At 37.6% G+C, this 144179-nt stretch overlaps 1 protein-coding gene across 4 annotated transcripts; it reads right to left on the reverse strand.

Moving 5' to 3' along the window:
* Positions 1 to 8128: 8128 nt before the first annotated feature.
* On the reverse strand, positions 8129 to 77222 carry GABRA2 (gamma-aminobutyric acid type A receptor subunit alpha2). Of its 4 annotated transcripts, none has more exons than XM_074866088.1 (10): positions 77160 to 77222; positions 75077 to 75165; positions 72397 to 72512; positions 45621 to 45688; positions 33696 to 33916; positions 31753 to 31835; positions 28637 to 28780; positions 27688 to 27840; positions 19315 to 19517; positions 8129 to 15273 (listed from the first exon to the last, which is right to left on the reverse strand). In XM_074866088.1, exons 2-10 carry the CDS (start codon positions 75145 to 75147, stop codon positions 14965 to 14967), a joined length of 1368 nt encoding a protein of 455 aa, XP_074722189.1. In that variant the 5' UTR covers positions 75148 to 75165; positions 77160 to 77222; the 3' UTR covers positions 8129 to 14964. The 4 variants fall into 4 exon arrangements, with proteins under 4 accessions (XP_074722189.1, XP_074722190.1, XP_074722188.1 ...); XM_074866089.1 differs by lacking the exon at positions 77160 to 77222 and adding an exon at positions 75843 to 75861; XM_074866087.1 differs by lacking the exon at positions 77160 to 77222 and adding an exon at positions 75462 to 75650.
* Between the last annotated feature and the right edge of the window lie 66957 nt (positions 77223 to 144179).

Below are 144179 nucleotides of genomic sequence, written 5' to 3' on the forward strand. Positions count from 1 at the left end.
GTTTCAAAATGTGATCCAAGCAACAGTTTTTAGCCATTCATAAATTCTAATACAAATATAATTGCCATAAAGCTGTTGCTTAGGCCCATAGCTTATGCTGAGCATTTCTCTAATAATGCATGGTTCATTAATATCAAGTATAATTCATATCCCCTGTTCAGCATGCATGAGGGTTTTTTTAAAATACTTTTTGCTATGATGATATACTCATGACTTGCGTAAAATCACAAACTTGCATAACAAAACCCAGGCTGTATCATATTTATAAAGTATGACTGTTGCTTCTAGTGAAACAGACATGGATGTACACTGCATTACAGATGTATCAGAGTATATTAAGTTCTGTTTCTGCGCCAGTTGACATTGTGTATGCTTTGCTTGCAGTGTAATGTGTGATCAGAAACCCAGTATGAACCAAAGGCTATGGAAGGCTAGCAATTTGGTCAGGTTTGGCAAAGTAGCAAGGTGCATGTATTAACTCAAGCTGTGCTGAATTCCTTGCCTTCAGTCACACTCAATGCTCCCTTCATGTCAGGCTCCTCATTTTCTAAAGAAGAAAGAAAATCACTGACTGGACTATAATGGTCTGTGTTTGTTCCCATACAGAAATGGACTATAATGCCTCTGTTGTGCACAACCATTTTTTTCAGTGTTTTAGAATTCGAAGATTGAAATATATGCATACATACTTGCATTTATGTATACCCACATAAGTCTTCCTACCTTTGTTTTTTGGTTTTTTTGTTTGGGTTGGTTTAGGTTTTTCCTTAAATCAGGACTATTCTTAACTTGTCGTGTAATTCACCAAGAACCAAATTCTGAACTTTTCAGATTAGCTAGGTGACTTGGAGAGTAAGAGAAAGCAAGTTCAGTCATATACAGCCTCAGGCTCAATTGTAAGGCTAGGTATATCTTTTCAAGTTTGATAAATTAATTTCTCAATGTACCTATAGGCTCCTTTCTAAAAAGCTAGGTATTCATTTCTTTTTGTAATGGACTTCTATTCAAGTCAATCTATATCTAGAGTTAAAGGGCTATCATTGTGACTTCTAACTTAATCACACTTTCTTTATACAGCCTGTGTTGGTACTGGAATCTGAAGAAAACCTGGTTTCTAGTCTTACAGATTTTGGGTTTGAAAATGAAGAGGGGAAGAGCACATTAATTTGCAACCATAAGTTAGAGGAAATGTCATTGTTGGTATCAGATTGCCCCACAGTCCACCCCAGCAATGAGTCTTTGGTGGAGCTGCGTAATCCAAGAGGCCAAAATTATCTCACAAGCAGACCTCTTCAGAGCTGGAAATGACTCATTTTCAGGATCTGTACAGTTCATATTTAACACAGATCTTGGAGTTTCCAAGGTGGAAAGCCAAGAACACATTTGCAGAAGAGGAAATAAGGTTGAACCTAGAGCTCATTTAATTTTGTGCCATGAGAGACAGTGATCTGCTTGGATCCTTGGAAAGCAATTTAATACCTGCAAGTTCATTTTTCCTCCCAACACCAGCTTTGTCAGATTTTGCACAGAGTCACAGGGTCACTGAAGTTAGGAGGAATCTCTGGAGATCATCTAGTCTAAAATCCCTACTTCAAGCAGGTCACCTACAGCAGATTGCTCAGCAACATGTCCAGAATATCTCCAAAGATGGAGACTCCACAACATCTCTGGTCAACCTGTCCAGTGCTCAGTCATTCTCACAATAAGGCAGAGTTTTTTGTGTGTTTAAATGAGACATTCTGTATATCAGTTTGTGTCATTTGCCTCTTGTCCTTTTACTAGATATCACTGAGAAAAGTCCAGTCTGGTCTTCTTTACTCCCTCAGATATTGATGCACATGGATAAGATGTCCCTCCCCTGAGCTTTCTCTTTTCCAGGTTGAACAGTCCTCTCTCTCAGCCTTTGCTCATATTTCAAAATCTCCAGGCCCTTAGTCATCTTTCTGGCACTTTATAGGACTTGCTCCAGCATGTTTCTGTCTCTCTTGTACTACAGGGAAGCCCAGCACTGAACACAGTACTCCAAACATGGTCTCATTAATGCTGAGTAGCAGTTCAACAGCACCTTTCTGGCTCAGTTTCTTGTCTACCAGGACCCTGAGGTACTTCTCTGCAGACCTGCTTTCGAGCTCAGACTGGTGCATGGACTTATTCTCCATCTGAAGCAGGAATTTGCATTTCCCTTTGTTGAACTCCATGAGGTTCCTCTCTACCCAATTCTCCAACCTGTCAGTATTCTTTTGAATGTCAACACAATCCTGTGGGATATCAGTCACTCCTGCCAGTTTTGTATTGTCTGTGAGCTTGCTGAGGGTGCACTCCATCACATCACCCAGGTTGTTATTCAAGACTTTAAACAGTATTGCCCTCAAGATTGATCCCTGGATAAATAGCTAGTGATTGGCTTCCAAGTGAGCTTCAAGCTTCTGATCACAATCCTCTGAGGCTCGAAGTTCAGCCACTTTTCAGTCCACCTCACCTCTACTTTATCAGTTTGTCTAATAGGATGTTATAGGAGATAGTGTCAAAAACCTTACTGAAGTCAGATTGAAAATATCTAGTGATCTCCCCTTGTCCACAAAGCTGAGTATCAGGTTGGTCAAACATGATTTCCCCTTCATAAATCAATGCTCATGACTCCCAATCACCATCTTGTCCTTAAGATGTTTGAAAATGCTTTCCAGGATTATTTGCTCCATTACATTCCCAATAATCAAGGAAAAGATGACCAGCCTGTAGTTCACCAGACTCTACTTCTTGCCCTCCTGAAGGTAGGTGTAATATTTGCTTTCTTCCAGTCATCAGGAACTACTTCAAATCACTGTGATTTTTTCAAAGGTAATTGAGGATGGCCTCACAGGGACATCAGGCAGCTCCCTCAACACTTGCAGGTGCACCTCATCAGAACCCATGGACTTGAGTATGTTCTGTTTTTTCAAATGTTCCCTATCCTGATCTTCTTCCATCAAAGCTGTCTTCCTTGCTCAACTTTCCCACTGGACTTGGGTGTCTGGGATTCCTGAAGGTAGTTCTTACCAACAAAGACTGAGGAAAAGAAGGCACTGGCTTCCCTGGCCTTCTCCATGTCCTTGGTGACCAGGGTCCCTGTGCCATTCAACAGTGGGCCCATGTTTTCCCTAGACTTCTCTTTGCTGCTGAGATACCTGTAGAAGTCCTTTATTTTGCCTTTCATGTCCATCATTAGATTCAACTCCAGGTGGACTTCTGTTTTTCTTGAGTGTCTCTGTATACTTAGACAGTGTCTCTATATTCCTTCCAGGTCACCTGGCTCTGCTTCCACCTCCTGTCTGCTTTTTCATATCTGAGTTTAGTCAGGACCAACTTGTTCATCCATGCAGGCCTCCTGCTGCCTTGGCTTGACTTGTTGCATGCTGAGTTGGACTTTTCTTGTGCTTGAAGGAGAAGATCCTTGAAAATCAACTAGATGCCCTGGACCCCTTTTCTCTCCAGGACCATCTACCAAGGGACTCTTTCAAGCCTATCCCTCAGCAGCCTGGGGCTGAGTGTGGAGTTAGCACTGTGCGGATATCTGAGTCAGGGCCAGTCTGCTCTCTTGAAGCCCAGGGCTGAAATTCTGCTTTTCGCCTTGTTCTTTCCTCTCAGGATCCTGAACGCCACCATCTCATGGTCAGTGCACCCAAGGCTTGCACATCCCCAACCAGTCCATCCTTGTTTGTAAGTATGAGCTACAGCAGTGCATCTCACCTTGTTGGCTTCTCCATCACCTGTGCCATGTCATCAGTGTACTTCAGAAGCCTCCTGTACTGCTTTAGGTTTTTTCCGCTTTTTTTTTTTTTTTTTTTTAAATACTGTCTCTTAGTGTGAGGTGTGAAGATATGGATCTAGTGTTTGATATTCCCAGTACTACCTGGTCACTGGCTCATTACTGGACATTTGTTCTAGTGTATTAATACTGTCAGACTTCTTTTTTTTTTTTTTAAATAGAAACACTGACCACCATACACAGCCCACAGTAAAAGCAGTTGAACTCTACCTATAATACAGTGTGAAGCATAGTTTGACTCTAAACTCCTATCACTGTCATTTCTGTAAACACTAACCTGTTTAGTGTCAAGTGACTGTGATAGAAAGAACAGAAAAGGATTTTGAAGGAAAATGTGTTCCATCAGAAAGATTTAACAGCAATATGTCAAGCCACAACTTAGGGGAATTTTCATTGCCAGTTCTGACTACCTCAAAATATTAACAATGACCTGGGGGAGGGAGAGGAGTGCAGCAGTTAAATAAGTTGCTCTGCACAAAACAGTAATCTTCATAAAAGTCAGTCACATTCTTTGCACTTACTACTCATGTCCAGTATTAGCAAAAAATGATGCTAGTCTGGAAAGTGGAAGAGACATCAAATTCCTTCCACTTTAACAATTTATGAAGGTCTCAAAAGATCTGCAAAGAAATTGAAAACAGTGTTGTTTTTCAATGTTTAAAATCTTATGAATATTCATCTTTCACTTTTACTGTGGCTCCTATCCACCACAAATGCAAAGTTCAAAATGTTTTCCATGCTGGGTCTAACTAAATGCTTTTCTTCTCCCACAGGATTTGTCAACTCTGCAAATATTACTCAGGCCCCCTGTTTACTTCATATCCATACATAAAGCATACTATTGAAAAGAAATCCTCATTAATTACAATCTGATTTTTGGATTAAATATTTTCTGAAAAAATACAATATATTACAGTCCATTTTCTGCATTGTTATTAATCCCTCAACATTCCATAAGAGCTTAAAATTAATCTTTGATGCTGGTGAAATAATCAGAAAAAAAAAATATTCTAACTGAAGTAAAACACTTTCCAATGGAACAATAGCTATCTTTGGACAATTGCTAATAAGAGAGTACTACAAGTATATTTTGCCCTCCAAACATATTTGGTCTGCCTACATTTCTGCATCCATGAAGAAGGAAATTTTTAAAGAGACAAGCAGAACAGGCTGTTTCTTCAGCAATAACTTCATCCTTATTTTTATCTTAGCATTGGGATGTTGGTTGCTTTATATTACAATATTATCTCTGAAGGGGAAGAAATGCAAAAGAAGTCAGATTCATCCAGTGACTCCAGGAGATCTTATTTGCAGTGTCCTAATAAAATAGTAAATCTGTTAATAAGCAAATACCTTGAATAGATACATAATAAAAGTACTGGTCATACTACTGAGGTTGGACCCTATTGGTACACACTCAAAAGCTACTGATTTACAGCTCTAGAGAAAAGCAGGGAACAATGCCCAGATAACATGAGTACATACCTATGAGTGTGTTTGAACAACCACATCCAGACTCTTGCCAGAAGCATCCCAGTATGAGTCCCATGTTTCATGGGTTGACCAAACTCTCAGCACCACTTGAAGGAAGGGTTGATGGTTTTGGAGCAGTGGCAAAGAAATGGCAAGCTATGAAGTGGTAACAAGAATCAGGCTCACGCATTCCCCAATGTATTGCTCAATATTCAGTGTGTGTGCTGTTCATAGGCTTTTCCCTGGGAACAGTGTTGTGACAGTGTTTTAGTAGGACTGGAGTTCACTGAGAATGTTGTACTTCAGTGTCAGTCTCTAACACAATAAAACAGTCTCTCTGGGACTTCAGGATCAAGACTAGACTAATAGTATAAGGTGTGCTACAAAAAAAAAAAAAAAAAAAAAAAAGACACTTTTGAGCTGTCACAGAGCAATCCAGAAAAAAGCCAGTCCATTAACAGAAAGGCAATGCCCTCACTCAGTCTGTGCCAATCTGCAGATGGAGTGTACATCCTAGTGCAGGATACAGTTAGAGATATGCTGTAAATAGCAGTTTGACCTGAAGAATGTAAGTGAACTTTGACTTTTTTTTACTCCTCACATTTTGATTTTCCCTTCAAATCCAGGAGACTGCGATGACAGTTAGGAGACTGTGTTCTTTGACAAATATTCCAATGCCAAGAAATATGTTTGTTGGTATTTGTTGGTACCTTTAACACTCAGAGTTTACAAGCCTGAAATCCAAGCTGAATCATCTAATAGAATTTGAACTACAAGTAACACAATATCTTGAACTCTACAAGGTATGCCACAGAGATCATAAAGAGGTCCCAACCAAGGACCACAAGGAGCAATAGGTTTTACAGTTTCGTTTATGAGCTGAAGGCTGCTGCTGGTGCATACAGAAGGCACCTAACTGATGTAGCCTGTCCTGCCAGCAGTTGCCAGAATACAAAGCACAAGAAGGAGCTGTGATATATTACCTTGGGACCACAACTGCAATCACCCAGCCCTTCATTTACAGGTTCCCAGCTTCCTGTAGGGAGGCGCTGGCACTGAAGCACAGGTCTTTCCAGACCAAAAGGCTGTGTAACCAACACAGGACCCTTTCCCCAGGGGAAGAGCACACTGTCTGTGCACTGCCTGCCTGCAAATCCTCCATACATTTTCAGCAACTATTAAGGGAGGGCTTCTCATGCAAGAGGCTCCAAGGCTGAAAGGGCAGACATTTGGCTATGAAGCATCATGTATTTGCTCCATCACAGAGGTATGTTGCTGTTCGAGCTGACATCGATCAGGTAATTGCAGCTACCTGATCTATAGCATTCTATAGTCAAGTACCTACATGCAGTTGAAATTAAAAAATTAAGTCCATCAGCCACATTGTAACCCTTACCACATGGCCAATGGTAGTCAATGTATAACAGGGAGGGTTCTCCTCACCTAATATAATATGTATTTTGTATCACCTTAATACCTGAAAATTTACTGTGGGAAAGCAAGTGAAAAATCACCCAATTTGATTACATGAGGATATGTGATAGCAAGGCTCTTCTACTGCATCTTGTTAATTGACAGAAGTCATCGTACACATGCAAAGGATATTGTCCTGATTCACAGAGGCAGGGAGAGTTTGTTATCGACCAGTCCAAATATCTCTTTTGGGGTACAAGCAAGTAGGATCTAAGCAGTGATCTTCCAAGAAAAACCCTAGAAAAAGCAGCCTTGTGGTGAAGCCTGGGCCCAAATGTTGGCATTTTCAATTGTCTAAATTAACAATAAAACCAAACCACTTAGAGCTATAGCTTGGATTATATATATGGGGACACCTGTCTCAGAAGTCTGAAGCAATAGAACAAGTAGCAATAGGCACAATTTGCAACATGGGAAATTCCAGTCAAATACAAATAAATGCTTTTATGCCATGAAGGTGATGACAGGGATCCAGGGAGGTTGTGTGATTTCCATCCTTGGAGATGCTCAACACTTGACTGTACAAGGCCTCACACAACTTCATGTAATGTGACTGTGCTTTGAGCAGGGGATTGGTCAGGGTGACCTCCAGAGATCCTTTCCAATGTAAATTATTACAACTGTAATATATTTATCTATTCACAATCTGGAGTGCTCACACTCTGTCCTGGCATCCCCAGATATTCTAGGAGAGCATTACATAGCCCCAGCCCAGATACAAGGAGCCCCAAATCCCTTCTGGTAAACAAAATTACTTCCATCTTCCATGAAGAAAGTTTACGTGTTTGTCATCAGAAGCTGCAGCTATACAGGAAAAGAAAGGGCCATCCCTGAAATATTTATAGCCTTTCCACTGAAAGTCTTGGAACTCAGAACACTCATTTTAAAACAAACAAAAAAACAAAACAAAACCCACTCCCTACTAACAATATAAATATTTGGGGTTGTTTCCAAGCAAACTTTGTTACCCCATCTACTCACTCTGATGAACCAAGCTGTCTAGTAGGAGGTTTCTTATGTTCCACATCAACTGGTGGTTAGTGTATACCCTGCAGCAGTATGTTTTATAACCTTCTGAAAACATGAAACATTGCCATGCATAATATGAATCCATGAGGGCATTCTCAATATGTAAATAGAAAACCCTGTTAAACTCTCAACAAGCTAAGAAATATTTTCTTTCCAATATATTATTTGCTTCCTTTGGGAAATTCTATCCTTAATAAAAAAGCACCTTCACAGAGGCTGTAATGGGTTGTTTAAAAATAAGCCAACAAAAGCAAACAAACAAAAAACCCACACACAAATCCTAAGAGCCATGAGGGGAATTAAACATTTGTGCTGTCAAAGCATTAAAAACAAAAATACAAAATGTGCTATATTTAAATTAACTTTAATAAGAAGTACAAAAAGATAATGTTAAGCAATATTTTGCATGTGGTTAATAAATATTCTTCAACAGCAAGCAGTGACACATTCAAACATAAATCCAGTTATTTCTTTTACAGTTTAGAAAAGTAACAACTTTTTCCAGTTAAAACAAGGTCACAAATTACAGAATATTATCATCCTCTTTAATTATTTATAACTATGAAACCTACTAAATAAGTGAACTGTCACCCAGAAGATTTTATATGACGTTGATGTTCAAGGTTAAGTATACTTACATTTATCATGCAGTTTCTTACTATGCATATTTGATTGGTGTTTAATTTTCTTTAAAATTATTGGTTCCATTCTTCCTGTTTCCTTATTTCTTGTTAATATACTGGAAGCATCTATTTTCAAACTCCTATATATTCTTACACCTAAGTGACTCACTAAAGTAGATTTTTCATATAATGCATAAATGCTCTCTGACTCCAGTCCAGCTGAGAAATTGCTAACAATGTCTGAATCAGACTCCATGTTATTTTTTTTTTTAAATCAAGTATAACAAGATTCAGTGTAATCACTTCCATTAAAATTAAAGTGCCTTCAAATGTTTCCTAATAAAGTGACTATTTGGGGGGAGAGGAATGAAGGGGTGCTGTTTAGGAACTGATTTTTTAACAGTTTATAGATACGGTACATATTGTACATATGTATTCTAATAGATGTAAAGTACTACATTGCATTCCACGCTAATGCTAAGCTACAGTAGCCTATAAACTGATAAATTCAGCCAAAATGAACATCTAATAAAGAATATCAAAAGCAGTTGATCAAAGCAATATCTTCTTCCATTTTCTATTTCCATCCATCCTTAACAGTGTAGATAGATGGATGAAGTACTGGAAAACAAATATAACACTTCAACCTGCTGAAGCTCACCTCTTTGAATATCAGATGAATGAAAGCACTCAGTGCAATCATTAAAAACCTTGAATGCATGAAGATGCGCTCCAGGCCACCTGATTGAGTGAGGTATTCACAACATTATGTAAGGAATTAAAATTTGAAAGCAAAATATAACTTTTAAATCATCCAACCATAAAAATATATTCACATATATTTATGTAGATACCAACACTAGAGGAATAGTATACATCATCTTGCATATTTTAAAACATCCTCCAAATTCCTTTTTGTGTTATCACCTACTCCTAACTCATAGCACTTCCACAATATCTTAAAAGGCATTAATATATACCAGGAATAAAACAGACATCAAGTCCTGTATTTCAATATGGCTGGCTCTTCTTTTAAGGGCTTATTTTCATGGGTTAAAGAACTAAACACCTCTATCCAAAGAAGAGCCCAGGTGTACTCTTAGGTGTACTTCCCTTCTTTAAAAAATCCTTACTGACTTCAGTGATGTAGACAAATATCCTGAGGATACTAATCAGTTTTATTTTAAATTCAGTGCAAATTTTGCCCTGATCTCAGCCAGACATGTCAAACCCTCAAAGTTTAGCCTCTTCCAGTAAGATGTAATCACAGACTCCAAAATATGAGTTCAAAGATTCAGCTAGAGAGATCTGAATCTAGAAAATTAAATAGTTTAAAGTAAAGGAAAACAAACTTTTTTATGTGTTTAACATCTGCCACTCATTGAAACAAACTTTTGACCCTTTAGTTTCCACTACTAAAGGTCTAAAATGATGAAGTCCCTTACTGAAACTTCTGGTTGTTAGGGAGTTCGGGTTATCTACAGAAATGAGGTGGAGGAGGCCTCCTTGATGGAAAAAAAAAAAAAAAAAATCAAGAGAAGGTAATGTTAAAGGGATATTACTTAAAAGTTATGTTGCAAAATGACAGCATTCTAGCAGAAGGTACACTGTCACTGGGAAGAGGTGGAAGGAATCCTAAAACTCTGCTCTATAAAGAATGACTCCCTTCACTGGAGGCCAAAGCGTGACCTGACTTTCATATAAACTCACTTAATTACTTTAACATTTCAAAGTCTTTAAGAAAAAAACTTTATATATGATATCAAATTATACCACACAGAAATTCTATTTAGATTAGTTTAGGTGTTTGTACATTTATTATGTTCTGTGTTTTTTAGATGAAGCTATTTAACTTTGTGGACTGATTTTAAAATGTTTTCTTCCTCCGCTTTAAAACCCATTGCATTGCTTTCTAAATTTTAGCATTATGTGTCTACACATAATTGGGCATAGACTGATGATAGGTTCATATCCATACTGAAATCATCTTTCATGCAAATTTGTTAGGAATGGAAATGTTCAGAAGCATAGACTTAATCTATTTTGTTAAAGGACAAGGCAAAAACTTGTGCACCACTTTCAGAATAAGAATGAGAGAGATGGAGGATGGATGCTGACTATCTGTGCTTAAGTGAAAGTCGCATCTCTTAAGAAAACAAAACCTAGAATTAACAAAGTTCTACTTAATTCCTGAAGTTTCTTCTCCCCCTCTGCCCTAGATGTCCCATACAGCAGGAAGCACACTACATTGCATGGTTTTCACAAAGCAGTGAGCAGAAGCCTCTCAGTTTCAAAGGCACAACTCATGTCCCTCAAGTTCAGCAGAATTATACAAGAAGTATTTCAATTTCATATTCTCTAAAAGTTACTTTCCCACAACTCACATATGGTAATGAAGGCTCAGAACTGAAGCTGAAGCAAAAACAGGCATTACCTTCCTCGGTGGATTCTTCCTCAATCATCTCACAATTCACTGACACAGTAACAAAGCCATTTGCTTCTTCTCTTTCCCCCTTTCCTCCTTCATACATCCCTACCTCCTCCCATCTGCTTCTGGTTGCTTTCACACAGGCAGTTTATGGTGACCCCACTTTTGAAAACTCTCACCACCCCATATGTTATCTATAATCACTGGGAAGGGAAGGTGATTCAGTAAGGCTCCCGTTTGGTGTCTAGTGAAGCTATTTCGTGTTCTCTCCTAAGACTATAGAGGCAGACTAGCTCCTCAATTTAGCATAATGTTCAGTGTATGAGCAGTCTCCCAAGCTAAAGCTCGTATCTCAGAACATCTACCATAATATTTTTTTAAAGATGTTCGACAGCGCAGCAGTTACAAGTTGAATTAACCCAGATATGGAAGGTGAAGGTATTTTCACTGGCTACAACATAATTGAGAAGTTTGGAAGCCACTCTTTTAAAGGAATCTGTTATGAAGTCTCCCACAGACAACCCTGGCTGATAAACCCTGCTGATCTCTATATTCTTCATGCTGATTTATAAATTACTGTTAAATTACCAACTACATACATCCAGAAGTATATGCCCCAGTATTACACTGGAAACCTCTTTCATAAACCTTGTTCAGAATTATGGTAATTCCATCCAAGTTTACCACAGTGTTATATCATTGTATTTATTGTATTAATTTCTTAAATCACATAAAATATGACAACCTGACCCAAGCATACTGGGAAAAATAGATTAACATGTCAACCAAAAATTTCACTAGTAGATTCCATGTGCAAGTCTTTGATAGCGAAGTGACTGGCGTGTGCTCACTCATACTCTCTCTCCCCGCTTTAAGTATTTAAGACCAGCAAGTTTTATTCAAATTAAATGAAACTTCTAAGTATTTGGCACATATATTTGTGAGACCAGCTTTAAAATCCCAGACACAGATTATACTGCAAAATGAAAGAAGGCCTAACTCTTGTATTCCGGTGTTCCTTGCATGATGCTTGCATTCACTTAAATCTTTACATTCAAATTCACTTATCCAGCTCTTAGGTTCAAAAATTTGCAACTTGTGTGTAGTCAGTTTACTCACTATAAGTGTTTCAGCAGTGAAACTATAAAGCAGACTCCTTCCTCCCACCGAAGGAGTTTGCTTTAACACAGACCAACTGAACTAAAAGTAAAAGTCAAACTTTTCTGGAGTGTATGCCCTCAACAGCCTTGCTGATGCCCACAATAACTGCATGTGGATATTTAAAATGTATTATTTTCCACTGAGTGAATTTATATAGTATGCCTATTTTTCTATAGTAATGTGCAATAAATGTATCTTCAGCACTTGATAAACACCTGTTTTTTCTTCTGACTGACTCTAAACATACACAAGTGTAGAGAAAATGATCAGTGAATGAAAAAATAACTATACCAAATGAAAGTGGTAATAGCAGAACTGACTAATATGAGACAGCATCAGGATTCTTGTGGAAACTGAAGATACGCTTTGTGCATGCAGCTCTGAATTACACAGACGTTATCTTCCAGAGAAAAAGTCTTGTTGGAGAAGACTTGTTCTGTTAAAAATCTTTGAGGGGTTCCGTTCTTGGATAAAGATGCAAAATCCTTTGTTATCAGGTAATCAAACATGGCTCTGAGCACACTCATGTTTGTAGTGGGGAGAGTTCTGCCTATACAGTGTCATGCATGGAGCAATACACAACATCGTTTAAACGTTGTGAAGGGTATGGAGTACCTGGGATGTGGCCAAGGATGAAACACAATCCTCTGTTTCTCATACCCCAGTCCAGTGAGGTTCAGAGAGTCCCTAGATCTGCCGATGTGAACAGAAGGTAAGAACTCCCACTAGGTCACAGAAAGGAGACCTCAGCTACAGAAAACATAATGGAGCTACTCAAGTTCAAGAGCAGTTTAGCATGGGCCTCCATTAAACTATACAGTCAGAGCCCTTTGCCAAAAACAGAGTTAAAAGTGAAGGGATTTTTCTACAGTTCTTATATTTACAATTATTTGTACATATGTACATATTTATATATTTATTCATACCTGGACAATGTGACATTAAAGGGATAATTTATAATTTACAAATGAAACATTTTAAAAATGTATAATTATACTATGAAAAGACCTTTTTTTTATTGCTTGCCTTCCAGCCTTATGCTCATAATCACACTATTGCACACATCTCCATGTTAGATGGAAGATCTACATTTATATATAAATATATATGAAAATAAGGATATTTTTATTTTAATGTTCTGAGTAAAGTGCTCATTTTTTAACTACTGTTGATGAGAAAGGTTGAATCTGACGGTTTAATTAGAGGGACTTCAAGGGATACACACCTTGTCCATGCTTCTCCCTTTCATTTAGAACTTACGAAATGTCTTTATTTTACTGATGTCAACTCTGTCTTACTATTAATTCTATTCATAATATACATTTGTGACCTTGGCATCTATACTGTCACACAAAGTACAAAACAGAATCACATTAAAAGCAAAGAAAAAGCAAGAAAATAAAACAGCAAATGAAAGCAGTGTTTCTTTTTGTTGTTTTTAGCGCATTTCCATGTCTTAAGATACTCTTTTATTTGATTTTTAGAAATATTTGTACAACTTTTTTAAATTCTGAACATATCTATTTTATGCACTATACTCAAGTACTGTACAAAACTGCAATAAATGACACTATACGACTACATATGTCTCTACTAGAAGACATCATCATAAAGGTGTATCATTTTTTAAAGGTCAACTAATAACTGCTAATGTATGTGTGAATCAAAATATTTTTTATTGGCCAAGTACACTAAAATCTAAATACGGTACACAATTATTACTTATGTCATGATTTACCAGGCCTTTTGGGGCTTAAAGAGTCTTTGCAAAGGCTCAGATGAAAAACAATTTTACTGATCAGTATTAAATGTTCATATAAAATTGTAAATGGCAGCTCCAATTTTGTTATATTTGTGTATATGAAATACAGTTGATACCTACTGATAATGCATGACCTTTTATTAAAAAAATAACATTCAAATCTTAGCAAAACCATTTCTAGTATACAAAGTTGTTGTAAAGTTATGTCAGCGAAATGTAAAGTTGCAATTTACAAAAGCAGCAGTAAATTTTATTATATGGACAACTTCCTGAACTTAAATCACGGTTCTTCTTTCCCTTGAATACAATGCTTTCTGGGAAAATACAGGGAAATGTTTTAATGGCAGGTTTTAGGATAACATTAAGCAAGGAAAAAGAGTGATATATTACTGATATACTTAACCCTGAAAAATTTCTGAGTGCTTTTATGAACCTGACAATAATCCTATTAAGAACAAAAGAAAAAAGAAAAATAATCCAACTTTGCTGAACCAGACAACCTGGCTTAGCAACATCAGATAAATAAAACAGTGAAAAGAATAAGACTTTCACTAGCAGAAGTTGGTTGATATTGGAAATTTGATTAACACTTGTTTTTCCCTGAAATCATTTAGAAGAGTTTGTTAACAACTTCAAACAGGACAGAAGTAAGAAACTTGTGGCTTTTGCCATATAGTAGTTTTTACTACCTCTTCAGCCTAACTAGTATCCAGAATGTTTGTGAACAGTAGAACTGTACGATTTCCGTACTCTGTTATGTACATGGGTACTGGTATTGTATGAAACAATTATGCCTTTTTAAAAAAATCATTTTTTTAAATGACAGTTTCTTTCATTAAAGTAGAATTAGTTACTTTATAGAAAAATATTTTAACTTTAAATTAAAAAAATACTGTTCCTAAATAATTATGTAGGATCATAACTTCATTCCATTGTACGGAGAGAATATAATTCTGTATATATGTATCCTAGTTTAACAGAACTCCCCTGGGTATAACTTTTAAAGAGCTGGCTATATTTGCCATGGGTGCTATCTGTTTACAGACCCATGAATTAACACTGTGTTCCTCCTTTGGAGATACACAGATAAAACATCTATATACACTCTGTACATAATGGTTCACAGATTAGCAGTTATTAGTCGTACTGTACATAGCAAACAAGCTATCTGATTAGAATGATGCTTTAAGTCCTCAGTGCAATTCAGCTTTTAGGTTGATGGCGCAAAACCAAGTAAGACAGGCTCCCTGTTTAAATATGTAGCCCAATACACTAAATTGAAAGTACCAAATAAGACTGGAAACACTATTCTAGACATTCTGTCAATTTTGCTAACACTGTTGAACGTCTTCTTTGCTTCCTGTGGCTTCGCTTCTGGTTTTGCCTTGTTGGGTTCTGCAGTTGTAGCACTCTTGGAGATGGTTGGTAGCACTGAGTCCTTGGTAATATTTGGAGCATAGTTGGCAACTGCCACTGCATAGGCATTGTTTTTCTTAATGACAGACGCTTTTTCTTTTTTCTATTGGAAGACAGCATGAAGTTAAATATTTAATGTGCATTTGCCAGAATAGACTTCATAAAACATCATTTCAAATGTAAAAGAAAGAAATAAGTTTGTGTGAGTATGTAAAAACAATACCAGGAATACCATACTGATAAATTCAAATATAAAGACACTTCCAGTCTATCCAAAAAGAAGGTACAGGTAACATAAGAATGCTCTAAAATTATGTACTCTTGCATCATCCAATGCCCTACTGAAGTTATATGAGGATCTGTTACTGTGATTGCAAGGATAACTGGATAGAGTCGGTCTTTCTCTAGCTGCTTTGTATCTGGCTTTTTACAACAGAATTGTGAGATCTTTAAAATGTTCTTAAAATGTTCTTAAAATGTTACGAGAACTAGAAGGAGTGAATGAGTGGACTGGAAAAAAAAGATTACCCGGCATTGTAATAAAATGAAAACTAGGCCATCTTTCACACATAAATCAAGCATTACTATTATTTGAACATCTCATAACATACCACCAGCATATAAAGGAACTCCAGTAATGGTCTACATTTTTAAGAGATTCTGGAGAAATATGTGTGCATTTACATGTATATATACCATCCTGGTCCAACACACACACACACATACACATAGAGGTCAGAAAGAGATTGCAATTAATTACTCCAGCCTTGTAGTTGCAGAAGTGAGCTGAGAACTAGTGCAAGAACTATTTCCTGTTTTCAGAAATTGTTTAAAAAATGCATAATAGTGATAAAAATGGGGATTAGAACCTAAAAAATAACAGATGATAAGAAAAGTGGGATGGAATGACAAGAATTTAATGAAGTTCAGCAAAGGGAAACTTAAGTCCTGCACCTGGGGAGGAATAACCCCATGCACCAGTACAGGCTGGGGCTAATGGGCTGGAAAGCAGCTTTGCAGAAGAAGCCCAGGGGGTCCTGGTGGACACCAAGTTGAACACAAGCCATCAGTGTGCCCTCATAGTAACAAAATCCAACAATCTCCTGGGCTGCATTACAAAGAACATTGCCAGCAGTCTGAGGGATGTGATCTTTTCCCTTGACTCAGCCCTGGTAGGACACATCCAGAGTGTTGGATCCACTTCTGGGCTTCCTAGTTCAAGAGAGACATGGACATAATGGAGTGAGTCCAGTGAAGGACCACAAAGATGATTTAAGGCCTGAAGCATCTGAAATATGAAAGGCTGAGAGAGCTGAGACTGTTCAGCCTGGAGAAGAGAAGGCTCAGGGGGAATCTTATCAATGTGTATAAATTTCTGGTGGGAGAGAGTAAAGAAGACCAGACCAGACTCTTCTCAGTGATGTCCAATGGAAGGACAAGAGACAATGGGGACAAATTGAAATACAGAATATTCCACTTAAACATCTGAAAAAAACTGTTTTACTGTGAGTGTGACTGAGCATTGAAACACATTGCCCAGAGAGCTTGTGGAGTCTCCATTCTTGGACATATTAAAAAAAATATCTGCACATGACCCTAGGCAAGTGTCCCTAGCTGACCCTGCTTGGAGTATATGAGAGTTAAATTCAACAATCTGCAGAGGTCCCTTCCAAGATCAGCAATTCTGTGTTTTTATGGGATGGTGTTTGCTTTCAAATGGCTAAAGTTCAGCCAATGGCAGCCCAATGGACACAGTATGTCTATAGATAGAGACAAGGATGTATAGGGAATGAGTACAGGCTTTAATTTTTAGATATATATATAGGTACACAGACTAGCTCTGCAATAAGACTGTAATGCTATAAATTGATTCACTGTTTTGCAGCAATTCCAAAGAATGGAAGGATTTCAGTTTCTCAGGAAGCAAGGGTCTCCATATATAATTTAGAAGCAGGCAAATAAATATTAGATTCAGTCCATCTCTTCCACAAATACAGAATTAAAGAGATGAAGAAATGGTTAACTTCTGGCTCATATAAGAAATCATCAGCTATTATGTTAGTTTGGTTTGATTTTTAATCTAATGGAAGTGGCACACCTGAGGGAATCCTTGTGACATTTCTCATACAGGTGCATTCCAATTTTTTACTTCCACTGGGAGGCATCTACCCAGTTTCCAATTTTGGTATTAAATTAGCTCCAGTTTGATATTTATCAGGGCCATCTAAAAATCTTGATAAGATCTTAATGGTTAGATGTTATACCCCAAATATCTTGTCTCAGGAGATGTTGGCACATAAAAAGAAAATCTGGGATGAGGTGGGAATTCAGTATTGTTCCTTATTGACAGGAGTATGAAAACGGGCTGACCAATATGTAGCTTGTTCCTGCATCTGCTTTCTTGTGAGACAAATTCCATGTTGGCAGCACTTAGATGGGAATTTCCACATAACGTAAACACAGATGACTGTCACTGAGGGAACACATTTCACTTTACTTGGTGAAGAGTAAGCCTGGCTTTAGGTGCACAGATTCATTCAGCAAAAATAAGAGCAGATTACCAAGTCAAATTACAAGAGGAACGCTCTAATTGATCTATAATTTCTTCCTTTCAGACACATTTAGTGTGTTTTTAAAAGTTATCTGTAATATCATTAATGAGACCTGCATAGTAAAATGAACCATATTTTTGTATGAGAAACTATGAATATGTTAGAAGTTTAGCTTTTTGTTAAGTCATTTTGAAGAAAATAAAGAACTGGGTATGTGAATGGTATATAAATCTTAAAATGGAATGGCTGATTTTGTCATTCCTAGGGAAAGAATACTAGCTGTTAAACAGTTGCCACTCCTAAGATCATGAGACAACAGTGCTATATTAATTTAAAGGAGCAGCCAAAGGATGATTGGAGAGGTTATAAGGGCTCCCTACATTATTACAATGCCAGGGCAATGTGCCAGTCTGAAAAGCTTCACTCGTGACATACTGATAAACTTGTAGTGATTTGGTATCTACTTCTAGCACACGGGAACAGATTCTGAAGCTATGAATAGTTCATGTCTTTCCGGAAGCCATAGGGAATTATAAGCAATATACTCATTTTCTCTATTTCTCCTTTACCATTAACTGAACATTTTGCTTCTTTATGCATTGTGCTTTATGCATTCAAAGTGCTTTGAAACCATCAGTTAATTAAACTTAGCCTCACGTCTACTATTATCATCTAGAAAGCAAATAATAGTCTATCCTTTTTTAAGGAGAACCACAGAAATCAGAGTATTCTTTGTCAGAAGAAATTCTTTTCCGTTGGTAGAATCAGGGATTAGGATAAAACAAAATTATATAATATAGCAAGACAGTCAAAACAAGAAGTCAGCTTTAACATTTGTCCTGTGTTATTAAAATTATAAACTGTAAAGCTTGACACAAATTGAGGCGTATCACCAAGTTCATTTTGTTCACAAAATAAGAAATTCTGTCAGGTTAAAATTTCTTCATGCTATCACACCTACACTGCTATCAATACCAGAAAATAAAGGCGTGACTATGTTTCTTCACACTCAGAGCATCAATACATCGTAAGTGAGGTAATCAGAATTTTGTACACCTTCTATTTAAATTAGTTAAAAATTAATGCCTACATATCATTAGGGATCAGTTTCAGAATGTTGAAAATGTTCAAAACTTCTAGAATTTGTAATTAATAGTTTTTACATATATGGGCATTCAGTTGTTTTTCTGATGCTTAGTTACCAGGAAAATTAATATATATTGTATTTTTTTATCTTTTTTTTTATTTCCAATTCAATTGGATTAAATAATAAAAAAGTGATCAGTATAATCTGGATTAAATTTTTTGAATAACCAGATAAACAGTTGTATCTGAGGAGTCAAGAAACAGGTCAGACCATTCCCAACACAAAAAAAAAAAATGTGCTTGATAACTAAATCTGGATTATTGACACCAAGTGAGATTAGCTACATGAGGACAGATATATTTTTGTTCAGGACAGAAAATACATCTACATTCTTTTGATTTAAACAGTTTGGGTTTTTTTTTATATAGCCAAACCTATCAAAATAATATATTACAGCTGTTTTAGTGCAATTGACTGGAAATAGGGCTATTTCCTTAGGACTTACCTTATCATTCACTACACTTTTTCCATCCCAGGCCCATCCTCGCTTTGTGAAATAATTTACAGTTGCAAATTCAATTAATGCAGAGAATACAAATGCATAACAAACAGCAATAAACCAATCCATAGCTGTTGCATATGCTACCTTGGGGAGTGAATTTCGAGCACTGATGCTCAGTGTTGTCATTGTCAACACAGTTGTTACTCCTGCAAGGGGACAAAAAAACCAGAACATCAACAATTTTACTTGGATTTTGAATATTAACAAAAATACAAACCAAAAATTCTTACGTCATGTTTGTGAAACACAATGGAAAATTTGCTTATCTAAGTTGGTGACCAGAACCATATTAAAGGCTGTATCTGGAGTTTCCTTTGAAGTATTTTAGTTGAAGTCTAAACTTCCCTGTTTTAAGCAGTTGAAGATTTTACTTACAGGAGATAGAAAATTTTCTTTTTTTTTTTAGCTATCAGGATGGAGAAGGGACAACATTAACAGTTCCTTAATGGAATCATAATATTTTGCAGCATTAGAGTAATAATGATCAATATGTTGATGACTTCACTGCAGTGGCTGCAGGTCTGGCACCTATCCTACGGACACTACCCTAACTGAACTTTGTTATTAGAAATGATGATTTTTTTTATTTTTTTACCTATAGCTGTCTCACTAACCATCTAGTGACATAGTTGAAGACATAAACATGTTAAGTTTTCATTCAGGTAACATGGATTTTTTCTAGAACAGCATATTGATTTGAAATGACAGATTGTTATAACTGTGTATTATGTGTCAGAAAACAAAAGACTTGATGATCCAGGAAGATTGTTCTTTCACTGTGGCAGTTATTAAAAGCACGGCACTTTACAGTACTTTGTACATAATGAAGAGCCAGGAAGACAGGAATTACACTCAAAAAAATCCGAAAAAAAGGTACGTGGGAGGAAAGGAAGAGAAGAACACTTTTCTGAATCACTTTTAGCAAGCAGAAACCCACAGCCACAAACACAGTCTCCATTCCTTAGGTAAATCAGTTTTCCCACCTCAGGCTGAATCACACTTAGACAAACTAAACTATTTCCTTTGTGGCACACCATTAAATACATCTCCAGAATGAAAAGCAACACAGTGATGTACTTAGCATAGATCAGCAAACCTACACTCCATTATGACAGGCAAAGGAGATGCCATGGCAAAAATATTGGTAACAACACATCACAGCTTCAGCAACTACACACTCATAAAATTGCTGTAAGAGGATGCCCAAGAGAAAGTAAAGTGTCTCCCTAAGCCAGATCTTCCACTGTCAGCAACCTGTCACCTGGGTTCTGCAGGATCAACATAGCTCAAATTTTTCCCTCTGCTACAAGAGAAGCATTTTTAACCACTGTGTGAGAGGGAAGAGAGGCAGCAAATACACCTACTCAGACCTCTTCAGGCTTTGCAATTTCCATCCCTCCCATAAAGAATCTCCATCTCTGAGAGTGCTACAAAGGATGACAGAGCAAAGCTAAGTGGACTCAGCCTCAGTGCGACTCTCTTTTGATGTGTTCCCTGTGCAGCAGGGAAAACAAGGCATAGAAACATCCTGCTGAGTCATCCAGACACCTTAGTAAACATAATTCTCTAATTGCTATTTTTCAGCCTCCATAAATTAAAGTGGATTTGGTCTGAAATCAGCTGTGACACCGTTGGGATCTACTAACCTATACAATGAAAAGCAGCTATCATACCATATTGTTTGAAAATGGGTAGACAATATATTTTGTAAAGAACTTATTCTCTTCTAACACTTACACAACATATGGCTTAATTATTTTCAGCACCTCAGAGAAAAGGCAGTCTATCTTACATTTAAAATTATCACATGCAAATTTTAACACTGGTCCTGAGATGCAGATAAATCATTTTAATTGTACAGAAGTATCAGTAAAGTGATTGTTTCTCAGAGGTAAGGTGACCTTATCCACATGTAAATATATACAGTTGCTAAGGTAGTGTTCTGTTTAACTCCTGCCTTTCAGAATGAACTTATCTTCTGGAAGTCGCATTGGCTTCTTAAGAAATCTAATTTAAGATTAACTTCTGACATTTTCTAGTCTCAATTAAAACATCATGAATTTACATCTTGCCTATCTTGTTACCAGTTGACAATTTCTCCAAAAAGTTCAGCAATCCACACCACTTTGTGACCCAAATGCTAATCAAACAGCACATGGTCAGACAATTGCCAACACACTTTCATTTATTCCTTCACTCTATAAGTTCAGTGACGTTCAAGCTACTGCAGTCATTTAACCTGAATTGAGTGGGAAAAAATTGGACAGAAAATTTAATCCGTGATACCTGTCAGTTTAAGAATCTCTAGTATTTTTATAGTTGCTATTCTCCTTCAGTCGAAAGACAGATGATTTTGCACATTATAGTTAATTTGAAAAATCAGTTTTATCAAGCTTTCTTTAAGAAAAAGGAGTGGATGGAAATAACCTACCTCCTTGTCACTGCTAAACCTGAGAGGACTGAAAAATTATTAATGTGGAGAAACATGGTCAACTTGTAAAACCAAACACATTTATTTCACAAAGATTGAACTTAAAACTCCACAAAACCCATACACTGACCAGATCAAAAACATTCCTCATTGCATTATCTAATTCATAACACTAGTGAACTAAAACTGGTATAAAAATCAGTGAGTAGATTGTCCCTCTACAATGAGATAGCCAAAATATTAGAGGAAAACAGTCTTCTCCCCTAAATCATATACTACTCTGAACAGCCTAAATAGTTTAACAGGCTATGTAAAGACTGCACAATATCTCACTATGATGTAGAAAGACCACAGTTTATATACAGGCCAAGAACTATCTTCTATAGCCCAGCACGCTGTAGATGTGGCACTGAATGCATGCCAGAAGGACATGGACAGCTATCCTCTTGTAAGAATCCACAAGCAGTCATCAGTTTGTCTTTAAAAAGAATCCAAAAAATAAACCATTGACATTTTCCTTCTCTGAAGAGGACCAAGCATTTTATACTTGACAGTCAATATACCTCAACATCACTACAACTTTTGTTCTCAGCAGTGCATGCCTATAAAAGTTAAATATCTTCTATCACTACAGGTTTATCTATTCAAGTGAAGGCTGGAGCTATCTGATTGCCTAGGACTTCATTTTATGGTCCCACTTTTGAAATGGCATCCACTCACTGGAGAGAGAATACCCATGTCCAGGTCTGCAAAGTCAATGCTTTTCACTGGCACCAAACTTATTATGTGGAAAATACCATCTCTGACGTATTTTGGATTCCAGGACAGATGGATACCATTCAAGATGTGTTTAAAGTTAGACAGCAACCTTTGGTCAACCAATTTCTGTCACTCAACAGCATAGGGCACTGCCACACAACAGCAAAAGAGGTGAACTGAAAAACTAGAAATGCCTAAGTAAAAACATACAGTGGAAATTGGAGGAGCTAGCACGTAAATATTAAAGTTAAAATCTGTCATGATGACTAGTTTATGCCTAAATTTGTATGCAAAATTCAGGCTACTCCTAGAGAGGGACAAGGTGTTTTGGACCCTAATTTTACCTCTTGTGTATCAACTGATTTTTCTATTTTGAACAGATTTTAGCCAGCTAAATCATGTCCTAGCCTTCTCATGTTAGAATGTGGACATCTCCTTTAAAAATGAAAGTAAAAGGCCTAAATAATGAGTTACCAAAGGAATTTCTGTTGCAAAAGAGGTATTTCAGCTTTGCAATTAATTTCTACAAAATGCTTAAAATGTGTTCTATTTCTTATAATGTCATGCTTCTCCTCCCACAATTTTATCTTTCCACCACAGCACTTTGCAAAGATACACATAATGGTTGAAGAACATATCGTAAAAGGATTGATAAATTACTTCCTTTTTTTTTTTTTTATTAGGAAGCTAATTCTATTACTCTAGTATTTCCCTCTTTCTTTTTTTCTTAACAGTAATTGCAAATGTTGTTAGGTAATTAGATCACTCAACCCGGTCCAAAACATCAATAGATTTATAAATACAAATAACATAGCAGAAAGAAAAACTGTTGGCCCATTTACAGATTAATACTTCATTTTATCAATCCAAGAATAAATGGTTGGAGGTCTAAACAAAAGCTGAAAAATTCTGGAGATAGTGTAATTTTAAGTATTATGCCATAATATTTGGCTACACACCATACAGTTTCTTTTTTTTTACTTATGCAATGTATATATATTACTTGAGAATACAGTACAAAAGGAGTGTACATTAATCCTTCTTATACACTGGGAGATAAGTCTGAACAACCATTGACAGAAAGATTGTAGAAAAATAGATCAAGTGCTCTGTCTACCCTTTTTACTAAAAGAACAACAGAAAAGGCCAGAAGCCTTTTTAAATGGAGGTCAAGGACCATAACATAATCTATTTTCCAAAAAGTTGCATTCAGTTGGTTAAGTTACAATAGGTATCATGCAGTTAGTGTTCATGTTGCTTCACCATACCAATACTGAGCAATGCAACAGACTTCCCCATCGATGGACAGCCAAGCTAATTCCCAAAGCTCAATGGCCGTTTACGTCAGCTCCAGTAAAAGTAGCATGTCATTATGACACTATTGGAACATGAGCTAGAACGAACACTAAGCTGTGTTCGTTCACAGCCAGCTCAGTCTCCAAGGGCTACAGTTTTCCAGGTATGCTTGCCCACTGCTTACCACTAGAGTGTTATGTTTACAGTTAGCAGAAATTCCCAATTAAGAAATTATTGACTGAAAGTTGTGAGTGGTGGGATATCTCTAAAGGCACAAAAGATAATCTGCAACATGCGAAAGGAGAAGTAAAAACAGTTGAGATTTTTTTCAACAAAATGGGAAAAGGTACCTTGTATATACAGAACTGTTCAAAATGAAGGGTCTACATTATTCAATTCCCATGTAAAAATAACCAGAGAACAAATTTGAACTTTTCTTAGGTTCCCCTTTCTGTAGTTGCACAATTAAAAAGTCTGTCTATTTCAGGTCTAAATGTCTTTTTGCTTCAAAATGTACATAAATTAATATAGGTTCAGAAAAAAATAAAACAAGAACAAACAAAACACAGGAATAAGAATGCAGCATAAGAATAAAATGATCACAGAGAACAGAGTTCTGACAAAAGAACATAGCCCTGACAAAAGAACATAGATATGTGAATTTAAAATTCTACATCTTGGACAAGGTACTAAAAAATAATACAACTATTCATTATTGTTCTTGCTTGCTTTGTTATCAAAGAATATATATCAAACTACATTCATTTTAACATTCTCTTACCTACTCCATGTGAGCTAAAACACATACATAACTGTAGCACTAAGAAAACTAATTTCTGATTTTTCTGTCACCTGTATCTAATGCTGCTATTCAAATATATGTGATGCTTCTAAATGTTATGACCCATTAAAAATGAAGTGAGAATTCAATAAGCTGCGCAAGATTAGTTTTGCTAATATTGTTGACACTAAGTGCGTAACAATAAACACATTACTAAATGAAACAGATTGTAATCTTGCACTAAATGAAGGCATTATGAATCAGGCTTATTCCCTTTCGTTAAAAATGCAATCAAATTTTTTTCAAATTTATCTACTAGAGAAAACACATTCAAGACTTATTTAATTAACAAAGATAAAACTTTCTCCTTCCAATAATTTAAAGCAAAACTGAAACAATATGACATTATGCCATAATTAATTTGGGATAGCTTGGGTCAGCAATATTAAATACATGCCATAAAGTAAAGGGATTAAAGAGCTCAATATAAAAGAAGCCTCATTATACCAAGCCCTTAATGTTAACCTAGAACTTGAAACTACATTACAAGAGAATAGAAAGGGGAAAGAAAAGTAAATTCTTTCTAATATGAAAAAATAAATGCTAAGTGGTGCTTTGAATAACTGGAAGCTATGTTTCTTTGAAAGGAACAGTACTCCAGTAGTTAGTCTTTTTAGGGACTTGGTAGCTCTCAAGAAGGTATTTGAAATAAATTTCTCATTGATTATAAAAAACACCTTATCGAAACGAATACCTTCTACTTAACTATATTTTAATACTGATATATTTATTACATAATGCAAAGATGGGTATCTAGCAAGTGACAACTCCATATAAAAACTAAAAATTAAGTATGATCAATAAAAACGTAAAGTAAAATCTCCTGCAGTGTTTATATTCCCTGCTGGAAGTAACTTGTTTTATTAACTTTAACATGGGCTTCATGTGTCACTGGGTTGAGTCTACCTGAAAGTACCATCCAAATGAGACCTTGACTGTATCTGTCCAGTTCTATCTGTCAAGATTAATTAAGTACAAGCCAGAAAACAGTAAGAAGCAATAGATGAACTTTGTTGTGTAACTGTGGCTAACTTCACATTTTTGTAACACATTTAGGCAGGAGACCAGAGGGTATCAGAAATCCAAGTGACAACTGCTGCCAGTAAGTATGGAGAAAGACTGGGAGATTCTCCTGGGGCTACATGATTAGAGAGGCCATTGGCAGTTTATGCTGACAATCTCATCTAGATTGTAAAAGAATGTTAAGAAATAGCTCCTCAGGGGACATCCAACCCAACGCAGAAGGTTAAGCCTGAGGTGCAAATGCTGTATGCAGGGACTAGGCTGTTCCATCAGGCAGAGCCTCTACATGTCTTGTTCCCCTGGCAGCAAGGGTGCCAGTCTAAGCTGTCCTGGAATGAACGGAGCCGTGACTGGTGTGTGAGGTGCATGTCTGTGTGGCAGAAATAAAATACTAGCATAGAAATTACTACCTCCTTGATATACCCATTGTGCTTAGTAAACAGATCTTAGATTTTATGTCACTGGGTGGTGTGCTTCTGCTCTTGCAACCACTCGACCCAGTTCCCTCAAGACATCCCGAAACAAGACACTGTTCATTAGCCATGTTATGATAAACCCCCAGGAGAGTAAAGCAGCAGGCTGCCATGCAGACGTTATTTATTAAAAACAAACAAACAAACAAACAAAAAACCCACAACAAACAAACAAACAAACACCACCCCAAACATAAATTAAACAAAAAATAAATCAAGAACAAGAAAGAGGTATGCAGGAAGGGACACAACATTCCAGGAAAATTATCCTAGTGCCTTGTTACTGATGTAGCGCCTTTTTACCAACAACACAGTAACAGCGCATTTTAGGAAGAGAAGATGTGAGATTTTTCTTTGGACAAACCAGTTACACTGTCTTAAATCTATAGGAGGAGGTACAGAAAAGGTCAAAGACAGAGATATAGAAGGATTTGACAGTGTACTTGCAAGGCTGGAAAACTGAAATGTGCACTTTGATAAGCAGAAATGGACAAATTCACAGAAGATTTTGAAGAAAGAAAGATAAAATTCTGCCTAATAACTGCCTGGGAAAACATGGTAGAATTCTGGTCCCACTAAAACCATGACCCATTTCATATGATTTCAGTAAGGCTCATATTCAAACCTGAAATTTTCACAATGCTTTGTGTGGCATTTTCTCTACCAGGAGAGAAAGTAAGTGCTTTGTTGTGCATCATACTCAATATGCATTTGAGCTTGGCCTATTTTTTGAAGACTGCATGGTGTTTACTGCTGACTAATCGTACAATTTTATGCAGCAGTTCTGATGGCTGATTCCAAGCAGGTATTACTTATGTTTTGTTGTGCTAGTCTCTGTTTCTTTAAAAGTAAACAAATTAAAATATTTTTAAGTTATGCAAATAAGAAATATGTTTGTTATTGTACTTTAATAAAGAAGAGAGCAAAACCTTATTGTAAGTGAAACAGCATCATTTTACAGTGCTGAAGCTGTTTGCTGTCTTATAGTACATTCTAATTTGAATTAGTGAGAAAGTTTTGCCCAGACCCCCGAAATAGGGTTTCTTTTAAATAACTGCAGCTTGTAAAGTTTAACACATTCAACTAATTCAAAAAATTCAAATTAATTTGCTTAATTTACAAATATATTTAGAAACGTGTTTACCTACCAAGTACCAAAATACTTGGATAATATCAAGGTAAGACATTTCAGAAAATAATCTAAATTTACTTTTAAAATAGAAACATTATCATCTTTTTCCATTCTGTGAAAACTTTTTCCTCTTAAGAGAGTCAAGCATATATAGACAGTTCTCTCTTATGTGATAATTTCTAAAAACTTTGGGGTTCTCAGGAGATCTGTAAGCTGCAGTTGAAAGCTGTTTGGACTAGAAAAAACATCACATTCTACAAACACACTAACTTGAATGAAAAAGGTCTTTACCAAGCACACTTCAGAAATGCTTCCTAACAGCTCTGTTGCAGACAAAGCTAATGCTACTCAGTATACTCACCAAAGACTGTCCTGGCAGGTACAGATTCTCTGTTCAGCCAGAATGACACTTGAGAGAGAATGACAGTCATGATGCAGGGTAGGTAAGTCTGAATGACAAAATAACCAATTTTTCTCTTCAAGTGAAAATGAGCCGTCATTACTGTATATTCACCTAAGTGCCACAAACAAACAAAATACAATGAAACAAAAGGTTATCATCTTATGAAAGTCCCTTTGGTAAAAGTTTGGTGTGTTTATATAAATCAAATGTGCTAGGGTTAAATTGCACAGAATCTATTCTGTAGTAGAAAACATCCTACAGAATATAAGAAAGTTTTTGAGTACAACTATATCTTATTCCAATTGATCTCCAAGAAAGACCAGTGTTCAGGAACTTATAGGAACTCTTGTAAGACCCGACAAAAACTTCAGTCCTGCAGGCTTCTGCACATAAACAACTCTCTGCGTTCACACAAAAGCACCCTGAGAACTTAATCTACAGTCAGAAGGCAATCATGGAGATCCATCACAGCCTGGCACATGTAGGAACACAGTCTATAGTCTGGTAGAATAATCCAGTGTTTAATTCCAAAAAAATGATGGAAGGGAAAAATGGTTGAAACCTGCATGCTTCACCATTTACTAGACAAAAAGTGTCATTTACCATATGAAGTTAAACAATTATCCCAGTCTTGGGTTACAAACATTAAGATTCAAGACTAAGCTCCAGATAATATTTAATAACAGTTATTGGGGACAAGTTCACCTCTGCTATCACCAGTTACTTATTAACTTGAAAGAATCAGTAAAGCGCTGCTATGTGATACTTGTACCATACATTAATAAACTATGTCTAATATCTCACATTTTGCAACAGTGTTTCTCAGTAACCTTCTAACACCAGCAGCAATTCCTATGTTCTTCATGCCCAGGTGAGTGCCTTTTTTTTCAAAGTATCTTTTACTAACCTGTACTTGATTTAACTGTCTCTTTTCCGATTGTTTGGCCTAAAAGATCATACTGATTCAATCTTGAGCCATCTGGTGCCACCTGCACTGAATCTGAAGCATTGTAAGTCCAGATGTACGTAACTTCTGAAGTTGTGTATGCATCTGTGGGGAAATAAAATATTTTATCAGCAATTTAAATTAAACAGCTTCCATTAAAACCCATAGAATTGTAAGAGCTACTTATTTTTCAACAAAATAACCCACCCCGAAAGCTTAAAATAATATGGTAAAATATATGTTTGGCCATTTAAAATAGTATTACTGCAGGGTAAATTCCCATTGCATCATGGGAACAGAGCACTCATTTGTGATCTTATTAACCACAATTTATTGCTATTAAATTACAAACAACATCTCTTCTACACTGTTAAAAAACTTGTCAGAGATTAGATATTATATGCACCCTAAAACTCGTGGTAAGCTAGATGAAAAGAACAACAATTTGTAAGATTTAGGACACACAGCATTTTTGAAAATTCATACATATATTGTTCTGACTTTCCATTGTCCCCACTCTCCTCTTTGGGAATGCATCACAAGCATTTTATTATTAGCTGAAATTCATACCTAAATATGGGAAGCCATGTTCAGTGACAATGCCCTTAACAAACTTGTAGTCGCTCTGTGCCTTGCCTTGCGTACCCTCTTAAATTTCATTCATTGGCATGTTTTTGTGGGACACACTGACATTAAGCAGGCTGCTCTCTCAGTGCGTTCATGATCAAGCATACATTTAGCTTAGGGTCTGTCAAATAAACTAGAATGAAAGCAAATCAACACTGTATTTTAAAAAGCATTAATGCCTCTCCAGTAAGACAGAAAAAAATTGAGTATGTCCTGCAAGTTTTTCCAGTCTGATACCCTACTAATAAATGGAGTATGAAAGGAAAAGGGTAAAAAAACACTGATAGAAGAAACTGTGTGTTCACTCTGATTGACTGAGAAAAGTGCATTTTAAGTCTTATACCATAACTGTAGTGAAGTGAAAAAGAAAAGCAACATTTCTGTTGAGCTGCAAACATTTTCACTTAGGAAATCTCTGGAGGTCCAGAAAGAAGCTTCATGTAACTAGCCATAAATTGCATGACTGACAAAATCTAGGTGGGTAGCATGTAGAGATTTTTAACACTTCCCTTCTATCTTTCCAGCTTCCCACAAGAAGACCTCTGCTTTAATGCATACCAGCTGTATTGCCAATTGCTGATTTGTCCCCATCCTCCCCACTGTTGGTTAGACATTTGATAAGAATAAAGATAGACGATCTATTAAGCTACAGCTTCTCCAATACATTCAGTTTGGCTTTTCTCTTATGTATAAAAAAAAAAAAAAAAAAATCCTGAGACATTCGTAAGGCCAATGATCCTCCTAGCAATGTAAGATTAGTGGCATATGAAGAGCTGTGACAAAGCACACTTGCCTCAGCTAAACCAAAATCCTTGGGATTCCTGCTCATTTTCACCACTATTCCTCATTCAAATTCTATCTCAGAATAAAAGCTGAAAAATGCACAGTAGTCTAGAAATGAGTTCTAGGTAAAGAAATAAAATGAGTGTGAGGCCATTCAAAATGAACAGAAATAAGAGTCCCCTGGATGTGACAACAGGATGAAGCACAGGTGACTACAGGGGAAATTAAAGACAGCTTTTCTAAAATTGCATTGCTTACAGTTTAAATTCTACTGCTTACTGGAAAACCAGAAACCATGGACAGAGACCAAAGAACAAATTAGTAAGCAAAAAATTCCAAACAAATAAATGAGAGGAAAAAAAAGGAAGAAAAAGGAAAAAACTGTTCCTACAAAGTCTAATATACCTAGTCAGAAGGGTTTCCAACTTAGGAATGCAAATGAAGTCGTACTAAAAAGTAGCCTCTTGGCCTGCATATCAGTTTCATTATTGCAGGGTTTTTTTAAGCTGTTTTAAGCCTACATATGAGTCTTTTTTCCTCCCACATCTTATAAATCAAACATATCCTGCTGTGCACATATATGTAAATATTATTAGTCAGTAGCCAATTTCAGCTAACATCTCTGGTGTTAGTTCGTTAAGCTGTATTATGTATCATAAATATAATATTTAGGGGGCAAAAAAGGCTTTTATTATTAGTAATTCTAATGATCTTTTATCTCCACTGTTAAGATTTCTCTCTAGTGTGGAAACACCATCAGAAACACAAGCTTGGTTTAATTTGCTCCAAACTCCAAGGAAAAGGGATATGTCGGGGTTGTGGAGAGAGTGTGCACAGTGCTCTGACAATATTCATCTGGTTAACAATGTCCTTAGGGCAGCTTATCACCTGTTTTTCAACCTGTGGGGGCTGCAATTAACATAAAATCAGCCAGAATTTAAAGGTATTAACCAGTTTCCTCAAAAAAACTTTCCCTTTCCTGGGCCCAGCAGAGAACATAAGCTGCAGCCAAACCGCCCCCCCCCCCCCCCCCCCCCAAAGCAACAACAAAAAAAAAACCCTTTTAGTGTACAAAATCCAGGAAATATCTATAATGTGATCCTAATTCATGAAGAAGAATAAAGACTGTAATATAGGTAAATGAAGTTATGCTGCTCTTAATACTAATGAGATCAAAGTCCACCTGTCTATAACATGCAGATGTGCTAATAAGTGAAATTTTTTTATCAACAAGAAGCCATTTGTTGTTACCTTCATTGACAAAAATAAAAACAAATATCATTAATAATAAAGAGAAAATAAATGTTTCAGTAAATGAAAACAAACATTCTTTGAAGTCTTTATTCTGCTTTTCATTAATACTACACAGGCTACATGCACCTAGGTCTGCATTCATTGGTATGGTTTGCATGCTGGAATAAAATTAGATCAGTGCAGTGCTGAATTAGGTGCATAGTGTTTATTGTTAACTGGAGGCAAGAAAGCTTTAAAATACATTAGAAGACCAACACTAAATAAAGAGATTTTGATGTGTCAGGTTACAATTTTTTTTAGAAGTACCATCTTGTGTTTTAAACCTCTCATGTAACAATTTACTGAAACAAAGTGATGCTGAGCAATGTTAGATATTCACTAACCAAAGGCTGTACTTCTTGTTATATACTTACAGCTGCCAAATTTCAGTGGGCATGAGTGAGCATCCATAGGGAAATCCTCCAAGTGCATCGGACATTCAGCTTGGACTGTAAGCCTGAAAGGCAAAAGACCGCTATGCATTTAAGTCAGTTAGCAGGACAAGAAAATCAATTCCACAGAAATGAACAGAGTTCATGCTGATTTAGGAGATGAAACTGAAATGTTATATTAAACTAATTAAAATTTAAATCAGCTCTTGCTTCTTCTCTTTTATGCCTTTGGAAGGCATTGACTTATCACATCAAAAACCTGAAAGAGCTGACCTCAAAACTATGAGCAAAGGCCATTTAAATGAAAATATAAATTATGTAACTGCAGGTTATTAAGAGCAGTTATTTTCCTCTCATAATATTCCGAGGCACATGTGTGATTGCATGGCTCCCAAAGGCTCATTACAATAGCACATAAAATACAGTTAATTTGCCAAAGGACTGTACTCCATAGTTTTCTGAATTTATTTTTTTTACAGTTTGAATGGAAGATGTAGAAAAAAACTGTGTTGGTGTTCTTTCAGAAGATTGCTGCTACTTGCTCTCCATGTTACTTGTGATTATTATTTTTATTTATGTATAAGCATGACAGTGTGTTAACAATACATTCACTTTTGCTCAGTCTGTGAAAATATCCCAGCAATACCCCAGTATCAAACATGGGGATTAATACCATAAAAAATAATTTGAAACAGTTTGAAATGGTTGGTGTTTTTTAAATTCTTCACAGTGGTTTCAAACAGTATTTCTTATTATTTGTAGCATATGATTATAACACCTTCTGGAGGGAGAGAATTTCAGTCAGTTTATACTGATACAGGTTAAAATATTGATTTGAGTCCAAGGAAAAATACTATAAATGGGGATCTCAATTTATTTCCAGCAAATTTTTCTGAACCTCTCCAGCCACTGCATCACTCAACATTATTAGCAGTCTACCCATCAACATTCAATCCTGTAAGGGTCTGGGTATTGTATAGTAAATCAGGCTTAAGGAATGCTGGTATGGCTGCATGGAAAAAATTGCACAGTACATGTTTGCTTTACAGGTCACAATTTATATCTTTCTTAGGCTGGAGATTTTAAGTCTACATTCACAACAAATTCAGTTTATTAAGAATTCTCAAAAAAATAAAAAAAGAAACTAGGTCAGGGGTTTCTGGAAATTTCGATTAAAAATTCACATAGGCAACATTATTGCAACAAGAGTAATCAAAGAAGAAATCAGTCATATAAAAATGCTGCTTATGCCTATACATACGTATATAAAATTTTTCATAAATTATTTTATAAACAAATTTAATACATTTTCCCAGCTAAATGTCTATCTTAGCTGCTAATTATGCACAGGATGAAAAAAAAAAAAAAAAAAAAGTCTAAGTAAAATATTGTAATTAGAGATAAAGAAACAGTTATTAGAGAGTAAGACATATTTTTATGTCCAGTAGTTCTTGCTGGAAAGAATTTGAGGCCTTATTAACCCTTTCTTCTTCCTCTTTATTTTTTATTGGCACTGATCTTAATAATAAATTTGCTCAAGAGCTCACTTGGTACGACAGGTGCAGTAACAGGCAAAAGTCAAATACTATTTTAATTGTTCTAAGATGGGAGTTGGTAAACTTTGGTTATTCTTAACAATTTTTACAGAGTGATTCCCATCTGAAGGTCTCCAAGCACTTTATGCAGGTGGCCAGTATACATTATAGAGGTATGAAAATTGAGGAACATGTAGGAAAACTGATCTAACTCATAATCAACCAACAGACTTGTAACAGAACTGGAAACAAAACATATGTTTTCCTAGCTTGTTTTCTGCTGGGACAGAAATGAAACAAAGAAAAGTCCTCCTGAAATCTTATTTAACTGTTATCTGGAAAAATCACATTGATAAATAGCTTGAATAAAGAACAGATGAAAAGACTTACCTCATGGTGTACAAGAGAGTCCCATCATCTTGGATTCGTAGAAGCTTGTTTGGCATTGTCATGTTATGAGCCACTGACTTCTTCCCATTGTGAAAAAATGTATCTGGGGTCCAGATTTTGCTGGCCATTAAGTTGTTCAATCTAAGAATGTTCATTGGGCCCTTAAACTTTAATCTTTCATCCTTCCATCTCTGACGGAAGAAAACATCTATTGTATATTCCTGTAATGGAATAAAGATATGCCTTTTTTTGACACAACGAAACATTAATCTGCTTTCTGAGGGTCAAAACAAAAAATCTCTGGTTGCAAAAATTCCCTTGGTAAAATTATCAAGGGAGAAAAACCATCACACAAAATTGTATAATATTGAGAATAATACAAAGGAAGTCAATTTATTAAGGGTATGATATTCTCCTTTACGATTGCTAGCTGCTGTTTGTATGTCAAACCCTTCCAATATTTAGATTTCTGTACCTGACACACATAGTATGTGTGACAAGGGTAATTTCAATAAACACAGATATTTTACATTAAGAAGTAAGAAAAAAATACACCAAAGGATATTAAGTAGTTCCTGCAGCAGATGCACCTAAAGGATAGTAATACTGCATTTCAGAAGCACAGAGAATGGCTGAGACTGGAAGCAAGGAAACAAGGCTACCCATAGAGGGTACAGTACATTCAGGCAGACTGATATGAGGAAGATTTTTCCAAAGGGGAAAGTAAGGCTCCGTAGTGATGTGGATTTTATTAACAAAAGTACATAGGTAGGACTGATGATTAACGGGTGACACACACAGTCTGCTTAACTTTTCTCTAGTGTCTAATTTGGGAAGAAAGGACAGTCCTGTTTAACATCTTTATTGATGATCTAGATGAGGGGATCGAGTGCACCCTCAGTAAGTTTGCAGATGACACCAGGTTGGGTGGGAGTGTTGATCTGCTCGAGGGTAGGGAGGCTCTGCAGAGAGACCTGGACAGGCTGGAGCGATGGGCTAAGGACAACTGTATGAGCTTCAATAAGGCCAAATGCCGGGTGCTGCACTTGGGCCACAACAACCCCCAGCAGCGCTACAGGCTTGGGGAGGAGTGGCTGGAGAGCTGCCAGTCAGAGAGGGACCTGGGGGTGTTGATTGACAGCCGGCTGAACATGAGCCAGCAGCGTGCCCAGGTGGCCAAGAAGGCCAATGGCATCCTGGCTTGCATCAGAAATAGCGTGGCCAGCAGGGACAGGGAAGTGATCTTACCCCTGTACTCGGCACTGGTGAGGCCGCACCTCGATTACTGTGTTCAGTTTTGGGCCCCTCACTACAAAAAGGACATTGAATTACTCAAGCGTGTCCAAAGAAGGGCAACAAAGCTGGTGAAGGGTCTGGAGCACATGTCGTACGAGGAGCGACTGAGGGAACTGGGGTTGTTTATTCTGGAGAAGAGGAGGCTGAGGGGAGACCTCATCGCCCTCTACAACTACCTGAAAGGAGGTTGCAGAGAGCTGGGGATGAGCCTCTTTAACCAAGTAATGAGTGATAAGACAAGAGGTAATGGCCTCATGTTGCACCAGGGAAGGTTTAGACTGGATATTAGGAAGCATTTCTTTACAGAATGGGTTGTTAGGCGTTGGAATGGGCTGCCCAGAGCAGTGGTGGAGTCCCCATCCCTGGAGGTGTTTAAGAGTCGGGTCAACATAGTGCTTAGGGATCTGGTGTAGTTGGGAACTGTCAGTGCTAGGTTAACGGTTGGACTAGATGATCTTCAAGGTCCTTTCCAGCCTCGATGATTCTGTGATTCTGTGGAGAAAAGGATGCAAGCAAAAACAGACTGATGACCTAGACCACATGTCTGTGTCAGCCAGTACTGGATATCCCATCTGCTGGGTTTTGTTGCTTTTCTAAACAAACAAACAAAAATACTAATTAAACATTGATAATGTAAATTAATTAACTAACTTAAAATTGGATCTGTAAATGGATTTAGAGGTTTGTTACTGTCAGCAAAACATATAAATTGGAAATGGAAGAACTTAAAAACTTTGTTGGAAGCAAACTCTATTCTGTGAGCTGGTAAATGTTACCTTGGTGCAATTTCAGTTTTGTGGGACAGGTACAAAATGGAATCATGATTTCAAAATATTAGTATGTTACTACAGTCTGTACTATTGCAATTACTCTGCAAATGCTACAGTTTACATAAACCATTTTTGAGTAAATTATCTTTGAATGGGTATATCCTGAAAAAATTTAACCAATATAAAATATTCAAGTGATTTCAATATAAAAGTGATTTCAAGGAATTTATCAGCCCCCTTCACTTTCTGCTGGCTCCCTTGTGTGCTGATTAAGAAGGCTTAAGTTTTGTTCTCAGTCAATCATATGGTGGTATAAAAGGAGTGCTGAGTAGACAGCAAGAAGCAACAGTCTGTGAGCCAAGGAGCTGTAAAGACATTTTCCAGGTCAGCACCAGAGGCAAAGACAAGCATGTGGAATAAAGGCAAGAGAATTTTGTTACCTGAAGGAGCGTGGCAGGGGCAGGAGAGAAAGCAGTTATCATTAGGAACTGTGGCAGGTGCTTGGGGAGATATTTTTGGAATGATGTAGTGGGGTGCTTATAAACTAACCTGACAAAAACCACAAGTGAAGTTTTTAGCTATATTAAGAGGACTTACATGACTACAATACAATTTTGTATTTTTCTAGTTAAAGTTATAGTTACTCAAACAAATATTAAATAAAACCAACATTACAGTACACTAGAAATTCATTTGCTTGGGTTTCTAATGCCAGTTGCTATTATCTCTAGTAATTTTTAGTAAATATATCTGTGAAGTACAAAATTATGCACTTCTTAAACATGTACTTCTTTGACACTATTCCTGATTTTTTACTGGTTCTCATCACTGCCTCATGACAAGTAATTTGCCCATTTCTCTATGATAGATTACATTCAATTGTCCTATTTTATTTGCTGATTTGTATGTTGTTTTATTTGATAAATATCATGTCACTTAAACTCCCATTTACAAATTCCAAGTTATCTATCGGTTCAGCTGTAGACCAGGGAAAGTCACAAAACACATAAAATCATGGAGGAGCAGGAGCAGGAGGAACAGTGTGCTTGAAGCAGGGGGAATGTATGAAATCTCGTTAGAAATAACAGGTAACTCAGGGAAAACAATTGCCCTAAAAGCCTCCTTGTGGTTTCTGTCTGAGGGGCTTTGACAATAAATCATTGCTATGTATGATAAGATTGATGTTTGAGGTATAAAGAACTGGAAAGAAGAGCCTGAAGGAGTAAGACTTTGAACCCACTGAAATTCAACAGAAGTCAGTGATAAGTCCTACAGGTTCCTTTGACAAATATCCCTGAAAATAAATGATTACAATACAAAACTTAAGTTTTTGAGGTGTTTCCATCAATAAAGAATTTCAAAGGTCCCACTTCTTCACTGTGTTCCAACATATATAAAAAGAATTACAAGAGAAATAAAATAGAAAAAAAAAAAAAAGCAGACACAAAATGACACTAAATCAAAACAGCAACATTTCAAAAAAACACATCTGATGCATGGCAACTGCTTAGGAAGTGGAATAAGCAGGAGAGAATCTAAGCTGCAGCCTTGAAAGATCCCACTGATAAATCTCTGACTGATCCACAGGTAATTCTAATCTCTTCATCCAACCCATGACGGAAATCTTTATTTGCAGAACACCCCATTTAGAAGATGGAAACAGAGCATAAACCAAGGTTTGGTGTGAATGGTCATGAACACCTTCTCCTTCCATTTACCACCACAACAACAAAATCTCACATAGTTCTTACATAACTTATTTTTCTGCAGACCTCAGTGCATTTTTCAAAGGAAGCATTGTGATCTCAATTTTGTATGAAGGAAAACAAAGCACAGAGATGAAATTAACTTGTCCCAGTCCATTTACAGAGTGATTATGAAAAGCAAAATGAAATCCATGCCTTTTGCATCCCAGTGCTATATTCACTGATCCCATGTTCCCTCCTGAGCCAAATTTATTCTACTTATGATCATGAATATCCCTATGATGGTGACCATACAAAACAAATGAAAAAACAGGAAACAATAAAAGTATTTTCAATATAATCAATGTGATAAAAAATCACAATTTATTGAAAGATGCTACATAAAGATTTTGTAACTATTTCCTATTCCATATATCTACCACTTTGGGGTAAATGCTGTGTAAAATTTACTTTTCAAGCAAGACTAACATTCTGTTAGAAACATAAATCTGGACTCTGGAAAAAAAGACTCAAATACCTGATACTCTTTTAATACAATCTGCAGATATTATCCTATATGAAAAAACCTGTGCTGTCTCTGGATATTAAGAAACGACTCTCCAGTATATAGCGTGGTATCTCCACAAAATCACAAGAGCATACTTCCAGGACTACAAAGGATTCCTGCGATCATTTCTAGACAAGCAAATGCTTCCTACTGATTTGTGTCTGAAATGGAGCTTTCACAGCTGGGCTCTGACACAGTACATTTAAACATAATCTTTCAAATATGTATTATACAAGTTTACATGAAATTTTAGGTAAGATGATGAGATTCTTACTACATGTTAAGAAACACTTGAGCCTCTGCCTGTTCAATGGTCAGACGAATAAAATAGTGAAGTAATTTCATTCTTCTTTTAATATGCAGTTGTTGTGCATACCAGTATGCACAGTAAAAAAAGACATTAGTATCTCTGGGATAAGCTTTAACTGACCTGAGTATAAGCAATCCCTCCTCACTACATGGCAGTCTTTTTACTAAGGTCAGATTTGAATGGGAAGAGTTTAAACAACAAAAAATGTACTCTCATCCTCTCAAATAATGGTTGGCAGATTTTGGCAGTCTTTGCATCTGGACTAAAGATGGAAATGATCCAAACATCTCAAAAATTGTGAGTGTTCATTAGCAAGCAGTATTGTCATGGAACAGGCTGAACGTTTTATTAATCACCCTCTGGAACACAGCATTTTGTTTAGTGAATAGTTCAGGCCAGAGTTCCTCATTCCTTACTTGTAAAGATTTTTCTCAGTCAATTCTCTGAAGAAAGTCTGACTTTTTCTTGACCGCTGTTAAAGCCATTAACTGACACACCATAAAAGCAACTGTGAAAGCAAATTTAAAATACTGTAAAATATAAAACTTTGAAAAGGCAAGTACAAATTATTAAAAATAAGGAGAGGGAGAATGGCACACATATCTTTTTATTGATTCCTTAAAGACAGTCAGAAATGCTGGGGTTGATACACTAATGAGATGAACACATAAGATTCATGGACCTAAATCTCACCTAGCTAATATAGGAGCTTCATATTAATATTTATTTTTACATTAGTTTAATTTCTTAATTTTAGTTCTTAAAAAGCACATTCTTGGTGTCATATATACCTTAAGGCAATGTGTAATTTTTCCTTCAGTTTATCTTAAAAACATTAACAATATTAGTAAACAACTAGTACAGTTGAATATTAACATGGCTGGTATGTAACTAAGTATCAAAAACACTTCCAAGAAAATCAGGAAGGAGTTTTAGACAGGAAACTCAAATAAATTCTATTCAAAGCAAAATAATCTGCCCAGTATACGCATTCTTGCTATAAGCTGATATTTGTGGGTTTGATGAGTACAAGTTTGTGATGGAACTTCTGCAAATTAGTTTACCAAATTCCACACTAAGCATTTGTATGTAGCTTTTGAAAGAAAGCTGAAATCAGCTTTACAGTGGAAGGGTCAAATCATTAGTTGGTTTTCTTGGTCATTTTATTCTCTGTGGGACAGATTTATGCATGGTGCAAAAGGCATACACAAGGGCGAACATGCTACAACAGCCTGCAAAACCTCATAGTTCTTGAAGTACACCTTTGTATGGCTTGGCTTTACCTAGGCCTGTCTACCAGATTGGACAAACAATATTTCTGTCATCTCCATCTCACTTTCTACTTATCTCTGCTCAAAAGAAAATAAAAATTTCTAACAATATCAGGACTAAAAGAGTTCAGGATGCAATTCTCTCCCAAAAAAAACCTCAGTGGTCCAATCACAAACACTGACAACTCAGGCTCTGTAAAAGTATTTCACTAGCTGTGTATCTAACATCAAATCTCACCGCACAGATGTATAAACTAAGTCCATTTGTTCTTTTACAAAACTTACCTTCTGATGTCTACAACACACAGAACATAGAAGTAAATAGCAGACGGCCAGAAAATCCTTTCAGGTCTTTGGGAGGTGTGAACAGAATTCTTGAAAATATTCTGAATAAACTCCCTTATGAAGGAGGGCTGTGGTTTGAAACTGCACTGTTGGTTATTTATTATCAAAACCCTTAACAGCCCCGTTAAAAACTTAAACACTATGCCATCACTGCATTTCAAAGGAACATGTATTCATTTTTAAATGCATAAATAATGTCTGCCAGATATATATAACCTTTAATACTATAAAGAATATGTGGTATATTTCTAGGGAATTGTAGCATGATTTTCCTCTATTTGAAGAACTCATTTCAAGCCTTTTATTTCTGCTTTGTCTGCCAACTTCAGTCATTTTTGTCTAAGCATTTAATCTAAACATGAAGTATTTGAAAAAAATCTGGAAAAAATGTTTGAATGATAGTGTCTAGGGAAGAGAATGTCTTCCTATTCATATCCATTTATGAAAAGAACCTTGTTTGAATGATTTTCTCTCTCTTTCCATAGACCTGATGTAGAATGAACTCGGAGTCTAAAATAAGCACTGGGGAGGAATAAGAGAGTAATGTGAAAGATACGAATAGGGATTATTTAGAAAAGAGACTACAGGATATTATTCACACTGCTGTCACTGAAAATACAAACACTTTTTTATTCAGACATTCAGAAAGTGCAACCCTGAAACACAATGGATGCCTGGTGCCAGGGACGTGAATCCAAACAAGAAGTACACTGAGAGCTAATGTCAGTAAAGGATTTGGACACAGCCTCTGACAAATCAATCTCCGATATTGATCCACTTGGCAGGATGTTGCACAGGGGAACAAGGCTTCCCAATAGAATAAAAGGACAGAAATTCTGCAAGAGATCGTGTGAGATATCCTCCTCAAAATTTCAGCCTATGGATTGAAGTTGCAAAGGCAATGACCTGAGCCTATAATAAAAGGGAATAGAGCAACTAATTTATTGACTTTTCAGAAACATATAAATGATAAAAAGATAACCTAAGTGCTCCCCAAGACCTAAGAAAACCAAATATATTTATCTTTTCTGTTTGCTTTTTACTCTTTACTCTTCTGTTACTGAGTTAAAACGAAAGCTACAATAAAATAATTGCAGTGTTTTTTTTAATCTTTGTGAAAAAAATCATCTTGGTTCATTCCCTTATTCTGTCCTGACTTACATATCATACAACCTCTGTAAAGCTTTGCTCCAGTTAAGGAACCATAGCTAATAATTAGACTTTGAAACAGCTAAAAAATAAGTTTTGTAGGAAAAAAAAAAAAATCTGAAATACAAAATGGAATAAGTAAATCTGAAAAACAGACACAAAAAATGAAACATGGTTCCCAGTTCAGCCACTCTCTCTAAAGAACCATTCTCAGTTGTAAGGAGAGATGCTGTAACAATCCTTTTGGTCATCTCTGGATTTGACCTTCAGCTGTCATTGAAACGTTCTGTTCTAGATCCATTTAAAATATCGGAAACATTTATTGAAGGTTTAATTGAGAACTGACAAGATGGAAGTATTGTGTAGTGATGAACTAGCTGGGTATGACCATCTCTGCAGAGAAATATTAATGTTTCTTGAATCTAGAGTGAAAAAATAGAGGTCTATCAAGAAACTAGGAAAAATTTTTGTGTACAAACAAATGGGAAACATAGGGAAAAACAAAGATGCAACCATAGTAAATAAAACTCGCCGAAGACAATGAAATACTAAGGTTGAAATCTGAAACACAAAACTTTCAGAAAACTTGTTAGTTTTAATATTCAAGCAAAACTGAATCAGGTCCTGCCACCTACTAACTACGTGTTGTAGTAAAGCAGAGACAACTGTTCCCAGCGACAATTACAAAGACTGCTCTGAGGCAAAATTTGGCAAAATGTTGGCAAAGCTTTCTTCACAGCAGAAGGCTGTAAAGGCTCCCAGTGCCTATATACTCTGTCTAACATTCAACAGCTATTGCTTGAGGAGTAAATATGTTTCTCATTTATTATTTATATTTTTTTTTCTACCAAGGACATCAGCACTTATGGCTATCTGGGAAATTTTAGAAGTCAAAGTGTCAGGAGAGCCTGGAAAGAAAGTCTGAGAAAAAGCTGTAAAAGTACCTTGCTTGCAGTGCTAAAATCAGTTAGCAGCATGTATATTGATAAAGATATGTAAATCTACCAGACTTCAAATAAGTAATTTTGAAAAAACAGAGAAATAATCAGTTTTAATGTTTAAATTAAATTATTTCCATTTTGTTATCCTACAAATCATAATCCAGCCAAAATTATCCTTGACCTCAGAATTTTCAAATATTAAATATTTTAATGTAAATGCAAATGTTTTAATTAGTCTCTTTAATAATAATTTAGCTTTATAATGCTATAGAAAATTCAGATATGCTTTGCTTTTCAATTGTTCTGTTCAATTTTTGGTTTGTTTTTCTAAACAATGCAGCTTTTCTTCTCTCAGGCCAATGTCAAAATACATTTGTATCACTGATCTGGTTGGAAGCCTATAAGGCATAACATCATAATACTGAACTTAAACATTTCAGAGAAATAACAGTTCAAAAAGACAGAACAGTAAAAGTACAATCTGTTTAATCACGTATTTTGGTTTGCCTTCCTTGATTCTTATTAGTTTGCAAAACGGTTGAAAATTCCTGTCGTATATTGGCATTTCCTTTGACATTAAATACTGTGGTTGACATAAAATAGCACTTTATGACAGCTAGTACAGATACACCAATATTTTAGTCACAGCAGTTCATTTGAAGTGCAGTTTGCAACAGAGTTCTGGCCAAGAGTCAACAGATTTGGTAGCTGACTATTTTCGACACAACAGAGAGTAGCATCTTTTTAACTTAGTCAAAATGTTAATGCACAACAAGGATCAAAAGGTTTTCTCCAGCTGGAGAAAAATTTCAACCTCAGCTTTTCCTCCTAAATTTATCAATGACAACTTCAACTAGCCTAAAATCAGTCAGAGATCAAATTCTCCTGGACTTCATTACTTTTTGGCAAAATTGTCATACTGGAAAAATACAGGGAATATGAATAAAAACCTACATTCTAGCAATCATACTGAGTCACAGATTGCACACAATACAGTATTATCATTAATGGGAACTACTATACTCAGTAAGGACAACAGAAGCCTCACAAATTGCTATCAATTCAACAACAGCAAAGATTAGAATGACATTTTATCAACTTTGTGAATCATCACTATGCAACAACTGTGTCCTTAGCTCTAATCCACCCATCATTTTCAGTGTGCCACCTCCTTCTTCCATACTATAAACACATATTAATCATCTCCCATGGCAGTGAGTCCCCTTCCTATTTTCAACAGGCTTTTCTCCTAAGCACTGTTATTCTTCCCAAGATGCTAACCAAGGGGAAAAAAGCCCACACTGTCAAATAGATAACGCAAAGGGGTGCAGGCATACATCTGTTGACTTTCATTGCTATGAAAAATCTCAGGGGAAAGAATCCTATTGGGAGGGATGACTATGAGAGTCTTGGGAAACAGCAGAGTCCAGCATAAAAACCCGATGCAATTGAGGGCCTCACCACGCACACTGTGAAAGCAGAGGACCTCAGTGGCTGGGACCCAACCTTCCTGAAAAGATCTGAGATTCACTTTTGGGTCCTCTGGAGATTTAAGAGGACATGAGCAAGAGTCAAATTCTTCCAATGAAGCCTTTTAAGGAGGACGCTTATAAAATGAGAATATTCCAGAGCATCCAACATTTACAGAAGAAAATATCAGTAAACCCTCTGTATGGTAGTTTACATTATCAATTCACTAAAGCAATACCTAAATGAAAGCGTACTCATGATAAAAACTCTAATGTCACCTTCCTTTTTGACAGAATATATGATAGTTTGAAAGCCATTATTTCAAAACTTACATGTTGAAATTTTCTAATTGACTGCTCATACGTTTCAAGATGTTTTTATAACCATCAACTGAACAAGCTAAATTAACCCTGAAACTTGTAGTAGTAAGTATTAAACTGCTCTTACGTATCTATTTATCTGCAAGTAGACCTACCCATTACAGTAACAGCTGCTGTTCTGATGCACTACATTCTGTTTCGACTAACACCTCTGCACAGAGCTGTTATAGCTGTAGCATCACAGGACCTGACCCCTTACTGTGCTGTCATATCTGTCTGTGCAAATGGACACCCAGAGTTCTCCACAGATTTACACACTGATGTCAAAAGTGTTTCAGAAGCTAGGGATTAGGCTCAGGGAGGTTTTAATTAAATTCCCATTTAAGCCAAATAACTTGCACAGCCTTCGGTAAGTCTTCTTGTGCCTCAGTACCACATTTTTAAAATTGGGTTAATAAATCCCCATTTCACAGGAATACCATAAGTGTAAACACTGTGAAGTCATGAGAAACTAGACTAACAAGATCAAGATGTTCATATGCCCTTTGTATATAGCTGTAGATATTTGGGGTTTATATTTAGTAGTAAAATAAGAATAATTTCAGAAACTTAACATCATTAGGAAAAAACATCTCAAGAGAATCAGTAACATATAGTGACAAAAAGAGAATAAATGTCTATTTTTCCTATGAAATTACTTTTCATGTAAAGACTCAGTAATGTATTCATCACAGTTGAAACAAAGCTTGAAAGCTAAACTATCACACACAAAAAACAAACACAAAAAACCAGAAAATATTCTCCAAAGCCAGGACTACCTGTTAGTCAGTGAGCAAATAATTTTTAAAATGTACAGCGTACCATGAAATATTTAGATTTGTTATAACCTAGATTGTAACATCAAGATGTTTTCTCTTTTGTATGATGCATAACCTGAAAGTTTTCATAGAAAAAGTAAATATTACCTGTTTTTAAAAATATTCATTTTTTAATACCTACAGATACACATAGGTAGTACTTTATATGTCCTATATATGAACATGAATGTTCAAAACACTTCAAAAAATAATTTCATGCAGGAAATAATTTCTTGCAGGAATGGCAAGGGCAGATAAAGTAACTTTCAGATTATCCTTCCCTTCTTTCCTTTTAGAGATGTTAAATCCATGAAGATCTTTCTCCCGGGTGCAACTGATCTATGTATGATTTACAGTGAGCCTACAAAGGACTACTTGTCTCAGCGTTTTTTCCATTGTTGTTTTCATGAAAAACTGAAATCCAGAGAAATATTCTGACAGTTTCTTTCTTTTTCATGTCACTGACTTCATTTAAATGGTTACGAAATAGTGCAAATTATGAAGGACAGACATGTAGAACAATCAATCGTGTTGATGACCCAAATTCCAAGCTACATCTTTCAAGAAGTTCAGTTTAGACTGACCCCAGTCAGGTCCCTCAGACTGCTGCTAACATTAAGTGTGCTCATACAGTGCACCTTTCACTCTAGTTTCATTCAAGAGGAATCCAGTTCACCAATCTCCAAGACTGCTCCAGCATATGAACCAAAGTACAGTCAGTGGGATCTGGTCCAAACTAAACAGATAATGCAAGTGTACTTATCATGTAAGGTCTATAAACTAATTTCTGTCTTTAGAACTACTGAGATTTGGCACTTCCTGACTTCAGTGAAATTATTCCCAGTTTGTCCACAATAAGTAAAAACAGAATAGAAGTTTAAAGGAAGTTAATAGTATATATCTTACACCATTTACCATATATATAAAAGATTCAGAAACTCACCATATCAGTATCTGAAACAGGTCCAAAACTGGTCACATAGATGTTAGTGAAGACTTCAGTAATACTATCTGATGTAAAAAGAAAAAAACAAACAAACATTTTAAATTTATAGTACTTCTTCAAACTTTCTATGCAAAATTATGGGACATTTTCAACAAGTTTCTGTTCTTGTTTACTCCTCCTAACCAGTATCCTGTTGTAAATACTGGGGGTCTCTACCCCACTTAACACAGAGGTTATAGGATGAGATTTGTCCCACTGAGTAGTTTCTTTCAGTTAAAGGACTGCACAACTGTCAGCAACTACCACACATATTTCCTGTTTCTCCACCAGCAGAAATAACCACACTGTCCTGGACTTAACATGGCAGTACAGTTCTAAACATAAAATGCCTTTGTCGCAGAGGTGTTATCTTTGTTGTTGCAGATCATTCCTATTAAAGCCTTTCTAGTTCAAGGCTGTTTTCTTCATCCTGAATAGCTTTTTCAAAGCCAAAGACAAGAAAAAGCTTACAAAGCAATTATTGACTAGACCAAATGTAACACTCAACAGCACCCTACTTTTTAATTAGGTATGTTTTTAAGTGGCACGTATTTTAACATAATAGGTCCTTCCCTTTGATACACGTTGCTCCTGATACATTGTTGTGGTACTGTAAATACTATAAGAAAATGTTCTTCCTAATCATTGTAGTCAGACAGCCATGAAATCAGAATATTAAATATTGTACTGCAGGGAAAAATAATTGCTGAGTTTTCTATCTTCAGTTTTCAATTAGGCTCAAAATGGAATGATATTCACTTAGAGGGATAGCACACACTTGCAGGAAATTTCTTACAGCAGTTGCCAATTACTGTCTGCATTCAAGACAGTCAACACAAGGAATTATCTGCCTTAAAGCCAGTTGCTGATTAGAAAAGAAATATTTGAATATAACTAGCTGCAATTTGACTCACCCCAGAATTTCCCATTCCTAAAAAATACAGCTGCCTGTTGTATGAGCGATCCTGCTGTTATATTATGATTTCCATATTTAATCATCATTTAATATGGGTAGTTAATAGTTTCTATATTCCTAAAAGCTACCTTTTGACAAATATGTGGCATAGGCAGATTTTACTTTGAATTGTATTGAGGCCAACAGTATAATCGCTGCCCTCTATTGGGAGAGATCAGCAGCGTTCATCCACCACGGCAGATGCTCTACCAGCCACCAGGAAAACGCAAGACTGTTCCATGAGCAGCTGCAAGGGGAGCAACGTATTTTCAAAGGGAAGTAGCTGCATGCAAAACAGAGATGGTGTGATACAGTACTTTCAGAAAACTTCTGGAGCACAGGGGAGGTAGATTCCTGCACTCTCATCTTTAAGGAAACTTGAATTTCCTTCTCCAGTGAAACAGTAGACAATTGCTTATTAGAATACATGAATTTGCAAAGCCTTTCTTACCTGAAAGAATCTTCTTTCCAGGATTGTCTCTTTTTAAGCAAATAAATAAAGGCTGACTCTTACTATGTGTCACTCTGAAAGTTCAAAAGCACACTTCCCCTCCATGTCCTGAGAGATGTTTATTTGTGTGATAGAGACTTCTGTAATTCCATATGCAACATCCATAGACAAGCTGAGTTGATTTCTACTCCAAACATCTTACAAACTAATTTTAAGTCAGTGGACAAGAGGTGCTGAGTCTGCACTGTTCTTGGTTTTCAACAAGGATAAAGTATGGATCTGTCTGAAATATCATACAGAAACCACAGGTACAGTTCAGAAGACTAATGACTGCATGTTGCCTGTGGGGGACTCTCCAGAAAAAAAGATTATTCTCTCCAAATGGTTACCTGGCACAGACTGAGACAAGATGGAAAAGTGACAGGAGAGCTACTCTTCAGGGGGTAAAACAGTGCTGCAGGGACTAACTGTGAAATTTGGCCTGTTACTGTGAGATTTGGCCTGTACTATAATGACAACACAAAATCTTAATTACAATTCCATGAGAAACACTGGTTTTACAAAAATATGACTGAAAATCAAGCATCCTGACAGCAGAGAACAAAGGCTAATTTCAATTATACTGATATAATCTGAAGGAACCCTCCTATAGGCAACAAAGTCACTTGGCAAATCTTAACCTGCACACACCACACCCCCCAAATGGTTGGAAGTATGGTCATCTTGCAACCTCACCCTATTGCTATCAGTTGTTTGCATCTGACATATTATTTGGCACATGGGAATGACTTTACAATTTGCATATAGTAAACCACAGGACATGTAATCTTCAGGCTTGCCTGCATTTTAAGTTTTAATTTATTTCTAAATACTTCTGGATCCATCCTCCCATCAGAAATGAGAAGACAAAGCTGAGAACAAACAAGTTGACCGCAACACAGTGTTAAATGCTGTTACAACAGTTTGTAGGTTCCCCTTGGTGTGCATTACTCACTTCAAATCATTTCAAATCCTTGGCGTGCAGAATCAAGACTTGGGGAGTGGAGGGGGGACGGATGGGAAGAAGAAGAGGTTTGCTTGCTATCCACAGATCCTCAGCTGCAAGAGCTTAATTTCAGGCTGTCATAATTAAGATAAACACTTAAATGTATATAAGAAGTCATGGGGCAAATTCATCCCTGATAGCCTCAGGAATGGGAATGGATGCAAATTAATCATGCACCTTTATTTCATTTTTTTGCCAAAACTGCCTTAAACCAGCATAGCTCCAGGCAATGGTGACAGCAGTGAGTTTTAACACAACCCAGAAGTGAGGGTTCACCCCAATGACAAGCACTCACTCCACCAGGTTGCTTCTCCTCAGGCAAGAGTCACACCACAGCAGAGAGTGAAGGGAGTAGGTAGAACATCTTGAAACCGGGTATGAAAGGAACAAAGGAAGCTGAAAAGTCACAAGAGATGAGAAGACTGAGGGGAAAGGAAGGATAAGAAAACAGAACAAAGGAAGACAGGAAAAAAAGAAAGAGGAAAGTACACAAAAGAGGAACTGGCAGATTTTTATTTCTGCCTCCTATTTTCTCTCAAAATTTTGTGTATTTTATAAATTTCTATTCATACCCTACATACAAGGAAACTTGTCCTTAAAGACAAAAGAAGCTGAAATGTAATAAATCTTGAATTATTCCTACTACCATATGTTAGTGTTAGCAGCCTGAGCCTAGTGTCTGTTTCTTCTTTGCTACTTTACATAGTGTTAAAATAAAGATTCCTCTGAATTACAAATTTGAACTCAGGGTTTCAGAATCAGGGTCTATGAAAAGAAAAAATGAATCCTCCTTTTTTACAACAAATATTGTAGTTATTGCTTTGAAAGAATACATGCTCATCAAATAAAGTCTCTATTAAAACATACTACTTTGTCCTGCTAATAACTTACTGAAAACAATTCATAGGCACAAAGTACAGTTTCAGATGGACTCTCTAATCAGAATTCATCCAGCAGGCACCACAGTTAAAGGCTTTTTATAACTCACATTCTGTCAAGAACAGCACAAGTCATCACACTTAGCCCACTGGAAATTCAAAGAGTTCTGGATCATCAGTGCTTGTGGTAAAGCCAAAGGAATGTACTCAGCTAAAAAATATTCGATGCAACATGTGTTCATGTACAAATTTAGAGTCTATTTTTTTGAGAAAAATTAAGGACAAGTTTTTCCACTAGAATTCTAAAATCTTTTTCTTTAATTGACATGTAAACACATAATTCAAAGGCCTTATTTCCAAAAGTGATTAAATCAATGGAGGCCTAGTGCTTTTGAAAAACAGTCTAGTTTTTAAAGAAGAACGCTCTGTTGGGAGGAAGAGTGGCTGACTAATTTATATTTGTGAGCTCTTAAGTTATTCTGAATCACTGCCTTTGAAGGTTAAACAAAGAAACAGGAACAGGAAAGGGTAAGCATATAGTTTCTATTTCTGATGCTTCTTTTAGGGGAAAAAATCTTGGGCAAAGAATATGACATGTAGATGTCATCATCACATGAAGTGCTCTGAAATTCAGAAAATGCTATTATAGCATCATTTCTAACTTGACTTGGTCAGAAATGTTAAAAGAGAAACTTTATCTGACTTGGCTTAGGCCAGTTTCTCAGAAGATAGCAGCCAAAGGTAAACTGACAAAAAAAGAGTCAAGTAAGTTAAGAATAAAGAGAGGAAGAAAAACACATCCTACAGTAGCAGTAAAAGCAACAACTATTAAGATCATGTTTCACATGGTTCTCAAGCACTGGTTTCCTCTGATTCCCTTTCCTTACTTGAACTATCCTGATATCAATACTGGAAAAAAAAAAATCGAAAAAGCAATAGATATACCAAATTACAGATTTATAGATCCCTATCTCTCCTTAGCTGGAAGGTTTACTGTGTGCTTTAATTACATTTAGGATTTTACAACCATTAATTATAATAATCTCTCTCTGAAGATAATAATTTTATTACCTTCATTTTTCCATACTTGGGAAGTTGAGGCAGAAGGATTAAATGAAGTATAAGTAATGTGAAGTACAGGTGTTTACCAAATCTGTCTTCAGCTCTCCAACATTAAGTATCCACACTGGAAAATGTCAATATCATTGACGCATCAAAGATTAGAAGAGGAGTTCAGAGTTTAGTTAGAGTTGGTATCAGTGCCTTTATCCATTTCATTATGCCAGCTCTCCTGCTGCTAGGAAACCCTTTCTGATGGTCCAAAGTCCTGCTGACTTGTTCCTCATTAGAAGAGCTGGCTCAGCTGAAGTAGGCTGCTTGGCAGAGAATTTGCAGTGGCTGAAGTCTAAATCAATCACGGGTTGAGAAATGGAGATGGTCAGAAAAGTCAGATGAAAAGGTTCTCATCAGCATTTACCAATTTGTCAAAATTGGAAATTTTCACAGATACAATTCAATTTTGAATGAGTTCCTTTGGACTGCTGCCTGCTAGGGAGTTTTCAAAACTTCTCTGCTTTCTTTCAGATGTCCCTTCTGAGCTGCTTGCATCTCTGAAGGGGTACACAGGGTTCCAGCGGCTGCAACATGAGGTAGGGCATGCAGTCTCGGGCACACCTGAGAGCTCTCCCTTTCCTGGAGAACTCTGAGGCAAGGTTATCTTTCTTGAAATAAAGTTTCTGAATATTTCTCAAATTTGAGAATGATCTGTGTTTTGCTCATTCCTTCTCTTCTCACCAAAATAATCTACACTCCTTTCTTCACAGAGAGTAAGGACAAAACATGCATGGCTCCTTCTAGGTGTGTTCAAAAGAAGAGAATAAAGGAGTGTGATCATTGCAAAGTCTTCAGAGTGGACCATCAGCAAGGTTCCAGATGTTTGTTTACTTGAAGCTGGGTATATTATCTATTAATGTGTCAAGGCTATCTTCACAAGAAAACAGGCCCATAGATTGGGTTGGACTTTTTTTAAATTTTATTTGAATTTTCAGTCAATAAAACTGTAAATCCAGGGTTTGGGCAGCTAAAATAAAAGCCAATCTGTTTGAGGTAATCCAAAACCATCAAAAGTATTCTTGGGGGGACAGAGCTTTTAAAATATAAATATGCAGTTCTATCTAATGCATAGCATGAAACAATTTCTTACAAACATTATTTTAAATGTAAATAGTACCCAGGAGAACACTGCAAGGCTGTAACTAAAGGGCTGTTATAGCATGAAAAACAAACAAAACAAACAAAAAAAAAAGTGAAAATAAAATACTACTCTTTAATTATGTCAACAAAAAATAAAAAAGGAGTTCAAGTTGCAATGCCCTAGGAGACTTAACTGAGGATTTCTGAGTTTTTGTGGAAATGCTGTCAAAATCTTGATATTATTTTAATTATTTTGATATAAAAAAATATTTATCTGAAATTGACATTGTTCTGACATTGTAATATGGTCTCCAAGGGCATGCTTGGCAATGTTGCCCAAAGGCTTTGAAATTGTCATTCATAATACAAGCCAGGAATTGCACAGGTGAAACAGCCAGGGTCTTAATCCATCAAACACTGTTCCAACTCAACATGCTGCCTTATCTGACAAGCTCTTTAGTGTGTTTGTTGACAGCTCAAGACACTGTCTGGCTGGCAGGGAGTGGGGGTCAGAGGAGGCCATGCAACTTTTAACCGTAAGAGCATCAAAACTCATAGGAATACAGATATTTCAAAATACTTTTCTGCCTGTTCTTCTTTATATATGGTTTTGGTGCTTTATGTGACAGTTTTATCTATCCAACTACTCAGCATCTCCATTCATTATCCACTGTTAAATTACAACAGTTTCAAAGCCACATATGTCTACATAAATGTACTTCCAATTTGTAAATTGAAGCCAACTGTGAGAAGAAAGAAATTCACTTCCCTCCTTGATATCAGCGTTTCACTTCCAATAGCCTCACTCTATCCTCGAGCTGTCAGCAAGACAATTTCTTAATATGAGCCATAAGTAAACTTCTCTTTCAAATCTCCATCTTTAATGAAGCATATGTAGAGTAAGTTTACCAGTAAGACCTACTAATAGCTATGTTACTGTTAACAGTTGTTCTCTGGATTCACTTCGGTGTAAATGAGACCTGAATCAGGTGCTGTACTTGATTTCTCATGGTGTTGACTGGAACAAGAAAATACTCGAAGAATGATACAGGAATTGAAAGACAGTAGGCTAACAGACCCCCAACTGATTTCCCTTTGAAGAGCTTATATCTATTAACAGGCATTATATCTTATACTAAATAGACAGCTTCATGTAAAGACTATCAGAGACCTTCCAAAGGTCTACACAGAACTCATGAAGTTGGGCAACCCTGTAAAGCAATACCATACTCTTGAAATAAATACCGTTATGTCATTTAGACTAACTTAATACCTGGTCCTGTATATAAGCCCATTCTTGAATTGGAATTTTTATTTCAGAAAACCAGTATTTATTATTCTGAAATTGAATATAGATAGTCTGAAATAGCAGGAAAATACAAACTTGTAGGAGAATTTACTGTAATACAAATCTTCAGTTAAAAGTAGGTGTATCTTTAGAGATGAATGAGACTTTCTGACCATTAGAAAACATCATATTAACCTGGAAAAAAAGTGTTTAGCTTAATTGTCAACATCCTTTTCTTTAGCAAAAAATATGACTTGGGAAAACATTTTTAGTTTTTAGCTAAGCTAATGTCTTTTTTAGGTGTAGGTTACCCACAAAATGTGCACAGAATGAAATGTAGGCATATCTGCAAGTTAAATAATGTGATATATCTCCACAGTCGGGTAATTACTCAGATTTGTCCTGTATGTAAAACACACTGGTACAAACTGTAAGAGCACTGTTTCCAGCTAGCAAACAGAAAATTAGAAAGCTCTCTCTGTGCTGAGTGATACATTCACACATTACTAAGATAATTATCACATGCATATGACAGATTTCGGGTTTAACTCTCACTCAAATTGAAGAAGAAAGAGAGTGCAGATCACATACACAAACATTATCTTTACTACTTTTTCTTCTCTCTTTCTACCAAGAGACCTTTAATTTGTAAACCTTATTACTTCAGGTAACAAAATCAAACACATTTCCAAAGGGTCCTATGAAGGAAGAGCCTTGGATACAACTGACATTTGAGGTGCAGTTTTAACTTTATTGCAGGCTTCCTCCATAAGTTTGAGAAAGTCACGCAAGGGTAGGGCTAAAGACTGATTTTGGTGCCCAATTATCTCTTTAACTATATTGGACAAGCTCCACAAAGTTATTTAAGCTCCAAGTTTCCACTTAAATCAATAAAAGTTAATCTGAATGTCTCTGTGGTCCAGATCATAATGACTAAATTTTGCACTTCTATTTGTCTGAATCCCCTTTAGTCCCAAATTCCTGTCTAACACTGTCAGTACCTAAAATTCCCTGGCTGCTTATATTTCCACCTTAAGGCAAAAATATCCTGATGCTGCCAAGCAGCTTAAAGTACTGGCTCTCAACCAAGCCCCAACAAGTTCCTTAAACTATAAATAATTACAAATTTACTGGGCCAGAAAGACAATGAGAGAGAAAGCAAGAAAACAAGCAAGAGACTGATTCCACAGCCTAGCAGTACTCATGGGATGTAGCAGACATAAGCTGAAGTCTCTGCTCAATATCTAATTATTTGCACAAAGCAGAATAATTCCTTCCAAAGACTGAGGAAGAATGACCTATCTTAGAAATTCACCTTTGTGGTCGACAGACCCTGACACACAGTGACTTGAGTTCATGTCTGCTCTAAATCAGAGCATGCACTTGACAAGAGGTGCTCTCTCTCTCACACAAGTTTCCATCATCCCAGACTATCAGCTACTCTCATGGCTTTTTACAGGAAAGGAGGAATGGCCTGAGCTCTAGAGTGGACACACGACTATGAACAGATGAAGTGGAGACTGGTAATGTTTTCCCAGCCAAAGTTGGATGTTTCACCTGTGTTGGTAAGAAGACTTCAGTTGCATGTCTCCCTTCAACATTTTTTTATTAGTTAGTTTGACAGATCCCCACTCATTTTATTGACTTTATGAACCTCTTTTGCAGACAGTTAAGATTATACCCACACCATTTCTGAGGTGTGACAACATGCCTATCTTTCCCCATGTTCCACAAAGGAGACCTGGCAATGAGTTCCACTATACATGGGGTCCAAGAGATGGAGGTACTGTCAAACCTAAGCCCTCAGTCTGTGTGGGTCTGATTGGCCAAAGACTGTGAATGCCTCTGCACTCCAGTAGTACAAAACATAGGTCTCAGTCCGTGTTCTGACACATATGTAGATATTTTATACGAAGTAAAACATCTCCAGTGGAAGAAACCACTCTCCCAGAATGATCAAAAGCCCTCTGTCTAGTTAACACAGTTGGAAAGTGGGAGACATGGATTCAGATCCCTTTTCCAAATCAGGTAGAGAATAAAAGTTTAAGATAGAACATACTTCATCCCTAATGAGACTACCATACTGACTGGTGCAGTCCATATCACATCAGGCCAACCAATCAACCAGGGTCTAACTTGAATCCTGCTGGTACTTTGTCATGGTTTGAGCTCAGAGGACAACTGAGCACCACGCAGCTGCTCACTCCCCCCTGCCCCTCCACCCCCAGCACTGAGAAGGAGAAAATAAAGCAAAAGGCTTGGTGGTTTGAGCTCAGAGGGCCACCAAGCAGATACAGCTGCTCACTTCCCCATTCCTCCCCCAGCACTGGGAAGAAGGAAATAAAACAAAATGCTCAGGAATTGAGATAAGGACAGGGAGGGATGACTCATCCATTATGGTCTACCTCTTCCCCCTCAGTGGGGCAGGGAATGGGGGGTGAGGTCAGTCCTGCCACCGCTTGTTCCACCTTGAGGCAGGGGGAACTCCTGGCATTCCTCCCCTGTTCCAGTCTCTCACAGGAGACAGTCCTCCACAAACTGTCTCCAACATGAGTCACTCCCACGGGCATGTGGGTCACCCCTGCACGTTACAATCCTTTCAGTGCCGACCTACAGCAGCGGGGCCTTCTTCCCACAGGGTCCCTACCTCCTTCGGGCACAGTCACCTGTTCCGGTGTAAGGCCCCCCAAAGGCCACATGTCAGCATCTGCTCCACCGTAGACCCCCATGGGTGGTGGTGGGGCAGCCCTTCCATCTCACCTCAGACTGCAGAGGGGCTCTGCACTGGCGCACCTCCCCCCCTTCTCCTCCTTTCTTTCACTGACCTCAGTGTTTACACAGATGTTCTCCTTGCAACTTGTCACAACTCCAACTCCTCCTTCCAGGTTCCTCTTCTTAAATATGTTATCGCAGAGGCACAGGGAATTGGCCCAGCCTTGGTGCAAAGACAGGTCCAGCTTGGAGCTGGGGAAGCTTCAAGAAGCTTCTCACAGGGGGCCACTGCTGTAACCCTCTCTCCCACTACCAAAAACCCCCTCCACTCACTCAAACCCAGCACATATTTGAACATGAGAGAGAGTATGAAGCAACCCAAAAGTGCATAACTTAATTGGTCTTTGCATGGGGACAAGAAGAAATGTAGATACTCTTGGTCATTACTGTTGCACTTCATAGACTTTTGGCACCTCAAGCAACATTTTGACAATCTCAGAGTTATCAACTGCCAAGTGATTAAGATAACAATTAACTATCTAGACATCTTTCTGGATTTTTTTTTCTTTCTTTTAAACAGAGTATTCCTCTAATTTACAGGTTCATGGTAAAGATATAAATACAACATGGATGCTTTGGTTGTATAAATATTTGAGACAACTGAGTATTATAAACAGTAGTCTTGACTATGGTACAATTAACAAAGGGAGAAACAAAATGTTGAAAATAGGAACAAGGAGGAGTGAATTAAATCATTGGGAAGCGTGATCTAAACACACGGATAATATGAAATCTGTTCCCATAAAGCCAGATTATCATGAAATCCACCAAATCTCAATTTGTTCCCTTTTCATTACATCCTCACACACCAAGAAAAGAAGAAAAAGAATTAAAAAACATTCTAACATAAACAACAAATGTAAGTCATTTTTAGTTGGAGTTGCACAAAATGTTCAATAGAAACATGAAAGTGAAAACATATTAGAGTTTGGCTGGAAGAAATGTGATCTTACTGAGATGGGTTACTTAAAAGGTTGAAGTAAAATGAATTTAGCTAACACACAACACATTTGGCAGCAAACCAAAACTACATGGCATTCAAATGAAAAATAAAACATCAGCACTAAACCTTATCCCTTTAGACACTACAGCTTCCATCAGGATGCAAAGAGATTGTATATAATAACCAGGCTGAGTAACAAATGGGACTACTGCACTGTTTAGATTAACTGGATGAGCATGATAAAGCTAAAATGAACCAGGCTGCCCCAACACTGTCTAAAGAATGAAACAGAGGAAGACAAAGAAAACAAGAGCACTCAAACAAGTCTGGAAATGGAAGGAGCAGACTTTGATAAAGTGAAGCAGTAATTATTTGGACCGACCTGAATCAGTGTCATCACACAAGTAAGGATAACAAAGTTATTATTGCTATGCAACTGTATTTCCATCTACTCTGCTTAGAGGCTTGTGGTGTTAGAAAGGAAACCATAACGTGCAGGTAAGGCAGAACAATACCCAAAATTATTTCAGATTTTAGAAACTTATATTGAGAAGTCTTTCCCTCTCTTTTTTTTTTTTTTTAGTGTTTCAATTTTATGACCTCAGTACTTAGAGTCAAATTCTGCTGCATTACCCTTCTAGGCTAATTTCATGTTTAATCTCTGTGGCTTATTCCAAGTCACAACATTTTTAAATCATCCCATTTGATACATCCACTCTGCCAGCCTCTCCTGTACTCCAAAACTTATCTCCCCATAACAGCAGTATCATTTTTAAAAAACAGCAGCTTCAGGTTTCTCTTTACAGTCATGAAGTGGCAAGTCTGGGCTTCTTAAGATATGTTTTTAATTGCACAGTGACTCCTGACTCACTTGATTTTAGTTGCTAGTTTATTTGCTTATTCATCTCCTCTTACACAGGCCCAGGTGCTTTTCTAACCAAGATCACAGTCTAGATTTTCTCCGGGTTAGATTTCAGGAGACACTTTGACTTATGCTGGTAACATGTCAGCTTGTCAGTGAAAATACAAGTTATAAAAGGTGGCTCTCCTTCAGTAGCTTCCCACATTCCAAACATTAAAAAAATACAAATTCTCATAATTCCCTGGAAAAACATCAGAGGTCAAAGTCCTTCCACATCAAGGACATGTGAAATGGTTGCAGAACTAACACTAGAGTGAGTTATCACCAAGGAACTGTGATAATACATATGTAATACATAGAGGATTTCACCCTTTGGCTACATACTAGTTTTTCTAAGCTCAAGCAGACATTGTCACAGTCTTATTACCCTAGTTAATTATTTAATGAAGATTTGTGTAGCATGACAGAGCCCACTGAAGTCAGTGAAAAAGGCTTCCGCTGGTGATGGCCAACTTCAGAGAAAGTCTTTGGAGAATGCCCATCTCTGTGGTCAGTCATGGCAAAAAGGGTTGGCACCCTGGATATGACATAAATTGAGATGAAGCTCTGGGAAGAAAAGTCTTGCTTGTTCTATACCAAGCATTCATTGTCACCAGAGGCCAGCATCTTTCCAAGGACCACTGCTATCAGAGCAAAGTATGAAATTCACATGTTCCAAAGTCCCAAAGGCTGATGGAGCTCATCTGGAGACCAACAGACTTAAGAAAGCATTGAAAACTATGATCTTTTCAGACAGATACATTTTAATGTTCATGTATAGTGCCTGGTGACTATAGTCCTGGATTGTACAGTCATTAAAAATGGAGCTACAATTTTTTTATCTTTTGCTAGCCTTGTACTTTGCATTCAAGCATGACAAGAACCAATGACAGGAAAAGGTGGTGCCTTTATTTAATAAAGCTGTGTATTAGTGGGCACTCAATGTATTTTTTGTAGCAGAAGCCTCAAATATATTTCTAATAGGTAATGTTGTATGAAATTCTGTAATGTAATAACATTTCAGAAGATTGTGATAGACTGTCAAAAAAACCTGACAGCATTCTAATCCTTCCAACCACCAGCCAGCAATTCCTATTTTAAGCCAGGTGAAATAACTATGAAGTACAGGAAATTAATGCTTATCCAGACTACTCTAATATTCTCAAAAAAGCTATCATGGACTTACTAAAATCAGCTGGATGTTGTGTTATGTTAACATCCTAAATACCCAGGGTGTATAAGAACAAGTAGGCACACTTTTTCTTTATACTTCCCTGATCTCCACAGTTGCTGAAATTCAGGGAAAAGAGGAATGGAGTTATGGGTTTTGAGACACAGCACAAATCAGACTGGCTGCCAAGCTGCCTTTTTTTTTTATTCTTAACATTTTTTTTTTGTTTGACAGGACAACCCGTGGGATGGTCATTGCTAAACAGGAGTCCTGACAAAAGATGAGTACATGGCTTGACCCAACAGAGAATCATATTAATACTTAAATTGAACAAGTACCCCCCAAATGAGCAAAAAACAACAATATGGACAGTAATGGGGCAATCTTTTTAAAAATCCCATTTTATGTTACAGAGTTGTCAGTTACTATTCTGCTATCTAGTTAATAATAATAATAATAATAATAAAAAGTCTTAGATTAAGGCTGTGTAATATGCTTACAAGAAGTGTACTGTAGCACTCAATAGTTTCACAGCTGAGTCACTTGAATGTCTCCAAGCTACTTTACAGATAGCAGTGTTTCCCCAAATCTCCTCTAAAACAAACTCCCAGGATATTCCCAGAGTTTGGATTAAGCAGCCTCAGATTCGTCTTTTATGGTTGCCCGTGACAAGAGAATTTCCCTCTGGCTGTCCATGGGACTTGCAGAAACCATCAGAATTTTATATGTGGAAAGGCTATATATTTGGGACAAGAATCTGTTTTTAATATCAAATTAACAGGTTTGGGTTCTTTTTCACAGGCAGAAAATACAAAACAGTATTTTTTTTACTTTGAAACAATGCCTAATATGAGTTTAATTAGAATCCATTTTCTTAAAGTGCATATTCTTCTAGGCAGGTATTACGGCTTTGTGAAAATGCAGACAGCATCTACCACAGAATATTATTTTTAAACAATTGGTTATTTTAAAAAATGGTATATTATGCAGCAGCAAACAAGATAATCTGTTCTTTTTTTTATGGTCAACTAAAGACAAAATACCTGGTAAAAAAAAAAATTCTCTGATAGGTTTTAGCACCCAGCAGATAGAAAGAGATTATTAAGAATATGACACTCTCTGATCTCAAACCACAGGCACTTATATTTCTACCTTTTCACCTTTATTTATTTATTTATTTGTTTATTTATTTATTTTCCCAGGAGGAAATATCATAAAATCATAGAATCATTCAGGTTGGAAAAGACCCGTGGGATCATCGAGTCCAACCATCAGCCCTACTCTACAAAGTTCTCCCCTAATATCTTCCCTTTTGTTCAGAAACTGCATGAGGCAACGCAATACCAAGTTCACATTTAAAGACCTAGTAGAAAGAAGTTCACTGGTACTCAATTAGCACTGTGGACACTGATAAGGACAGTCTGTGAAATGCCATGGTATGCCCTCAGGATGGCAGAGGGGTTTTATCAGCACAACACTGAAACTAAGGCTCAAACTTCTAGTTTTCCTCATTTATATACTCCACACTATAACAGTTCCTCAGCCTCTCGTCATCCAAAGGGACTATATTCCTCATTCAGCGAGCCTATAAATTGTGAAAAATATAAATTACTTCAAATAATGAGAATAAAAAAGCATCTAGAGTAGCCTTTAAATTGTCAGTCAGAATGAAATATCTAGAATATTAGGCTGGTGTATTCAAGGCAGGAATTGTCGCTTCAACCCACCTCTAATTTCTTAAACATAAATACACACTCTCATTCCCCCTCCATTCCTTTTCTGCTCTCTGGTGTTGTCCTGAAAGGCTCATACACTTGAGGGAATGGAAAAGGATGGTTCTAATAACTCCCAAGCTCCTGACAGAAGTGGTCTGAAGAACCTATTATCTTAGGACAACTGAGAAAGGATACAAGAAAGAAAAAGCAGGGAGTGTGTTGAAAGAAAATTGCCTCTTGGTTGAGAGAATCAGCAACAAGCAATGGAGACCAACAAAGAGAAGAACTCCTAAAGACAAGGCAATCTTTCAGTCAGAAGATAAATTGCTTTTCTGACATTCAGGTATTTAAGGGCTCAAGAGGATACAATTTTTAAAATTAAAACAGAAGAAGCTGTTAAACGCAGATAGGAAACTCCAGGAAACTATATTTGCATGAAAGATCACAAAGGCAAGCAGACTATAGACACTTCAAGAAAAAAATCAGGAGTTTCAGAAAATATCTTATTTGGAAGTCATCTTTCCAGGTGGAATATGTCTTCTGTATAAACCTTTCCATTCAGGTCAAATCTGTGTTAGAAATTATGTGACCTGTAAAACTGAGCACTGCACTGGGGCTTGGAGACATGGATCTGTTCCATTACCAATGGTGGATCATACCTCCTGGTTACTTCACCCTCATGTACCTTTTTTATTTACTCAGATATAAAAGTCACCTCTTTTGCAAAGTAGTCTGAGTTCTCTGATAAATTTTCAGTGTCACTGCTGTGAGAAAAGTCATGATGTACATATAACAAACACGTAGGTTTTACAGCATACATCAGTTTTTAACTGATTCTTATTGAACAGTTTGTAAAAAACACAGATTATGGAGATGGAACATGAGGTATCCATGTTTTTCCCAAACAAATTACAGATTAGGATGCATGATCTCTACTGATTCAACAAAAAATGCACGTGCAGGACCTAATATGTATGTACGGACATAAAAAATAAATGTAATTTGTTCAGGTGCAACTAAATCCAATCTCTGACTGCAGCTACACAACTTTATTAAATGTTTCATGTTGGCTGATGTGCATAATAATCCCAGGTAAGAAGGAAATAGATTTACACTGCTTTCACAGAGTTAACTGCTCTAATTATTAAATAGCCCTCAACATATGGCAAGGAATTACAAAATATAAATCAAGAGCTATGTCCTACAAAGTAATCACACAAATAGTTCCCAAATACCACTTCCAGCAGGTTAACAAAATCATACCTTTCTGATGTACACACAATTTCAGAAAACTAGTGCTGACATACTCTGCATTATAAAACAAACTATTATTAGGATGACAGTGGTAAACAAAACTTCCTTTAGCTTGTGATTAATTTAATTCAAGCATTAACCTGAAAAAAACAGACATAAAAATGTGTTTAAAGATTAATCTTGGCATATTAAAGTGCTTTAATTCTTATCATTAAAATTTATTAGACTTTTGATAGTATTAATTCAAAATCTTCTGCTGATGTTTTAATTTAGCAGGCTGGTGAATTGTACAGCAACATAAAATGTTATCCAATATATCCTCTATAGCTGCTTTTTGAGACTGATGACTCATTGTTTAAAAACATTAATGCCAGAAATTTAAATACATGCACATAGTATAATGATAAAGCTGCTTACGTTATTCTACTTTCAAGTTTCCAAAGGGTATTTTAAAAACCTATCATTCAGCTGTCTTAATTTGCCAGTTGTTTAAAAATGGCTGATGTCTAGTAGCATCATTTTATATGCCTCCTTCACTCTCCATTTCCTTTGTCCTGCCTTCCTGCCTTTTCCCCCGTTCCTCGCTCATAGTTGTTTTTCACCGTGGCTTCTATTACCCTAATGCTAGGTTGTTGAAAAACATTGTTATGTTCTACTTCGTATCTATGTCTCAGAGTCTTTAGAAGCTACTGTTAGATACTAATAGTAGCCATGAATAAGAGCTAATACCAACAATTAATACAGATCAAAATACTGTAAAAAACAAAACAGATGCTGTTTTAATGTACAGGTAATTACAATGTCCTTCTGCATGATCCTTGTTGATGAAATACCTCTCTTTCTACACAACACTAATTCTAAAAATTGGATGCACTAGATTGTGCATTGGAAAGGTTATTGTTAAAAATGGCCACAAAATGGTCACATTCCAAGAAAACAGAAGCAGGAATATGTAGACAAGAATACTGCCAGAAGCAACAGATCTATCTCAGACCACTCAACACCACCGACAAAATTGTACTAGCACAAAAGGAGGGCCATACAACCTGTGGGTAGAGAAGGATCTTCGCTGTCTACCTACCCATGAGTCTGCCCTCACATCATTTCAACTTCACCAATCCAGTTTCATTATATATGAAATCTTGCAGGCAGCTGGATGTAAGTAACTGTACCTGGGAGGAGGGTAAGGTCTGGGTTTCATACCACAAAAAAAAAAAAAATAATAAAAAAAAAAAAAATTAGACAGCTGCATCTACATGGCATGTTTGGACTGGATTTGGGGAAAGCTATATTTAGATGGAGTGAAATAAATTAATGGAATTTTGGTCAAAGAAGAGAGTTACGCATTTTCTAGAAGAATGTATGAAATAGGTATTTAGAAAGGGAAAAGGCAACTATGAACACAGAAGAAGAAAAAAGGAAGACCTCTCTCAGGACACTTCAGAAGGGCAGGGTTAAAGGTTTCTGGGTGCTTCCTGAGGAAGTGTTGAGCTCTAGGATAGAGAATGCTGTACAGCTTTTAAGTTCCCTGTACGCTGCCCATCTAATGATGACAAAGTAAATTGGGAATGATTCAGTTAAATACAATGCCTCTCCTTTTAAATCCTGTCTTTTCCCATATTTACCCTTTCCAGGACTCCAGGTGATAGTGGGAAAAATGTGGTTAGAGTCACTTTTAGTCTATTAGTCAAGTTCAAGCTTCTACTGAATGTTAGAAAATCCAAGGCAAAGACCATAAAAAAGGATATGTCCTCTGCATTTTTCCAGACCTTCCTCATTTGCCCCAAATCTTCTATTCATCACAGTGGATTGTTTATGAATAATAAACTCAAGAGTTGTACAACACTGCATTCTGCTATCCATAGGCAGTCTAAAACTTTCATCTACACAGGTATTTTTATTCAGATATATCTTCCAGAACTGATATTCTAAATTTAATTTTTTCACAGTTGCCACTTAAGATGGAAAACTTCAGCCATGATTTCAGTGTCTTGCTGGCTGTAAATCACAGAATCTTAGAATAATTCCGTTTAAAAAGCACCTTTGGATGGTCCAAAGCAGAGCAAGCTCTGAAGACAGATCAGGTTGCCCAGATCATATTCTTTCAAATTTTGAGTGTCTCCACAAAGATGAAGACTCAACCACTTCTCTGAGCAACCATTACCTCTGTGACTGTGTTGAAAATCACCATCATTAGCCTAACAGTTACGAGTTTGCCCAGTAAACCTGAGGAGGGAAAAAAAGTAATATTTCTTCAATTTTTTATCATTTTAGATTATGTCTCATAAATAAAGACAGCATTTCTACAATGTTTTCATTACAATCAGGCCTTGAATGGAGTAGAAATCTGTTGTGCTATGCAGAATAGAAACACATAGTAAGAGGTGTGTCTCATGACAGTTTTTATTATGTATTTATTATTTATTAGAATACAGGAAATATACTTGAATATTATATTTGCCATTAGAGACTACAAGAACTGAGGTTAAAAAAGCCTAACCGTTTCTACACAAAGAAGCTGAAGGAGTTCTGCATGTCCATTTAATCCCAAGTTTTTAGTTTCCATGGAAAATAAAATGTCAAACTTGCCAATGAATTGTCTTGAAAGAAAGTTATGCATGACTATTTGCTTAAATATTGGTTGTTGTCACATGAGCAGAAATCAACATCACTAAAACAATGTCATATCGCAGTATGATGTAACTACCATTTTCCTTAAATCAAATGTACTCCTAAGGTCCATTTTTCCAGCTCTGAGAAGGACAGTGTATTCCAACTATTGTCTGTGTCCTGTATATCTAAAAGCAAAAATTCAAGGAGCATCAATGTTTTTATTAACTGCTGGTTTAATAGTTCTTCACCAAAACTTTCTTAATACCTTTATGTGATTATACAATTCATTAAGAGATCTCCACAGCTTCTTTCTTATCTTCTTTAGTTAGCACTCTTTTTTTAGTACACCTTATTAAAGAAAAGATTTGAAATATAACTTTCTGTGTGCCTCCTATACGAAGAATATATGAAACTGAGTACTCCATGGATACATCATAGCAGTAAATATTAAAGGATTTCCCTGATATTGTTTATAAGTACAGCTTTTAGTGTAACCCAGAATACTATTAATTTTGTATTACAAATGTGGCTTTGTTGCTACAGAATGACTAACATTTTTTTTTTCATTGTAAGCAACATATACATTGATTTCTACATTTTAAATTCACTTTTTGCTTGGTTAAAATCCATTAAATCCATTAAAATCCTCCAAAGATATCCTGGATGAATATCTAAGGCATTTAAATATTTTTGAAAACATTTCAGAGTTAGATTGTTTAAATAATATTTTCAATTCAAGTGGCATTGCACCTATTGTATCATTTCACAAGGGTAATAAAAATTTTGGAATTATAATATTGCAATCTTTTGGTACTTGGCTATTAAAACTAGTCAGCGTGAGTGAGAAGCAGCTCTATATTTCTGACAGCAAACTCATTGCAAAATGTATGTAATATGATAAGAGGCCTTAGTGGGAAGCACTCAACAGTAGAATACCTTGGATATCAGCAGGGCCACTGCTTTGCAACCAGTTTCTAAATAATCCAGAATAAATATTTCACTGAAAAAAAAGATGATGTTTTTCTTAGCCCATCAAATCTGGCTGAAAAATTAAACCATCCTGTCAGTCTGATTCACAATGAACTCCAATGAGCTCCGCAGAAATCTGCAGTATCTGCTTTCATGTCTTCCTTGTAGCTGAAATAAAAGTAAACAAAGCCTTAACTCAGGCTTGATGTCATCAGCAATATTTCTAGCATTAGAAGCAAATGCTGATGACTTGCCAGAAAAAAAAAAAAGAAAAAAAAAAAAAAGTAAAAAAAAAAAGTACTGAATATACATGTTCAGTGAACTAGGAGATCCTCCCAGATAAGTTCCTTTATAGGCGTATAAACATTACTGTAAAGTACCTAGATTTTTGTTAACTGTTGTGAAGCACAGCATTTTGCCACTTTGCACAGTGCAACACTTTCCCCAATTGCAATACTCTGCACACCTGTAACATTAATTTTGTTTTGATATGTTCACTGTTGATTTATTCACAGACTTTCAATAAATAAATAAATAAGCTTTCTTTAGCTCCTCAGCCATTAGCCTATCCTACATCATTTTTGTTGGTTTGTTCTTCAGTATCACAACAGTTTCTGATGTTTTTTTATCCTTCCACTTTCCTAATGATTCATTTCCTAGAATGCTTATAGCTACTGTCTTAGTTCTGTTCTTGGATTTTAGCACCATCTGCATGCAGATAACTAATTAAATGGGATTTTCATATCCTCCTCTCTATTACTTTCCATTTTTTACAAGGAATGCTTTTTGCCAATATATATTACAGAATCACAGAATCATCTAGGTTGGAAAAGACCTTGAAGATCATCTAGTCCAACCATTAACCTAAGACTGACCGTTCTCAACTACACCATATCTCTAAGCGCTATGTCAACACAACTCTTAAACACCTCCAGGGATGGGGACTCCACCACTGCCCTGGGCAGCCCATTCCAACGCCTAACAACCCGTTCTGTAAAGAAATACTTCCTAATATCCAGTCTAAACCTTCCCTGGCACAATTTGAGGCCACTACCTCTTGTCCTATCGCTTGTTACTTGGTTAAAGAGACTCATCCCCAGTTCTCTGCAACCTCCTTTCAGGTAGTTGTAGAGGGCGATGAGGTCTCCCCTCAGCCTCCTCTTCTCCAGACTAAACAACCCAAGTTCCCTCAGCCGCTCCTCGTACAACATGTGCTCCAGACCCTGCACCAGCTTCGATGCCCTTCTCTGGACACGCTCGAGTAATTAAATGTCCTTTTTGTAGTGAGGGGCCCAAAACTGAACACAGTAATCGAGGTGTGGCCTCACCAGTGCCGAGTACAGGGGCAAGATCACTTCCCTGTCCCTGCTGGCCACGCTATTTCTGATACAGGCCAGGATGCCATTGGCCTTCTTGGCCACCTGGGCACGCTGCTGGCTCATGTTCAGCCGGCTGTCAATCAACACCCCCTGGTCCCTCTCTGACTGGCAGCTCTCCAGCCACTCCTCCCCAAACCTGTAGCGCTGCTGGGGGTTGTTGCGGCCGAAGTGCAGAACCTGGCATTTGGCCTTATTGAAGCTCATACCGTTGGCCTTAGCCCATCGCTCCAGCCTGTCCAGATCTCTCTGCAGAGCCTCCCTACCCTTGAGCAGATCAACAGTCCCACCCAACCTGGTGTCATCTGCAAACTTACTGAGGGTGCACTCGATCCCCTCATCTAGATCATCAATAAAGATGTTAAACAGGAGTGGCCCCAAAACCGAGCCCTGGGGGACACCACTCATGACTGGCCACCAACTGCATTGAACTCCATTCACCACAACTCTTTGGGCCCGGCCATCCAGCCAGTTTTTTACCCAGCAAAGCATGTGCCCATCTAAGCCACAAGCAGGCAGTTTTGCCAGGAGAATGCTGTGGGAAATGGTGTCAAAGGCCTTACTAAAGACAAGGCAGACAACATCCACAGCCTTTCTGCCATCCAATAAACAGGTTGCCCTGTCATAGAAGGAGATCAGGTTTGTCAAGCAGGACGTGCCTTTCATAAACCCATGCTGACTGGGCCTGATCATCTGGTTGTCCTGCACATGTTGTATGATGGTACTCAGGATGAGCTGCTCCATCAGCTTCCTGGGCACCGAAGTCAAGCTACAGGCCTATAATTTCCCGGATCAGCCTTCCGACCCTTCTTACATATGGGTGTCACATTGGCCAATTTCCAATCTGTCGGGACCTCCCTGGTCAGCCAGGACTGCTGGTAAATGATGGAAAGCGGCTTGGCGAGCACCCCAGCCAGCTCCTTCAGCACCCTTGGGTGTATCCCATCAGGTCCCATAGACTTGTGTATGTCTGTGTGATGCAGTAGGTCACTGACTATCTCCTCCTGGATAGCAGAGGGGTTGTTCTCCCAGTATCTGTCTTCTGGCTTATCCACAACTCTAACATAAATTAATCTGAGTTTCTCACTGACTCCTCTGAAAGCACTGTTATAGCCAAACTCCATGTGACCTTTCCAGGTATGCCCAAGAAAGAGCATGAAGTAGTTTACTCCTTTGTATCCTGGCATAACTACATAGATAGTGGGGTTTCAGAAAATGCAAGTGCTGTTCTGAATTGCTCTGCACTAGCACTGGCAGAGACACATTACCATTTCCAAAAGATGAAACTGGAACAAAGAAAGTCTAAGGAAGCAACCAGAACTGAGCAGGGGAACTGCACTTTTTCCTTTAAAAACAGTAGTGAAAGCTTTCCTTTAGTGTTTCTGCAGCAAAAATAGTCGAAGGACTTTCTTTTAGGATACTCTGAATGTGTATTAAGGATGATGAGGCTGAAAAACACCACTAAGTTTTGAATGCCCACCTAGCGGACTGCTACAGCTACAAACTCTTCTAAAGCTGATTAAAGACTGAATCACAGAGATAAATAAATACACTGTCCTAAATTTAATATATTCCAGGTTATCAGCAAATGATCATGGCCTTGTTTTCTGGAAACTGAAGACATACAATGCTTCAATAAATACAAACATACATAGATATATAGCTCTCCTTATCTGGGGAAAACAAAAAGTTTTCTGTGAAAAAATGTTTATTCCCTTTTAGCTCATATTGGTGAGCACATCATAAAACTTTTAATCACACAGTCTGATATTTTACATTAGTACACCAATTCTATGCAATGATATATCCCCAGTGCTGCAAAGATGAACGATGCGGGACAACCAGATGATCAGCAATTGCTCACTGCTCACCATCTCTCTGATAGCAATAACTAGCAATAACCCTTCTTAGTTCTCCTTGGCTTTTCCTGCTCAATTTATTTACAAAATGTTGTGGAAGAAATAAGGTTATGGTATGTCTATAAGTGAAATGCAAAGGAGATTCTTGTTTAAAGCAATCAGAACCTCTGAAAGTCACCTTGCAGCAGAGGTGGATCCTTCAAAACGGAACCATGATGGCATTTAGTTTTCACCTGCCTTCTGTCTGATCTTCCTCAGTTTTTTCAATAACCAACATTCACGTCTTTGATTACAATGAGAATGCCATTCCTGAAACAGGTGAGACTGACCACAGTTTGTGGAAAGATCCTCAAATTGTACAAATTTGCATAGCTCTTTTCAATGTCAATATGGCTGTTGAAAATCTGAACTCCAGGCTATGAAGTCCAGTCCTCTGTCCTTGTAACTTTCTTTTGTGTTTTTTTCCAAGATTGAAATTTTATACTTTCTAAGTCTTGTATTCAGTTATATTTTATAAATTTTGAAGAGTAAAACAGAAGTTCTATAGTTGCTGGAAATAACCAATTTCAAATGTGAGAAAGTAAAACAGGCTGAACACCTTATGGAGATGGTAAGAGATCCTAACACCATCTCCATCCCTTCCTCTTTCTCAACTTTAAAAAGAACTTACCATTTTAAAACATATATACATATTTGCTGATACACCTAATACACAAGAACATCAACATATTAAAAGAGGTGATTGTTTTAATATATGTCCCTTTTTCCTTTAATCATGTCTGTCCATGGGGCAGAGTAAAGCAGACAGAGCAGACAGATAATTCAATCACTTCCAGATTTGAATGCAGCTATATCTCAGCTTCGACATTCTGTTGTCTCATTATTTGAAGATCTAAATTCTCTTTTTGTCTCTTGCTTAGTTTTAGTGTCTGTTATTTTGTGGATTTCTTTTTCAATGTGCTAATAAAACTCAAAGGATTTATGGAAAATTGCTACCCTAAGTGTCTTGCAAACATTACAGCAAATAAGTAGAAGAAAATACCTTCATGATTTTGAAGAAAATCATAAACAATCAAACTCTTTATGATTTGTCATTTGCATGGCTGTATTTCATACAGATTAGGGCTAATGACATAGGGAATTTCTTTTGAAACTGAACTTGTAATTTATTTTGATGTCTAAACAGAAATGGTATGGAATGTTTGGGTAAAATAGTTCATGTCAGAACTGAAAGTGCAATCAAGTGTTCCATCTGCAATCCTGTGCTTAGCATAAAATGAATACAGAGAAAAATTTATCTCCTCTTGAATACCCTCATGCTTATCCATAGCTAAACAGTAGGTCAGGGTATTATTTAAGTCATGTGTCTCTGACTTCAGGGGACAGTGCAGTGTCTTCTCTTCCCTGCCCACACCCATTTTGCAGGATATTTCATCAATATAGTATTCATACATCAGTCAAGGATCCCAGCTACTAGGACAGCCAATAGACAACAGCCAAAGCCAGTTTATATGACAGAGCTGCATCACCAGTGAAAGTTAAATCTGCCTTAACAGTCTATAGAAAATGGTATTCAGCTCTGAAGTGTATCAATGTATCAGTAAAGAATCAAGTTACATACTGTAAGTACTCACACCAAGTCTTCCAGTAAAACTAATTATAAATCTATCCCTAAATTCAAGAATGAATTCCCAAACAGACAATTACTTAGTTGAATTTGACAGAGTCTTTGAAGAAGCCTATACATTTCTATTTTGTTGGTCAATAACTAGCTGAAATGCCAGTTGTTAGGCTAACAGTTTTCATTATTAAAAACATTTTTTAAGATTAATAATTTTTTTAAATGAGCTGAATTTTTGCTATAAGACATCTCTGAAAAAGTCTTTCACAACAGGTGAAAGTGGGCTGGTGAACAACTCTTGCTTTTAGAAGACTTTAAAAGAATCCATCTCAGACCCTAGACTATTTCTGTTGTAGCACATGTTAGGCCAGATTGTGATCTCAGTCATAGTAGTGTAGCAGGATAATGCAAGCTGCTATGACAAAGTAAATGCTTTACCGGTTTCAATTGAACTATTTCAGATTCATATAAATGCAAGTGGAACAGAACTGAGATTAAGTATATTAAATGAATGACATGTGGCATGGTCAAAATGCAGTAGTCTATGCAAAAACACTTCTAGAAATTATCAGGACTCACTAGGCGTATAGTGTTTGAAAAAAAGATGAATTATTTCCATTTTTCTTTTAGAGTACAGGTTAATAGACAAAAAGAAATAAAGTGCTACAAAATTCCTGAAACACAATACTCCATAAATATTAAGCATTATGTACAAAAGCATTGTTTGGCATATTTCATATCATGGATTACCACAAGTGGCTTTTACAAGCTTTCTTTTAAACTATAAGAATCCATCCATCCACAACTGAAGTATTCTTGCAGATTAAGATTAATGTATCATGAATCATCACGGTTTAATATGCATGACAGTTTCATTTCACACATGTTCTGCATGGGTTGATTACCATGTATGCCAATATCAAACAGATGTTAATTCTTTAATTTTTATGCTCCCAAAGTATATTTTAATTATCTAGGAGGCTTGGCAAAGAAGAAGAGGGAGGTATTTTGAAGGAGATTTAATGGAAAATTTAAAATAAATATCCATTACAAAAATAATTTTTAAAATTCATGTTTTCAGCAATATAAATTTTAATATTAAAAAGAATACATGATATGCAAAGGAACTGCAGACTGCTCCCATTAAATGGCACATTCCCTTTTGTAAACAAGAAAAGAATTGTTCATTATTTTTCTAATAAAAACCATTATTTTAAAAGCCCTGCCGATTAAGCATGAGCTTTGTGATAAGAAATGTTTCTGCAAGTCACCTGCAAGGCATTGTATGTTTATACTATGTCTAAATTCATAAATTTGGGTATTTTGCAAAGAAATCGAATCTCCATGTAAAACATCACTATATAAATTCTCACATCAACAGTGCTGTATGTCTCATTTTACAGATCATCTAAATTAAAAAGTCCTTAAATATAAAATATTGCACAAGTGTCCACTGTACAGAGGCCAGAAATGGAAATGAAAAGATATCCTGGGTTAAGATTAACGTATCATTAGGTATTTCCAGCTATCACCAGCTTCCACGTTATGTGGGAGATGCAAGCCAAGATTCTCCAGAACCAGAATAGCAGAGCCACAGGTCAGGGTGGAAGAGCGTTGGCTAAAAACTGAGCTTTAATTCCTAATTTGATCAGAGTTGTTGTTAGAGTAATTTCCATGAAAGTTAGAGCAGGTCTCTAGCTTTGGGTCAGATCTTACTGAAATCAACAGGAACAGGAATGGCTCCCAGGGATTTTGCACTAGAATTAGTTTTAGCAAGCTGAAACAGTCTCCAAGTTGAAAATTACAATTACATGTTACAAATAATAATAATAATAATAATAATAATAATAATAATAATAATAATAGCAACAGTGTTATATCTGATATAAAAATATTTGTTAGATAGTATAAATGGCATATAAACAATAATAGAAGATAAAATATTATCAAAACCAAGATATTCTGCCCCTCCCTATCCATAGAGATATTTTTGAACAGTAATACTTCCAACACCAAACAAATTATTTAAATTTATTGCTTGCATACTTACATGAGTTGGCATACAGCTTTCAAATGAAAATGTGAACTGACATTTTGAAAAATAACTGACAGTCATGGCACAAGAGTGCAGTGACCTCTGTCCTCCAATATTCCGTTTTTTCTTTTTTTTTTTTTCAAATGCCCAAATACATGCAAGGTACCCAGAAACAAAATGCTAATTACCTGTGAAAGCCTAATTCCAAGGAAGTCAAAAATACAACATTTTCCATTAAATTTACTGGGACAAGGAATTAATCTAAGATGTGGATTTTACACATACCACACAAAACACTTGTGCAGATTTCTGAAAATATATACTCATCGCATTGCAGGGAATCAAGCCTGCATTCCTTGCTCAACCAAAATTCCCTGACTGGAATAAAAGCTTTAGATGTTATTTTTGTTCTCATTCTGTTTTACTATGTTAAATCACCAGGGTTTTTTTTCTTTTTACTTAAGATAAATGTGTGAAAGTGCCTCCTTTCCATTCATAGATGTTATCTTCCGCAAACTTCAAGTGATTCAGCTGGGTGAATATAGAGTTATAAATAATTTATCAAGACACATACCAGTTGTTAGGGGAAAAAAAAAAAAAAAAAAAAAAAGAAAACCTGAAGGAACAATATCACTGCATAAAATCTGAACATCAAAACTGATCTTTTAAAATCAATCTTTAATTTTTCTTATTACCTCCTAATCCAGGTCTGAGACGATTATCATAACCATCCAGAAGTCTGTCTAGAATTCTTGTAAAGATGGTGATGTTATTCTTAGCTTCGTCTTCCAGGGAGTCAGCCAGCACTGATCTAAATGGACATTTTACATTTTAGAAAGTGCTAGATATGTTTTAATGTACACTCAACATGCAGTTTTTGCAGACGGGCCTTGAATATTTAACTTGCTGCCCTCTAACAGGAAGGGTGTAGTTAAGAGTATATGAATACACAATTTATATATAACATGTTCAGAAACATAAGAGTCAATGATATACTATTTAAAATTTCCAGGAAGTCATTTTCCAGTAGCCTCTGCTTCTAGTCAGCATTGCATCACCGTGAGTGCCACTTCAAGCTCCACTAACGCATTTGGCTGTGCAGGTGCAAAACCCTAAAAGAGCTCCCCAGGCCTCAGTGGCATGTCACTCCCCGACTGACAACCCGGGTTCCCACACACAAAACTGTCTCCTTTCAGCTCTATCCTATCTGTTCTCACCTAACTATACTCTGTCTCTGGGTAAATCCTGTGGATATACTTCCACCCAATGGTCATGTAACGTACATGACCAGAAGAACTAACATGAGGGGAAAACTCCAGCAATCATGCTCAGGGAGTCCTCTGATGTCAGTATTTGGTGGGTGGGAACGACGATGCTGACTAGCAAGCTGCAGGATAGCTGTGGATAGCCTTCATGTTTCTAAAATGCTGTTTTGTTACAAAGAGCACTATCTGATGTTCCACCAGATGCAGACAAACCTTATAAAAGTTGTATAGAAAAAATCATAAATGAAGTGTCGAGAAGAATCTATAGATCGTTGATTGTTTCAAACTTCCCTAATAAAGAAAGAGATGTTACAGCCTTTATGGGTCATATCTCTGTGGAAAACACTAGGGGCTGGAACATGAATCTGCTGCCCAGTCAGCTGTGGTGCCAAACAGTCCTCTCAGACCTGGACACCCAGACCAAAGGGTTTGTGTACTAGAGAAACACTCCCATGCAGAAAGCCTTACACATACAAATGTTACTGTGCCAACAGTCTTAAGCACCATGCATGTGAAATGCATGAGCTCATCAGTCTTACCTACTTAACACGGGAATATTAGAATCAAGGAAGGAAAGTGTCATATGCTACATGCATTATCATTCATACCTTTTTCAGTCATCTAAATTCTTAACCTGAAATGTCTGAGTATTTATCATCTCTAAATGAACTACTGATGAAAGCATTCTGAATGCCATAAAAACAAGCATGTTTTCTTCCTCCTCCAAACCAAAAGTGGGTTTGGGTGACATTTTCTCTAAAGCAAGCTATAATATGATTAAAGACAGGGTTTTATGTTGGTCCCCAATTCAACAGCATGGAGGAAGTATTTAAATGTAAATCATTGCAGTCTGTGCTTTCCATCACATAAACCATAGAATAGACCAAAATCAGATAAGTTGTAAAGAACATACCGAAATGTCATGTGTGATTTTACTGAAGTGTGAGTTTTTTCTTAGTTTTAATTACTGGGTGGCTCATTTTTTGTTTTGACAATTTATTTCTGTACTGTAAGTCTGCCATTTTTTAAGCTCCTTTTGAGATACAATAGTTTTTTGAACTCAAGATACCACTAAAAAATTAGATCATACCATTATATCAAATTAAGGTCGAATCCTGCAAACTTTACTCAGGCATAAACTCCTTAATTACGCATGTAGTGTCTTTGACGTCAGTGAGATTACTCACTTGAGTAGGGTTTGCAGGATCTGGCCCACTGTGACTCAACTAATACTGCATCATAGTTAGGCATAAAGTGAAATAGGAAACATAGTTTCAGAAAATATTTTGTTCACTAGGAAATACACTAAAATAAATGCAGACTTTTCAAATCACAGGAAACTTGCATTATTTAGCTTGAGACCCTTGCCATATTAGGACAAGACCTACTGCAGTCAGAACCAAAGCAAGTAGTCTGAAGTTACAAACTACAGTTAGTTGCGTGTTTAGGGACTGTGAGCAACACAAAACTATTACGTGATTAAAATTACTTTCTTTTATGTTGTCACTTTAGAAATGGAGAACTTAAAAAAACATAAGAAAAGTTGACTAATAAATGAGGCTATTGTTTTATTATATATGATTGTGAAGTTGTATGCTATCTCCACCTAGAGGTTTAAAGCTTAAGTATCATTTTGAATTCTGTTATTTTGACACAAAAAAAAAAAAAAAAAAAAAAAAAAAAGACATGCCCATATTAAAAAATATGCGAGCATTATTTTAGAGACTGTGATTTGCTATTAGACTTCACAATAATCTAATTCTCCATCTTAACTGTTCTGTGTGGTATAGAATCACTGTGATACCGTGATAACTCAAATAAATCTTTAAAATCCAATAAGGCATTGAAAGGAATTATTTTTTTAATGGTGAAATAAAGCATCAATTCACAAACTGTTTAACGACAAGAGATTAGTCTTGCATGGTCCCTAGACTACCTTCTACTGCATTTGCTCTGGAAACTATGTAACACTGCATTCAAACAGCTAAGGAAGATTTTTTTTTTATTATTACGTTGCTACATACTATACTTTTATAACCTCTCGCACAAGCTCACCCTTAGCAGATCGTAACATACATGTTTGTACTGAACAACGAAAACATCCTCTCACCTTGTTGGTGGCCACACCAATAAAACGAGAAGAACCAACTGCATCTCGGAGAGTGCCAGCTTCCTCTTCATCGCTGCTCTTTGCAAAACCTAACCGTGCAAGAAAAACACAAACCCACTCTCAGCTACAGTCTCCGTCAAGCAGCGCTTTCAACTTAACCCGAGGAAAAATATGTCACTTCAGTGGAGAAAGGAAACCACTGGATTCCTGCAGCACTTTTCACTACTAGCAACTTATTGTATCTCCATCTTTCCCAACGATCCTGCTCTGTGCAAAGAGGCAACGTATGATCGAAAGTGGCATGTGAGCAGACGCATCAGATGCTTTCCTTTTCCGTAAGCTGAAAGCCCCGAGACGAAAAGGAACAAAAAAGAAAAAAACGTACGTATAAAAAGGCCGGGGTTTAACCATTCCTCGCCTCACCACGGCACACCGCAGCCGCGGGGGGCGGGCGGGCGGCGAGGGCGAGTCATGCCATTCGCAGGGGCTCGGTGCGGGGACCGCGGGCGAGCCGCCCCCAGCCGCCGCCGAGCGCCCCACACGTTTGACAGCTGCTCGGCAAAACACCGGCGACAGCCGCCGCCGCCGCGGGGGGCGCGGGGGGGGGGGGGTAACCCCCGCAGGGCGACAAGTTGCGGACCGCAGTACAGCCCGGCCGCGGGCAGGCGCTGCCCGCGGCCGGGGGGCGAGAGGGGGCGGGGGCGGGGGGGGGGCGCTGCCGGCCCCGTGTCGCCCGCGGCGGGCGGGGACCCCCCGGGGACCCTACCTGGGAGCGACGGGCTGGCGGCCGGGGCCGGGGGGGCGGGGGGCGGGGGGCGGGGGGCAAAGGGTGGGAGGGCGGGCGGGCGGGTGCCGGCGGCGAGCGGGGCAGGAGGCGGCGGGCGGCGGGGAGCGCGGGGCGGCGGCGGGCGCGGGCAGGACGGCGAGCGGCTCCCGAGCGGCGGGCGCGCGCGCGTGCCTGGGCGCGCGGGGGGCGGCGGGCAGCGCGCGTGCCGGGGCGCGGAGGCGGGCGGGCTGGCGGGCGGCCGGGGCGCGCGTGGCGGCGCGCCCGGGCGGCGGCGACTCCGCGGGGCGCGCGGGGGGGCGCGTCACGGCGCCGTGCCCACCGCCCCCGGGTCTCCGCGGGGGGCAGGGAAGATGCAAGTCACCCTGCTCTACGGCGGCTCCTGCCAGGGGGGCTCCCGTGGCCGTGCCGCCTGCGCGGAGCCGGCGGGCGCGGCAACTCCGCCGGTGCGCGGACGATAAAGAGGGCGAGCAGCGATCCCCAGAACGGTAAACCACATTCTCCGTGGCCCCTCTCAACCTTTGCATCACCTCCCGTTAAGCGCGTGTTTGACGGGGCTTAACCCAACCACCACCCTGCGCCCTTCTCGGTCTGCGGTGGGAACAACCGCCGGCTCCCGGCTTCCAGGCTGCCTCATTAATATTCCTTTCCCCACTTGCCCATTGGCACAGTCTAATTGAAATGCAGAGAGAAGAAAAGTCTGTCACTTAAAGTGAGCTCAGGATGCAGGCAGCCAACAAAACAAACCTTGCTTTTTTGCCCAGATTGCATTACTTTCCGTTGTATTGTCTTTTAAAGCACGCTGCCCTCCTTTCTTATACCCAGTCCTCCTACGGTAGTAACCGGACCACCACTAGGATCCATTCTCATTCACTTTTGGTTTTCCAGCACAAATAGATCAGGACAGGCTTGATAATTACAGATAAGGGTTTATATTTAGCGTACCCTCATTTTGCACTGTTAACTCAGAAATAACACCAGCAATAACATTATGGCTTTTTTTTTTTTTTTTTTTTAAAACTAACCTCCATTCCTCTCCTTTCCTTTCAGTCTGTTAATTTCGGAAAACACATATCTCAGTTATCCTTATAACATCACTGGCCTACCTGCTTATCACATTTTGACTGAAGTTGTTTTGCTGAAGTTTGCTTCTGAATCGTTACCAGTTCCCAAACAAACATGTGACGTTGCATGCACAGACGTAGTGGGGGGGGGGGGGGGGGGGGGAAAGAAGAAAACAAATTTTTCTTCAGTTAACTATAAAATCAACTATAAAAATTGGAGGATTCTTTTTCCTACCTTCCTTTCTGTTGTTTTTCCTGTTTCCTGCTTCCTAATTGTTGCTGCTTACAGCTGGAGGTCCCCTTGCTTTCCTTCTCTTGTGGCTTAATGACTCCACAGCAGAGCATGAGAGGAAAAAGAAGAATGAAAAGTGCTTGGGCTGCCAGGATGATCTGTTACTTCCAACTTTGAGATATTTCATAACTTGCAGTAAGACTGGGAAGAGAAATGGAGCAAGCTGGATTTCTTTGTTTTTAAATAACCAGTAAAATGACAGTCCAAACTGTGGGAAATTACAATGGTAAGGACACAAGTGCAAAACCACAAATCTGTAGAACACTCATTCAGCAGCCTTCTAACCCTGGACATGCCTAAGGTACAAGGCCCTTGTTTTTCCTTTTCCAGATATGAAAAATTCCTTTGCTTACAATTCTTCATTATCTGATTAGTTAAGCATCTACGATTCAAGTCTTCTTTGGATCTGCCTGCAAGTCCCCATGTATTAGGCATTAGCAACTGCAGAATTAACAACTGATACTAAAGGCAGAATCAACCCTTATAGTAAATAAAACTAGTTTTAACTACTTGTCCTAAGATAGGGTGACTTCACAAATATCAATATGCAGAAAAAAACCCACAATACTGAAAACGAAGAGCCTTCGTGATTTATTCTAATGTGAAATGCATTATATAATGAAGCAGAATAATTTTTTTCCACGGGTATTCATGGCATTCCTTCCCAACAGACACTTCAAGTAACCATAATACCAGACTAGAGTCTAATCTTTGCATGAGTTGCATGAAAAAATAGGAAAACACATTTATTAAGGAAAGCAGTCACAGTGGCTCCTTGTTGCTGTGATAGCATATTGTCATTCTTCAAAAGCCACATGGGGTAGGTATGTATTTATAATGAGCTTGTGCTCAAAGCCTTCTGCCAGAAAAATGTTCTGGGTTTTAGGCTCTAGTCACAATTATTACCTGTGATGTTCTCTGAGATTGACCATAGCTTCATGCATTGAAGTCACACTTCAGGTGAACCACATACCTTAGATGTATCAGAAACTTGAAAATAACTCCTCATTCGCATTCTCAGACAAGAGAATGAGAATTTGGACAGCCCTATGGGGCATCCCAAATCACAGCGATGCTGAGTACAGGGACAGATTACTGAGGCAGTGTGTGAGGGATCAGAGGCAATATAATTATAACCCAAGAGAGGTTCTTTGTGATAGTCCCACACCCTTGTAACCCACACAGATGATGAACTGGAAGGCATTTGAGGAGAAAAGTGTGGTATTGTTGCGGTTTTATTGTTTTGTTGGGTTGCATGCATGCATGCCTCACAAACACTAGATATGTTAGCTCTTGTTGGTTAGAATGAGTGTAGTTGAGCCGCCTCAGGTGTAGTCAACAGAGAACTCTCTCTTCCCTTCTGCGTTATTATTTGCAGAGTGGTATTGGATGCTGTCATTCATTACTGAATTTCAATTAACTCTGAGTCATATGCGGTGTCCAACAGTCATCTGGGTTTGCGAGACTCTCCTGAGTCTTGATGCAAGTGCCCTGGAAGGTAAGGAGTCATGTCATTGGTTTGAATAGGACTTGAAACACTTGACTGGAAGGCAGCAGTTCTACAAATTGTTATTTTCAAAATACAAACAAATTATTTTACTTAAAAGGTTTTATTTCTTTTCTGCTATATTTGCTGAAATATATAGCTAGAATTCAATCCCTATTTCAATATTGAAAGGTATCTTAAATAAAGGTCCTTACAATCCTATTATTCCCCCTTGCCAAGGATCTCAAAGCTCTGCACACACTGATAAATGGTGTTTCACAATACTTTTGTGAGATTGGAAACACTTTGTCTGTGAGGACAAATTGAATAACAGGGCAGGTATGTGACATTTCATAAGCACTTCTTCCAGTTTAGAGGTAATAGAAACATAGGAGAGGTTAAGCCCAGGAGAGGTTAAGCCCAGGCAAGTCATTCTTTGTATTGCAAAATACTAAATCAAAAGGTTCCTTTACCTTATTTTGTTTAAAAGAATCATTTAGATGACAAAGTTACTCAATCCTTCAGGCACAAAATATTACTCAAAAAAAATACCTCCGATTTGTAGCCACTATGGAGGTGACAGTAAACATTTTCTGTCATGCACATAACCAAGTAATGCCAAACAGTACTTAACCCAGTATGATCTGGGGTATGTTCTGTAGTATACTAGTTCCAGATAAAAATTTTGGCAGATTGAGGTAATCATCATATACATTGTGCTGCTTGAGAGTAGTCCTCACCTTTATATCTAGGCCAGCAACACTCTTAGCTGTAAGAATAAAAACAATGAACATTGGGGTTCAGTATAGTGATGCATATATGTGAAAACTGAAGTGAAATGTCAGAAATTCTTACATGTGATAGAGCAGTAGATTTTTTTACTATAAAGTATGTCTTTTATACACATTCTAATCTCTAAAAAGGCATAAAGCACATCTCTCAATCAATATGGTATTCATTATTGGAAAGACTGTTTTATTTATCCTTTTAAAATTTATCTTTATATGAATGAAATAGTTAAACATTCATGTATAAATGCAAGTGTTTGAGATATGTAACCAAGATAAAATGCTTATGTAATTTTAAACATGTATTTTATTTTATTTTATTTTATTTTATTTTATTTTATTTTATTTTATTTTATTTTATTTTATTTTATTTTATTTTATTTTATTTTTTCATGTGAATAATGACAAAAGAAAAAGCTGAAGGGGGAATTAGTTTTTGACCAAGTTGGTCCCTGGACTGTTTCATCATGCAACTACATGAATGCTAATCTGAGCAAAAAAGAATGTTATGTCCCATTGAACTGATGACGAAAATAAGATTTCTGCAAGAAAAGATGAGTCAGGTCTCCAAAACCCCTCTAGTCACTGACTTTCTGCAAGATTTCACCCCAGATTCCTCAGAGAAGTGAAATTATTTTTAAACACACTATTCAAAAATAGATGCTAGTATAATAAAAAAGGAAGCAAGAAAAATCTTACAGCCTTACATGGTACCCACTGTTGTAAGTGCCTGAGCAGCTTTTGGTCTTCAGGATACTCCATCTAACTGTGGCACTCCAAGACTGGGAAGAGTGATGGTGTTTGTTTAAAAGCTCTACCTATCATACAGACTTCCTGATTGAAGAGCAGAAATCAGCTTTAAGTCACTTGATGACTTGCACTGGTAAGTTCAGCAGAACAGGAAATTGAAATGAGCTTACACAAGTTCCCATCTTATATATTGATGAGTGTTTTTTCTTTCCCAGGGTTATACTTCTCCTAAATTTGAACCTTAAAACCCACATGAGAATTTTTAGTCTCTAAATACACTAAGACCTACAGAAAGAATGAGCAGAAAGTCTTTGCTATCTATCAGAAGCAATGAGACTTGCATCATCCTTTTAGAGTAGATCTTCCTTGACAGGACAAACATAAGACAAGCAGCAGAAGGCAATGCAACACACACACCGACTGGGATGGGAAACCTCAGATAAATAGAATTGGCTCATAACTCTTGGTTTGAGTGAGAAGAGGAAAGGGAGATCTGCTTTTATAAAGAGCAATAGTTTTCTTCAGCTGCAAATTCCTGTTTTCTTTTCACATCTATGGGGAGCTCATATATCCCAGCAGGCTGAAAGTAAGTTACAGCAAAACACTTCGCTCTGGATAGACAAGACAGAATGCAGAAAATGCAAATGTATGTTAAATAATTTCATAAATGTCTTTACATTTGTGTTACTTGTACAAATACAGTCTATTTTATCTTTCAGCTGTTCACTCAAGTATTCCCTGGACTATGTTTCTCATAGATTTTTGATGTTTCATGTTCCAGGTGTCCAGCTTGGGGCAAGTAGCGCTTATTAGAAGGATAGAAATATTTGGTGTTTCTAAATACCAGCATGACAACATGGAACTACTTTGAGGTTAATTTTCCTTGAATATATTTTGAAGTTCAAAGACAAATGCTCTTCTATTGCTACAATGATATTGATATTCAGAGAAAATGTTACAGACATAGGACCAGTTAAGATCAACCTTTTTCCAGCAATACAAAGAAAGGAGAGACACTAGACTTCTGCCACCTTGTGCTGCCCATGAAATTGTCATGTGGTGACTGCAATCTGGAAATACCAGGAATCATTCGTCAACAGCAGTTTTTGCTTTCACAAAGGCCTCATCTCCTTTCTTCACTGGCTAATATTGGCCATCTTAAATGTTCAATGCACACAAATTTATCAATGACCAATGGGCTTGCCTAAGCCGCAAGGCTTCAGATGACTTCTGAGGGGATGTACTTATGCACGTCTTTTTCCCCCACTATAATGCAGTCTGTAGGCAGATGACGCAGCTAAGCAGTGATACTTCTATGTCTAAAATATTTAATTAATTAGTTAAAGTCTGCTTTTAGAGAGTAGTAGCATGAAAGATTAGTAAAAACAAGCAGAAAGTTAAGTGGAATACATCATGACAAACAAAGGGATTACTAAGAGATGAGTTTTCCAGACAAACTGGTTTAAAAGGTACTGTCTTTCGTGAACAAGCACAAGTCACTCTAGAACAAAAAGCACAATACAGACCTTCAGGTTGCCTGTAAACTGCTGGAATAATGTTGGGTCTTTTTTTTTATTCCTACTACGAGGGAATTGAAATCTTGAATTTTTTTAAAAAAAAAAAAAAAAAAAAAGATGCTTTTCTGAAGTTCTGATAAAAATTTCAGCCCTTGCCCTAATTTCAGTGCTGCTTAAAAGAATGGCCAGAATTTATTTAGCAGTCTGTTCAATAACTGCTCCTATTCAGGAAAGCTTTTATTGCCGATCCAAGGCTACCTTGGTGGCAAAAAATCTGCATTTTAAAAATTATTCTGCCTCCCAGGACTTCAAAGAGTTTCCTGCTGTCTGTGACTAATGTTAGCTAAAACACACGCTATGGTGTTCTTCTATCACTAACAACAAATAATCCAAAGACAGTTCTAACATGAAATGTCTTGCCTAGATTCAACAAGAACAAAAAAATTACATTGCTCCATCCTGAGTCAACACAAATGTAGCTTCTTTGTCTATGGAGTCTAGATAGCAAGATTTAGGAGGAAGAGTGTTGTGCCGTGTCCTGTGTTTGCTAGAAAAAAACATAAAACACATAATTGCATATGGATAAGGCTGTAGCCTGTGACAGTTTGCTCACATTTTGCAAAAACATTGAGCTATTTATAAACATATATGGGTTAAGTAAATGCCATTATAGTATTTTTATACATTTAAAAGAAGAATTTATATTTTCTACACACTGCAGATGATATATTATGCGGGATGAAAATTAAATCATAGTAAAGACATTTGCATAAATAAACTGCTAGATTTCAGTATTTGCTCCACATGTTGCTGTTTCCTAAATTTTCCCTTGCTACACCAACAGGTAGATCAGAAATCTCCTTAGCTGGGCAGATGAGAACCACCCCAGCTCCCAAGGAGCTGATTAGATGGATCCTCAGACAGCGCTGCTGGAGGAGGCTGAAGAACCCAAGGATGCATGAATTCAGAATGCTCCTAACATGCACCTAAGCTGGCAGTATGAACCCTTCCCCCACTATTCCATGCTTCAGTGCAAGAGACCTTTATGTAAATGGAGGTTCTCCATTTCATCTCTACTCAATTCTGTACCTGCAAGTGCCAAGCACAGCCCAGCGCTCAAGCAAAAGCATCAGACTTTGGCAGACCTCAGTCTAGCTGCATTCCAGCAGTTAGTGTTTTAAGAATGCCCTGGGCTGAAATAAATAACTAACTAGATAAATGGATGACACTTGGTGTAAACAGGCCTGATCTTCCTTCTTCTCCTTTCAGTTCATTGCTATGAATTACCAGTGCAACAGAGGTGACTCACTAAGGGAATCCAAAGCATGCTTTCTCTTTCACATGTGCATCTGCAGTAGCCATCCATGCTTTATAGGGGAAGAAAACTAGGTTGCGTTTTAATATTCATTTCAACGACACTGAGTCAAAACTGCCTGCAAGTACAAAGAGATTTTTAAGGAAAAACAGAGCTGCCCTCATATCTCACTAACATAGTGAGAATGTTTAAGTCATTGCACCTGGCAGAGAGTTTCTGTCAACAGTATTGTACTCAAGAGCATCTGGGTAGCAACTGCTTGACACAAGAGAGAAACTGAGCAGCGGCTAGCAAAATATTATGCTGCTCTCTAGAAAGTAAGTGCTGTGTTACCCAAAAGCTCTGAACAGTGCTATTCAAATCTGCCACACAAAAAGGGGTACCTAGGGCAAGAGTTTGTTAAACATCGCTAAGATTTTTTGAGAACATATGTCCTTTCTAATAGATTTTGTGGTACCTGGCTTAGCTCTCTGAGCTCTTGGTGATTGCCCCTACTGTCTAACTAAGAACCTGGACAGGTCCTCACCTCAACCTTGTGAGTGCCTGGCATCAGTGGACAAAGTTGCATGCCACATTTTGGGAACATGGCAACCCTTTTCCCTGGAGGCCCTTCATGTAATTTTCTCACTGCACCACCTGGCTTCAGGGGCTTGATCTGGTGCATTGCAAGTCCCTTTTTTTTCCTGAGAAACTCTGAGGGATGCTGTGGGAGCACAGGGGCAGGTCCTCCTGGGGAATGCAGTACCACATCTGATGAAGGAAGCTTTTAGCTAACCCCGAATTGCTGCTGTATCAAAAAACAGGCCAGAAGTCACAAACATGCCTCTTAGCTGGAGCAAGATGCTCCCCAGTGCTGCCTGTCCCTAAAAGTCTGAATCTGTTCTCACAAACACCAGAGGCAGAGATTCAGTGACCTGGGATGCAAGAGACTGGAGAGACACAGACAAAAAAAAGTATTTTTTAATCTAATTTGCCAAGTCACATATCTCCAACTTCCAACTCCACACTCTTCACAGAATTCCCACTCTTCTCTTTTGCTTCTCATTTATTGCAGGCAACAGTTTAACAGAAACTTCATATCATCATATCCTTGACTATTTGTGGGGTTTTTGAATTATGTATTTGCCCAGCAGGATTACTTCCACAGAGAAGCGTAGATGACTGTTACAATTCCAAATCACAGTTCCTCTTCAAGGAAAAAATTGTAGCTGAATGGAGTCTTAATTTTTGAAATTCTAAAAAGACTAGCAGGAGTTTCTGCTTGCATAAGGACCTTTCTGTAGCTCTAAGCCTTAAAAATACATTATAATAAGTATAAACTAAGAGATCAGTCTGCCAAAAAATGACCAACAGCCTATGTGCAAAAATTTGAAGAAAATATGAGAAGCAGTCTTTGTGCACTGTTTATACAATTGTGTTAGAGATGCAACTGCAGTACAGTTTGGCACACTTGTAGCTTTCTTACATTTTCACTGGAGTAGTTTGGATTTCAGAGAACATCTTGCTTCCCTGGTTTTGTGTCACTTAATCCAGGCCCTCATGAACACATTCAGGAAATGTAGGATATTAAATTCATTATTTCTGCACAGCAGCAGGTCTTTATTTAATTCAGGTCTAAACACAGTGTTTCCTCAAATTCATTCTTATCCTGTATAAAAAAAGAAAACAAAGAAAAAAAGAAACCATCAAAACAAAACAAAACAAAATGCAAATGGATCGAGTTATCCAAAGAGACCATAAAGAATCTTTTCTTCAAATACATCACTTACCCAACTGCCTTCCTTTTTCAGGGTGATTTTCTTCTCAGCTTCCTGCATTTTCTACCAGCCTGTTCCATCTTAAGAAAGAAATCACAGGCTTCAAGTTGGTCCTCTGTTGCATCATAAATACTTTGGTAAAATGAATATTTCACCGTTAAATGTTATTCAACATTTTTCATTTCATGTACATTATTACAAACAGAAAATGAGTCTTTGGTGTTTCATCACTTAGAAGAAACTGAAAAAATATTCTTGCAATGAAGAATTTTATACCTCACTAATACACCAAGTGTTGAAAACATATGTCTCAAAAGGTGTGAATAGTACTTGTAAAGCCATGTAACTCTCCTCAGATGACACAACATGGTTTTATTTGGCTGAAAATGACAGTGTAAGTGTAAGCTGATCCTGGATACTATTCCCACACATTATTTAAATAAACTCTGCTTGCTTGCAATTTTCATGACCTTATATTTTTTGTACTTAGACTCTCTCATAAATGCATTTTGCAAAATGTTGATCTTAATCATATGTATCTAATTGCACATTATTACTATGTCTCCACAACTTCTTATATATTTCTGCATTCCAGTCATCAGGCAAACCATGCTGTAGTGTTAAAATCCCAATCACATTGAAATCAATGCCCTTGACTTTCACAGGGCCCATAATTCTTTCCAAGACTTTTAACTTCATAGACTGATTTGAAGGTTAGTCCTTCAGATATCTTTCACAGAAGAATGGCAGGGACTAGCACATTATTCCACCCAAATACCTGTGCCATATTTAAATGAAGTTATGGTTGAGTGAGAGCATTCCTATACTGTAGTTATTTGGGAGATAAATGTGAAGAAGCTTTGAAGTAGCTCAGATTCTGTTAACAGTGTAGAATTTGGCAGCATGAGCAAAAAAAAGTTGCTCAATAAAATTGGCACTTTTTAGATGGCAGGGTGAACACATGATGGGAGGTAACTTCAGCTAACCCTGGCTTCAGTGCTATTAATTCGTGTTCATCTGCAGCTTACTCTATACTGACTGTATCAAGATGAGTGCCCCTAAAAACTTTATGATGCTGATACAGTTTTTATAAAACATATTGCAAATCCAAAGTTTAGCCTATGATCCACAATCTCTCTTCTATACCTGTTATCTGATGGACTATGTAAAGGAAAATTAATACATTATTGATTCCAGAAAATGGGATTTCTACATGTATTGATTTTGGAATAATCCTGAAGTATTATAAGATCATGGAAGGACTATTAGCATAATATATTTATACAAGGACAATGTATATTTAATCAGTACTTAATGGTGATATAATAATAGGCTTCCCCATAGAGGATGAAATATGATTTTCAACTTCCTGAATTAATAATCTTGCAGAATACTGAAGACCATTATTTCACTTCACTCACTTGAAGAAAGAAGAAATCTTTTTCTGTACGAGTAAGGAAGCCTCTAAAACAAATCAAGAATGTGGGTAGGCAGTGCAGAGGACTAATTAATTCAAGGCGAGTAACCTAGGAAAATGAATGTTAAATTGAGGGTAGTTCAAAGGCTTCAAGGATAAAGGTTTAAAATGCAGCATTTACGGCCTTGAGTAGTTAAGACCTTGCAGATGACTAAATTCTTTTCAGAAGGCATGAAACATCAAAGGCAAGAGAAATAAGAATAAATCTGCATGTACAAAGTGATAGCAAAGAGAAAGGAAGAGCTCTTATTGTATTCATAGAAGGGCAAGATTCCTTAAGGTCCTCAAAGTCTACTCAGGAGATAGCGACCACTACTACTGCACTATGAATAGGGCCATGCATGTAGTGAGATTGTTGAAGAAACACATGCAGGTGTCCAGGCATGTCAAGCTCCCCTTAGGTGGTGTGTCTGGTCAGCCACCAGGCAGGGTCTTCAGTGTAGAGCATGTCCCACATCTATAAGTAGCTCCTTTTATAGTGTTGCTAAACTTAGTGTTAATCAGAAACAGAGAAGAAAGATGGTTCTGAATCACTGATGTAAACTGGGACTGTAAAGCAAGAAATAAAGCTTTAGTATCTCTGTATAAGATGCTTGTTATTCCTGTAAGGAATAATATGGATCAGCTTTTAAATTGGTGTTTCGGAAGGAGGAATTGAAACTTGGAACATGTGTCTGAAAAGGCCACTTTTATTGCAGAGGAAAGTCGAGACTTGTCTTCTTGTGCCTTCTATAGTGAAGGCCTAAGGAGAAGAGGCAAAGAGAGAAAGGAAACTCTGATAAGGTGTCTCTAGAAAACACCAAAGTAAAAAAGAGTTATTGCCACTGAAGGACAAAAGAAGTGGGTATCCACAGGTCCTGAACAGATGTACCCAAGAAATTAGAGGGTTTCTAGCAAAGTGGAACAGCTGCAACAGGAGACTATGAGAGGCACAAGCACAATAGTTGGTAAGCAAAAGGCAACAAAACAGCAGTTTGAACAGAGTTCTCCCTTTCCTGGATGTTTTCTATTTTGGGACATGTTTCTCACTCTTTTATAAACTTTTAAAGTATTGAGTGGAAACCCCTCTTTCATCATTTTCAACAGTATGGTCCACTGAAAGAGTGTTGACTGGGAAAGCTTTAGGCAGGAGCAGAGCAAAGTGTTTTAACTCTATACATCTTGAATGTTTCAGCAGTATTGTCTAGTGGTAGAAGAAAAGTAAAAACTAATTAATGTAACAATAACATTATAATAAACATGGTACAAAACCGAGGAGCATACTTTATTGTAAGAGCGTACAGACACTTTTTATGAATGTCAGTCTGACAACAATGATAACCTTCATTGCATAGGTATTTAAATACCATGTCTGTCCAGAATTTGGACAGAGCTGTCTTCGCAGACAATTGTATTTTAGTAAAACAAGCAATACATATTGATTCCATCTCAAACATACATACGAAACTTGCCCTTGTCCAAGAAACCTCACTCTGCCAGCTGGAAATGGTTAAGGAAAAGATATAGTCTTAAAATATGTTGGGTAAGCATTTGTTTACTCTAGAGTTTTTAAACATAGAATGACTTGTTTTAAAGATTTGTTAGATGGTTGAGACAAACTCTACAGAGAACAGACTACAGCTCATTCCCTTGTTTAATAAGCTTAGGATTTCCCCCTAATGCTCAATATAGATTCACAGTTGTATATTTTCTAAAAATATATATTCTGAATGCCTCGGAAGGGTAAAATAAGTGCTTACATAAATCAGAAGTAAGTGATTTTTCTCAAGTTTCATGAAAATGTATGCATGAGTGAAGATGTGTGTGGAAGTTTTCTACTGAATGGGAGAGTATTTTTACAAAACTGCCAAAGTATTTTTAAAACAATATTTTTAATAATATAGCATCTTCTAATTTTATCATATAGTAAGAATTACTGGTTCTACAATATCACTGTAATTTCTTTTAAATGCTACTGCTTCAAATTTATTCTTTCTCCATCAGTGAGCCATGAGTTTTATATATATACACTCTACAAAACTGATTGGTTAGGCCCGATTTTGGTGAAGCAGACATGCATCATTCCTTTCCATTCCAAAAAGGGATCAAGAAAGTAAAAGATGAATGAAAAAGATTAGCAAAGTCATTTAAGAATTAATGTGATTAAAATCCATATCCCTCTTACTATACCCAGACCTTTAAAGAGCAAATGGCAAATATATTCCAGCCACTGGCGAGCAATGAATAGATAATAAATCTCAGAGAAATGAGAAAGGTTAATGGAAGACCATAACAAGGAAAGAAAATTATCTCATTAATTCAATTAGGAACTTTGATATCTAAGGCTAAAAGTAGAATCCAGAGGTTCAGAGATACCTGGATGTAGAATTGTATTTTATTGAAATAAGAAAATGTAGAACACAAATACTTTTTAGTAGAGACAAGTCAATTTTACAAAGGTGAAAGAAGGACAGAAATATTTACTCAATTGAAAAAGCTTTTTTACTAGCTGGGCTGGGTACTGCTGTTTTCCTGTGTTAAAACTGGATTTAACATTTGCAGGTTTTCTACAGTGTGATCATCTGACAAAGCTTTTCTCAATGGTCAGGAAACCCCTCTCTCTTCCTTTCTTACATGGGATGTATTCCCCAAAGAGTTCTACAGCCTTCTTTTCAACCTTGATTAGTTAATATAAATAGGTAAGACTAAATACAGAGAACAAAACAGTTTTCAGTGACTTTGGGCTGTTATTTATACGGGATGCAGTTAACAGAGTAGCTTGTAACACTATCAACTCACTTCCAGTTCTTTATCCAAAATTAAGTACCAGAAATACAGAAAAGTTGGTTCAAAATGTTGTTCTCCGATTTCATAAATCACAATACCCTTATTTTAAAGAAGAAAATATGGTAATAAATGTAGCAGGGTGTTCATAAAACCTGAAGCTAGAATATATGCCTTTCTTCAGCAAAAAGCAATTAAGTATCAGAATAAAATAAAGCAAGTGTCTCCTGGAACTCAAAGAATAGTCGTTCACACACTCGGCCAGGAGAGGGACTGCTGAAGTCGGAGTCATGCTCTGCCCAGCAGAAGCTGCCTTAGTTACGCAGAAAAGACACCTCCAGGGCACTGCTGCTGCCAGGTAGAGTTTTGCTTTTGATACTAATCTGCAGCATGAAAGCTGTCCACCTGGAGATTCAGTTAAGTGCCCAAGCTTTCAAAACATGCACACTCCCTCCAGACTATTGCATTTTGCCCTAATGGATTAAGGAATTTGTTTAGATTTAAAATGACAAAGGCACTTCTCCAAGGCTTAAATGAATGAATTATACAGCAATTACAATACAGTTAAACCTCAACAGTATTCAGGTTGTTTGTAGGCAGTCTGACACCAGTAGTCAGCCAGTGGCCAGCCTTCCTCTCCCTTCCTCTACATCCCTTACCCACCAGGAAAACCTCTGGTCCTCTCTAGACATTCTCTGTTTCATTTAACAAGTACAGACCGGCCTATGAAAGCACAGTGATCATCCTTCTAACTTGTACACTGTTATGTTTCTAATAAAGGGCCTGGATTTCCAAATAAAGCTTTGAAATACATATTTTTATCATCCTGCTGTCCCTCCTTTTATATAATGACCTAATGCAGTTTGGTTTCAACCTTTTTCAATTTGCAGACCTCTAGAAACCTCCCAGTGGAGATATATAGTGAATTCAAGCCTACTAACAAAATACTTTTCATGGTTCCATTTCTCAGACCCTTAGGGGAGGAATCCACAGACTTTATAAGTTAAAAACCACCATAGTGTCCAAGCCTTATCTTGATTGAAACCAACCATCGAATGTGTCTTGTGGCCGTAATTGTACCATTTGTTTTTACAGGTCTGCCTGGAGATCGAAGGATATAATCCCCATTTAAACAGCATTAAATTGGTGAGAATTGGCTTACATATATTGGACAGAATTGTGTATTTCATCATCAGAGCTTTGCCAATAGTGAATCGTTTTAAAGATACCTATTAGAAATTCTTCCTTGAATCAGCTACAGTCTCTTTATTCCTTTCAGGAAAGGGAAAACTTATCAACAAACTCAATAAATCAATTTAACTCTATGTACTTTCTTTAGGGCCAGAGGAGTAGTATTCTGGAGAGCAAACCCCCTCTGCATGTGCAGTTGTCACCTCAGGTATTGCACCCAGGAGGAAAACGGACCTGCCATGGTCCAATCTGTTGGTGTGTGCACAGTCACAAGGTCCTAGGCACACTGTGCCAAGACAGGCAGTTGCAGCTCTATCCAAACTACAACTTAAGCAGAATCTAGACCCCATGTTAGATACCTCAATACACAGGGCATGTAGAAAGAGAGAGAACTCAAACAAAGTCCAGAACAGCCACCTGGTAGTTACACACATCTTCTCCTGAGCTTACAACTATAAAAATCAAGTTGGGATCTATTTATAGAAAATACCAAGACACTTCGTTCTTACACTCTAGGCAGATATTTATCTGCCCACCTCTTCCATGATGGCACCTCAGTCACTGTTCTATTTCTGTGTGACACTAGGGAAATTTGTCTGTCACCATACAACAACAGAACAAACCCCACCTCAACTATGGTACCCCATGTTGTTACGTAGAAACAAAAAGAATGACCAAACAGGCATGGACATCATGAGAAGATTCCTGAGTATTGTGATCAAGACAGGTTTGGAAGTCAGCCTGCAGAAACTTTGTACAGGTTATTTCCAGAAGCTATGTGTTCTAGAGGGAAGGAGGAAAAAAAAAAAAAAAAAAAAAAAGTTTTTATTCTCTGTAATTCTCACCCACGTTCCTGAAGAAATTGCTTTTAAAAAAAAGATTATGAGAAAAGTTACTGTTTCTTTTTCCCCATATGCTTCAGAATTGTCTAATTTGGATGAAGAGTGGTGGGTGGGTTTTGTGGATTTGCAAGGACAGTTGCTCCGATGGTATATAAAAGCTCAGCATCTATACCATTTTTGGCAGAGCAGAAAGTGTATAAGTAGCTAGCAAAGTAGGAAAAGCAAAATCTGTAAATGTTTACTTGAACTTAACCTCCAAGTTTCTGCCTATAGGTGACAGACTCTATTCCCCATTGATACAAATCCTTTTAATCAATGCATTACCTCAAATTAATATACACTATAAAATAAAGACATCTGTGTTTGAATTTCTTGTGCTGCACAGAAACACTATTCTCTTCCTATTGCCAAAGGTATCTAATAACAAAGTCACACAAAACGTTTTTTGGAGAAAAAGTTTAAAATTCAATGGCTTATGCAACATGACACGGGAAAGTGTTGCATGAAAATGCAAGCTGTGCTATGCAGAGGTGATTGCAAAGTAAGCACTAGTTTCTAAAACTAGTTCACTAGAGTACTTAAAAGAGCCATTAACCCAACTTCTCATTCCCATGTAGGAGTTTCATAAAAATTCATTTTAGAATATAAAGCAAATGTCTCCCCAGCCATTTCAAACAGATTTTATCCCTTGTTATTTTAATACATTAAGATGCTGTGCATATGATTTTATGTAAAGTTTTAAAATGCCTAATAAGGTTGAACTAGTGTGTTAAATAATCAGTCTTTAAAATACGTGTGGGAAGAGAAAAACTAAGCAATTGCTGTGTTCCTCTTGCTCTAACTTTATATATATAGTTCTGCTATTATCTTCTTGATTTTTTAAGGTGCATTTGTGATATGGAATTTTTGAGGCAGGGAAAAAGGAATGAGAACTTTAATAAGCATTCCAATCCAAATGAAGGCTTAAACAGACAGCTAGAGTTTAAACAACTCTTAAATTTCATCAAACCAGGGACACAAATATGTCAGACTTTATTTGAGACCAGCTACGTGGGTAAGTTTTTCTAATTTATGGCCTTTCTCAATATTTATAGGTCAATTTAGTATTAATTCATTTAAGTAGACTGAAAAGTCATTTAGTAAATTCAGTCGTCATGGTCCAACAGGAGTTTTTTCTCTCTTTGATTCTGAGAGGAATGACAACTATTCCATCTCACGGGTATCTTTGCCAGTGAACTCCTGTGATACAGACTGCACATTTCAGCCCTGATTTGTAATATTTACTTCCATCCCACAAGCACCACTGAACAAATAAATCACTGCTTTTTGTGCAGAGATCACACTAGTTATACAGGTTAGAGAAATATGAGTTACATGTAATCTAATTTTAACACTATGATATGCTATAAAAGTATAGGCTGGGTTATTTTGCCCACTGTTATTCAAGAGATTAAAAAGAATATTTCCAATAATCTCACTTTAATATTTTTGATTGACACTTCACAATAGCTACAGCTGAGTCAATTAAATGTTTAGGTACCAGGACAGGGGAGGAAGGGGAATTAATTTGATTGAGCAGAAATTTGTCTTTTTCAACAATATTAGCTGCTCTATGAAATACATCAATATCTTGCTCACTGTCCTTGTCCTACTCAAAAGACACTACCTTTTCTGTAAATATGGTTTTAGCTTCAACACCAGAAAAGCGATGGGAACACAGGAATGTTGAATTATTGACATTAGCTATTATTTTTTTTTCCTTGAAACTGCTTTATCTCAAAAAGAAAGAAAGAAACTTCTGATAAAACATTTCATTTCAGTGGATCCCAGTGCTTAGAGATACCACTAGACACTGCAGTTAAAAAACTTAAAAAAAAAAAAAAAAAAAAAGGCTCCCTAACTGATAACATTGTTTTTTCAAATGTATTTTAGACAGCTCTGACATAGGGAATGATATGCAGAAGTGTAAGTGTATGGCTGAAGTAGTTTCCACCCTGTATGTTTTGCGAGGACACTCTTAAGGATAACAAAGCTTTTCTTTTCCTCATGTGAGAATATTTATCATTTTTTTAGAGCTTGAAAAAGAAGATTACTTCAATCCTTTGAAATTTTAATTTCAGCTCTTAAAAGAATTCAAAGAGACACCTAAGATATTTTGAACCCATATCTTTGCTGCATTTAGTTGCTGTTAAAACCTGTACCAACCTGGAACGTGCCCTCATTATTTAATGTTCATCTCTGGTGATCCATCTGAGCTCTTTCTCATCACGGAGATGTGCTTTGGCATCTTAAAGAAAATGGATAAAGAAATTACTTTTAAAGAAATGCTGTCCTATCATACATCTATCAAACAGCTCCAATTACTATCCATTCTAAATGAACATACTTTTAATGTGGACAATTAAGAAATATTTCTGACCTCTAGATTCATCTCAAGCTTCTTGTTTCCCATTCACTATTGCACAGGTATTAGTATGGCTAGCATTATAGTCTTCATGGTGACATGTAATGGTTGAACATCACTGCACTGTGTACACCAGGGAGATATTGCTCTCCACAAATAATGTGTCTATGGTGGCACCAGGAGGACACAGGAAGTTAATTTCCCATATTATCCACTGGAAAGAGTAATTTTAAAATGAACAGAAAGAGAATACATCAGAAAATTGCTGGTCTCCCAAATTCATGCTTTTGAAATAGCACTTTGGGACTGATTTGTGATAATCTGGTGCTTCACTGCAAAGGGCTGAAGGAACAATATCCCCCCTGTTGACACTGACAAGCAAGAATGAGATTTCTTATTACTGCCAATACACCTGCTGAAATTACTACTCAAGTACTTTCTCTATTGTGATTTTTCCTTCTGCTGTAATTAAAGTAACATCAGAGGAACACTTCCTTCTGTCATGTCTCAATTAAAACAAAGTCAACTTCTTCATACAATCCTATCCATGAGGTTTACAAAAGGAACAAGAGATAATATACTAACTTTAATATTGTTTCAAAGTTTTTAGCACTTTCACTACTATTTAGTGGTGTCTTTATCTCAGAGTACTGCACTGTCAAAGACTCATGAGGACCCAGGTGTGTTTAGTTTTCCTTAGGTCATATCTTCATTATTAATATAATTGCAGTAGGATTGCTGGACCAACATTCTGGCTGGGATGCCAGAATGTGACCTGAGGGTTTATTCAGCAATGACTCAGATAAAATTCCCTTTTTTTTCAGTAACTGATTTGACTGAAGAAAAATAAGCATGGAAACACACTCCATGGCCTGATCCCAAACTTCAGCTAGATTCACAGACCTGATAGTAAACGCAATTTGAATACCAAGATCTGGATTATTAACTAATTGCTGAGCAACATTCTCCTTCTCTGCATACACAAATTGGGCTTGGCTGTGACTTGGGTCCTTACCCAAAAACCCAGCCTCTTTGTGGATGGACAAGTGATACATCGTGCCTACAGGGGCAGGACCTACTCACATCAGTTGTAAGATGTGGGGAAGGGAGTCTTCACCCTAGCCCTGCACACTGAACTAAGTACTTGACACATCAGATGGATTACAAAAGATACTTATTGATTAAGAAAGGGTTGGGATTACATTACTGTTGTGGGATACGTAGAGCAATTTTCTCTGGAGATTTTTCTCTAAATCAAACAAGCTGTGTCTATATCGTTAAATAAAAGCCAGACAGGCATGTGTCCACATGACTAAGGACACTTTGACATAGCCTTAGAAAGTGAGATAGGTGGTCCAAAAGAGGGCCAGCTAGAAAAGCTAACTGTTAAGTAATGCAGACAGTGGGGAGACCAATATTAGATCTCAGTCTCTGGGCATTCTTTTTTAGCAAAATAGAGGCGTGATAGGACTGCTCTAGTACACCCACTGCACAGGACCATGGCTGAAGTCACAGTCTTCAAATGCCTGCCTTTCTGCAACAGCTGCCTCCGCTGGGGATGGGATAGGACTCCCTCTTTTTTCCCAAACTGTTCAGAGATCAGTAAGCTTAGGACATTGATATAATATTTGGGTCATACTGCTGGAAAATGTGTCAGTCACAGGGGTGAAGAGGAAGAAAACAGCAAAAGGGAAGTTACAGCAGATGTCTGGAAATATAAGGCAGAGACGCTGTGTCCCTCTAATGACCAGTTCTACTGATACAGATGTTTCCTTAAAGTCTGTTAGTAGATTTGCATCTGTGCATATGCATATATGTTTATATGCAATTAAGATGCACTTTCGTACTGCAGCTAAGGAAAACTAACCCCTATCTGCAGCCCAGTGCTCCCACCGTTTTCCTTGTTATTTCCTTATCATTCATCTCACTTGCAGTGAACCAGTCCCAAACGCTAAACTACCACAACTGTACCCTAACTTCTGCTGGATCAGCAACGCTGAACAAATTCACCATTGAACAGGATGCCGTTGTAATGAGCCTGTGCTGGAACCCAAAAAGGAAAGTGCTTAACAGGGAGACAGAAAGAGGAGCCGGACTGGCCTTTGTATCGTGCCAGCAGCTATTTGACAGGCTCAGCTGTACTTCCAGCCATACTCCCAGCCAAGAAGATTTTTATTCAACAGTTTTGTTGGACCTAATAATGTTTATTATTACATACATCATGATACAAGCAGGAACAGATACTTTACTTTTTTTTTCCCTGTAAGGGGGAGCCATATTAATTCCTTAAGAAGTGAAAATACAATTAATAAATAGACTCAGACATGTGGGTCAATTTGAAACTCAAGCACTTTCTGCTTCTCGGGATCTGATGTATAACCAGATTTACCTTGAATCTCATATCAAAGTAAGATGCCAGCGTATACTTGCTGCCCCCTTCCAGTGAAGGATCTATAGTAGAAAAGCAGCAAAGAACCCTGTAGTCTGAAACTTTTGTTTATCCTTTTAGAACACTGTTTTCTGGGCACATCAAGACTAAATCACATCTATGGGCTGAATCAATCAGGTCATTGCATTATTAATAGCTGATTCAATTTAGCTAGTTAGAGAAAGAACAGTTTCTAAAGTAAGATTGGATTCCAACCACCTTTCTCGGATTTACATTATTTTTATCCTTTAGCACTAAGTGCTCTCTGTGGATGGTTTGCCACACAGCTGTAATTCCTATATCTTTATAATACTAAAACAGATAGCTGCTAGGCAATGCTAATCCTTGCTACCGTCATGGTGGAGATTTTATTGTCACCCTTGTTTGGATCTTTCCCTAAAAAGGCTTTTTAAGTTCATCTGGATATTGGTTTGTTGCATTTCCCTAGTCATGCCTTCCCACTTCTACCACCTCCCACCATAGATGCTGCTGCTGCTAATTTTCCGTTGAATGCCAGCATATATTGCAGGGTATCCTCACTGCCAAGACATATGAGGCACACTCAGACATTTGGATTTGAGAAAGTTGCCAGCACAAGGGCTGTCCTCTACCACCATGTTTTTCAACAATGAAATTTGTTCTAAGGAGGAAATTTGTGAAGTAAAAATAATACCTCAGCACCAAGTGTCTTTCAAAGGCAATGACAGTGGCAAACGTATGTCTCTGTACCTTTTCTAAGAGCAAGAATGAGTATGTCCTTCAGCTACTTCTCTCTAGATACAATATTTATATTCCTTCTCTATAACTGAAAAATATACAACAATATTTTGCAATAAAGCCCTAATGATAATGTGTTATGTTCACTTAAAAACACAGTTAATTTTGTGTCACCAGAGGATATATGGTTTCTGCTCTGAGGCTTCTTTTGGCTGAATGACTTCTTCATTAGTCATAGCCTCGCCTACATACACACACAAAAAAAAAAAAAATGCTTGCACAAAGGATTTAAGTTAACATTTAGAACTATCTTAAGAAATGAAGAACAGTAATGATTTTTCTGCTCGCTACTTTTTTCATTTAAAAATTGCTATGGATGGTGATATGGAGATCAGTGAACATGGGGATTCCAAGAAAGAGCAATACCAATGGATTCTTAGAGACAGAACAGGGAAATGACATTAGAAGCCATATTTTTTCTGGGAAAGGGAGAAAGTGATGGGAAACTTGGGGAAAGAAAAGCAACAATAAAGCAGTTTGAGTGCTCACAAAGTCAAAGACTTCAGGCCTGAAAGTGTAAAGCCTGTATGTTGAAAAAGAGAGAAAGATAAGGCTTTTAGACATGCTATGGGGGGAGAAAAAAAAAAAAGCCAAGCATAAAAGGCAGCTTGGACCTTTGGATCCAGCAAGTACTGAGGGTCATCTTGCATATTTTATGATCAATCTTCCAAGACAAATAACAACACTCTGAAAACATTTGATGCTTTCAGTTTTATTAAATTACAGCATGTTACTTTCCCATCAACCAATTAAATAGGCAAGACTGGAACTTGATTATATATCACTGAGTTGGTCTGCCATAAATCAAGTCCACAGTTGAATAAGTGTTTAATTATGTGTTCACAAACTGTTGTGTAAAAAGAAACATACTTACCAAGTCATATTTTTCACTTTTTTTCTGTAGAATTTGTTTCTCATTAACCGATTGCTTGCCACAGTGAACTTTCTCCTGAGAATGATAAATAAGAGCCTGGTACCAGGACAGAATCTCACCTAGGAAGAACCTACATTTGCACTGACTCACTTCTGGCAGCTTGAGGAATGGATTCCATACCTTGCAGTAACAGGATTCATTCATAATCTGAATGTGTGCATTGCTGACTTTGTTTATCCTGTGTTTACTTTATTGGGCCCAGGGAACACATTTGCGAATGGAGTCCAAGACTGAGGAAAGTTGTTTGTCAAGATACAGGCAGCAAACTCCCCCCAAAAAACCCATGAATAATAAGGGCTTATTTTATCTATTGCCACAAGAAAAACCACAGGATAGAACACCTTCCAGTGCATCCAAGAGCAAAAATGTCCACTTTCCAGAAGGGATTGTGTCCCCCAAGGGTACCATGACATCCACTTTTTGTAGACTTAGTAAATAGTTGGACCATAGCCTGGCCACCATGGTCCACAGTTTGTCTTTATTCAAAAACATCAGCCACCTGGGGTTTTTTGCTTGATTTTAGGAACTTTTAGCCTAATGGGAAATTACATGTAATCTGCCTGCTCGTCCTTGTTAATGCCAACAGTTGAGTTCACTGGGCTTGTTAAGGCTATCAGACTGTTGATGGAAGTATCTAAGACTCCTAATGCAAGTCATTACTGCCCCAGAGGGAGATGTTCAGAGACTGAGTTAATACTTTATAAGGACAAAGATATTTGGGATGCCAACCCTCTTTCACAATCATAATTTCTCTCCTACTGATATCCTAAGAAATATACCGTTAAGAGCCATTACTCCATCTTCTCAATTTGGCCTTTTCAATATATTGCTCTCTTGAGAAGAAGCCAGGAAATCCACATTTCCAGAGTGGCTCAATGCCTGAAGGGTGACATACAATCATTGTCATCCGTTAGTGAACCACTGTGATGAGTAAGTCATAAAGACTGAGAGGAAGTTTCTAACAACAAAATTTATAAAACTTTAAGACAAAACCCCCCCACATTAGGCAGAATCTGGATAATTCATCATCTATGACCCCATCTTTGTTGTGGCTTATGCATGAAGTACTTTAAAGGGAAAGTAATCACAAGTTTTCTCCTGATCTTAAGTTACCTTCTGTTGTAAAAACATGCCTTTTCATGGTCAGATAATCACACCATTAAGAAATCTGTAGTCTCTTTCTTTCACCATCCCAGCCTAGACTGGTCGTCATTCCCAGAATTTGTATTCTTAGAAATGGCAGGACTTGAACAAGTTTGTCTTGTCCCAGATGCCATTGTATGTACAGAGAACAGATGACCCTGTTACAGTGCCCTTCAAAATCAATGGAATACTCTAATAAATATGCATAAGGGCACAGGCTTAAATGTAAACTCAAAAATAATGTAGCAATTCTAATTCATGATGCTAAAATCTTTATCCAACATCTTTCACCTCTGTTAATATATATGAACATGTTTGGAATCCATAGAGGTTCCTACTGGAAAACCTAATTTAGTCAGAGATCCCAGAGTTGCCACTAAATCTGTAGCTTAAAATTTTGTTGAAGAACTGTGAATTGCATGCTCTTCTGATTGACCTCTAGCCTACCACAAGAGAGCCACATTCCACTGGAGCAAGGTGATTTGAGAGCAGCAAAATTGTACATATAAGACAATTTTAAAGCTTTCATGGGAGAATTACAAATGAATTTGAAAGATTAATTTCAGGGTCTTGTGTGAGTCATTAAGGCTGTGGGTCTGGGAGGAGAATGGTCAGATCAAGGCAAAGTATAAGATTTCCAAAAGTCATGGAGGACACAGATTTTTCCATTTTGCACATCTGTAATTAGTACTTTCCTGGCACAGCCATCTTAGCATGTAGTAAATGAGACACCATGCCTATTTTCACCCAGGCCAATGCTTGTTGGCCTGGGTAACTTGCTGGCTTCCATCTGCTTTGCATTCTTTACTGCTGGGAGCCAGATGATAACTGCCCTTGTTACAATACAGAATACTCTTGAATGGAAAAAAGGGAGGGAATGCAGTTAGAAAGCAGTGTTATACAGCAGATGGAGTGTGGGAAAAATTGATGAAATAATCTGATTATTTTGTGTGATTTTTTTTGGGTGGGGAGGTTCTCCTTCTGCTTTATAATATTGAACTTTGGGCATTGGCTGCACAGTTATGTATCACAGCTTGTACAGAAAAATGTGGGTTGTGATCCCTGGTATACTGAATACCAGTAATTTCAATTAGTTTCTGGGCAGCTTCATACACTTAACATTTTGTCAGATCTGGCACATTAACAGGTTGATACATGAGTATAGGCTAGTTTAAATTCTGAGACAGGATTCTTATTTACAGAATCCCAGGATAAGAGTTCTCCCACAAAAAGTCCAAGATTTTAATTTCCCTGCTATATGTGTTCTTGCCAAGGAATATCAAAAACCAGATAAAAACATTCAACAATTTATTGCAACTCCAAGGCTTTGAACTAAGATAAATCAAAGGTAGATTTTAAATTTGAAAGTAATAAGTCCTTAATATCACTTTGGTATCTGGCAAGTGTAATATGTTGGGGTTTTTCAGCAGAGTGGGAGAGGACTGCATATTTTTTCTGGAATCAAAATGTGTTCTATATGCTTTCATTTAGAGCAAATGAACTATTTTTCCCATTTACCATATGCATAATTTGTTCTGATTCAGCAAGGTACTCAAATTAAAGCCTATGAATAAGAACATGGAGTCAGTAGAACTGCTTGTGTCCCCCAGCTAAGGAACATGCTTACACATAATGATGAATTCAGCCTTAATTAGTTTCTAATACTGCTAAGCACTTTTTAAGACAAGGAAGATATTGAGTACACTATGGTTGGAAAGTTTCAAACTCATCATGAACCAGGGCTATCTTGGCCTAGCCATGAATGTCCTAAGCAATTAACCAGCTTCATGATGACACTTATTTATGTATTTATTTATTTTAAATAAGGAGAGGGAGAAGACTCCTAAATTTGGAGTTACCCTGACATTGCTAATGTTACAAAATAAATTGTTAAGGAGAAGAGAAACAAAGAAAACTCCTAAAATAGGAATTCAACCACATCAGCAGAAAGAATGAAGTAACTTCCCTGTTGGTGATGAATTCATTTAGGTCACCACATTAGGTTTCTTTACCTATATGTTCTTGCAGATTAAACTGAATGAGTAGTTTAAATCCTGTTTACTTAATGGAGAGAGTCACTACATTTGGTTAGTGTAAAGGTGGTGGAGAGAAGAGGATAGGTCGATTTGTTTTTGTCAACTTTATTAATTATGCTTAGACAAGTTTGTAAATACACTAGGAATGCTAATAGGAAATCAGAAAAATGCAGGAAATGGAGCCCTCTGCCTAGAGGATGCCAGGACAGACAACTTCTGTGTCTGCTTATGTAAGACTACACATGGAGAGAGGAAGCAGCTTCAGTGAATGAAAGGAGCAGAAAAATGGCAGATAAAGAATGTAAGTTTTAAAAACAGCCTTCTGAGCAATTTTTTAACTGGATGCCAAACTAATTATAAGTTAATGGAATTGTTTTTAAAAACATACATTTTTTGCATGCCAGCTCAAGTCATAGCTTTCTGAAACCTTCCTGGCCGCCTCATCCTTTCTCATTCTTCAGACTGTTATGGACATCGTGAGACCTCTGCAAGTTGCAAGGATGTATGATGCTTGATTCTCTTCTACTCTATTTCTCTGCTATTGAGTTGTGCAATTTTTACTTCCAATATTCTTAAGTACTTCCCCAATAAGGAAAATAAGGGTCAGAAAGCCACTGGAGTAAAAAATTCATTGACAAAGATAAACATAAGTGAATAAAGCAATGGAAAAAGGCAGTGCTATGTATACTTTAAATACAGAAGAAAACAGCTGTCTGGTGAATTTGCTTTCCCACAGACAAAGCCATTTATCGTGTGTTTAAAGAGAGTGACAAATAGTAAAAATAATTAATAGAAACAGATATCACTGGGGTTACTTAAGTAAGAAAAACTAATGTGAATAAGTACTTGAGGGGATATAACATTTAATAATGGATACTTATAGGCAACTTTATGTGTTCCAGGAACTGCACTTACAGCAATTAATCCTTAGGACACCCCAGGGAGACAACTTGGTAAGAAACAGTCTCCTGCTCAGTTTACAGAAGGGGTCACAAGTGTGGCAACAAGCTGTCATTGTAATATGCCCAAGACTAAAGAGCACTTTGAAAGAACAGCAGGGCAAGAACTCCTGAGGTTCTGGATTTCTGTTCTGCATTCACATTGTCACAAGTGGCAGAATCAGAAGGATGTGGGAGATAAATAAGCACACACACTTATTTTGTATGTTTGTCTGGGCATTCTGTGCCTAAGAGTGGATCTCAGACACTGAAGTTCCATATGGAAAGATGTCTAAAAAATATTGGTGTAATTGTAAAGCTGGAAATGCATAGTTTTCATTCATGATTTTCAATGCTATGACCAGTTGAGGTTGATTTCACATAGTAAAAAAAATAAGTAACAAATTATTTTCAGAAATAGTAGGAGAGAAGAGTATTTGTTTACTTATGTTTTGAGGATGAGAAAGAGTTGGCATGAGTTGAAAATGTCTCATATTTTCCCTTGGGCTTTATCAGTGGTTCATTTGAGCAACAGAGGATGGAAAACTAAATAAAGAGAATGTGAAAAAGAACAAAAGAGAATATAACCAGAAAGGGGAGAAAAGGAATTTAGCTTGTAATTTAAAATTCCTGTATCACATATATTCACAATACTCTCCTTTTTTCCCCAACAGACTCATATAAGCAAGTCTTCATCTATCTTACTAAGGTTATTGCCTTCACAAAATAATTTTATGTGCTCCCATTTAAAAACATTTTATTGGACATCCCAATTATAGACTATTATTTTTATTACTAGCATTAGGTAGGAGTAATAGCCCAACATGCCATTATAAAGACAACAACAAAATCATTCCTCCTTCAAACAACTTACATGTTCTTTTTAATGGGATGTGTAAAATGTTATAATGAGAACCATTCTGAATTGCAGTGATTTTCCTGATTGAATTGTGGCACATACAGAACCTTCAAAGACAATTTTTTTCTTCTAATTCTTACATCTAAAATAGCTTGAAATTTAAAACAAGCTTATTAGAGAATTACTATGGACATAGTAATTTTTATTCAGTGACAGTTAGTAACATTTTTGTAAATATGAGAGTTCTAAGACAAGTACAAAGGAAGAATCTGATTTTGATACAGCTGAGTCTCCTGAATATTAAAAATTAAATTATCCTGCCATGAGTGTCAGCGGCATAAGTCTATGGACTTCAGCTTGCATGATCAGGATGTTTACAGTGATGCTTTCACTGTTCCTACACAGGAGTGACGGATAACTTTCTTTCTTGGGAAATAGTCTCTATTAATTAAATATGCTCAGACATTGCTTTTTGTATTCTGTCATTCCAGTTGATAATCCATTCCTGAAAGAAGGGCAGAACAAAGTCCATCCATACTGTAAAAGCAAAAAGTGATTCTTGAAATCCAGTCATGATATGAAATATGGCCACTCACCACATTTTTCTCCTCTAAAAAGAAAAGGAGCGAAAAAGAAGATCATTGTGGTTCCTGTGAGGCTATGGGCTCTATGCAATTTGAATCTATTCTGCAGTTTTATGGATAGCAGCTCCCCTACTTTGTGCTTTTATTATTTTATTCTACAATGATTCTCATACAGAGAAAACAGTCATGATTTGTCCATACTAACTCACAATTTACAATGTTACATATTGCAATGACAAGATCTTTCCCAGACATCCAGAAAGCAGGAGAGAATAGCTTTGGAAAAACAAGACTGAATGTCAGATTTTTTATTTTTACAATTTTGTCACATATGGTCTCTGAGAAAGAAGCTAATGGTAAGCTGGAAGTCATAAACCCTCTGTTGTGCATAAGCAATGAATCCTACTTCCAATCTAGGAAGATAAAGTTCTGTTACAGCCTTAAAATAATTTGCAGAAAGAAACAGAAGCAAGAAAGGCTAGTTAAGGAACACAGTGGAAATATCAGTGTAAGATTTCTTTAATTCTAATTAATTAGAGGTAAATTTGGAGGGAAGGAGAAAAGAAACCTAACCCCTGGTAGCACGGGATGAGAAACCATCCTGCTTACAAGAAGTGTCCAAGTAGCCTCACAAGGGAGGAAGTAACTTCACAGCCATATTTAAGAATACCAACAAGAAAAGTCTACTGAGAGCAAAGACTCTCAGTCTTTGTCAGAGTCAGACAGTCTGAGTCAGTGTAAGCAAAAAATCACTCTAGGGATACCATAGTTTTAATAAAAACTGAAAAAGATCTTATAGAAAGAGCTGCTAAAAAAATACAACCAAACAAATAAAAAACAGTTTTATGAGGATGAATGAGGTAATCCCTCAGCACCCATCCTAGTTGAGATGCTGAAGCAGTGAAAGAGGGAGCTTTAGCAGAATCCATCCTTAACAAAGGAACAAAGAGGGCCTATAAGAGAGGAAGGCATCAGAGAAAGTGATATACACAACAGCTGAGCTAGTTGCTGTGTCCCCACACTGGGTAATTTGGAGCAACTCGGAAATTCTTGCAGTGCCAAGACTGATGTAAAACTGCATTTTTGCAGGTTTTGGTGGTTTGGGTTTTCTTCTTTCCTGACTTCTATGTTTTAAAATTCGTATTTCAAGAAATTTGCCACATTTTCAGCCTGAACTGAATGTGATGATGAGCACTCTCAGGTTGCTCATCAGAAATGCCCAGGGTTCATCACTAAGAAATTGCCAGGTGCTTTCTTTCTTATGGAGCAACACATCAAAATACAGTGAGGACTGAGGGAAGAAAACATTGCCATGAGAAGGATTCCTGCAAGTGGATATTCCCAGGAACCACTGGGATTTGTGGTTCACATCAAAAATACCCTAAGAAAGGTGCAAGATGTAAGAGCTGCCTTTGTCAAACAGAAACTAAGGAAAACTTTAATGTCTCTCTTCCTTTTTTCCCCTTTCTCACCACTTTTTTCCCCCTTTTTTTTTTTCTTTTTTTTGAGAGGCTTTCTTTGGATCTCAACACTAATTCCTTTCAGAGAAGGGGCCAGATTTTGCCAGCAAATGTCAGAGTTGTCTCTCTTTCTTTGCAAATCTCTTTCTTCTTGTACCTCCAAGACAAATGAAATTCCCAAATAATGTGCTTAGGGCTGGTGTTAGCTGTAGAAGTTCTGATCCTCCACGCATGTAAAGCATGAGTAAAAATAAGCTCAGCAAGAGCAGGCTTGGGGGAGGGTTTCTAATCCTCTGGCATAACACCTAGGCCCAGTGCTTCACATTCACTGCCATTTGTTTCTGCAGCACTTCAGCAACATGTAATTCCTTGTCCTGCAGGTGACAGATATCTTTGGTGTTATTGCTGCTCTGTGAGCAATAAATCTCCACTCAGATACAAGCTTGGGTCATGCCACATGACAACTTCTTTACTTATTTGCATCACTGTAAGGCAGTCTGGCAATTATACAGAAAGTGTGTTACCATGGCAACACAGGGACACTGCAGCATCTAAAAAAAAATTAAGACTGCAGAATTACTTAACATTTTATTCCCCAAAGGGTTTAGTATTCTGAGTTCAAACTTTGAATGAAAAATCATAACAAATGGTGCTTATTTCATAAATAGTGCTTCCTACGCCTTTTAGAAGTAATTGCTTCTTTCCATCAGCATTTTATATTTTCATCTTTGTAGAATTATTGCGTACAAAGTTTAATGAATAAGATATTCCTCTATCCCCTGTCCAGAGGTGGTTTTTTTGGCAACAAATACCACTTGATTATTAGCCAAGTCAAATACGGTAATTATTTCAGCACAGTTAATGCATAAGTCCCCTCACACACCTCCCACACAAATGACTGCAGACAGCTCTGACAGCTCCTGTGTCCCGATAAAGCTCTGGAACAGCACAAAAGAATAGCTCAGATTTTACTTTTCATGGGATGGGAAGAGTCAAGCAGTCTGAAGCATAAAAAGGGACATGAAAAGGCAAAAGGAACACAATCATCCAATGCCCAAGTCATGGGCTGGTACCCACTGACTCAAAAAGCACTCTGGCTTCTAGCATAAGTCACAAGACTCCTTCTGTCTTAGTGGCTAATTGAAAACTGAAGCTCAGCCATCCAAAGATGGCTTTGTCACCCAGGTCCCACCAGCTGCACTGGTTGTGGATGTTGCATGTCACATGATTTATACTTTTAAACCTTTTAGTCACATGATGGTAATCAGGAAAACAATGGGCAATGGAGACTGTACTGTCTTCCACATCAACCTGCTACTGCAGATCACTTTGTAAACCTGGGTTTTGTAATAATTTCGTATAAGCCATTGCTGTGTTACAGAGGCTCTCAAATAAACAAAAAATCACCAAAAACTAAAATTTACTATAAACACAATTAACTAGCCCTCCACACTATTCAATTACAGGTTCGAATGTCCCTGAGAGGAGGACAAAACAACTTCCTAGGGTTTAACGACAACTCAAAACGCAGAACAAAGCACCACTCCTTAGGGTTTAACGACAACCCAAAATGCTCTATGACTTCTAGGGTTTAACGACAACCCAAAATGCCCTATCATTTCCTAGGGTTTAATGACAACCCGAAATGCCCTATCACTTCCCAGGATTTAATGACAACCCAAAACTCCCTGTTGCCTCCCTAACAAGTGAGAGCTCTCAACCTCAAGGAAGTTCTCAGGGCAGCATCCCAACACAAGTAACCTCAAGGAGTTTCCATGGGGAGCATCCCAACCCAGGGGGAGAGTCCTCAACCACTGCATGCTTCTCCAGGGGGACTAGCTCAAAATGGCTCCCCCAGGGGACTCCATTTATATGCAACTGAATCTGATCTGTGGTCAATAGCAGTTCCTACTGACCAAAGGCCCCAACTACTGTGAAGCCCTGAGAACAGGGGCAATCAATAGCTGCTACACTTCAGCAGCCAAGAAGCCTTATTTTGTTTGGGTGAGTGCACCTGCCACATGCCGGCATATCATGACTATAAATAGTGGCAATATAATGAAGTACACATACAATATTAATTAAATTCAAAAAAATAAAAGAAAATAAATATCACTATATCCGAGAGCATTTTTTCTTGTGCTACTCTTTGTAAATTATCTCATCTCACAAACAAGGCCAAAGCATGTAAAGGCAAAAACTGTTTAGTGGCCTAAGAATGTTTATGTGCCTCTTTGAACAGAAATAATTATAAGAAATATGAAGGAGCCATAGTTTTGTGACACTGTTCTTACAAACAGAGGATAGGCAGAATGCTCAGACTGAGCCCTTCTTGACAAAAATGGAACCATGTGACACATTCAGAATTTAAGAGAAGTTCATTTCTTTTCTAAATGATTCATCACTGCTAGCAGGTTACTTTAAAGTCTGATTTTGAAAAACACTCCATTCATTGGCATAGTCAACAGAAAAGCACATATTATCTTCTGAAGATCAGAGTTTGAAAAATAAAAGTCTTGCTGTTCAGTATCTCTGATCCACATTCCATGCTAATTAACCTATATCTTTCAATTAAAAACATATCTTGGTTCCTTAACAAGAAGTTTAATTATGTTACCTATATTACATTTCTGGAATAGGTGATAAAGTCCAGCTTCAAATTTAAGTCATTGTTAACACCATTAACCAATATGATTCACAGAGAGCTGGTTAGGAACAGAAACTCTAAAAATGTCCAAAATATTTGCACAACTAAAACATGCAGAAGTTAACCATTCTGGCCTACCCAGAATTATCTGTTGTCTTAGTACATACAATAAATATGCAATAGAAGGATTCAAAATAGCCCAACTGTCTTGAGTAAAATTCTAGAGCTTGGAGCCAACAATACAACAGGAAATAAAGTAATAGATCAGTAAAAAGTCAGAAATAAAATCAGCGAGGAAATGTTGACTTTTATTCCAAACAATAGTCTCAATGAACAAGAACCAGAATGCCAGGCATAGCAAAAAGCAGAAACAGCAGGAGGAAGAGAGGTAACACAAGGAGATACTTGATGTTGTCAGGGAGTCTACTGATATGTCAACTGAAGCAACAAGCTGAGAGCTGTGAAAAGAAAATGGTAAACAAGAAGCAGCAGCTCAATCATTAAGAAGCAACAGCCAGCTAATGGGAAAAGACATCCAGCTATCAGGAAGCCAACTGCTTGGAATAAAACTACCACAAAGGAATGATGACCACCTGGCACCACTGAAAAGGAAACAACAGCCAGTTGCACATACCAACAAAATTACTAGAATTATTGAGTGGAAAAAACAGCAAGAGAGGAAGCCTGAAGATAAAGCTGCAGGAAGGTCTTGGCCACACTGCAGACATTATTTGAAACTAATTCAATTTTGACTACAGCCTCACATAGTTGCAATGTACCTTTCACAATGAAATGGACTGATTTCCAGGTGCTGAAAAATCTGTGTTCCTACTGGAGAAAATTAAGTTTCATCATAGGAACAGTATTACTTACCACCTCTGACTAACTGCTTATCCATTTCTGTTTGTAAAAAAATTTGAGTGATATTTCTGTTCATAGGATAGGATTCCTTTCACACCACGGCATTATTTCCCATCATGCCAAGCAGGTTCAACTCCCTGCCCTGCCACACATTTCTGGAGTAAACTTTTATAAACCACTTTAGACAAGTCTTCTCCTTCCAGTAGACCATGGTTCAGAGAGCCTTGGTGTGGCTTTCCACAGGGCTCTGCAGGTGATGCGCAAGCCTGAACTGGGATACATACATGCTTCTGCAGTCACACTGGAAGACTTCCTATCTGTGAAATGGAGATAACGATCTCCCCTGTCCTATAAAGATGTGATCCAGATAGAGATATGGATGGCAAAGAGCTAGTGAAATATTAGGTCTGTATATCGTCTTTATGCACAGAATGCAAACTGTCTCGTTAAAAATCTAGTGGATATAGGCTGAAAGGAATGTACAGCCACCTCTACAGAAAGCATATGGCTGAATTCAATCTTGGTGTAAACAAAAATACTCTAAGTATCACACAATTTCTTTTCCTCCTTTTTATTTCACACTTTTTCAATAGCTGCAAAATATCATCAAACCCCATCACAGCCGAAGTAATTTCTGAAGCCAAGCTATGCATTTTTTAACGCCATTTTATCTTTTTCCATATGTCACTCCTTCTATTTCTGTTGCTCTTCTTCACCTGTAAGCCAATTATATATCCGGTAATTCGCTCTCCAGTGAAGCCTGATTCATCTGTAATGGCGTAAGGACAGATTCCATGATGAAATCTTTAGGTGAGAGGGTTCGGAGGAGGAGAACTTAACAGTTTCCCCTAAAGATATTTTTCCAAAGTGTTCCACTTCTAGGAAAAATCTCTCTGAATCCTGTAGAATTAACATAATAAATAATACAAACCCTAAGGTCAAAATTGCATATAGAGAAACCTGTTTTTGAACAGGTTTTCCTTCATGCAATATTCCCCTGTGCACTTTATTCTTAATTTTATTTTTAAAGACACTCTTGAGAGGGGTAAGTTATATTTCACCATGTCTACAGTAACTACAGAACTACTTCACTCATTTTAACAGACATCTTTCCATATCAGTGCTCTCATATTTTTTTGCCTGTATATACAGTCTTTTGACTCTAAATCAATGTTTTCTCTACCATTTACTTTGCCTGTTTGAAACTCATAGATATGCTTTACCCTTTCCATAAGAAACATATTACTTCAGCTGCTAAATTGTTAGTGCCTAAGACAGCTCATTAAACATCTCCTACCTTGTTTGATATGTTGTTATTTTCACTACATCTGGTGGTCTTTCAGCCCTTTTTTTGGAACAAGCAGTACCACTTTTGTTCAAGTAAGTGTGAAATAACTTTTGTCAGCTGATTTCATAGGATATAGGCTGAAAGGAATTTCTGAAATGAAATCCAAAGACGTTTCAGCTGCTGCAGCCTGTACAGCCACTGATTTTCTATTGTACTTTCAACATAAAAGAACAACTAAAAACATGTCTGATAAAAAACTTTTATAAGAATCATGCTTCCTGCTCAAAGTGTTTTTATATGTTTAGAGAGACATTTTTCCCTACTATACTATTATGCTTCTAGAAGCAGAAGTTAGATGTAAGAAAGTCCCGTGACTATCTTCTCCCCCCTGTCCACCTTTCCTCTCTGGTCCCAACTCATGAAGCAGTACAGCTAGATGTGTTTTCTCCCATTTTTAACCAAGCGACAGGGGCTGTCCCAGCTTCTTCTGCCTGCAGAGCCACTTCCACTCCCTCACTCTGGGATGCCAGTGGCACATGCAGGCAATGTCTGGTGTGCATGCTCCTACAGCAGGATGCAAGAGACACAGGTACTGGAGCAGAGGAAGAGGGAGAGATCAAAGTTCATGCTCAGTCCACAGCTTATGTTGCCTGTGAGGGCTCCTCAAAAATAGGTCATGATACATATATTTGGTTAAGTGTTTCCCCCAAAACTTTATGCCATAAATTCTCCAGGGCAGCAACTCCCCCAGGCTCTGCTACTTCAAGTGTTTCCTCACTTGTTCCCTTCTCTTCCCCTGAAATCATTTCTGTATGCTTACCTTCTTTTTAATTTGTGTGTGTACATATGACAATGAAATTTTGCAGGGAATCTTAATCTTTGCCTTTTTCAATTCATGATTAATTCACTCCTCCTCTTCATTTATTAATGAACTAATGTCTTGGTAAGGTTAAAGGTACTCAAAAAGGAAGAAGGTAGAACTTTTCCAGTGCATGAAGGTCTCCCACACGTCAGTAAAGAAGCATGTTTTGGTGGCCTGCTGCCTAGAAGAGTCCACAAACCATAGCAACGAATAACAGAAGCTGCATGTTTAGGAAAGTTGGGACCTGGCATTTGGTTTGGATTTTGTGTTTGCCTCTTATTTCTAAGCCCCATAAGCCTGATTAGACCATTTAGAGGAGGAAAACAAAAAGAAAACCTTCAACTGTTCTTCTATAATCATCCTCAGAGAAAATCTTTTTCACAGCTTCTGAAGGTATGCCTCCTAACTTTGCATCTGGGGATAGTATTTGTTTTCTGAGGACCAGAAAAGCAACTATTTGCATTTAAATACAAAAATACCTTTTACAACCATTAGCATCCTGGAATGGGAAGCTCAGGATTTCAGGGGTCTAATTCAGGAATTACAAAAAGACAGAGCAGACTGTATGTCCCAGTGCAACTTTTCCCATGTTGGAGTGGCACACTTGTGCAGGTTTGGCTCACACTTTACATATAGAATCATAAAATAGTTTGGGTTGGAAGGCACCTTTAAAGGTCATCTAGAGGGACATCTTCTACTAGATCAGGTTGCTCAGAGCCCCATCTGGCCTGGAATGTTTCCAGGGTTGGGACATCTACCACCTCTCTGGGCAACCCGCTCCAGTGTTTCACCACCCTCATCATAAAAATTTATTTCTTATATCTAATCGAAATCTACCCTTTTTTAGTTTAAAACCATTACCCCTTGTCCTATCACAACAGTCCATCCTAAAAAATCTGTCCCCATCTGTTCTATATGCCCCCTTTAAGTACTGAAATGTTGCCGGAAGGTCTCTCCAAGCCTTCTCTTCTCCAGGCTGAACAACCCCAACTCTCTCAGCATGTCTTCAGAGGAGAGGTGCTCCAGCCCCTGATGATCTTTGTGGCCCTCCTCTGGACTCCCTCTAACAGCTCCATGTCCTTCTTATAATGAGGACCCAGAGATGAACACAGTACTCCAGATTGGGTCTCACAAGAACGGAGTAGAGGGAGAGAATCACCTCCCTCAACCTGCTGGCCACACTTCTTTTGGTGCAGCCCAGGATACAGTTGGCCTTCTGGGCTGCAAACACACATTGCCAGCTCATGTCCAGCTTTTCATCCACCAGTACCCCCAAGTCATTTTCCACAGGGCTGCTCTCAATCCACGCATCGTCAAGCCTGTATCGATACTGGGGGTTGCCCCAACCCAGGTGCAGGATCCTGCACTTGGCCTTGTTGAATCTCATGAGGTTCACACAGGCCCACTTCTCGAGCTTGACCAGGTCCCTCTGGATGGCATCCCATCCCTCAGGTGTGTCAACTGCACCACTCAGCTTCGTGTCATCTGTAAACTTGCTGATGAAGACTTTAAACAGTACTGGTCCCAGTATGGAGGGACACCACTCATCACTGATCTCCATCTGGACATTAAGCCATTGACCACTGTGCTCTGAATGCGACCATCAAACCAATTCTTTATCCACCAAACAGTCCATCCATCAAATCCATATCTCTCCAATTTAGAGAGAAGGATGTGATTTCTTCTGTGAAAAATTTTTCACAGAAAGAGTGGTTAGACAGTGGAATAGGCTGCCCAGGGAGGTGGTGGAGTCACCATCCCTGGATGTGTTTAAGGGTGGTTTAGATGAGATGCTGGGGGATATGGTGTAGGGGAGAACTTTGTAGAGTAGGGCTGATGGTTGGACTCGATGACCCCAAGGGTCTTTTCCAACCTGAATGATTCTATGATTCTATGTTGCAGGGGACTGTGTTGAAGGCCTTACAGAATTCCAGATAGACAACATCTGTAGCTCATCCCTTGTCCACTGATATAGTCATTTCATCATAGAAGGCCACTAGGTTGGACAGGCAAGACTTGCCCTTGGTGAAGCCATGCTGGATGTCTCGAATCACCTCCCTGTCCTTCTTATGCCTTAGCATAGCTTCTAGGAGGATCTTCTCAAGTACAGAGGTGAGGCTGACAGGTTGGTACTTCCCAGGGTTTTCCTTTCTACCCTTTTTTAAAAATGGGTGCAATGTTTCCCTTTTTCCAGTCATCAGGGACTTCACCCAACTGTCATGACTTTTCAAATATCACAGAGAGTGGCTTGGAAACTACATCAGTCAATTCCCATCTGAATTCTCCCCTATACAGTCTCATCACTACGCTGAGCTACATGTTGCTTCCTATGGGCAATATATTGCAAGGTGAGAGGAAAAACGGTTAAGTGAAGATAATCTATCCATACTATTTGCAGAGAAGTTTTTGAATATTGCATGTCACTAGGCACAACTACTGGATTATGCATGCCTCCTGTTCTCCCTGCCCTCTTCTGTGACTGCATGTTACACACTGATTTCAGATTAGGCTCACTCTTCTTTCACTAACATTATGTTCTCATTTCTGTGTTCTCTTAGAAAATAGGTCTTTAGCTCACTCAACTATGTGGCATGCACATTTCTAAAACAAAAATAAGGTCAACCAAGGTCACCGTTACTAATGGAACCTATTCTAAAATTATGTAGGCCAGATGGTTTTGGGTTTTTTTTCCTTTTCTTTTTTAATCAAATGTAGGACAAGAGTAAAGAGTACTTGAATTGACACATTAATATAGGAGGGAGATTATGTGAATCTGGAATTAGAGTTATAAAGAAAGCTTGCTGCATAAGAGCAGACTGCTGCAGCTATGTTCAGAGTGGAGTACGATTCAAGTAATCTATCCATATTTTGATTTCTTCATTGCTTTGTTACTGAAGGCTTATATTGTATTTTTATACACAGACACAAACAAGATGTAAGGGAGAGATCACAGTCACTGTTGGTAAGGAAACAAGTTACTGGTGCTGAAATCCACATTTTTAATTAGAATTATATTAAGATTTGAGGCAATTCATACTTATAATTGTCAATGAGTATTTGTATCTACCTAGAGCAGGAAATCATTATTTGTGCTAATACATTTGAAGAAAATTCAGTTATTCCAGTGGTGTTGAACTCAAGAAAGGATATAACAAGTAAATTGCTGAGGAATGTGTGCTCATTCCTGTACAAAAATCGAGAACATAAAATCACAATACTTTGTTTCCCACAACTTCCAGTAATTTCTGTGGAATCAAGACACCAAAACCCAGCAATTTTTGTCAGTTTCCATGAAACTACTGCTATGGACTGAACTTGAATTAACTCATGAGCAGGCTGCCTTCCCACATTTGCTGTCCAGAAAGAAAACAACTGAAATTCTGATTCCTCTTTTTCTTGTTTATGTCATACTCACATGCAGCCTTCCTTATAGTCTTCTGTTGAGGTCCCTTGAGTTTTGTGCAGTCATTGCAACTAATTCAGCACCTCTATTTCACCTCGTATTTTAGGACAAGCTGAGAAAAGGGCATGGAAATATCCACTAGCCTAAGGTTCTATAGACCTAGCAGCAAAAACAAAAGGAAAAGTTACTACTTATGTCTCTTCTGAGGGCTTCAAAAAGCAGCCAAGAAGGGATAGCCTTTGTGTATCATACATCGCTAGGATAATGGCAGCATTTTCCTGCCAAGTACTGTTTGTTACCAGAACAAAGTCCAATTAAATGGTTGTTAAACAAATTTCATTGTTCCTAGATGGAAAGATTCAAACCCAAACCAAACAATAGTGCTTTCAGTTCTTCCTGAAGTAACATTTTTATTTTTCTTCCATATAGCAATTTAAGTGATTCAGTAGGGATTACCGAAAATGTTACTAGTTTATGTGAAAACATTAAATGTGAAAATATGAAGTGTTGGCAGTTCAAGTGATAAGTGGAATAAGTCAGCATTTTAAGTTTTCCACATATAAATCTGTTCATCACATATATCTAATTAAGACATTATAGCTGAAGAAACTATGAATCATTTCCCATCCTGTTCTCATGGTAAGACTGGTACAGGCTGGGAATGTATCCTCTCTGCTTGAACCACTTTTTCTGGGAGTTACATGCATGTTGTATAATGAGAATAAAACTTCATGTCATATTTTGAAAATGGCATTTATGGGTTCACAATTCAAGGTCATTTACAGGGATTATTAGCTCCACTTATGCTAATTCTTTCAGTGGTTTTACATAGTCAACTAATAAGACTTCTGAAAGTATTAAAGCACAAGTTGACTTAGTTTAAAATAGATGCCCACTTAGATACATTGATGAATTTCAAACTTGAAAAAAAAATGTATTTTAGTAGGGTTTATATTATAAAACTCAAGTGTATATAATTAACTAAAGATCTTAAGAGATTCTCATATTCCTGGAACAACTATTAAATTCTGTAAGAAAAATAGTTCTTCTGACATTATGTCTTTATGCAAAACAAATACTCCTTATAAATTTAAGCTCTAGTAACATTTTAATTTTTTTGTTGAAACAAGTATTTTTATGAAATAATGAACTAGAAGAAGATACTTAGGAACAAGATATTAAATCCTACTACATGCAGAAAGATGGGTCTAAATCTCATCGACATTTTTCAGCCAGCGATGTGTCAAGCACTTACTTTGTTATGAGCTGTATTTCATCTGAATATCAGGAAAATTCTTACTGATTTAACTTCATTTACTTTGCATAGTCATTGGAAAATGTAAAGAATGGATTTATTGGGGAGTTTTACATCTTTAGGGGACAAATTTTCCCTCTTTTCAAACAGATGTGCAAAGTTGCCCTACTACAAGTATTAACCTCTCAGCATCTACAGTAATGGTACATTTTCCTACTCCTCTTTTAATAAAAATAATTCAGGTTTTGAGTACTTTAATGAAGGTATGGACAAATGAACCAAATCCATCAGTATCTCACATGAGGGTTCGCTTATGAAAGGTCAAGAAGGGCTTTCTTCTACTCTAGCCAGAAGACCAGAGTTTGGTAACTGTTATAGTTAATTTTTATAATTACAATATCTAATAATAAATGACCATTCCTTCTGCACTGCCGGTTAGTAAAACAAGTCTCCTGTCTCTCACTTGTATTTCTCTTTGAGCAGGTTTCGAAAGTGGGATCCAGAGCCATGTGTTCAGCTCCCCCATGGGAAGAGGAGCATTTCCAAACCTGCTGTGCTCGGGAGCCATGGACAGGATGGGTGCCTGAATTGGCCAAGGAAAAGGGGCTTTTGCTGAGTCTCCAGTCTTCAACAGGAGCGCGGGATTTTGTGTTACTGGTGAGAAATCAAGCAGCAGGAAGCCAAATGTTTAATCAAATAGCTAAAATATATTCCAGCCCTGGGGCTACTCTTTGTTTTCTCCTTATTTTGAACCCCCTTCCTGACCCTCCTGAAACTTCCCTTTCTTCTCTGCTGTCTGGCTCACTCTGCTCTCACTACACCTCTCACATTAACCAGTTGTTCTATTTGTGAAAGATAATTTCATTTAATATTGGTACAGCTAGGAGAGATGATGCCCCAGATGGAAAGCTACAGAAGCATTTGGTGAGCATAGTTTTGTGGAGGCTTTAGCACCCCGGTATTTGTAGGCACACAGTGTTTTCCTCGTCTTTCCTCTCAACCAACCCCAAATCAGAAGAAGGGAATATTTCTGAAAAAAAAAAAAAAATGTGAAACTCTATAAATGAATTTTAAGCCAAAGCCATTTTTCTGTTGCCAGAGTATAAGCAACAATGTTGGCAACTACTGTAATTGGGTCTGCAGTGAGTAGTTCAAGGGAGTCAAACTGATTGACAACTCTCTCTGGGCTAATAACCACAGAAGCTGAGCCATTTTTTTCTACAGCTGAAGTACTCCTATGGAAGCTTAAAAGAGCAACACAAACTTTTGCTTTTTCTCCACTTTAAAAATATTTATTTTATTACCTGTTTAGAGCTCTCTGGGGCACTCTTCTGCTTTCTCACCAGATTTCAGTGACATGCCATCCTCAGCACAATGTGGCATGTGTCATCCTCATAACAGACTTCCTTGCATTTCTAGTCTTTTTAGGTTATTCACAACACAATAAGAAAAAATCCAAATATGATATGACACTGCCAAAAACCCAAAAGGATTTTGTTTAGACTCAGTAACAGTTCCCAAGATCCGAAGGGCATATCTGAAATTACAGTGGAAGCTCCCCTTTGTTCCAAAATCTGGATATATTTTCACACATTCCCTGACAGATTCATGGGATAGTCACTAAATTGATGGAATAACCCTGAGGGATTTAAAAAGATTATACCAATTTTGTTAGCTAAAATATTGGGAACACATTAAAAACATAAAAACTATTACATGCTTTGGAAAATATAAAGTTATTTAAGCCTAAAACAGATTGTATATTCTATTACAATGTAGTACATTAAGAAAGAGTTGACTCCTTTTTTTTCTTTACAATAATCCCCAGGCTAAAAATCTATTCTTCCCCCGTCCAATTTGTCCACACTGTTTCCTCACAACAACAATAATCCTTCTCTCAGCAGTATGTGTTAATCTTAATGCAAAGCATCTCACCAAGAAGCAATGCACTGATGTCTTTGGTGGTATGGGGTACTCAGCATATGCAGCACTCAGATGCACTATGGATAGTGTACATACAAGACACCTCTAAATTTGCTCATTTCAGTAATGTAAATCAACAACATTCAGAACAGATTGTTTGAAAGCATTCATCACAGAAAATTTTTGTAGATCTTCCATGAACTCTAGTACTGTTTTACTATCACAGTAATACAAATCTCGGTCTTTCTAAACTTATGGGAACATGTTCTTCATTCTACCACAAACCAGACTAACCTTAAAAGTCAGTATTTTTTGCATGATTTACTTCACCACAGCTGTGGTCCAACTACATTAGTGCTCAAAGTACAGCCAGCCAGCCAGCTGTGCAATTGCTCTGTCAGCAACACAGTCTTTTAAACCCAACACGTTAAAATGGCTGTTTAAAGATGTGTCAAACTATTCAGTGGTGATTAGAATACTGAACGAGAGCGGCTGTTTGCTGGTTAATGATGGGCAAGAGATATAATTTCCTACCCATGAAAATAGATTAATTTTTTAGGACTTGCATTGTTGTACTACTGCATCCTAATTTACAGCACAGAGCACTGCATGGAAAAAAAATAACGTAACTGGGCTGAATTCCATAGGCCTTTGTCAGGCAAAAGCCACCACTTAATTAAGGAGCGCAGAATTTGGCACACAGACCTTGAGCATTTGTCTTGTATAGAATGATGTATGGTTTTCTAAAAAAAGAAAATTTGAAACTAACCAATTTTATTTCGTCTTCCCATCTTGTAAACAAGTGGAAGTTTGAATGTTTATATCCTTTCCATAATTCTCACTTCTAATGCAACCGTAAATATTATGAAGAGATGTATAAAAGTTTAAGACTTTTTGGACTCCTGCTTACCATCTGTCTGCAATGATATCTTGGGGCAAAGCATGACAGAGGTTAATTATGCATTGCAAAGAAATGTATATTTTTTTTTACTCAGTTTCATGTTCAACTGATTGAATGCTCTCTTGCTGTCAGCATCTAGGAACTGTGAACATGAAGGAGTTAGAGAGACCACGTGAAATCTTCTAGAATAATCTGTCTCTCAGAGGTACATAAATATCACTTACCCTCAATTAAACTTTTCAGTTTTAAGTTATATACAGTGAACGAACACCATGTGCTAAATTTTCTTCTCTGAAAATAACTGAAGTCTTTTCTTTAATTCAATAAGCCTTAAATATTGCCTATTGAGCTTACTATTGCAGAAGTGGACCATTACAATAACTAACCAATTTCACATATCTTGACAACATCAATAGTGCCATTCCATGATTCCTGACTGTCATTAAACATAAAGTCAGCTTCTGATTTTGATGTGTCTAGGTGTAGGTGATGGCCATAATCAAAATGTTGGATTATAAACATGGATGAAGAGAATATAAAAATCCAAATATTTTGGTCAAAGTTTGGAAACCCTGCTGCTGCTTTTCTAGGAAGATTTGTGTGCCTTATTCTTTAGTTGTCCTTTGTAGGTCAGTTTCTCCTCCTGGGGAAAGCACTTATTTTCATACAAAAATTCTGATTAGTCAAAAACCACTTTTACAGTGAGAGTGCTCAAGTGTAATTTTTCATCAACCATAATACTAACAAAGGAGTTGAGGCTGAAATTTAAAGTCCTGTTAGTATGTACATTTTATAGTTTGTTCTTTTTCATTCTACTCTATAAACCTTTTACATGAAAGGATGCATCTCAAGGATATAGATGAAGTAGGGGAGCATAAACTAAGAATCATGTGCAGTCAAGGCTAACAGTCCTTAACTCGCTAAAGGTTTGCTATTACAGCTGTTATGGTCTATCAGGGAAGGAAATCTTGCACACTAAATGAGGTACAATACTTCAGCACAAAAATGAGTATTGTTTGGTTGAATCTTACCCCTGTATTTCCCGAGTTTAATCAGACCCTTAGTGTTAGTTTAGTTTATTTTTCTTCTGGATTTTTTTTTTGATGCTTAAAAGTAGAGAAGACAAATAAACATTTATAACAGATATTTTCTTTAAAATTAAATCTGCTGGTGAAGAGTACAAGGCAACCTTCTGATGGAGCTTATTACAGCAAAACTCTGATTTTTCCCCGAGTTCAGCAGAGTTTCACAGGAGCAATCATTTTGTCAAAGGTGCAGTCTCCTCATGAAGATGATCACTTTGCAGAATGGGTTCCACTCATCTATGAGCCCCAAAACCAAGTTCATACCACTAACATTATTGTATCAGGACTATAATCAAACAGGCTTCTGAATCCAATATTACCAAAGCAGTTCTTATATGATGATACCACGATGGTATCCTTCTCATCAGTCTTACAGTAGTATTGGTGTCAAAAAAGATGTGTTTATCTAGAAAAGAAAAAAAAAAAAAAGGTTTTTACTACCCAAGCCACTGAATCATCAAGTATGCTGAATATTTCACAGAAAAAAAATTGCTTCAGGCAAGTCCTAGCTTCCCTTCCATGTTAGATTTCTTCCAAAATGACTGAATAATTTGCTTCTCTTCTGGTTAGAGTATATATCTTTATTGAGGGTCTCTAAACCCCCGCGTACTGGCTATAAACCTTACAGTTCCAGCCACACATTGAGGCATAGCGGAGGGCAGGGCTTGCTGTCACAACATGTTTTAGACTCTCAGACTCAAATTAGGCAGGACTTTGGTTTTAGTAATTAACTGCCCTTGATCAGTGATCCAGGAATATAAATACGTGCATCAGTCAAATAGAGTTTATGTAGTCAAGAATTTACCCTTAGCTGTACCTAAATTACAGTATATCTGAATCAAGCATGCAAGGTAAAGTAGTTTGTATACAGCTGGCAGACTTATTTTTACAAAACACTTAATCACATCATCTAAAGATCAGTTGCATAATTTAGTATGTCAAATACCACCTTCAACGGCAAAAAAAAATCATAACTTTAACATACTTCACTGAACAGTGAAAGTAATGGGAAAGGACAATATTTTGTTATAATGACAAGCCAGCCCATTTTTTGTATGCACCTTTCTTAACTGGAACAATGTCTCAATAAACAGTAATTGATGTGAAGTCATTCTGTGATAGCTTTCTAACCTGTGTCAAATGAGATACATAAATACTCATGGAGTGTTTCCACACATTCTTCAAGCCATAGTAATTTTTACAGAACTACCTGAAATCCTGGCACTCAGAAGAAGTTTATCTATCTGGTTTATCTTATTTCATACTAGATTGGGGAAAAAAATAAAAAACAAACACCAAGACACCATGATTCATGTTCTCTACTCTTGCACTAGATCACAGCTTTTCCTACATTTTCTTGTCTCTCAGGCAATAAATACTTCTCAATGCCTTCCCCCACGCAGACTACTGTTAAGTTAAAAACTGAGCCCTTAGGATCAAAGATGGTTCAGTACTGTTTTTTTACAAAATGTCAAGAAATTAAATTAATTTGTTTCAGGAAGTCACTTTTCTTTACTTGTTAAGAATATTAACAGGAGTATTTGAAAGAATGTCCATGAGCAACAAATTTTCTTACCAGTAGCAATTTTGGTCTAGTTATCTACCCAGAAATCTCTTGCAATGGCAAAGAGGGTAATAAAGAAGACTGAAATAGGGGTAGAAAGCAGCCCACTAATAAAAAGTGGCTAAACAAAAGATCAAAAGAAAATTCTGATTTCGTACCATGTTCACAGAGCTTAAACAAGAGGAAGCCACTACATTAACTACACCTAGAGTCTGGCCTTCAGATCACTGCTGATCTACGGCTTACTAAACAACAAAATGTACAAATTCTTCATTTCTTTATGACTTTTATGGTAGAGTACAAGAAAAGCTAAAGCTGCACAGTGATGCACATGTGTTCAAAATGTGGGTAACCACTGTCATGGATCATCGTAATTTCCTGCAGACACACCTAAACTGAGCCCTCTCACTTGCTTTATGCAGAAGTTTTACACTTGGATGAATACATACACATATTTTTTTTCAAGCAACAATCAAGAAGTCAAAGCCTAAGGCAAGGAAATAACAAGACATCCAGAAGTCATCTATGGAAGCCCCACTAACTTCAGGTTCAAGACAGAGCCTCTGCCAGCCAGATCTAGGGAAGTCAGTTTCCCAGATGCTTGTGATGGTTGCTGTGACTCTGAGCATATAAGGACAACAAGCAGAGATTTCTTGGTATTATTTAACAACATGAATACAACCTTCTTAACTTACCCTGTTATCTGACCAAATGTTTGAAGGTACAGATGAATAAGTAAATAAAATATGTAAATTCCTTCAGACTCTTCTAGCTGACACTGGAGATTTAATTGAAGCAGGAGATGCAGTTCTACTTACTGGTTTTTTACGATCTGCAAAATGTGGATCCTCAAAAAAAGGGAGAAATAGAATTCATAACACCACAGATTTTAGTCAAAAAAATGCTATAATGATCTAGGCCAGTATAAACAAAATGCTTTTGGAAATATTTTCCCTCCTTTTTAAGGTTTCAGAAAGCGGAGCAGTATCGTACCTCCAGTGCTACTCTTTTGAAACACTGAATTATTCTCATATGAAGGAGCCGGTCTCTTTGAAAGCAGAGTTTTCTGACCACTCTACATCTGGATTTTGTTGGAGATAGGAGTGGAGAAGAAAGGAATGCTTTCTGGCTTGGAAGCCCATTTGTGGAGACTGGGATAATATTCTCGGCAACTGTGTGTTTTCCTTCCTTCTTGGTCAGGTCACAGGCATTACTGAACGTTGGGTTGCAGGACAGGGGTGGTTTTTTTGTTTGGTGGAGGTTTCCTTTAATATTACCCAGCTGTACTTTTTTAACATCCTTGTGGGTTTGGCTAAAGAATGTAGTTTGGAATAACAATATATATGCTTATTGAGTCCCTCTAAAAAGTCTAAGTATATGCTGTCCAAACATGTAGATTTGAAAAAGCTAAATTTAATAGATAATGCCTCACAGCTCCCTTTGCTACAACTGGTAACCTACCTACCACACCATACATGATGGAGCTATCCACTTTGCTTCAGAATAGGGTTGGCTACTGAGCCTCTTGCCTCTCTGCATTATTATTTATAATCAATGTTTAATAATACTATGTCTCTGACTGAAGCTCTTTTTTCCTCAGATACATTAGAGAATCTCTGCATGGTTTTTAACCAAAGTAACCATTGATATTATACTATTCCTTCAAATAATCTTATTAGCCATCTATATGATTAACATTTACTACATATTCTATTACATTTATCATTTGATTTCTATTATTTATGCAATACAAATAACTAGATCTCCTTTAAGTAGAATGGATTATTACCCCGTGTAACTTTCCATTCCCCAACTTTTTCAGAGTTTAGGAGTGTCTTAGGGTGGTGTGTTTCACCAGAGATGTGCTCACAGCTCTTTGGACTGCTTTGGACTAGTCTCTACAAGAAAGCTGCATACAGTTTCATAACTTGGGTTTTCCAGATTTTTCCCACAGGCAGACCAAAAAAAAAAGAAAAAACAATATTCCCCAAAGCAATGGTATTACCTGGCACAAAGCAGGAGTGGTCTCTTCCAGCATCAGTCAATCAGAGAACACTTGGGTGCTTCATTTCACTGCAATACAAATGAGAGTAAGGATACCAACAGCAAAGACCTGAGTACATGTTTCACCTAAAACTTACCAGCAAAACACTGCTCCTCTGAGACTGCTGTTTTGTTAATCCATACAATGCACATCAAGGCAGTATGATTGTAGGAGATAAAGGAAAGGATGCATACAGTTAATCCTTATAATCAGAAAGGATATAAAGAACATTTCTCTTAGTTGACTCTCAGACTTCTCTGGGAGTGCCTAATGGCTCCTGTCTGGCAGACATACTAACTTTAAAATTACTGAGATAGATCTAACATTCATGTATGAAAGGGTAATATTCTACCAAGGCAACTCTATCAACATAAATATCTGTAATGGCAGAAAAAAACCTTCATTTTAACTTCAGTAATGGATTATTTGGCTGCCTAAAATTGCTGTGTTCAATCTTTGTATGTCACCTTACTTCTATTTTCTAGGGTAAAGTAGCAATGAAAGGAAGTATTACCATGTAGAATAATGTCTCAGTTTAAAGTATGTAAGGAAGTACTTCATTCTGTGGCATAAGTGTGTTGTAAAGCCATAACATGTGAAAGGGAGGCAAGCTGTTTTGCACTGCTGCCTGTCTAAACTGGCATCAGGTAACAGTGACTGCCATGTGCCATGTGCCTGGGGCTAATGGTTATAGCTCCCTTAGAGCCTCAATATATCTGTATCTCCCTAGTTTTGCCTTTCCATAACAGGCATCTGTTTTTGAAGGGATACTTACATGGCTTAAAGAACACCTAAAGAAACAAAGGAAGTTTAAAAGTATGAATTTTGTGAACATTGAAATCCAGTGGGCAAGTCGCTTGATTCATAAGTCATATTTAATAGTTCTGTTAAATTATGTATAAATAATAATTCAGGAAATATTTCAGAGCTTTCACATCAATTTTAAGCTAGCCACAAGCAATGGAACCAGAAAACCAAAAGTATATCCATTTTTATGATGATGAACATTATTTTACAACAATGCACATGAATGGCTTCACCAGTGCCTATGGGCTGTGAACAGTGGCTTGATAATCTCAAAATAATTCAAATAGCATCTCTGAGACATATCACTCTCAATCTTATGCATTTTGATTTGCTGCAGGAGTCATGTACACACACAGAGATACACACAGAGTAAGCAAAAACTGTGAGGAAAAGAATAAATAAATCAGACTTTCCTGCTTAAATAAGGACATTGTTTTCCTGAGCTAAACTTTTACCTTTAGTTTGTCATAGGTGACAATATTTATTCCGTCTTTCATATTCTGTATAGGTGATAAACAGTAACCAAGGAGTCAATACAAAATGTGTTATTTTCTGGAAGTATACAATATTCAGACTTCAATCTTGATACCGGTGATTATTTTGTTCATATAATTCCCATTATTTTGATCCTGATTTTGCCTTTACATTCTGTTGTGAGAAACTTTCCAGTGAATTTCATGGTTGTAACACTTGAAGAGTAGTTGCTCATGTGGTTATATTTTGACTGCTTTCTTAGTGACATGAAATATTTAAACTAATTAAGGAAATTAATATGTAATCTGTTTTCTACTAACTGAAGCAAAAGGGAACCCACCCTCTTAGCTCTGAACCGAAATGTACTCAGTCTAAAAGAATACAAATTGTTCTGGAAGGAAGTCTTGTAAATTTTGTATGGCTTTGCATCCCGTACTTTTTTAAATTAGCTTTTTTTAATAACTGCAAGGATATACAAACAGTGGTACTATGAATCATACCAAGTATGGAACATTTGGTAGGAGTTCCATTATAACCATTCTAGAAATGTTTATAAATCTAAAAGCTATTTGGTCAAAACACAAACAATACAACAAAAGTATCTTCTCACTATACAGGATACATGACTCTTGTAAAGGTAGCAGCAAGTTACAGAGATATCTTGTCAAAAAAGATAGACTCATGCTTACACTTTAGCAGGGGATATGCCTGTATAAAATGACACTGAACAGATAGCAACCACAGAAACAGAAGTGATGCTTATGGCATATTTTATGAGCTGAAAGCTATGTCATCTGGCTTTCTCATATCCATCGGCTAAAAAAAAGGTAAAAAAAATCAAGTATTAGCTGTAGAAATATGCCTGTGATACATTTAAAAGACAGTATAACTCATGTCTCAATTAAAATAGGCAAATTTGTGTTGTTGCCGAAACATCAAACGATCTCACTTATTTTACAAGTTTACCTGCAGATACTTTGACTCTAAAAAGCAAGCCGTCATATAATTGCATGAAACCTTGGCTACATAAATGGTAAAATGTTGTATATATGTCGTGGTTTAACCCAGCAAGCAGTTGAGCACCATGCAGCCGTTCACTCACTCCCTGTCGCCCGCAGTGCGATGGCAGAGAGAATCAGAAAAAAAGTAAAATTCATGGGTTGAAATAAAGACAGTTTAATAGGACAGAAAAGGAAGGGAAAACAATAACAATAATAGCAATAACAATCATAATAATGATAATAATAATAATAATTAGAATACACAAAACAAGGGATGCACAATGCAATTGCTCACCACTCACCGACCAATGCCTAGCTTGTTCCTGAGCAGCAGCCCCCAGCCAGCTTTCCCCCTACTTTATATACTGAGCATGACATCATATGGTATGGAATATCTCTTTGGCCAGTTTGGATCAGCTGTCCTGGCTGTGTCTCCTCCCAGCTTCTTTCTTTCTTTCTGTCTGCAGAGAGGAAAAAAGGAAACCTCTTCACTCTGATAAATAGATAAAACAGATCCCTAAGAAAAAGATGGTATAAGAATTGAGTTAACATTCAAAACATGTTCCAAGAGCTTTCCTACTCCAGAAGTGAAAGTAATTACACCTTCAGTGCATTAGCAACACTGAATATGCATTTTTATGACCTGTCCTCTGCTCTCTGCATTGACTTCAGACAAAATTCACAAAGCACAAGGTTATTCTCATCTGGAATAGTCTGTTACACAACATTGATTTCCCCCTTCATATCTCACAGATTTATGGAAGATGAAATGATTAGTGTGTATGTGTGAGCTACTTAGAAACTCTAATGATAAATGAGAATCAAGTGAAAAACATGAACACACAGAGTGTCAAATAGTACTCCTCTGATCTAAAACACCTCCAGTTAGTTTATAGGTAAAATTTCTAGTACTATAGTTCTCAGAGATTCCAGTGTTGTGAATCTATATAGTGAGGCAATATAGTGCCTAGTCTAAAAAAATTTAATTTAAGACCACCAAAAGCCATAAGAAGTTTCTGGAAATCCAGCAGAGAACACACAGCAGTAGGGCAGTACTACCTTGGTTTTTGATCCTGTGTGCTGAAAAGAAAGATTTTGTTTCCTAGCACTGATGCATTGAAATCGCAAGTATCCATCTAATTAAGATTTGTGTAACATTTAGGACTGACATTAAAATGCTAACAGATAGGTAATGTTAATAGTAAAAAAAAAAAAAAAAAAACAAAAACAAAACCACCAACCAAAAAAACACCAAACCAAATAAGCACAAAACACACACACACACAAAAATTAGAAAAGTGAAAAGTGTCCAAACACCACTAGAGATCTTCCAGAGCTGAGGAATCTATTTCACTCTGACAAGCCATTTCAATGGATAGTCACTTTTAAATAAGAATCTTCGTTTCTTTCAAGTTTGAATATTTCTTCTTTCACAAGTCAGATACTGAACATCTCTTACCAAAGTTTGTTCTCACAATTATAAATAGACTTTTCAGCCCTTAAATTTATCTTTGATAAGTTAAATAGACCAAGATTCTTCAGGAACTCATTAAAGGCCTATTTTCCAGTCATTCTCTCACTCTTTGTTTCTTCTCTGAACCTTCTCCAATACTTTTTTTTTCCTGTAAATTATGGACTTCAGAAATGAACGCAGCATTCTTTCAGCAATCTCATCAACACCAAATACAAAGGGAGTATAGATATTAGCAAGAACATATAGTGACAGCATCAAACATCTTAGTCTTGACCTTGTTTCTCAAGCTCACATATAGATTGTCAGTGGAAGACATACCATAAAAAAACAATTGGACATTCTTCCTATGATATATATTTTGCAAAACCTCTCCCTAGGTCTCACTTCTCTCAGCACAACCTTGCCATTCTGTTGTACTCCCCAGTGTGTTTTCCAATCCTTCAAGTTGTCACTGACATCCCCTAGAGCACATTTTTAAAAATCACATGCTCTTTTTCCCCTCTTTCATTCTTTCTCCTTGTTTTTCAGGGAAAGTTCATCTTCAGAGAGGAGGTTAGCAGAGTTTAAGTGAAAAGACTGACTAAAATGCAATCTTGAAAATTTGATCACATAATTATTTTATAGCAGCTGCTTGCTCTCTCTGATTTTAATCAAATGGACTCAAGTGAAATGCTTTGTGGATTGAGTTACTTAAACAAGGAGCTATGAAAATTGGTGAGGCAAATGGTAGAGGTAACACTGTGAATGGACAGTGATAGGCAGTTTGTCAAGAGCAATTTACGACTGCTAGGCTCAGAATGCCCACAAGAAAAGAGATACCTCAGTAGCACCTTGCTCATTTTACCTGACCAGATGCAGCTTAGGTGTTCCCCAGTAAGGAGGACACGTCATGTCATGCCTACACAACATGTTCGGTGCAAGAGAGTAGGCTAGCAGCATGAGTTTGTAGGTGAAGTACGCAAGTGTGAGGACAGCCAGCAAATGACCACCTGAAGCATCCTGTGAAGTGGCCACAAGGCCTGGCCATCTAGTTACCCTGTCAAAACTGCGTCCTTCCAAATTCAGCAAAGAACACTCACATGTTTTGTGGAGAGCACCACAGCCGATTCAAAGGCTGTGCTTGTCCTGGTGGCCAGCACTTCTGATGCTGGGGCTCTGTAAGACCAGACATACACACAGACTAGGCTACTCATCATGAGCAGCGGCAACAATGTTTTGGCCAAGTGTACTCTTCAGCAGCTAGCTTGGTACAATGGAGCAGTTATGGGTCTCCTACAGGGAAGAACACAGCCTTTGAGGAATCATATGATCCTAATAAGTAGACAATAATACTTTCATTCTTCTCTTATTAACTATATCTTACTATAAATAAAACCTGAGTTATTTTTGAGAGTACTTTTTGCCTACATGAATTCTCTATCAATAATAACACAACATGAAGACAATCTGCACAATGTCCAGTATTGCTCTACCCCAATGACCTGGCACTAATAATCTCCTTTTCCAGATTGCAGTTGCTGAGGATCTTTTAGCCACCTTTAATTATATTTAAAAAATACTAAAAATCTCTGTAAGAGAGAAAACCACAGTCAAGTGCTCAGTGGGTCATTTTTAGATTTTTTTTAAAAAGTTAGAATTTTTCCTTTCAGTAATTCTGTATTATCTTTCTAATGTTAGGATTTTCACATGATATTAAGTTAATAGCAAGAAAATAACATATAGGGTTTATATAACATCTTTGCATTTAGTTTTGTGGCACTTTAACCTTTAATGGGTGTTTACAAGCAAAGACAGTAAGGATCAAATGTCTATTGATTCTGTCTACATATGAGAGACATCTTGTAGCCACTCCCTGAAGTGTAAGGAAAAATGTCAAAACCCTCCTGCAGGCAGTATCTTCCTGTGTATGAAAGTCATTGTATGAAGCAAAAGCTATATGGAATAGAAAAATAAATTTGACATCAAATCAGGGAATTAAACACTAATAAATCACAGAGGTGTTTGCATAAAAAACAAAGCACTTCCACAACTTAAGCATTCTGAGTCTTTTGACTCAGTTTCCCCATCTACTAATGTGAATATACAATATTAAAGGCCTCTGCTCCCATGGTTCCCTCCCACTTTCCAGAGACACCCTGCACACTACCCATTGCCAGTGAAGCTACAGACCCTGGCACAAACTTACACATCTCCCTTAACTCCTGGGGAGGTGCACTGTCATGAAGAGGTGACTGTTACATTTCCTCATGCCAGGCTGTATCACTGCTCCTACACACTGTCCTCTTCACTTGCTTTAGATGAGCCTTCATGGTCCTCTGCTTTTAATACAGCCCTGGAAAGGGTTTTTCATGCTCTCAAAGTGTCTAACAATCATTGCTTTACAAGCATTATGATCTTTGTGTCCACTCTTTTAACTCTTATTTTAATTTACTCTTTCAGTCTGCAAAAGCCCCAGCGCCCTCTCTCTCTTGCTGCGTCTCTGGGGCAACTGGACACCCATACCCAGCATCATGTGGCTGCGATTTGGTTATGCAGAAGCCTCACTCACCCTGCATCAAATTCAAGTCATTTTTTGCTTATTCAGTCAGGAAGGATAACAATACCTCATTAACTCTATAAACAGAGACTGAAAAATAGTATTAACAAGACCAGCCAAGGTCTTCACACAGGCAGCTGCAAGGCACACCAAGGTGGCCAGACTGGGGTTGTCCCTTCCGCCGCTTATCAATAGATGGCAGCAAGAAGCTCCTTCTCTCCTGAGCGTCGGAGAAGGAAGATACACCCCGGTAGGAACACGGGACAAGCTTTCCAGTGGAGTTTAGATACTAGATGTTAACAGCCATGTGTTGTGGCTCATTCAAAAATGGCTCGGTATACTCTGCAGCAACGCAGAAGTATGGAGATGACCCTTTAGTAAAGTGTCCTGACACATTTGCAGTACATTGAGAATGTGTCAACAACAGGAATTAAAATACATTTTCCACTTGTGTTTACCTGTATCTTAACTCGTATGGGTTAAAATCCTAAAATGAAGCATAAGAGTCAGTAAAAGCAATAGATAAACCAGGTCAAGATGTCACCTGTACCGAAACAAAGGCTGAAGAGGTTGTAACTCATGGGCAGTCAGACTTTGATAACAGCTCACTACACAATTTGACCAATTTGTGTGTTTAGAAGAAAGATGCGATTTACATTACATGAAAATTTGAATGTATTAAATTTTTTTTTTTTTTCCCTAGCAAAGATGAGTCTTTCAGGAGCCTCTCAAAACTACTGCATCCTTCCCTTTTGTGCTCAATTTGACCCTTTTTTCTAGACTAAGCTTCCAACACCCTGTTTTGCCAGTTCCTCTACTCAGAATAATATTTTTTCTGTTCTCAGAATATCTCTTTACTCCAAAATAACCTTTTCTCACACACCCCTTGTGCACCATTTCTTTTTTCTTCCTATTTTTCCCTTTCTTCATTTCTTATGACCTTAGAGTGAAAAATCTTCACATAAAAGCATCTTTTTCCAGTCCCACATATAGTAAATTTACTGGGTTACACAGGTCATCAGAACTGGGCAAGTGAACCGGTGACATCTGAAGGATGCGCAAAATGGGAAAGAATATGCCCAAGCTCTGCTACTGCCACATAAAAAGAGGCTCTGTGTTAGGATTGCTTGGGACACAGTTTTTACTATGATATTTAGATATATCTGCTTGTACATATAAATATTTAAGCTACAAAACCATTTAAGCAGACCATTAATATTTTTTTCACACAAAGGATGTTTTAACATAATTTCCTGAGCAGATTGTATCCAGTAAAAGAGGAAACTATACCTTCTTTGAAGCATTCAGACAAAACCTCTAAGAATCTTGAACTTCATTGTTGAATTTCAATATTAAAAGAATTCAGAACATAGACCTCAAGACCTTGCATTTCCTGTATGATGCTATATACTTTAAAAAGTAATTTTGAAAAGTTAATATTTTGCTATTCTTTTCAGTAGCAGACCTATTACTTCTGCTTAAGGTCCGCCAAGTTGTGGAGCAATTAGCAATTTCTTACACAGATATTGACTAAGAATTCAAATGCAATGTCTACAGTATCACTTTTGAATGCCTAAAATCAGCCCTAATGTCAGCAACAACATGTAGCCCATTGTTTCTGGTCTTTACATAAACGCCAAATATTCAGACATACCACAGAAGTCTTTTCTTGTTTTGACTATTGGCAGAACCAAACTCTACAAGTATTTTTGCAGGCATCTCAGAGCACATTTAGCAAAGCTTCAGGCTGGGGAGCACTTTCTGCCAGGTTAAAAAGAGGCAAAGCAGAGTCATGAGTTTAGGTGGAAAAGATTTCCCCGGAAGGGTGAAAACCAACAATTTTTCCTGTGAAGTTCTGATAACAGAGAGATAGCCCAGGGCTCCAAGCAGAGGTAAAAAACTCATGATTGTTAATTTATTCTCCTTTTGTAAGCAACAAAGATCACTGCAGAAAGGTATGGCTGAGGAGATATGGATTTTTGAAGTTAATTTATGGTATGCAATTTTATTTCAACTTATCAAAAATGTGCAGAGGAGGCAAGTGACACCTACACTTTCAGCCAGAGGGTGGCCATAGATCTATTTCTGCTGCACTGGAAGCTACATCCCCCTCTCCTGTCACGATTATTTGCACATCCACTACCCAGCCAAAGTACAGTCACATCCTAGCTGTGTGGCAGCACCCATCATGGGACTGCAGCACTGGGGAGCAGGCAGAACAGCTAGCTGCTGCATACCTCCTTGCAGGTCACAGATATCACATGGTACACATCTGGCACATGTTAAAAAGAAGCATTACTTTTCACATGACAGGGATGTGACTGGTCACAGCAGAGCACTGGAAAGTTGCCCTGGTGGAAAAGGACCTGGGAGTGTTGGTCAACAGCCAGCTGAGTATGACCCGGCAGTGTGCCCAGGTGGCCAAGAAGGCCAACAGCATCCTGGCTTGTATCAGAAATAGTGTGGCCAGCAGGGCTAGGGAAGTGACCCTCCCCCTATATTTGGCACTGCTGAGGCTGCACCTCAAATACTGTGTTCAGTTTCAGGCCCCTCACTACAAGAAAGACATTGAGGTGCTGCGGTGTGTCCAAAGAAGGACAACAAAGCTGGTAAAGGGTCTAGAGAACAAGTCTTACAAGGAGCAGCTGTGGGAACTGGGATTGTTTAGTCTGGAAAAAAGGAGGCTGAGGGGAGACCTTATTGCTCTCTACAACTACCTGAAAGGAGGTTGTAGCAAGGTGGGTGTTGGTCTCTTCTCCCAAGTAACAAGTGCTAGGACAAGAGGAAACTGCCTCAAGTTGCGCCAGGGGGGGTTTAGACTGGATATTAGGAAAAATTTCTTCACCAAAAGGGTTATCAAGCACTGGAGCAGGCTGCCCAGGGAAGTGGTGGAGTAACCACCCCTGGAGGTGTTTAAAACACCTGTAGATGTGGTGCTTAGGGACACCTTAGTGGTTGGACTTGGCAGTGTTAGGTTTACAGTTGGACTCAATGACCTTAAACATCCTTTCCAGCCTAAATGATTCTATGATCCTATGAAATGAAAGCAGCTTCTGGCTGACACCACAGCATTTTGGCTCTGTGACCCCTCCCCAGACGCAAGGGTGGAAGACAGGACTGAGATGCTGTCACGTCACACCCTGTTTCCAACACCAAAGGGGATCCTGCCAACTACGCCAATTTTAATGTCACGTCCCAGTCAGATGAGGGAGACAAGTGACTCAGATTCGCAAATCCCCAATGGAGCGGACAACGAGTCTCCAAGTCCAAGCATTTATTAACTACCCACAATGTACTAATTGAACACACGATAATTGGCTAAGTATATAGCAAGTTGTGGCAGGCAATACAATATGCCTTGCATTTCTTAATGGGAAAGGGAAAAGAGGGAAATCGAGGGAATGGGGAAATACAGATCACTGCTCTGGGTTTCTGTGCTGATCCCGCCAGCGAGGGTTCCAGGAGGCATCCATCTTCTTCGCTTCTCTGCACTCTCCAGGGCCCCACCCCCTTCTTCCTCCCCCTTGATTTATACACACTTTCCTTGGGTCCATCTCCTAGGTTGACCCACATACCTACTTATCCCATGTCTGAGGAGGGGTAAGGTGTTTCATGGGATGATGTAATTAGCATGATCATGTTAGCCTTCGTTAGCATATTGAGGGGTGTTAACTTTAATATGCATTTCGTGGATAATGAAGCAAAGGTCATTCACCGGACAGATGGCCCTTGAAATTTGTCCAGGTGCACCAGAGCAGAGCCGTCCTGTCTCCACAGGGCTCCCTCCTCCAGCTGCATCTTGCGTTATTTGGGCAGCCTTATCAGCTTTGACCTCCACACTATTCACCCTGTGACTCACAGTTTTGTCTTGCGAGTGTTTGAGGCATTTCTTCAATCAGCCTCAACTTTTGCTTTCTCAGGCTGCTTTTCTTAGTTTCTTGCAGGCCTGGTTTCTCGTCTCTCACAGATGCACCCAGACAATGGCAACAGGAGAGGGGAGGAATTCCACTATGAAGTGTATCTGGCACATGGACTGTATCTCAGCTAATGCTGGTTTGATGAACAAAAGCTAGGAAAATGGTCTATCGTTCTTAACGGACAATATAACTAAAGGAAAGCAGAGTAATGACAATGGTGAACACAACATTCACAGTCTTTTCTGAAAGCTAATCTACTAAACAATAGAGTCTATACCCTCCAGGAAAACATTTTCCATCACGGAGAGTCTTTTCTACACAAGTCAAGACAACATTCTGTAAGCTACTAATGAGTTCTGTTCTAGTGTACCTCACATAATTAAAAATCATTACATAGATGAAAATTCTGTTTTGTCATAATTTCAAGTGTGTATCAGTGAACTATTTTCATTATTAATTAATCAAGGTAAATATTAAATTTCATTACTTAAAGAATTCCATTCATACCATAATTTTGAAGGACAGGATGAACTAATATTTTAAATCGTATGTATCGGATCTCATACCCACACAGACCAATTTCAGTATGACTCCCCTGGAAATGCTCCTACAAACTGCATCTCACTTGAGGGTATTTAAAAGCAGCATTACACCAGATTCCCAATGCTTCTTTTATCTTCTTGCTGCTGTTTGCACTCTCGTAGTGATACACAGGATAATTTGAGGAGAGACTGCCATAAGTGGAAGGGATGACCCGTCCTTGTGTAGTTCATACAAGGCTTATTTCCACCACTTCATCTCATTTCACAGGCAGAAGAGTGAGCACTGTGCCCAGGAATCAACTGGCTTGTAAGTAGCAGTACCTGTCACCTTCCACTGCCCCACACATTTAAGGTATTGTAGTCCTCCCTCAGTAAATTACTGTGGGTCAGGTTGGTGACATCTCCTGGACTCTTTCTCTGTTATTCTGCTAGTACCAACCATGTGTTTTCTGCAGAGATTTCAAATACATTTAGAAGGCTTTTGGAAAGAAGAGATCTTATGTCTAAATATATTAATATTTTTCTGGTCTTATTTTCATTATATATTAACTTTCTTGTGTCCCATGTTTGATATCAAGGCTTTTTTTTTTTTTTTTTAATTTAGAACTGAGAAGTTTAACCATTGCAAGCTTCTTCAGTACTTTAACCATGCATTTCAATAGAAAGTGAGTAGCTTGGATTGTTAACCCTGGTACTTTTTTTTTTTCTTTTAAATACATGTTTTAGGCATCATAGCAAGTTCTGTGAAATACATAGCTTCCTTTTTCATCAGTTTCTTACCTGGAGACAGTGTGAGCAATTAACTTTCCAGATCTCCACCTGCAGCCCGGGGAGGACACCAGGCCAGAGCAGGAGGATGTGCTTGAAGGCGGCTGTGACCCCATGGAGACCCCACGTTGGAGCAGGCTCCTGGCAGGACCTGTGGATCTGTGGAGAGAGGAGTCCACGCTGGAGCAGGGGAAGAGTGTGAGGAGTCCTCCCCCTGAGGAGGAAGGAGCAGCAGAGACAATGTGTGATGAACTGACCACAACCCCCATTCCCCATCCCCCTGCACTGCTCGGGGGAAGAAGGCAGAGAAAATCGGGAGTAAAGTTAAGCCTGGGAAGAAGGGAGGGGTGGGGGGAAGGTGTTTTTAAGATTTGGGTTTATTTCTCATTATTCTACTCTGATTTGATTGGTAATAAATTAAACTAATTTCCCCAAGTCAAGTCTGTTTTGTCTGTGACAGTAATTGGTGAGTGATCTCCCTGTCCTTATCTCAATCCATGAGCTTTTTGTTATATTTTCTCTCCCTGTCCAGTTGAGGAGGGGAGAGATAGAGTGGCTTTGGCAGGCACCTGGCATCCAGCCAGGGTCAACCCACCACACTTCACAAGTCATCAAGCTTCACTTGATCTTCACTTCCGCTAGTTTCACATAACAATACCATCACAACTTGTTTACTCTGTTGAGTTATGACTCTTTCTACAATACAAATTTGTCTCTGCAAGGAAGTCAGACAAAGAAGGGTGCAATCAGTGGCAAGAGACAGAAGTTGGTTTTTCAGAAACATGACAGAGATGATAGGAGAGAATGGAATTAGCCCTGAAAAAACCTGAAGAGAAGTGGAAACAAGTTTCTCTCTGATCTATTTACAACAACAACAAAAAAAAAAATCATTAAAACCTCACTGTTCTTGGGGAAGAAAGCAGCAGTGAAGCAGGATGGAGAGGAAAACAGTGACATTTTGAATCTATGAAGAAGGAATATGTTCTGTGCAACATTCAGTGAAGTATCATGAAAAGGATGCATTTACCAGTTCCAAACAACCACATGACACTTTGAGAAAAACAACTTTAAGATAAGAATTTAGTTGTCAAGATGACAGTTGTGTTTTGCATTATGGAGTTCTATTGACCCCGTACAAAAATCCATGAGCTGCCCTGCTCACTACTGTAATACTTAAAATTTTCTATCTAGTTTAGCATTATTATCAAGATCTGCAGAATTGTTTTTTCTGAAGGCCTTCAGGTCTTTCCAAGATGAAGTATTTCCTTGTTAGATTTTGTATCCTTTAAAAAGAAGTGTGCATTGTCAATTCTGTTACCATTATCTCATTATGCAGTGCACAGTCAGGGTAGGTCTAGTCATTATAAACATATTTTCTCTAGATTTTGCCCATAATGCTAAGAAATCCTTACATCTTTGTCATTTCTTTCCCCTAGAATGAAGGCAGATGTAAAACTGCACAATATGACCTATACAAGGTTTTTCAAGGACAAAGATGACAAAAATTACCTTTGCTTCTTGTGGGCCTACACTGATTTCAACTCCATCACTTGGTTTACAGTAACCTTTTACATGCAGAAAAACCAGGAAAGAAAAGAAAGAAAGAGAACCTCCGCAACTTCACTTTCCCCCCTCCTTGTCTGGAAACCATAGAAACCAAACTGAAAGTACAGCCAAGAAGTTCGTCATTTGGCTATCTCTGGCTGATCTCCATGGAAACATTTCACTTTTTGTTGAAAGGAAAGATTTTCAAATCAGACAAATGGCCACAGTCTGATGGGTTATGACATCTTTGGGAAGAATTTAAACAACAAAAACAATGTCAAGTGTTTCTGCTTTACATATTTCTATTACATTTCTATTTTACACCATTGATGCCTATTTTATTTCATTAAAATTAGAGCTTTTCTTTCAGAGTTGTGTTAACAAACAAGACATTAAATTTGAAAAAAAAAAAAAAAAGTGATACCCTGCCTACAAACCAGGGTCTATTCACTCTGGTATCCAATTTAGGTATCATTCACTGTAAATTATATAGGTCATCCAATACTTTTTTTGCATGCTTTGCATGGAAGATTGAATAGAGGCATTGAAGACTGGGAGCTAAGAAAACACTCAACACTGGCAAGTCACACCTCTCAGAGCTATTCTTTCAGGAACCCTGCAAAGCCAGGAAGGTACTTCTGCCTGTTTCCCACCCCCTTAACTTTTAATGTTTATTACAATTAAAAGAAGCACTGGATGACTGGGGAAAAAAGTCTACAGGCAAGAAGACTAATGTGAAAGGCACTTCCATAGGACTCAAGACTTTTACTGAGCCCAAGGAAGTACTTGGGCACTGAGAGTACATGCCCCTGAGGGCACTTCTGACAGAGGGTGGAGTGACCTAAGGATCCTACAGAAGCTTCAGAGTATGGTTGATACACTGCTGCTCAGCCAAGTCAGCAGTGAGGCTGCTCAGAACACCAGCAGAAAGAGAAGGCTTTGGAATACTCCACCTTTACAACTACATTTGGTAGTGCGTGGGTACCATCTACACTGGTAAGATGTGGCTAAGCAATGCAAATACCCTGCTGAACTACAGATTCAGCCGTGAAAATTTAAAAGTCCTGTTACAAAGCGGTCTGAGGTACTAAACCATGATTAAATTTATTTGTCCTTAGACAGCTCCAAGTTATTGCTGCAGCCATTCTTCTGCCATAAATTATTATTTGCTTGTTTTGAAGGTAGTACACATAAAATAGGTGAGAAGAGGGTAAATTTTTCTGCTAACTTAAATACACACAGAGGCTCCACACCCAGAAAGCTCTTAGGCAGCAAAGGAAGGAAAAATACTGATGCCATCTTAGCTCATACAGAAAAAGAAAGAATCCACAGCCACCCTAACTTTATAAAAGAATTATTCTATTTATCATTATGCACAACAAACAAAAATACAACACATATAGGATATAACTTACAGTCTCAGAAAAACCTCTAGTTTTCTCTGACTCATCATGCAATGAATATTGTTTCCAATGTCAACATTATTGCATTAAGTGTCATCCACTAATGCCTAGTGGTAGTAGTTTATTACACTGCTCCTATCAGTGGCCTACCTGCAAAGAAATAGTGACAACAGAGATTAATGTAATGGAAATATTGTCAGCGATGAAGAGACGTCATCTGATTTCAGCTGCAGACAAACTGTCACTGAACAAAAGAGTGAAAATGTGCTGATGCTTCCTGAAATTTGAAAGAATGTTGGAAAGATTACAATGAATTATAGAGACAGAAGTAAACAGAGCAGGAAATTCAAGGAAGTCAGAAAAGAACATTCATAAAGAGAAAGTGACAGGCAAGATATGACTCTGCTGAAAGTTTTATCAAACATTCAAAGTAAAATAGTAGTCCAGAGCCACGAGGAAGAAAAAGGTCACATCTGCATCAGTTAGAAGTTACTTTACAAACGTACAAATGAAGAGTTGCATGAAATAGGATGGCAGAGTTTGGTTCAGATTATTCAGATCTGCTTAAGAAGAACTATTCTAAATATTTTGATCCCATCTGATATCTCCGTACCTGTACATTTCAATATTTACCATCTGGGAGATTAGTTGTCAGATGCCCTTTGTAATAAAACCCCTCTAATATCAGAGCATAATAAAGTACAGTTGTGCAGGAGCAATTGTACAGGACCTTGATCTTAAAGGTCTTTTCCAGCGTAAATGATTCTATGATAAAGGTGGTTAAGAGGGGTATAGGTTTTTGCCTTCACTGCACATTAAGTATGGTATGCAGATATCAGTACTTTAGACTACTCAATCTGTAACCATATGGGAAGGCAGGGTGCATATTTTTTTAACTCAACAGGTATAAAAGACTGACATTTTCCAGCTTGATTCTTCTGTAGTTTGGGTTTGGGTTTTTTTTAATTAATTCTTGAGAATTCAAAATAATCTCAACAAGTTTGTGAAATTATTGTGGGTGGGGAAAGAAAAAATAAGAGTATTTTGTATTTAGAAGGGATCAGCTGGCCAAACACAAGCAGGAAGATGCTCAACTTAATAGTACCCAACAATGTGAATCATGAAAAGCTATCTTGGTGCCCTGATGTATATATTTTATAAAAAAAAAAAAAAAAAAAAAAAGGTTGTGCATCCAACCTCTTCTGCTCAGCACCACTCCTGCATCAATAGCGCTGCATCCCACAGAGTACCAGCTTCAAGAAATCCATGGATCAGATGGAGAGAACCCAGAAGACAAAGTATTATCAGAGGGCCATGAAATGTCCTATAGGGAAGTTTTGAATGAATTGCAGCTACTTACTTTGGAGAGGAGAAAGCTAGAGGGAGACTGAGCAGTCTTCTAATATGTAAAAGATTCTTGTAAGGACAAGAGACTAATCTGTTTTCCACATCCATTGCAGGAATGCCAAGGAATAATGGATTTAAATTGCATCTAGAGAAATTTGGGCTAGAGATAAAAGAGAAGTACTTCCAGCACTAAGCATTGTGGTAGATTTCCTAATAGAAGTGGAGAAATCTCCATCACTAGAAGTTTTTGAGAGCACATACAAATATCTGGCAGGAAATTATACGTAATTGGTCCTGCTTGGGACAGAGGAATTGGCTAGATCAGAGTTTCCCTGTTTCACTCTGGAGGCCAGAGCCACAGACCCCTGCAATGGCAACTGAGGCACAGGTCAAACTCCTTTCACCTCTTTAACCTGGAAAGCCAGAGGGAAATTCATCAGTTAGAAGTAAGGCACCAGACAAATTATTTCAGCTGCAGCAGACTAGATGCCTCCCCATCTTCTTCAACCTTGTTTCCTACAGTTCTCAGATAAGAGGAAGTTGGAGCGGGAGAAACAGAGCATTTCCACTTTTTACCGTATGACAATGCAATTACATTTTAAAACTTAAATTCTAATCTAAAAACATGACCAGGAATCAGGTGAAAATTGATTTTGATTAAATCAATTTAGAGAATGGCATAGCAGTTTGCAAGTTTAAAAAACTCATCTGGATGTTTACTTGCAAGTAACCATTTTGTAGGAAAAGTAAAGCATATGGCAGTGTCTCCCCACCCATCCTCTGCCAGGCCTTTCCCATTCCCACCAGTTGGACAGGAGCCTGCGCAAGATCCCAGGACACTGCTAGTCCTTGAAGGCAGTAAATCTTGCTTCAGCCACAGAGGCAGGCAGTAGTAAGATGGGGCAACCAATACTGTGCAATCTGGATAAAGCACCCTACAAATGTTAATTTTTTAAAATTTTTATTATACTTCAAAAAATATGAATGTGCATCTCTACAAGGTAGTTTTAGATAAGTATTTCCTGGATTTTTGAATTTAATAATCACAACTCTATTGTTCTTGCTTCAATCTAAACTATTTTGTGACTACTAAGACCACCTTCACATTAACAGCATCTTTGCTTTCACACAAAAATATGAAAATTTCCCCTTGACTTCTCTTGGCGCAGCTTGTAATAGAACTGCATCTGGAAACACTATACCATATTCTTATACTACTTTTACAGCAGGAAATGCTAAGTGCTTTGGCTCGTTTACAAATTCCTCAATTCACTAAGATATAATTGCACTGTGATTCATGCCTTTGCTAAATCTATGCAAGTTGTGGGCATGATTATTAACATCACATTAAACCCTAGAACTAAAAAGATTAGCAAACAGATTTTTTTTTTCCTGGACATTGACACTTAGCAGATAAATTACACTGTCAAAATGTTTAAGGAAAACAAAGCACAATTATGACAGAAATGGTTTTATTTTACAGACTGCTCTACTGAGTTTAGCAATTGTTATATGGCAAAATATAACACAATTTCAACATTTGCTTATCCATGGAACAGCACAAGCCCACCATAAAATAACATTAAGTGTTCAATTCAGGCACTTATGGTGTTATTTCTTAATTTCCATAGAATTTCACACTCAGGATGCCATAAGCCTCTGTAATGAGGCCACTGTAATAGGACACTGTGTGTCACCTAGTAATTGCTATGGAGCTTATCAGATCTCTTTGAACTACAACCATTGGGCCACAAATGCACCCACTGACTTCATTTCACATTTAAATTTTGCTTAGTTTCAGATTAAAACTACTGCCTTTTCTTATGTCTTTTTCTGCTAAGTGAAATCTCTTCCCAACACAGGTATGAATCAGCTAGGATCAAATGACCATTCAACTACACTAAAAAATGATGGCCTCTTCTTTATCATTGCTAGGCATATTTATTTTTTTTCACATCTTCAAATAGGTTTCACCCAGCAGATGTTTTTTAGTAGGATACTGCAGATTGTCTAAGGAGGAAGGGGGAAACATAGGAAACTGTCAGCCGGGATAGAAGCGGTGAACTAAATTGATAACAGTACATGCCATTGACTTTAGCAAAACCCTAAAGTGTATTAAAGAACAACAGGACTTATCGCTCCAGCCTCTCAGGAATCTCTCCTTAAAATTTCCAGAGAAATTCTAGAGGAGCAGGGAAGTCTGGCAAGAAGTAATAGCTTTAACTTTCTTAACGGCCAATTTGGTGATGATATCATGCCAGGCCAGTTGACTGTGGCAGTGACTGCCTTCTTAAATAGTTTTAATACTTTTTTTAAAATGTCCTTTCTTAGCAAGATCAGTGCAGAGAGTTGTGCTGGAGAAATTGTGGGAAAATACTATACTATAAGTACCATACATGACTAGAAATCTATGTTAATATGATGATACAAGCAAACTGAGCTAAACATAAAAAGTCTGTTGCATTTATCATCATCCATTTAATCACACCTATAAAAAGAACATATTTCTCTCTAAAGCCAGTAAGGAAATCTACCTTATTAATGGTGCCATAAGGTTTATAATAAATGTTATGTTACTTTTATCCCTTTTACAAGTAAATCTTATTACTTACAAAATAAATAATTAAAAAACATCAGTGTTTCTAGTCATTAATCACTCATATCTAAGAGTTTTCTTGTGGCAATTGATTCTCTTGGTAGTTATACACTAGAATATTTTCAGATAAAGCATGATTAAATGCTTTCATCAAAGAACAAAGGAGCTGAAAATACGTTTTTGTTGGTTTTGTCAGAAAACTGTAACATCAAGACCACACAGATTTTCAGTGTCTGGTAGCAGGAACAGATCAAGGCTCACTCCTAATAAGGCAAAATTATATTGCATTCAGATTTTCAGCATACTCGACACACACACATACACAAGAGACACTTGTAGAGATTTTGGAGCTACCGTGTGTAGGAACAACACTCACTTTAAAACAACTCCAACATAAATGGGCTAACTCAGCACGTCAAGCCAAAAATACCAAGACAAGTCTGGAAAGACATGGGAGCACACTTTCTGAATGTTCAGACTGAGCAGCCAAATATCATTGCTCACCACAGGCAAACAGGAGAGGGAGGCCTTGCCCACAGGGCTCCGTAGGCTCAGGCACAGGTCTTGGGGCCTGGAGTCTGGTGGGGGTAGAGCAGGAGGCACAGGGACTGTCATTAAGTGGTTGTTGATAGTTAAGGATGAGGGACACAGCACCTCAAATGAGTTGCTGAAACAAGCCTAAAAATCACCCCAGCAATTTTTCAGGCAGAGCTCATGATCGAAGCATCTTTGCTTCCAGAAAGCCTAAGTGAACATGTTGGCTCCTCTCAATAGCTCACTGCTGGCAATACCAACAAGTCTAATACTCAGAGCTGTATTATTCAACATATTACTGGGATAAATTTCATCATGATATCCATGGAATAATTGAAGTACACTGCCTAACAATCAAACTAAGAATTACTAGGACTATACTGCCTTGATTAGTTTTCATGAGACTTCAAAAGTCCCAACCTGGGCAGTCTGCGGTTATCTCACAGCCTGCTGCATTAAGTGGGGAACAGTACTTCTCCCTACACACTCACCTGGTTAGATCTGTTTTTAAGCTAAAACTTGCTAAGTAAAGATTCAAAGCAATGCAAAATACTAACCTGCATAATCACTTCACAGTCAGTCTACAGCAGAAGAAAGTCAAAAGCTACTGGGCAGCAGCTAAAGACAGAAGTCATTAATAGATTAGCAGTGAAAGATAATTTTATTTTGATCAGAGACAGATAAGGATAATTACCAACTATCCTTTTTTTTTTTTTCCTAGTCAATTTGCCCATCCCAAACCTCAGTTTTGTTCATTATAATAATGGTTGTAATGCTTGTAACTGTGAACATGACAGAAGATTTTCATGACCGTGTTTTTCTACAATTATTAATGTTAAAAAGAAGACGATACAACAGACAATGAACAATTTCTTGCTTCATTTATTACAATTTTCTTGTTAGCCACAGGGCTCAGTTTAAGTACAGTTGCAAGCACTGGGTCAGCTGATTTGTTGCCTCTGATAAGTTTGTAATTGTCAGTGTCCTCCTTGATCTAATGCTATCATTAGCAAAAGTGCACGGCACTGAACCTGACATCATCATCTAATACCTGTCCAAAGAAACCCTAAGAGAGAGATTTATCAATGAGTTTTGTTTGTTTGTTTGTTTTTAAAATAACGGTTGTAACCCGGAAGTCTGACCTAATTAACTTTCTGAGAGAGTGGTTCATTAAGCTGTTAATTAACAAATACACATCTCAGTCTCTATGATTGTTGCAGTACTAGGCAATATCTATGATGAGCAAAAGAGATAATTAGAGATGCTTTCTAGTTCATCTTTTTAAGGAAATCTAAACATTATTGCTTGTGGAAGGGAGTTATGCAGAACATGTCAAAACAAGAACTGCAAGCACCACTTAACCACTGGGTTTTCTGCTTTCAGTTATTTGGAGTTGAGGTAGGGCTTTTACTTTCCGCAAGCAAATAACAGTAAAACCCTGAAGCACTACCATATAAATTTCTCCTCTGCTGGAAATAATCTTCAATCCTGTCAATGGCTCATTGTATGTGCCATGCTTTAAATCAGACTGGAACAGACAATAAGCAATTTGCAATGCTGGTGAAAGAGAATGAAGCACACACAAGCACATGGTATGGTGACTGTTTAAGGGCTATCAAACCACAGATCTATTGCAAGAATCTGTTTCAATCAGATGTGGATGTAACAGTTGTAATCTAGTCATACGTATCAGTTGTAGGTAAAATTTGCAGTTCTAGATGATGATATACTGCGTTTCATTATTGCATTACCAATCACACTTACTTTAAAAGCCTAAAAGTTATGACTGTGATTATGAAGTTATGATTAGGAAGTATTATTACCTTCTATTATCACTTTATGGGTATTACTAAGAATGTAACTGATTTAGTTAAACAAGTTTAAGCTGATACTATGGTGAAATTATATAAAGTAAAATTATGACCATTTTAGAACAGTTCAGGGGTAAGAAAATAGGATTAGCATGTCTATATTTCTGACCATAAAAAAAGAGGTTCCTGAGCCAGTTTTAAACAAGGGAATGTACCTGAAGGAAATAAACTTAGTGCACATGCACTTCATACCTTTTATAATGCATCATGATAGTATACACAAATGTAGGAGACTATAGCTCTCCCAAGTATCTAGGGGACTTCCTGGTTTTCTTTAAGACATACATTTGAACATTAAATGCAACAGATAGTTCAAAGTAGATACTTATACAAAAGTATATTTAAACCAGTTCAATGTTTATCTGAAAAAGTTCACTGACCCTGGTTTTATTCTTATTATTTAATTATTTAATCTGTAGAATTATTTAATTTGTATACACATACATATTATTTTTGTAAATTATACTTATTGTACTATCCATTGTAGTTAACAGAGTTCATCTCGTTACTTGCCTTAAAGATTATGCTGACTTTGTGTCACAGATATTAGCAGGAACACCAGCTGAAAAACAGGTATTTGGAAGTATCTTGGAAAGCAGGGCTTGACTTTACTAAACTCTAGAATACTTAATGCTCAAATGTTTTTACCTAGTTTATAAATATCTTATAATACATAAATGCTAATGTTAATGCATAATGTTAATGTGCATTGCTATAAAGAGAGCTTTTATGTGTGTATATATATATATATATAAAGCTCTATGTTATTATATAGAGCTTTAAACTAGATTTCCAAGGGGAAGGGGACAAAACTGGAACTCCCAGATATAAGCCCCAGGGAAGATTATCAGAATTTGTGGGTTGTT

This window comes from Strix uralensis, chromosome 4 (assembly GCF_047716275.1).
Source record: "Strix uralensis isolate ZFMK-TIS-50842 chromosome 4, bStrUra1, whole genome shotgun sequence".
In the NCBI taxonomy this organism is placed as follows: domain Eukaryota; kingdom Metazoa; phylum Chordata; class Aves; order Strigiformes; family Strigidae; genus Strix; species Strix uralensis.

What these genes read in the sequence shown, in the direction of transcription:
- GABRA2 (XM_074866088.1), bottom strand. Translation starts at nt 75,147, where the DNA reads ATGAAGAGGAAGCTGGCACTCTCCGAGATGCAGTTGGTTCTTCTCGTT. An exon ending in TTGGTGTGGCCACCAACAAG is followed by an intron (nt 72,513 to 75,076) that starts GTGAGAGGATGT and finishes ATGTCCATTTAG; the next exon opens with ATCAGTGCTGGCTGACTCCC. An exon ending in CTGTTTCAGATACTGATATG is followed by an intron (nt 33,917 to 45,620) that starts GTGAGTTTCTGA and finishes ATTCCATTACAG; the next exon opens with GAATATACAATAGATGTTTT.